Source organism: Microtus pennsylvanicus, chromosome 3 (genome assembly GCF_037038515.1).
Source record: "Microtus pennsylvanicus isolate mMicPen1 chromosome 3, mMicPen1.hap1, whole genome shotgun sequence".
Classification (NCBI taxonomy): Eukaryota; Metazoa; Chordata; class Mammalia; order Rodentia; family Cricetidae; genus Microtus; species Microtus pennsylvanicus.
The window spans coordinates 99,654,385-99,798,563 of record NC_134581.1 but is presented as its reverse complement, the minus strand read 5'-3'; the positions used below and the strand labels follow the sequence as shown (position 1 = coordinate 99,798,563).

General features: G+C 41.7%; 4 protein-coding genes, 1 non-coding gene and 1 pseudogene across 17 annotated transcripts in view; all 6 read right to left on the bottom strand.

Moving 5' to 3' along the window:
• The window catches only part of LOC142846347 (uncharacterized), a 10,933-nt gene extending 212 nt beyond the window's left edge, over nt 1-10,721 (bottom strand). Inside the window, exons 1-5 of the mRNA XM_075966734.1 lie at nt 10,527-10,721; nt 7,623-7,708; nt 5,940-6,066; nt 2,665-2,762; nt 1-2,448 (exon numbers count right to left, since the gene is read on the bottom strand). The exon at nt 1-2,448 is cut by the window's left edge and continues 212 nt beyond it. Coding sequence (XP_075822849.1) covers nt 1,054-2,448; nt 2,665-2,762; nt 5,940-6,066; nt 7,623-7,625 — 1,623 coding nt within the window. The 5' untranslated portion in view covers nt 7,626-7,708; nt 10,527-10,721 and the 3' untranslated portion in view covers nt 1-1,053. The remainder of the gene's footprint in view (nt 2,449-2,664; nt 2,763-5,939; nt 6,067-7,622; nt 7,709-10,526) is intronic.
• A 2,567-nt stretch (nt 10,722-13,288) lies between these two features.
• Nucleotides 13,289-48,166, bottom strand: LOC142846344 (uncharacterized). 6 transcript variants are annotated; one of them, XM_075966723.1, is made up of 13 exons: nt 47,915-47,986; nt 47,584-47,661; nt 33,078-33,213; nt 31,986-32,077; nt 31,285-31,393; nt 29,723-29,803; nt 28,968-29,053; nt 28,338-28,464; nt 27,007-27,090; nt 26,327-26,409; nt 24,425-25,423; nt 14,521-14,679; nt 13,289-14,410 (listed from the first exon to the last, which is right to left on the bottom strand). In XM_075966723.1, exons 3-13 carry the CDS (start codon nt 33,100-33,102, stop codon nt 14,198-14,200), a joined length of 2,058 nt encoding a protein of 685 aa, XP_075822838.1. In that variant the 5' UTR covers nt 33,103-33,213; nt 47,584-47,661; nt 47,915-47,986; the 3' UTR covers nt 13,289-14,197. The 6 variants fall into 6 exon arrangements, with proteins under 6 accessions (XP_075822838.1, XP_075822834.1, XP_075822835.1 ...); XM_075966719.1 differs by lacking the exons at nt 13,289-14,410; nt 14,521-14,679 and having other exon boundaries at nt 19,391-25,423; nt 47,924-48,166; XM_075966720.1 differs by lacking the exons at nt 13,289-14,410; nt 14,521-14,679 and having other exon boundaries at nt 19,391-25,423; nt 47,971-48,166.
• LOC142846827 (anaphase-promoting complex subunit 10 pseudogene) lies at nt 44,878-47,213 on the bottom strand (annotated as a pseudogene).
• A 21,173-nt stretch (nt 48,167-69,339) lies between the features above and the next one.
• On the bottom strand, nt 69,340-69,503 carry LOC142847473 (U1 spliceosomal RNA). The gene has a single exon (XR_012910223.1). It is a non-coding gene; the product is annotated as a U1 spliceosomal RNA (small nuclear RNA).
• A 2,294-nt stretch (nt 69,504-71,797) lies between these two features.
• On the bottom strand, nt 71,798-99,399 carry LOC142846346 (zinc finger protein 426-like). Of its 7 annotated transcripts, none has more exons than XM_075966727.1 (7): nt 99,021-99,399; nt 80,607-80,769; nt 79,379-79,461; nt 77,521-77,647; nt 75,173-75,253; nt 73,728-73,810; nt 71,798-73,285 (listed from the first exon to the last, which is right to left on the bottom strand). In XM_075966727.1, exons 2-7 carry the CDS (start codon nt 80,629-80,631, stop codon nt 72,023-72,025), a joined length of 1,662 nt encoding a protein of 553 aa, XP_075822842.1. In that variant the 5' UTR covers nt 80,632-80,769; nt 99,021-99,399; the 3' UTR covers nt 71,798-72,022. The 7 variants fall into 7 exon arrangements, with proteins under 7 accessions (XP_075822842.1, XP_075822845.1, XP_075822843.1 ...); XM_075966730.1 differs by having other exon boundaries at nt 79,379-79,452; XM_075966728.1 differs by having other exon boundaries at nt 80,607-80,729; nt 99,021-99,390.
• A 1,693-nt stretch (nt 99,400-101,092) lies between these two features.
• On the bottom strand, nt 101,093-132,297 carry LOC142846345 (uncharacterized). 2 transcript variants are annotated; one of them, XM_075966724.1, is made up of 9 exons: nt 131,807-132,297; nt 131,473-131,573; nt 114,586-114,746; nt 112,944-113,098; nt 112,202-112,290; nt 111,283-111,409; nt 107,948-108,031; nt 106,709-106,782; nt 101,093-106,298 (listed from the first exon to the last, which is right to left on the bottom strand). In XM_075966724.1, exons 4-9 carry the CDS (start codon nt 112,966-112,968, stop codon nt 104,886-104,888), a joined length of 1,812 nt encoding a protein of 603 aa, XP_075822839.1. In that variant the 5' UTR covers nt 112,969-113,098; nt 114,586-114,746; nt 131,473-131,573; nt 131,807-132,297; the 3' UTR covers nt 101,093-104,885. The 2 variants fall into 2 exon arrangements, with proteins under 2 accessions (XP_075822839.1, XP_075822840.1); XM_075966725.1 differs by lacking the exon at nt 112,944-113,098 and having other exon boundaries at nt 131,807-131,872.
• Between the last annotated feature and the right edge of the window lie 11,882 nt (nt 132,298-144,179).

Genomic DNA, 144,179 nt, shown 5'->3' with positions numbered 1-144,179 from the left:
ATCTTCTCAAATAGCACCACTCCCTGGTGACTAAGCATTCAAATATATAAACCTATGGGGCCATTCTTATTCAAACTACCAGAAACCCCTAACACTTGTTCCTATAAGTAACCCCCCAATAAGTTCAGTGGCTCACCAAACTCTATTTGGATGGAATAATTTCTTTCATCTGTCCAGTGCCCCTACCTGGGGTGAATAGCTGTTATTCCAATTGCCCCCCAAAAGCTAATACAACACAAATCATTAGTACACATACATTGAAGTATTCAAAATACTAGAAGTATACCTATAGAGACACCTAAAATCCATGGCTCTGTGCACACAGGAGATTTGAAAATATATGGAAGCATTTGCCATAGTTCATATATGTAGTTTGTCTTCAGTGTGAGTCACACATTTCTTTTAGTTCCACTAGTCCTTTCCTTGAAGTTATTCGCTACTATGAGATCACAGGTGAGCATTAATTAAACTAGTTAGCAGGCGTGTAACTGCTAGACCTATCGCAAATCAGTAGTGGTTTTCTCTACTGCAATTGTTCACATAAATAGGGTGACTCTCTTGTGCGCATGCTCATGTGGCTACAAAAATTGGACCACCTAAATTTTATACCACACGCTGTACATTCAAAGGGTGTCTCTCCAGTGTGAGTTCTCAAATCTATATTAAGAGATGAGGAGGAAACAAGGCCTTCCCACACTGTTCGCAGTCAAAGGGTTTCTCTCATGTGTGATTTCTTAGATGTTAAAAATGTGAGGAAGGAGTGAAGGCATTCTGACATTCTCTGCATTCACCTGACTTTCTCCCATTGTCAGTGAGTACAACTGTCGCAAAGACAGGGTGGCCACCAAAGCCTTTTTCACAGTCCTTACACTGATAGGATTTTAGTCCAGTGTGAATTTGGAAGGGAATCTTAAGGCATGCAAATTTCTAAAATTTTATACATATCTGATATCCAAAAGCTTCTCACCAGTATGAGTTTTAATATGTTGAGTAAGTTAAGAAAACCTGATGCTCTCCCACACTGCTGACAGATAGGGCTTCTCCCCAGTGTCCTTATGTGTCTGTTAAAGCATGGGCACCCACTGAAGGCTTTCCCACAATCCTTACATGCATAGGCTTTCTCTCCCTATGAGTCTTCATGTGTCTGCAAAGGTAGGTAGACCGTGTAAACGCTTTCCCACACACCGGACACTCAAATGGCTTCTCTCCGGTGTGAATTCTCAGATGCACAGTGAGATACGAGGAAGATGCAAAGGCCTTTCCACATTGATAGCATTCAAAGGGTTTCTCTCCCGTGTGACTTCTTAAGTGTTCGATAAGGCCTGAGGAGGTACTGAAGGCTTTCTCACATTCGTTACATTCATAGGGCTTCTCCCCAGTATGAGTCAATACGTGTTTGGTAAAGGTAGTCCGTCCAGTGAAGGCTTTCCCGCATTCCTTACATTGAAATGGTTTTATTCCAGTGTGAATTTGGAAGTGTTTCTTAAGGCATGAGGAATTCCTAAATGATTTTGTGCACACCTGACATTCAAAGGGTTTCTCACCAGTATGAATTTTCATATGTTCAGTTAGTTGATAAAAGCTAGTAAATGCCTTCTCACATTCCTTACAATCGTAAGGCTTCTCCCCAGTGTGTGTTCGTAAATGTTTATTAAGGCATGAGCGCACAGCAAAGGTTCTTCCGCACTCCTTACATCCATAGGGTTTTTCTCCAGTGTGAGTTCGCATGTGAATCCGAAGGTAGGAGGAACGTGTGAACGCTTTCCCACACACTGTACACTCAAAGGGCTTCTCTCCAGTGTGAGTTCTCAAGTGTGCAGTAAGATAGGAGGAAGAAGAAAAGGCCTTTCCACACTGGTCACATTTAAAAGGTTTCTCTCCTGTGTGACTTCTAGAATGCTCAGTAAGTCCTGACCATTTACCAAACACTTTCCCACACTCTGTGCACTTGTAAGACTTCTGCCTTTTATGACTTTGTAAGTGCATAGTAAGGCCTGAGTGTGCAGTAAAGGCCTTTCCACGTCCCTTACCTCCAGAGCATTTCTCTAAAGCAGAACAATTTGTGGGCTGAGTAAAAACTTTCTTACTTTCTTCCCATTCATAGAAATTTTCTTTACTGTGAGCTTTGCTGTCTGCCGTAAGTTGCAACTGATTAACAAAGGCTTTCCCAAAATCACTGCATGCAACGGAATTGCCCAGAATGCATGTCCTCTGGTAAACAATGCTTGGGGTCAGAGCAAAGGCTTCTTTACAGTCAATCAACACAGAAAGTTTCTCTTCAGTAGAGGCTTTCTTGACTGAAGGAAGTAAGTCTTTTCTAGACCAACTATATTCAGAAATCTTTTCTGTATTGCAAATATTCATATGTGTCTGAAGGCATGGGTGTTCACTGAAGAATTTTCCAGCCTCCTTAGAGTCACAGAGCTCCCCTTCACTGTGGCTTCCTGCCTGTTGACAGAGAGATGAATGAGTACTAAAAATTTTTTCAGACTTACACAGGACGTTCTAGGGGTAACTCTAAAACACCATGCTAGGTAACTCAAAGCTTCATGCTAGGAAACAGATTCCAGTAGGCAAAGGCTACATCTCTCAAACATTTTTTATTCATGCATAGAAATATCACAGAATTCCAAATATTCTCTGACCTTGGAAACAAAGAAATACCTTTGTTAATCTTGCCAGTTGTGTCTCATTTGATATATCTGGCCAAAAACTCTCCAGCTGAAGTTCTGTCTCTTTTGTCTCAAGGATCGTTTTCCTTTCTGAAATAAAACATTAACAAAAAGTACACATGCAATCATTTATACAACAAAATATGATGTTGAGTATTTATTCTGATATTGAACATGCTAAGTTAATAAAGCAAAGATAGAATTAAACAGATTTATTTTATAATTGAATCCAATTATATAACTCTGTGATTTGGCAGTCATAAGGATCTAGGGTCAAAATAAAATTATTCTTTCTATTTACATTTATTTATTTAGTGCATGGCATGGCAAAAAGGTGGATGTTAGAAAAAAAATACTAGAAATGATTCTCTCCTTCTACCATAATGTGAGTTCTAGGATCAAACACAAACAGGCTTGGAAGAAAGCACCTCTACCTACTAAGCAATCTCAGTGGCCCCAAAACAATTATTTTGGGTAACACGTGATGGTAAACAAGAGTAATATGATTTGGGGAAGAAAGCAGTATACAACTGCAAAAATACAGACATGAACTCAAAGTGTAAAAGAGAAGATCACTGATGGAAGAAGGTCATTGGTTAAAAAAATAAAGAAACTGCTTGGCTGGCCCTCATAGGTTAGAACATAGGTGGGTGGAATAAGCAGAACAGAATGCTGGGAGGAAGAGGAAGTGAGCTCAGACTCGACAGCTCTCCTCTCGGGAGCAGACGCCTCAGAAGAGACGCCATGCTCCACTCCCGGGCAGACACACGCGATGAAGCTCCGACCCAGGATGGATGTAGGCTAGAATCTTCCCAGTAAGCGCACCTAGCTGTGCTACATAGAATATTAGAAATGGGCTAGTCCAGGTGCGAGAGTTAGCCTAGAAGAGGCTAGATATAATGGGCCAAGCAGTGTTTAAAAGAATACAGTGTCCATGTAATTATTTCGGGGTATAAGCTAGCCGAGCAGGCAGCCAGGGTGCTGGGGACACAGCCCCGCCGCTCTTATTACTACAGATCACTGTTGAAATTTTAGCCTGGATATGGGGCTGGAGATATGGGTCAGGGGTTAGGAGGACTTGCCACTTTTTCAGAAGACAAGGTTTCAAATCCCAGCATCCACACAATGGCTCACAACTATCTGTAGCTTCAGTTCCAGAAGGTCTGATGCCCTCTTCTGGCTTCTGTAGGTACCAAGCACATAAATGGTGTACAGACTGACATGCAGGCAGAACACACATACATATAAAATGAAATATTTCTAAATAACTTTTTTAATTTTAAAAAAAAGTGTGAATAAAACAAATAATGCAGTAAAAGATGCTGAAAATCCCTCAGAACCTGCAGTCCAAGGACTGCGGTGCTCAGGCTCAAGACGGTCTTCTGTTTTTACATCTATTTATTTTGTATGCATCTGTGTTTGTGCATGTATACACATGAATTTAGGCTTGCAGCATGTGGGTTCAGGGAACCAAACTCGGGCAGTTAGGCTTGACTGCAAGCTTCCTTACCTGTTGAGTTATTTCATCAACTCCCAGCTTGGTTTTCAAAGGGATTTTTCCCATCAGTGGCATTGAGAATGGATTTGCTCAAAATAAAATGTATTCATATATAAAAAAAATTCCTATGACTAGAGCGATGGCTTAGCAGTAAGAGCACGAAACCTAGGGTCAGTTCCCAGCATGCACACGGCAGCTCAAAACTGTCTGTAGCTCCAGTCCCAGGGCTCCACAGGTACTGCACACGTGGTGCACAAATATACATGTAGACAGATAAAAATAAAAATAGAGGAAAAACTTCTTCCCAAAAGAAGGTTCCTCATACTTCAAAATATACTGACCTTGTCAATAAGAAATTATTTTAACCCATGATCACGCTGGAGACTGTCTTGTTCCACTATAGTCAACAAGTTTACTTCCTCCAACAAAGAGGTCAGGCTGGGTTTGACAAGCTGTACTCTGATATATAGAAAATGATATATCAATGACAGAAGCTCACAAAAGGGATGACAAACTTCCCCATGAAAGAGAAGTTATATTTCTAATGAAACATGAGAATTATTATCTTTTTTGAAATAGGGTCTCAGGTAGCCAGGCAAGCCTTGAACTCACTATGTGACCAAGGCCGAGCTTGACTATCTCCTCAGTACTGAAATTATAGGCATGCAACACCATGCTTAGTTTTATGCAGTACTGGGAACTAAACCCTTTGTGTATGTTAGACAATCACTTTACAAATACTGAGACATACCTATTCCCTAGACCCTCTTATATAAAGATTTACTTTTACTTTGTGTATATGAATATTTGCCTACATGTATGTATGTATACCACATGTGTGCAGGTGCCCAAGAAGGCCAGAACAAGGTGTCAGAGCCTCTGAGATTGGAGTTACAGATAGTTATGAGTTGCCATGTGGATACTAGGAACAACCTGGGTCCTCTATAAGAATAGCAAATGAAAAAAAAAAAAAAGAATAGCAAATGCTCTTAATCACCTAGTCATCTCTCCAACTCTTGGAATTAGTTTTAAGTAGTTCAAAATGCAAATATTCAATATTTGGGCTATACTTGATTCCTGATATTACATTCGGGCCTAAACATAGAGTAAAGCAATGGTGGCAAACACCTTTAATCCCAGCACTCAGAGGTGAGTTCAAAGCCAGCCTGGTCTAGAGAGCAAGTTCCAAGACATCCAGGGCTACACAGAGAAACTCTGTCTTGAAAAAAAAAATTAGATGCAAACATTACTAAGATTTTTCTTCAAACTGGATGCAACAGAAATAGAGAAATATCTTAAATCTCATTGGAAATGACTATACCAATATTGTTTAGTTTTTTTGTTTGTTTTGATTGTGTTGAAACATTGTCTTGCTATGCAACCATGGCTGGCCTTGTGCTTGTTACATAGCTTAAATTGGCCTTGAGTTTGAGGCAATTCTTCTGTCTCAACCTCCTGCAGGCCGGGATTATGAGTGTGTACCATCATGCTCAGCTAGTTGTTACTATGTGAAACAGTCACATGAAAGAATGCGATAGCAGGTGACAGGAACACAAATGGAGAGTTTTCTGATTCGGTATATTAAAGATAAAGCTGTACATTTCTAAGGAAATGAGAGGAATGTTACTAATTATAAAGCCACACTGTTGACAACTGCCAATAACAGATTAAAATGTGCTAGGACAATGACAATGTCTCTATTATTTCCCACTATATTCACAGTTACATCATCAATCTACAGATGCTACAGGAGACAATGACAGTCTCACCTACTGTGGCCAGGTTCTGGTAGTTCTCCAGCATCACGTCTCTGTAGAGGTCTCTCTGAAATCCATCCAATAAATTCCACTCCTCTTTGGTAAAGTACACAGCCACATCCTCAAAGGTCACTGAGTCCTAAACCATCACATACATGGCAGTTTGAGCAAAGTGACATCACCTATGTTCACTGGAGAATGCAAAAGTGACCCCCATGCCTGTAAAGGGGTCTACTCCCGTATTCTATCCCAGAGCTCAGATAAGACATCTCTATCCACACTCATTCTGAGGACCTCATATATCAATCATCTGACTTTCAGAACCACTTACTCATAAAGTTACACTTCTACAACTCATACAGGGAGCTCTTCTCAGCCTGTTGATCTACCTTGTAGATACTCATAAGCACAATATAAAGACTTGCTAAATATGGGGTAAGAGATGGCATATCGGGTAAGAGTATTTTTTCTTACAGAGGACATGGATTTGGTTCCTAGCATACACACTGTGCTTCACAACCATCTGTAATTCCAGTTCCAGAGGATCCACTTTTCTCTTCTGACTTCCATGGGCAGCAGGCATATACATGGTATACATACATACATACATACATACATATATACATGCATACATACATACACAAAAAAATTAAGTTTTAAAAAGATAATTTGTTAAAGCCAGGTGGTGGTAGCTCATACCTTTAATCCCAGCACTTGGAGGCAGAGGCAGGTGGATCTTTGTGAGTACAAGGCCAGCCTAGTCTACAAGAGCTAGTTCCAAGACAGGCTCCAAAGCTATAGAGAAACCCTGTCTCAAAAAGACAAAAGAAAAAAAAAGATAATTTGTTAATCATATATGAGTGCATTCTTGGAGAAAGAGATCTGCAACTTCCTTATCATCTGCTGTTATACTTAGAAAAACATATTAGGTTGTCAGTACTAGGAAAATTGAGAATAGCATGATTACTAAAACACTAAGATAATTCTCATAGTAATTTCTCACCAATGTGAGACACACCTTCCCAGGAAAATCCAACTAAGAATGCAGTTTTGACATGTTCTTTGCTGTCACCGTTGTTCTGATGAGCTGTGGGTACAGTTCTACTTACAAGGAAATGTTTTCTCTGTTGATCTGATTATCACATCTTTTGGAAAGACACCAACAAAATCCATGCTATTATTAGATAAGCTCTATATTTTTCATTATTACAGTACTCTTCAGAAACATCACTCCATCTTGTATGAATTTCATTTCTCAAATAACTTTCCATGTCTCAATTTTCTACACTGGAATTCTTAGTCTTCTGTGAATATACAAAATAAAAAGTATTCTAGTGGTTCACATCTTTAATCCCAGCACTCAGAAAGCAGAGGCAGGAAGGTCTCTGAGTTCAAAGCCAGCCTGATCTACAGACTGAATTCTAGGACAGACAGATGGACAGACGGACGGACGGATGGATGGACAGATGGATGGATGGCAGGCAGACAGATCCTAGTGGTTCACATCTTTACAGCACTTGGGAGGCAAAGACTATCTCTGAGTTCAAAGTCAATCTTGTCTACATAGCAAGTTCCAGACTAGCTAGGGTTACATAGTAAAAACCCTAGAATAAACAAAAGGAAAGAAAATTTAAAAAGAAAGTAATACTGGGAGCTGACAACACAGAGAAAGAAAAGATCCTTTGTTAAACTTACCATTTGTATGTCTCAGAAAATATGTCCTCTCAGCAAATCCTGCTGATATATTAAATGTTTGAGTTTGTTTAAAGCATTTTCCGGTTCTGAAATTTTGCAAACAAAAAAGAAATTTCAGCTTGAAGACAGAAAAGGCAAAGAAATTAAAAATTAGTTGGAGGTAAAACTTATAGTCCTCTTTGCAGTTGCTTTCAAAATAAAGATAAACAGAGTAAAGGCCATGAAAGACCTCAGTAGGTAAAGGTGTGTGCTGTAAAACCTAATGCCAGAGTCTGGACCCAAGACCTCAGCAGGTAAAGGTGTGTGCTGTAAAACCTAATGCCCAGAGTCTGGACCCCAAGACCTCAGCAGGTAAAGGTGTGTGCTGTAAAACCTAATACCAGAGTCTGGACCCCAAGACCTCAGCAGGTAAAGGTGTGTGCTGTGAAACCTACTGCCAGAGTCTGGACCCCAAGACCTCAGCAGGTAAAGGTGTGTGCTGTAAAACCTAATGCTAGAGTCTGGACCCCAAGACCCACATCATAGGAGATCAGACTTCTGGAAGTTGTCTTCTAACCTGTCTATACTGTGACATGCACGTACACACACACACACACACACACACACACACACACTATACTTCCAATCTCACTGAACTTATCAGTGACCAGTTTCTGTCCTCTCATTCTGTTCTTCCTATTGGATTTTTTATTATTAGTTGTAGTGTTTTTATTATTAGTTTTTTATTATTAGTTGTAGTATTATTACATTTAGCCCTGGGAATGGAATTCAGGTCTTTTAGATAAGCAGCAAATACCCTTACCCACTTACCATCCCACTGACCTTCTAATTATGTCAACGCTGACATGCTACTCACCATCTAAACAGAGAATGACTAGCAAGTTAGGGAGGCTCTTAAGGAAACAGAGGATCTCACAGGCCCTGAGCCTGTTACCTACTATATAAAACAATACCTAAACGTGGCAAGAAACGGAGAGAATGGAAACCAAACTTGGATCCTCTGATATAGTCCACCTCAAGTTAGGCAGGGGCTTGCCTGCCCTCAGTCCTTGACATTGTGAGGACTGCTGAAGAGGACCACTCCTACCCTAGAACACCTGACTACCTAGAATGTCCCTTGCCCCTTAAGATTAATCGAGTGAATAATGGGAATGTGTAGACTATACAAACGGCACTGTTGACAGTCATATGTAATGGAGCTTAATGGAACTCTGTTCTTCCCATTCAGCAGCAAGGACATCCATAATGAAGAGCAGTACCCAAAACATGAAACACTTGACGGAAAGTCAAGCCATCATTGTATTGCTTAATGTTCTGCCACAGATTGTCTCATCTTTGGATTTATGAGTTACTGGACAATTACTTTAAAATTCTCTCCTTCAAGCCCTGGGAGGTGGCATATGTCTATAATCCCAACATTTGAGGGAAAGGGGTAAACAAACCACTGAGTTTGAAGCCAAGTTGACTTATAGTGAGTTCTAGTCCAGCCAGAGCTACACAGTGAGATCCTATCTTGAAACAATAAAATTATACAAAACAAAAACAAACAAATTCTTCAGAGAGCGGGGATAGATGCTCAGTGGCTAAGAGCACTTACTGCTCTTATAAAGGATTCAGCTTCAGTTCTTCAAATGGGCCACAGCTGCCTGTAATTTTGTTCCAGGGGATTTAAGGATGACTTCTGGCTTTCTCAAGCACACACTCAAGCACACACACACACACACACACACCATCTTGGAACTTTTTCTTGACAGTTAACAAAAACATATAAGAATACATGTCTATTTATATAAAACAAGGCAAACTTTCTCCTCCACCACACCTAGGAATGGTCATGTCCTTTCCTTTCCTTTTTATTTTTTTCCCCCATTCATCTGGTGCCACAAGTGAAACAGCCTGCTCTTCCCAGACTTGGCCAGCATTCCAGCTTTCTTGGGTCCCCACCAATGATGCCCCAAAGTCAGCAGAGAGTAGACACAGAGAAGACTGTGTCACCCCTTATCATTTATTTATTAGCAACAAAAGGCTGGGATGTCAAGTTTCAAACCTGGAACAAATGGTTGAGGTGCCTCGTTAATCTACCAAAGGAGACCTGGCTGTCAGGTTCTCCCGGCTTCCCTCTGTCTGGCATACTCTGCCAGCTAACCTGAACTCACCAACTCAGGACGCTGGGCTGCTCTTCCCTGTACCTTCCCAACAGTTTTCATTGCCTGCCCCTTTGTTTGTGCCCTTCCCCTCCTGGCTGCTGAGCCTGGTCTCCCTCTCCTATCTCCTCACATGGCTTAGGGTCAGGTCCACTCTGGACTCTCCCAGATGTCCCTGCCTCTGGCTATGCTCTCCCACTATCTATATTTTCTCCTCCACCATACCTAGGAGCAGGTATGCTCCTTTCCTTTTCATTTTTTTTTTTTTCATTCACAGAGGACCTGAATTCACTTCCTAGCACCCACATGAATACTCGCAGCAATCTATAACTCCGGTTCTAGGGGAACAGATGCCCTCTTCTGGCCTCCACAGGGACCAAGCATGTATGTGATGGAAAGCTAGGCATGCAGGGAAAAAAAATCTATACTCATAATAAGATAAAATAAATTTAGATGTATTTTGGAAGGAGTGTGGAGAAATTTAGCTTTACTCAGGCTACTTATTAGTAACATTGTTGTTGAGCCAAGATTTTGTGACGGCCTCCCAGACTAGCCTCAAACGCCCGATCTTCCTAACCCCGCCTTTCAGTGCACACGCGTGCTCCACCACATCCAGCAACAACGCAGTTTTCTTACTTTAAGACCTATGCTGCTGGGGCTGTAGTTGGCTCAGTGGAGTGTGCACACTGCTCTTGCTGAGGACCCGGGTTCGGTTTGGTTCCCAGATTTCGCAGCCGCCTTAAGCCAAAAAGACGCTCACCTCAACCAAGTGAACACTTCCGATCCTCCAACTCCTGAAGACTTAAGACCAAAACCCAACGTGCGTAAATCCTTTTCCTTTTGGAAGAAAACGGAATGGGGGTCGCGCTCGCCCAAGAAAGCGCCGACGGCTCAGAGGAGGGCACCCCTGTCACCCAGGCGGCCTGCTGGACACAGCCTCGGAGAAGCAAAGAAACTACAAATCCCAGAGTCCCTACCGGAAGAAACCCAAGGAAACAACCGACAGTGCTTTCGTTTCCGGCCTACGGCTGCAGGACCGGTTCCGGCTCCAGCTCTGGTTCTGCTTCTAGTAATTTGGAAACCGGTCAAGAAATTAGAATTCCCTCTCACGAAGGTGCAGTTGGCCCTCGGTGGACCGGATGCAGGGAAGAGAAGCAGAAACAGACCCACAGGGTTGAGGTCACATTTAGGAAGGTGGTCCGGGCTGCGGGTGGGGATCGCCCACTAGCGGGACTTCAGAGGCAGCTTGGAGGTGATTAGCTCCAGTGTTGAGCGTAGGACTCCATAAAAATGAACTAAATCCTATTTCATTATTCTGCCTTTTAGATTGTGATCTCTCCTCTTTATCTGGACACCGTCTCTGTTCCGACAGTTGAGACTTGGGGTTTTCTGTCCTATCGGGATGGACCTAGTGCACAGGAGTCCATAACAGAATTGTTATGAAGAGACACCTGAAGTCGCTGGAGATATGAATTCTTTCCGGTCTTTAGACAAGCTGAGTTTGGTTAACAGCATCTTCACTGGGCAACTTAAAACCACCTGTAATTCCATCTCCAGATCTCTCTCTCTCTGTCTCTCTGTCTCTGTCTGTCTCTGTCTCTGTCTCTCTCTGTCTCTCTCTCTCTCTCTCTCTCTCTCTCTCTCCCTCTCTCCCTCCCTCCCTCCCTCCCTCCCCTTCTTCCTCCCCCCCGTCTAACATTTAATTCTGGTTTGTATGAAATTTGCTATGTAGATATATGTAGACCAGGATCGCTTGTAAAGCACAGAGATCTACCAATCTCTGCTTACCGAAGATTTGGAATTTAAGTAGCTACTAAAAACGGAAAAGACTAAACAAAAGAAAAAAACCTCGATTAGTTGGCTTAGCAGATAAAGGTGCTTGCTGCCAGCTGAATTCAACCACCACATGTTGAAAGGAGAGAACCAACTTGACCTCTGACCACAACACACACCACACACACAAGGGATAAACTGCCAGGCGGTGGTGGCGCACACCTTTAATCCCAGCGCTCGGGAAGCAGATGCAGGTAGAGCTCTGTGAGTTCGAGGCCAGCCTCGTCTACAGAGCTAGTTCCAGGACAGGCTCCAAAGCTACAGAGAAACCCTGTCTTGGAAAAAAGGGAAAGAATGGGGTTTAATTGATACATTTTTAAAGGAATATATTGAACAGAAACTGGGCAAATTATCAGAGAAAGCAGAAGAGAACTGACACACACCCTGGGTTAGGGGTCCTTTTATAGCAGTTGAGCAACATTATGGGGGCCAGTTAAGTGGAATTATATTTGAGAAGAGTTTTTTAAAAACAGCTTACTATCTTGATATAGTTGATCTTTTAACACCATTTGTCCTCCGAAGACTGACCATTTAAGATGAGGTCCAAAATTAGAAGGTAGCCTGTTTGCTAAGAAAAAATTTTTCTTTTTTAGGTATTTACTAACTTATTATTTATGTCATGTGTGCGCCACTCCAAGCATGGCTGTGGGGGTCAGAGGGCAAGGAGCAGTCAGTTCTCTCCTTTCACCATAGCTCCTACCCACCGAGGCTGGGTACTTCCCACTTACGCAGGAGTGTTTAAACTTTTTAGTGCTTTTTGGGGAGGGGTGCCGTTTTATGAAGTTAATGAAGTTATAGCAACTGATTTAGGCCAGGAATCATGGCACATGCTTTTAATACCAGGATTCTGGAAGCAGAGGTGGGCAGATATGAGTTCAAGATCAGCCTTATATCGACATAGTGAGCTCCAGGCCAGCCAGGTCTAGTGAGAGCCTACCTCAAAACAAACTAATTAAACAAGAAGTAACTAATAAGGGCTGGGGAGAACCCAGTGGGTAAGAAGAATCCTTGCTCAGAAAGAGTGAAGGCCTGGAATCTCCCGGTCATCACTAGAAGGTAGGAATGGCTGCATGTGGGGCTCATGCTTATGAAGCTTTTCAGCTGCGGCCATGAGTGTTTCATTCACATCCACTGCCGTCGTTGAAACACCGCACGTTGGATCTGCACAGCTTTTGTGCTTGCTGGATTTCCACAGGTTTGCCAGGCCCGCCTTGTGATTCTAGGACTAGAGTGAGTTTTCAAGCTGACCTTCCTCTTTAACTCCTTCACTTTTTTCTTTTTAGCTTATTCTTTGACATTGTTTTTGAAGATTTTTGTTTTGTTTTTTGAGACAACGGTTTCTCTGTGTAGACCAGGCTTGGCTTCAAACTCACAAAGATCCGCCTGCCTCTGCCTTCCGAGTGCTGGGATTAAAGGCGTGCACTACAACTGCCCAGCTTTGTTTTTTGTTGTTTTTTGTTTGTTTTGTTTTGTTTTTGAGAGAGAGATTTTTAAAAGATTTAGTTAATCCCAGAAGCAGAGTCAGGCAGATCTCTGAATTTAAGACCAGCCTGGTCTACATCATGAGTTCCAGGCCAGACCGTCTCAAAAATAAATAAGCAAAGTCTATGACTGTTTTATCTTAAGTTACTTTTCTATTGCTGTAAAGAAACACCACGACAAAGGCAACTTTTAAAGAATAGCATTTAATTCTGGCTTTGCTTACAGTTTCCACGGTGGATATATAACCATCATGGCAGGGAGCACGGTGGTAGGCAGGAGGCAAGACACTGAATAGTAGCTGAAAGCTTACATAGTCAGACTACTACTACGAGGCAGAAAGACTGAGCCTGGCATGGGATTTAGAAATCTCAAAGCCCACTTCCAAGTGAGACACCTCCTCCAACAAGGCCACACCCCCTGATCTTTCCCCAAACAGTTCCACCAACTAAGGAACCAAGTACTCAAATGTATGAGCCTATGGTGGCCATTTTCATTCAAACCACATTCCACTCCCTAGCCCCCAAAAACTTGTAGCCATTTCATAATGCAAAATCCACTTTCAAAAATCCCCATAGATTCTTATAGTCTCAAGGCTATCTCTTAACTGCAACCCCCTGCAAAATCACGAAGCACATTAATTACTTCCACCATACAGCATAGACTACATTATCATTCCAAAGGGAGGAAAGGGGGCATAGTGGGGAAGTAATAGTCAAAGCAAGACTGAAACCTGGCGGGGCAAACTCAAATGCCATAGCTTGATGTCCTGTGACAAAGGGCGTGATAGATCACACCTCTCTGGAGCTGGTTCCACTCGGTGCAGGTCTCGACAGGTATTCTATGGCTCTGGAATCTCCAAAACCTTGGGGTCTCTAACATAATCCAGGATTCACAGTTTCACACAATGGCCTCTTTGGGCCTCCACGGCTTTAACCACAAAGGAAGGTTCCACAACCCTTTAACTCCTGCATCCTCTTGACTCTAAATCCAGGACCACATGGTTGGTGCTGCCAAATTCTGTTTGACTGGGCTGGGAACCCTGACCCCTTCCTTGGATTACATTTACAAAAGCTTTGATTTGTTGATACTTTATTTTGTTGAATAAACTTTTTTTTGCTACACAGAAGATTCCTTAGGTATTTTCTGTTTACAAACTGGAAATCTGGTTGGGTGGAGGCTAGCCTCAAGGGCATCACTCCCTTTACTCCATTTCACATTGGGCCTTTCTCTTTGAGCACAAGATTTGACTCCAACATAAAATTTCCTGGCGCTCTTTTTCTTCCTAGTTTGTATTTCTTTTTGTTCCACTTGCGCTTTTTCATTGTAGATCTGCGTAAGAGTGATCACAAAAACTTTGTCTTAGTTACTGTTCTATTGCTGTAAGGAGACACCATGACCAACACATCCAAAAGAAAGCATTTAAGGGGGAGTTTGCTTACAGCTTCAGAGGTGAGTCTATGAGCACCATAATGGGAAGTATGGCACCAGGCAAGCATGGCACGGCACTGGAGCACAAGTGAGAGTTTGCATCTGATCCACAGGTAGAAAGCAGAGGGCTCTGCAAGACCTCCTAATTCTTCCCAAGAGCGGTCTATCAACTAGGAACCAAACATTCAAATATGAGTCTATAAGTGTCATTCTCATTCAAACAACCACATGCTTGTATGGATGTATGTGCACCAGATACATACTTGGTGCCTATGAAGGTTAAGAGGGATGAAGGGTGGGGGGCACTGGATCACCTGAAACTGAAGTTACATGTGATTGTGGAGTACCAGGTGGGTGCTGGGAACTGGATCCAGGTCCTCTGCATGATTAACATTGAGCACTCTCTCCAGCCTCACCCTCTGACACTCTTATACATGTATAATATATTTTGGGCATTTTCACACACTCATTACTTTCATCTCTCTCCCAGTCGCACTGAACTTCTTTCCTCCTATTTTGTTTTCTTTAGTGACCCACTGGATTTTAAGTGTTTTATTTCTGTGTATGTGCTAGTGCACATGAATGCCCCCAGAACTACTAAAATGGAGTAGCTTTCATGAGCGCAGAAGGGGGTTAATTACTGAAGCACGGCAAATTACAGGTGGGTAACTACTGAGGAAAGTAACTTCTCTCCTAGCAACCACTAACTGTCAGTAGTTCCCTAGAGGGTTTTTATTCATTGACTCCGTTATTGGCTCCTACAAATGTCAGTCGTATTAACAGACTACACTGGCATCCAGGATCAGTCACAGTATAAAGGAGCAATGCTGGGAGACTGCTCCTGTCTAGCTAAGCCCCGGAACTCAAACTGTCATGTTGCTCAAGCAGACCATCTCTATGAGGAATCGCACTCCAGTGTGCTTTCCTGAACTCAAAGGACTTGTCCTTTGTCAGAGCTGAGGAGTGGATTTCTCTACTACAGACCTCACGGCAGGACTAGAGAAAACAGTCAAGAGTACACACACCCTGTAATGCCTCAGGCTCTGGCCTTCACCAAACCACTGTATTATATTAAATATTAGCCAATATAGATTAGAATGCTTCCTGCTCTTGCAGAAGACCTTGGTTCCACCCCTAGTACCCACATCAGGCAGCTCACAGCAACCTGGAACACAGCTCTAGGGTATCTTAATGTGCTCTTCTGGCTTCTTTGGGGACCTGCATGTATGTGATGACCATAAATTTATGCAGGTACACACATATGACACATAACAATCTTTTTAAATGAATTATTAGCAAAAATAATTGAACAATCACTTCTCAAAATAAAACATGGTCAATAAATACATGAAAATATGTTCAAAATCCTTAACTATCAGGGAGAAAAAAAAGACTTCACATCTGATTCCATATGCTCCCTTTCAGAAAGGTTTGTCCAAGAAAACAAAAAAACAAGATGTAGTGTGGGCGAGATGAGCCAGAACCCTTGTACACTGTTGATGAGAATGGAAATCAGTATGGGGGCTGCCCAAACAACTGGAAGCAGAACTATGGTTGATTGAGCTGTACCATTTCACTCCTGAGTATACACCAAAGGAGGCAAGACTGCATACCCACATTAACAGTAACTCTACTCAGAGTAGCCAACTTAAAAAGTCAGCTTATGTGTTCATTAATAAGTAGACTGAGCCGGGCAGTGGTGGCGCATCCCTTTAATCCCAGCACTCGGAAGGCAGAGGCAGGCAGATCTCTGTGAGTTCAAGGTCAGCCTGGTCCAGAAGAGCTAGTTCCAGGATAGCTAGGGCTGTTACACAGAGAAACCATGTCTCAGAAAAAAACAAGAGAGAGAAAGGAAGGAAGGAAAGGAGGGAGGGAGGGAGGGAGGGAAGAAAGAAAAAGAAAGAAAGAAAGAAAGAAAGAAAGAAAGAAAGAAAGAAAGAAAGAAAGAAAGAAAGAGACTGAGAGATGGATCAGCAGCTAAGATTGCTCTTCCAGGGGACCAAAGTGGTTCCCAACACCATTACTGGGTGTCTCAGAACATATAACTACAGCTCCAGGAGATCCAGTACCCTCTGCTAACCCCCTTGGGCACCCAAACACATGGGGAAGACACATGTACAGTGGGAAAATGGGGGGGGGGTACACAGATTGGAGCTTTCTTTAGCCATAAAGAAAAAAAATTAGGTAATTAGTAGGAAAGTGATGGAACTAAAATGCATAGTAAGCAAAATAAGCCAGATCAAGTGACCAATATTGCATTTTCTCTCATGCACAGAATCAAAGAAATTCCTTTAAAAGTATGAAAGAGGAGAAGATGGAGGTTGTGGGGTGCATGTGAAGATGAGGGAAGTGCACTTATACACACCTGAGTATTTCAATGTAGCTCTGAAAGCAGTGTTCTTGCCTAGCATGCTAATAGGTCCAGGTTCAGTCACTCCTTAGGAACCACAGTACATTGGGGGCAGAGATAGGATTCAAAGTTCAAGGTCATCCTGGACCACGTCCAAGTTTGAGGACAGTCTGGAATACATAAGACCCTATTTCAAATACACGTGTTTATGCACACGCATACACGCTAAGCTATGTGGGTTCTGTATCACTTATCAAAATTCCTGGCAGTGAGCCAGGCGGTGGGGGCGCACGCCTTTAATCCCAGCACTCAGGAGGCAGAGGCAGGCGGATCTCTGTGAGTTCGAGACCAGCCTGGTCTACAAGAGATAGTTCCAGGACAGGCTCCAAAGCCACAGAGAAACCCTGTCTCGAAAAAAAAAAAATTCCTGGCAGTGTTTAAGGAAAGATTTGAAGTCATGGATTCAGAGGGCAAAATCGATCATGACAAGAAAGGGATGGTAGCTGGAATGGTTATGTGGCAGCAGGAGCTTGTGGGAGAACTGGCAGATCACAAGTAGAGAGGTGGACCAAAATGGTTGGCAGGTAAAACCTTCAAAGATCCACCCCTACCCACAGCCTTCTAAAACGGTGGCATCAGCTGGAGACTACACATACAAACACATAGACTTGTAGGGAATATTTCATTTTCAAAGCATACTAGCTTCAAACAAAATTCAAAATTATACTATCTGGCTTCAATTATACTATACTGGCTACTCTTCCAGAGGACCTAAGTTCACTTCCCAGCAGCCACATGGAGGCTTATAACCATCTGTAACTCCAGTCCCAGAGAACCTGATGCCTTCTTCTGACCTTTTGGGCAGCAGGTACATACCTGATGCATAGAAACATATGCAGGCAAAACATACACACAAAAACAAAACAACCGGGTAGTGCTGATGCATGCCTTTGATACCAGTACTTGGGAAGCAGAGGCAGGTGATCTCTGAGTTAGAGGCCAGCCTGGTCTAAAAAGTGAGTTCCAAGATTGCCAGGGCTAGTCAGATATACTCTGTCTCAAAAAAAAAAGTCTACATTATCTCACACTTGGAATCTAAAAAATAAATTGAAGTCACAGCAGTAAATGATAACAGTGGCTGCCAGTGGCTAAGATTTAGGAGAAATAAAGAGATAACCATTTAAGAGAGCACACTTTCTGTCAGTAGTGTCAAGACAGCATATTCACCTCTGTGACAACAGGGAACAATAATGCACTGTCCACTGAACACTGGCTAACACGTTAGGTGTTGGTAAGGTGGGCTGTTTTAGTTCCTGACAAATGAACAATGTGAAGCCTAAGATGGATTTTCCTGGTTACACTCCAAGAGAGAAGTCCCTGCCACCCACTTACCATTCTCTGAGAGACATATAAGCATCTATCTCCAGGGCCTATGGAACTCTGTGTTCTCTAATTTGCTAAGACATTAGGTGTCTTCATATCAAATATAAAAGATAATGTTGTGGGCTAGCAAGTTGGCTCAGCATGCAAAGGAAGTGCTTACCTCCAAGCCCAAATACCTGAGTTCAATTCCCAGGATCCACAAGGTAACAGAGAAAACCAGTTCCTGAGTTGTCCTCTCATCTTCACACACGATGTTGTCCACCCCCATCCCAAATACATAAATGTAATAGAAAAGAACTATGTCAGGTGAGGAATATATTCATTAGTTTGCATCTACAGTCAGTAAATAAAATTGGTACCAGTTCTCACTATATTAATATAATGCAGTATTGTATCTTTGAGCCAGAATTGCAGCTGGAGGTGTCTGGACTAGACAATGAGACCGTCCCTCAAAACCTAAAGAAACTCAATCCTGCCCAAGAATTATTTTAAAAGTAAAGCTTGTGAAATCTCTCATAAAATACCCTGTGAAATTAAACACAAAGTATTCTCTGGCTCTTAGAATGTTATGTATAGATTTATTAGATCCACTTGGTCTCAAGTCTACTTCCTTAGTGATTTTAAGACTCAGTGTTATTATCACTTTAGCACTGAAAAGAGCACTAAAGCCACCTTACACTCTCATCATAGTGCTATTTATTCCTCTCTACATGGACACTAATATTTGCTCTCCATACTTAGTGTTCTGTTTCTGGGATCACACCTTTACAACCATGACACCCTTACCTCTTTTTCAGTCTATTTATGCCCTAACAATAACGAGTCACTTACTGGAAGCACAGATGATTTTCTAAACATCCTCAGCCAGGCACAGTGCGCCACTACTGAAGCCACTTGAGAGGCTAATGCAGGAGGATCATTAATTTGAGGTCAGTTTGCGATACACAGTGAATTCTAATCCAAACCTGAATTACACAACAAGACCCTGTCTCAAAAACAAATAATGAAAAATTATTTATTAAGACAATTTCAATATCCTGGTCACTTCACAAAGTAACTTTTAAAAGGACCGCACAAATCATGATCAAGAATGAGTTTATCAGTGGGATGCAAAGATGGTTTATGCAAAATAAATAAATGTGATACACTGAATGAACAAAATGAAAAACTGTATTGCAGAAAATATACAGAATCATGTAACAACATAGGATATCAACTGATGGTGACAACAGTCAATAAATTAGACAGAAACTATAATGGCAGCACAGGGAAAACAAGCACAGTTATCATTCAGTGTGACAAAGCTCAGACTTGTCCAGGACAGGCGCACCTTTCCATCTATTCAGCAAACACCCGGAAAAGCCTAGCTGGAGCAATTAGGGTAAGAAAAAAGAAAAAAATTTTTCACCCAAGGACACAAATCTGTTTCAGGTGACAGGGTGTCAACATAGAAAATTACTCTGTGAAAAAAATTTTTAAGAAACTCATAAAAGCTCAATGATTTTCAAATCAACACAAAGTGTCTTTACATACTACAAATTTAAAAGCAAAATTTAAAAAGCAAAAATATTATACACCCTATTGAACTGCATAAAATGAGAATAAAATTAAACAGGGAAAATCTAAACCACTATGAACAAGACTATAAACAAATGGCAGGGTATCCCATGCACACTGTTAAAATGTCCATCCTACCCAAAGTGCTTTGTAGATTTATTGCCATCACATTAGCAAATCAAATGGCATTCTTGACAGGCTTAGGAAAAAATTCCCAAGTCATAAAAAACCAAAACCTTTCAAATTAGCCCAAACTCAAATAAAAACAAAAGTTTTAGGTTTAACAGTGTGTCACAGGCTAGAGATGAAGCTCAGTTGGTAGAGTATTCACCTAGCACGCACTTGATACCCAAGCACTGCGCCAAAACCAAACCAAAAATGGTGAGTGTAGTGGTGCGTGCCTGGAATCCTACCACTGGAGGCAGAGGCAAGAGATCAAAAGTCCAAGATCACTCATGACCATTTAGTTATTTCAGAGCCAGTCTAAGCTCCAGGAGACCTTTTCTCAAGGAATAATTACAAAAGAAAAATACATTACATAGGCAGTAATCCAACAGTACAATATTGATATAGACAACGTAACAAAATAGCTTAGATATAAACTTATCATTGCTAGGCATAGTGGCACATAATTTTAATCCCAGCACTCTGGAAGGTAGAAAGACAGGTGGATCTCTGTGAGTCTGAGGCTAACCTGGTCAGTTTCAGACCAACCAGAGTTACACCTACCTCAAAAACCTTATACAAGCCTGGTAGGGATGGTGGATGTCTTTAATCCCAGTACTTAGGAGGGAGAGTCAGGCAGATCTCTGTGAGTTTGAAGCCAGTCTGGAACACAAAGTGAGTTCCAGGACAGCCAAAGCAACACAGAGAAACAACCTCCAAAAAAAGAAAGAAAGAAAGAAAGAAAGAAAGAAAGAAAGAAAGAAAGAAAGAAAGAAAGAAAGAAAGAAAGAAAGAAAGAAAAGAAAAGAAAAGAAAAGAAAAGAAAAGAAAAGAAAAGAAAAGAAAAGAAAAGAAAAGAAAAAAGAAAAAGAAAAGGAAAAAAAGAAAGAAAAAAGTCAAAACAAAACCCTTATACAGTCAAAATAATTTCAAAAATGGGTTTAGAACTATAGCTTGAGGGTAGAGTATGTGCCTAGCATTCATGAGGCCACAAGTTCAATTTCTAGCACCAAAACACAAATGCTTATAACCAAATTTTCAACAAAACTATCAAACCATAAAAAGGATTGTTAAACAAATAAAAGGAACTGACAAAAATGGATGCACAAGCAAAACTATACCACTAACTATGGTGTGTATATGTGTGTGTAACTCAGAGGTCAAGGAAAAAGGAAATAAAATTAAATAACAGTAAAAGAAATACAGTTAAGCTGGGTAGGTTGGTTCATACTGAAAATCTCTGCACTCAGCAGGCCTGGGGAGAAACTGCTGCAAGTTTAAGATCAGCCTAGTCCACACAGTGAGTTCTATGCTATTATAGATTACATAATGAGACCACCTCCAACAAACAAAACCCTGAAAATCAAATCTTAGATTGTTGACACAATAGAACTCCAAAAAGAAAGCTTCTTGACACACCAGCAAAGAATTTTGGAGCTGACGTGAAAAGCACGGGCATAAAAAGCAAATATAAAAAATTAGGGCAACATCAAACTGAAGATTTTACAAAGCAGAGCAGAAAATAAATCTGAAATGGCAGGTATACAGACGGAAAAATATCTGCAAATCATATATATTACAGTGGGTCTATGTCTAAAACATAGCAACTCAGGTAACTTCTTCACAGCAAAACATATACATTGATTTCAAACTTGATAACTGAAATTAATATTTTAGCAAAGACATACAAATGGCTTATAGATTAGAAAAATGCAAATCAAAACTTATGAAACCATCTCACATTTCAAAATGGCACATAGAAAGAAAAAAGTAAAAAGATAAGCAATAAAAAGACTAGGTACATCATTGGGAATATGAACTGATGGCCATTACAGAATAGTCCAGACATACTGAATTAAAAGTACACGTGTCATTACTGTAACAAACCCACTTTGGGGACTGCATCTGAGGACATAAGATCATTAACTAAAAAGAGACAGCGACACTAGCATTCAAGGCAGCAATACTCCCAACAGTCAAGGTATGGAAACTAAGTATCCATAGACATACCAAAGGATAATTAAATGTCCTAAAACAATTAACTGGCCACAACACAGCTCTACCTTGAGGACATCATATAAACTTAAACTCATATAAACAGCTAGATATGATGGCACATGCCTGAAGCAGAAAGGCTGGGAGTTTGGGAGTCAGTTTGAGCGACAAGACCCTGGCACAAAAAAATAAAAATAAAAACCTAAGAATAGTTAATACAGATACTACTTGTTACTACATGACTTAACAAGTAGAGACTAAAGAAAAGCTAAACTCCAACCAGAGAAAGGGTAGCGGCTACCAGAGACTGGGAACTCAAAGAAAGGGGTTGTCTTGGTCAGACCCAAATCGTCTTATGTAAGTACGTAAACACTATGTGACATTACTTTAAGACAGTTAGAGTCAGGTATGATAGCTTGTACCTGCCATCTCGACACTAAGGAGACTGAGCCAGGACTACCATGAGCTCGATCAGTCTAGACTACATGATTTTCATACTCGTCTAGGTCAAAAAGTGAAAGTAACTCAAAAAAAGACAAAGGGGAAGAGGGGTGCATGTGACAACAAACGAAATAAGTAGTGACTGTGTTCATTAGTTCACAATGCCAGCATGGGACATATACTAGACACCAGGTATAAACAATAGTTTTCAATCACATCAAACAGAAATATTTTAAAAAGGAAAACCTATAATGAAATTTAGAAATTTATAATTGAAGTCATAAAAATACACAAATATAGAAATATTCAAAGTTCATCTAGAAGCACCCAGGAAATCCATGTGTTGCCATCCAAAACTTCAAGACACTGAAGCAAATCCCCTATTTTACACATACGTGGTTTGTGTTCAGTCTGTAACCACCACATAAAGTCAAAGGTAAAAAGTTATTTCCCAAACTTCAGTAAGATTTTTCTCAACTGTGAGATTACAAGTGAACTAAGAAACTTAAAAACTATGACATTTCTACATGTCTTGCATCAACACACATGGAAACACTAAAGATTTTCATCTCCTATAGTACAAACCTTGACAGAGTTCACCGATCTTGGGATTTTGATCTCTCCCATAGCCTTCAACTCAGAATGAGTTGCTTTTACAGCAGTGACAATTGAATGCTTTCATACATTGATTATTATAAGACTTTTATAGACTGAATTCTGATTGCAAAGGATGGATCAAGGGCTTCCAGAACAATTTTCTGAATACTTTACATTCAAAGGCTTTCCCCCCAATGGGGATTCTCATGTTGATTAGCATCAGCAGAAGCAGTGAAGGATTCCCTGCATTCCTTATATTCATACGGTTTTTCTCCTGTGTGTTTCCGTAAATGCTTATTAAGGCCTGAGTGCTCTGTAAAGGCTTTTCCACAGTACTGACATACATAGGGTTTCTCTCCAGTGTGAATTCGCATGTGAACTCGAAGGTACGAGGACCATAAAAATGACTTTCCACATATTATACACTGAAAAGGCTTCTCTCCAGTGTGAGTTCGCATGTGAACAGGAAGGTAGGAAGAACATGTAAATGTTTTCCCACACACTGTACACTGAAAGGGCTTTTCTCCAGTGTGAATTTTCAAATGCACATTAAGATAAGAGGAAGAAGCAAAGGCTTTCCCACAGTGGTCACATTCAAAGGGTTTCTCTCCTTTGTGACTTCTTATGTGTGCAATAAGGCCTGAGGAAGTGCTAAAGGCTTTTCCACATTCTTGGCATGCATAGGACTTCTCCCCAGTGTGATTTCTTAAGTGTATAGTAAGGCCTGAACGAGCAGTGAAGTCTTTCCCACAGTAAGTGCATTTATAGGGTTTTACTCCAGTGTGAATTCGAAAGTGGGTCTCAAGGGAGGAGGAGTTTCTAAAGGATTTTGTGCACACCTTACACTGAAAAGGTCTCTCAGAACTGTGAGTTTTTATGTGTACAGTAAGTTGAGCAAAACTAATGAAGCCTTTCCCACACTCCTTACATTCATAGGGCCTTTCACCAGTGTGTGTTCTTATGTGTTTAGTAAGGCATGAGCGCTCAGGGAAAGTCTTCCCACACTCCTTACACTCATATGGTTTCTCTCCAGTGTGAGTTCGCATATGAATACGAAGATAAGAAGACCGCGTAAATGTTTTGTCACACTGCTTACACTCAAAGGGTTTCTCTCCAGTGTGAGTTCTTAAATGTCCAACAAGAGATGAGGAATGAGCCAAAGCTTTCCCACACTGATAGCATTCAAAGGGCTTCTCTCCTGTATGAATTCTTATATGTTCAACAAGGCCAGAGGACGTACTGAAGGCTTTCCCGCATTCCTTACACTCATAGGGCTTCTCCCCATTGTGAATTAGTACGTGCTTAGTAAGGCCTGACCGTGCAGTGAAGTCTTTCCCACAGTAATTACATTTATATGGTTTTATTCCAGTGTGAATTCGGAAGTGGGTCTTAAGGCATGAGGAATTTCTAAAGGTCCTTGCACATACCTTACAACGAAAGGGCTTTTCACCAGTGTGAGTTTTTATATGTTCAGTCAGCTGAGCAAAGCTGGTGAAGGCTTTCTCACACTCTGTACACGGATAGGGCCTCTCTCCAGTATGCTTTCGTAAGTGTATCGTAAGCCAAGAACGACCACTGAACGCTTTCCCGCATACTTTACATTCATAGGGCTTTTCTCCGGTGTGAGTTCGTATGTGACCTAGCAGGTAAGAGGAACGTGTAAATGCCTTCCCACATATGTTACACTCAAAGGGCTTCTCTCCGGTATGAGTTCTCAAATGTGTAGTAAGGTAAGAAGAAGATGCAAAGGCATTCCCACACTGGTCACACTGATATGGTTTCTCTCCTGTGTGACTTCTCATATGTTCTGTAAGGCGTGAGGGTTGAATGAAGGTTTTCCCACATTCCTTGCACTCATAAGACTTCTCTCGAGTGTGCTGGCGTAGATGCACAATTAAACTTGAGCGCTCAGCGAAGGCTTTCCCACATTCCTTACAGTCGTAGGGTTTCTCCACGGTGTGGCTTTGCATATGGACATTAAGGTAGATAGGATGTGTAAAGACTTTTTCACATTTCTTACATTCATAGTATTTTTTTTCAGGGGGAATTACAACATGCTCATTATGACTTACAGGAAGAGTAAAAGCTTGTCCACACTGACTCTTTCCACTATGAGAAGAACTATGTGCCTCAAGTTCTAAGTGGTTAAGGAAGGTTTTCCCACAGTCACTGCATTCAGTGGATTTTCCCATAGTGCACATTTTCTGTGAAACATCTGGAGATTTTACACACTGGTCCAACTGAAAAATGTTCTTTTCAGTAGACGTTTCTTTACGTGGTGGCAGCAAGTCTTTTCCACACAAATTACTCTCTGACGTGTTCTCTGTATTTAGCCTACTAACGTGAGTCTGAGGGCATGAATCTTCACTGAAAACTCTTCCAACTTGCATAGAGTTGCCAAGCACCCCTCCATTGTGCTTTCTTCCCTATTGACAAAGGGTAAAAAAAATGATTAAAGGATTGTTCAGACTTACAGAGGAATGTATACTTGTGAGAATTCTGACACACTAAACTAACTTATGCTGAGTATGTTGGTTTACTTCTGCAGTTCCAACACTCTGAAGGCTTAGTCTACCTTGAGTAATAGTGAGCTCATCTGATAAAAGGGGTAAAGGAAAAAGAAAATGAGAAAGAAAAAAAGAAAGAAAATGAGAGAAAGAGATAAGAGTTCCCTTGCCTGTGATAGCTATTTCTATCAAGTATCTTTAATTTGTATCTATTTTTATTAGTGAATTCCTAATCTACCCTGAACTGGGACAATAAGTATACTTGTTCCCCCAAGGAGTATGGCTCCTAGTAGGTCAACCATGCTCTAGTGCGTGGCCCTACACACACCAAGGAGTGGTTTGGTTAGTACAAATTCAAATTGGTAGATTACTTACGCTTAAAAAAAAAAAAAAAGGATATAGAGTTGGCGTAGAGAAGTGGAGGTTACCAGGTCTTAGAGGATTTAGAAGTGGGAGGTGAATATTATCAAAATACATTTTATGAGATATTTTCAAATAACAATTTTTTTAGAAAGAAAGAAATAAAGAAAAGAAAAGAAAAGAAAAGAAAAGAAAAGAAAAGAAAAGAAAAGAAAAGAAAAGAAAGATATTCTGGGGCTAGAGGGCTACCTCAGGTAAAAAAGCACTTGCTGCTCTTCCAAAGGACCCAGGTTAGTTTCCCAGCACCCACATGGTCACAGCTGTCTATAACTTCAGTTCCAGGGAATCAGATGCCCTCCCTAGTCTGTTCTCCAAAGCCACCAGAAATATACATGATACACAGACATATGTGCAGGCAAAGCACCCATAAACATAAAAGTAAATTTCATTTGTGAGTCTTACCAGTTGCTTTCCATTTGACCTATCTGACCAAAATATATCCTCCTCAAGTGCTGTCCCTTTCGTCTTAAGGTGCATTTCCCATTCTAAAGTGAAACCAGAAAATACATATATAAGGATTTGCACAACAAATGAAAGGTTACATTTTTAAAAACAGGCAAAAAACCCACATTATGTGGCCAGGTGTGGTGGTGTACACCATTAGGAGGCAGAAGCAAGCAGATATGTGAGTTCAAGGCCAGCCTGGTCTATAAAGTTGAGTTCCAGGCCACAACTTCATTTATGTTTTCTTTCATATTAAAACACATTAAACAATAAAGCAAAGAAAGATTAAAGCATCTAAGTCTAAAATTTGACCAGCATAGGATATGGTGTCAGAGAAATAGTAATTAACAAATTTTTCTATTAAAATTAAATGGGATAGTAAATAGGATAATCAGAGAAAAGGGGGAAAGCGGTACATCACAGACGCTATACGTTAGCTCTTCCTATTAGAATTGTGTTCCAAGGACCTCAGTCTTCAGATTCAAGGTGATCTTCTAACAGTCCCTTTGACACACTTCCAAACATACAGAACTTGACAATAACAAGCAATGTTTTCAACAGATATAACAGTCCCTTTGACACACTTCCAAACATACAGAACTTGACAATAACAAGCAATGTTTTCAACAGATACTAACCTTGGAGAATTCCTTGCTCCACTATTGTCAACTCTACTTTCTGCTCCAACCAAGAGATCAGGCTGGGTTTGAACAACTGACCTCCTAAACAGAGACAGATACATCACTGGAGTCTCAGACATACTCCACAATGACAGAAAGCTACATTTCTCAAGAGATACTTAAAATTATTAACAACTCAAAATACAAATGTTTATGCTATTGATGACAAGAAGTTTTCTGTGACCCACCAAATCCATTCATAACTAAATGCACATTTAAGAAACACCAGTGAAGACCAAGTCTGTTGATGGATACATGCAATCTCTACATGTAATCTCAGCATTCACAAGCCTGAGGCAAAAAGGTCACAACTTTCAGGCCAGTCATGGCTACAGGGCTAACTAGTGAGATACCAAAAAATGGCTGAGCATATAGTTCAGTAGTAGAGCACTTGCCTAAACTATACAAGGTCCTAAGTTCAATCCCCACTACTGCCAATAAATAAATACTATTTAATGACATGTAATATTCCTATGACTTCATTATTAATGAAAAGTCTATGTTTTAAAATAATGTAAAATAAAATGCACTAAACTATTTCTCCCAATAAGATCTAGTAAAAGTAATGAAAGTGTTATAAAATCACTACTACCGCTACTCCCCAGGGATACAGATCAAACCCAAAGCCACATATGTCTAAACAAGCACTCTACCACAAAGAAACATACCCAGCCATTACTCTTTATCCTTACATGGAAAAAATAATCTTTATCTTATCTTTAAAAACAGATTCATGGGGCTGGAGAGATGGCTCAGTGGTTAAGAGCATTGCCTGTTCTTCCAAAGGTCCTGAGTTCAATTCCCAGCAACCACATGGTGGCTCACAACCATCTGTAAAGAGGTCTGGTGCCCTCTTCTGGCCTGCAGACATGCACACAGACAGAATATTGTATGCATAATAAATAAATAAATTTTAAAAAAAAAACAGATTCATAAAGATTGCTAAATCAAAACAACAACCAGGTTTGATAGCACACATCTGTAATTCCAGCTCTCAGAAACCTGAGATAGAATACTGACAGCTTAAAGCCAGTCTGAGCTATAGAGTAAGACCCTGCCATAATACAAAAACAAGTCAAAAGGAGAAACAATCTCAAAATAACACTATTAGTATAGTAATAGTTATGCTACTAACTACCATTTGGTTGAGAACTACCATGATGGAATAATTATATTAAGGAAGGGATTTAATCTGTTATTTCTCACTGTTCTCTGAGCTGATATCACATTCTAGAACACTATTTATTTCTGTTAGTTTATGAAGCTAGAACAAACGTTGGCAGTCTCACCTACTGTGGCCAGGTTCCGGTAGTTCTCCAGCATCACGTCTCTGTAGAGGCTTCTCTGAATTGGATCCAGTGAAGTCCACTCTTCCTGGGTAAAGTCCACAGACACATCTTCAAAGGTCACTGCATCCTGAAAAAGGAAGTAACATATATATATAGAAGTCTAAGGTCCCTATAACCTGTCTCAAGTCTCAGTATTTCTAGAACATCTCTATCCACACTCACTCTGTACACATTGTATACTCATGGATGTTGGGACACACTCCCAAGACATTTCAAAGTGTTATGTCATTACAAGTGAATTTACGGCTTTAAAAGGGAGATTTTCATCTTTACCATTTGTCAGAACACATAAAATAATAAATACCTCACCACTAACAGAACTCAAGACACATGATTACTAAAATATGGAGATAATTTTCAAGGTATTCCCTCACCTAAATAAGACACGTGCCTTTGGGGAAAATTCAACCAGGGATTTGTCATGGCATAGGTTTTTGGTTTGCTATGAAGCCAAGTCTACCTATGAGAAAATGCCTTCTAGGCCAGTTTCATATTAACTTTAGATTTAAAAAAAACTGCCAATCTTGGTTAAGTACATAAAATAGGAAATATACTGTTTATTGAACTTACCACCTGCTGTGTCTCCATGAAGGTATGTCTTGTCAAAAAACCTTGCTCTAGTGTTAAATCTTTGGTTTGTAGATGTTTTTCCAATTCTGGAATTAAACACACAAAATAAGATTAGATTTAAATAATAGAACAGTATATCAAAGAAGTTAAAAATGTCTCCGTGCTTTTTTAAATAAACCTGTTAGGCAAACTGGAGATTTAGAGGAAAATTCGCTAAATATTAATTCTGTCAAAATTAATATGTGGTGGTAATAAAAACATATCACCAGAGAGAAAAAGGAAGAAATATCATCAAAGTACAGCATGGTATGGTGATGCACACCTGCAATCCCAGCACACACAAATCTAAGGTTGGAGAATCAACTATTTAAAACTATACCATAATGAAAAAAGAAAGAGAGAGAGAAGCATTTGAGGCAAATTCCAGGATATATAATTGAAACTGTTCTACCACAGCACACAAACATAGAGAGACAGACAGATGAAAAAAAGAAAAGTAAATAAAACAATGAGGTTGGCACTCCAGGAGCAGACAGTGAGTCTCTGAGTTCAAGACCAGCCTAGTGTACAAAGTAAGTTCCAGGTCAGTCTGGGACACACAGTCACTCAAAAAAAATGTAACAAGCAAAGCAAAAAGCAATTAACTTGAATCACAAAATACTATTTTATGAGATCACAGAATTTTGGGATAGACATAAAGGAGAGTTGATAATGATGTATGCCACTGATCAGTATTATTCTTCACAAACATTCACCTTGAAGAACTCCTCTCTGTGCGGTTACCAATTCTTTTGTCAAGCAAGTCAAAGCACTGGGCTTGGTAAGTGTCTGACATCCTATACATAGACAAAGATGCATTAATGGAAGAGATGGCAAACTTTTCTATGATTCAGGTCTATAATACATTTTTTTTCCCAATACAAAGTCTCATGTAGCCCAGACTAGCCCCTCAAACCTATAAATCTACTGGGATTACAGGCAGGCACAATCAAATGCAGCTTTTGGTCTACAATTCTAATAAAAGTAGTTAATTATTTCAGAAAGACTAAAAAGACAAAGCCTTATGCCATGATCCCAAGAATCTCTGACTACTGAAATACAAATCAATTTCATATTCGCATTTCTGATGCTCTAGCATTTTAATCAAACAGACAAAAATAAATCCTAGGCAATAAACAATTAATTTTATAAGTATTATAGTTCACCTAATTCAGATAAAGTCATAAGAAATAGAATACTAACTAGAAATTATTATTCAATGTATCAAAGGTAGAAATATAAACATACATTTCAACAGAACTAGGTGATCCACATTTTAAGAAATACCACCGTGGGTCACTGAGATAGTTCTTCAGGTAAAAAGTTTCCCACATCTTGACTGACAACATCACATTTGGGAAGAGGGAACCTCAACTAAAGAATTACCTCCATCAGATTAGTCTGTGAGCATGTTTGCAGAACTTTTATTTGATTGCTAATTGATACAAAAGGGCCAGGTCTGTATAAGAAAAGTAGACGAGCAAGCCAAAGAAGTAAGTGTTCCTCCATGGTTTTTGTTTCAGGGTCTGCCTATAGGTTCCTGCCTTGACATCCCTTGATAATAGACTATAACCTTAAGCCAAATAAACCTTTTCCTCCCCAAGTTGCTTATTTACTCTGTTTTATTACAGCGACAAGACTAGTACACCAAATACTAAGAAGTTAGGAGCAATGGTACACAGCTGTAATCCCAGTCCCAGCACTCCTACAGTAAGATGAGGGGCAGAAACAGGAGAACTGGCCAGAAGTGCGGTGGCAGAAATCACAAGGTGGAGCAGAGCACTGACTCCCTGTGAGCACTCCCTGATTCCCACAGGGACGCTGCTGGTACATGTGCACCTGCACTCACACAAAACAATAAATAAAAATAAACCTTTTGGTTTTGTTTTTCTAGACAGAGTTCCTCTGAGTAGCCCTGGGTTGTCCTAAAACTCACTCTGTAGACCAGGCTGGCCTCGAACTCACAGAGATCCACCTGACTCTGCCTCCTAGGTGCTGGGATTAAAGGTACACATCCATCACCACCCTAAATCTTAAAGAAAAAAAACAGCTAGTGTGCTAGGCATGCAGCACAGTAATGACGCACACAGACAGCATTTACAAGGCACTGAAGTTTGCTATGCATCCCCATAAAACTAATATCATATGTTTAAATATATTAGAAGAGAAACTGCTATCACTGTTATCAGTGGATTTGACAAAGATCCAAACACATTAAGTCCATGTGTCAGCTCCACATGAAGGAAGCATCTGTCATAAAGAATAACTACCAGCTTACCTACAGAGGCCAGCTTTGTAGAGTCCCCCACTGCCACATCACTAGGTATGCTCTTCTGAGTTGGGTCCTTTGTAGACTGCTCCTCTTGAGTGAAATCCACAGCCTCACCCTGAAAGGTCACCAAATCCTTAACCACCCAAAAATGCCTGCTTCAACCAAGTTAATATCCCCACCAATCCTCTCAGGAGACTAGGGATGGGGAACCCAATGACCAGAGAGAGCTGCAAGTTCTCGCACTGCCTACCGTGGGGCTTGAGGGTCCTAGATAGGCTCCTCTGTATTCACACCTCACTCTGTCCATTTACTCTAATCATGGAACCTTAATGACACGTTCCAAACGTTTTCACCTCACCACACACTGGCCTTTCTCATCTTCCTTCTTTCTTAATAATACTCCTGGACATACTGTATAAATGGGGTAAATATGAAAAACAAAGTCTTTGAGAAAAATGAAACTTTCGCTTTCTTATTATTTTTAATATATAATATATTATTATATATTAAAAAAATTTTAAAAACACCTGGCATTTGGCATCACAAAAAAACACTATACTAATACAATTACAGCAGTGTGAAAAAGTTCCTCTCCTATGATAATTAGCCCTTGTCAGGGGCATTATTCTCTTTGGTAATCCCTGGAGACAAACTGGTCTGCATGGAAAGATGTATACCTCCATATGCAATGAAGTTAGTCTTCATACCTTATTATAGTTTTTCAGGCAATCAACCAGTGTGCTTTCCCCCTCTGTTTCGTCTCCTTGGCTGCAGACTTGGGCCCCAGAAAGAGGACTTCCTGGAAAAAGATACAACAATCCAAAGCTGCCAAAAAGCCCACATTCAGAGAGAGTGAGAAGTGGGAAAGAGAATTAGAGAGGGAGAGGGAAGTCTGGAAGCATATGCAAAATAATTCATTTCACGTCCTTTCATTTCTGGATAATAACTCTAGAAAATATTTTCTACCACTATTTCGTATTTCATAGGTGACTTTTCAAGGACATAAAATTTCTTAGTGTATAAACTGATGGCCAAAAAGCCATAAATCTGTATAGATAGCATCTATCAATTTTGAAAAATGCATTTGTGCCTCTGTATGTAACTGTACAAAAGCTACCAAAATGTGAATGATGTTTACTTTGAGCAGTGTGGATAAAGGAAAATTCTGATTTTAATCACATTTTCTGTTGTAATTTTAAAAACAGTTTTACTCTGTGAAATAACAGATCTTAAATGAGCGTATTTCCACTCCTCTCCCACTGCAAATGCTAACTATGAGGTATAAATACTACATTCAGTAGTCTGCCAGTGGGTCATTTCACAGCACATACTAACATATCACGGTGCATTCCTTGGATACATATAATTTTTGTTTACCATGCTTCAGTAAAGTTGAAAACAAGAAAAAAAAGCCCACATTCACGGAGAGGATGGGAGTTCATCTGTTTGCAATTAATACATAACTCAGTTCACTCAGATAATTTGCAAATATAACCCTAGTAACCTACACTGCCACAGCAGGGATTATTACAGCAAGAAGATGCAATGGTGAACTGCCTTGCCCACCAAGAAAAATACATCAGTTTTGCTTTAAAGCCAAGGAAATGTAAGTTCTAAGAAATATAACTCTGAGTTTGCCTATAATGACAAAAATCAGTTATGGATTATGCAGTGTCTGTTCCCAAGCACACACTAGAGGGCCTACCTCAGCACTCCACAACATACTGGTAGACCTCTGGCTCTACACTGGGTAGGAGGGACCTACAACAGATTGTCTCAAAAATAACAACAGGACTCACCACAGGACAAACTGGTAACGTCCATCCTTTGAGTCTAATGGTAAAATGTGTAATCAAATTCTTCTGTGACTCCAAGGATACGCCAGGGAAACTCAAGTATCAAAGTGGAAAATGATGATATTCATTTCTCTTTAATCTGCATCAATCAAAAAGCAACACTTAGCAGTCATCAAGCTCTCTACAGGTGAGACAATGAAAACCACTAAAAATGTCTACCTTGTAATATGGATTCATTAACAGCACCTGCACTGACTGAGGAATCGTATATATTTGTTGTATAAGAAGAAAGATGCTCCATGGGCTCATGTATTTGAACACTGGTCCTCAGCTGGCAGTCCTGTTTAGAAAGATTATGGAACCCGTAGGAGGTGCACCCTTGCTTGAGACTATACCTTGCTCAGGGTGGCCTCAAGGCTTTATAAGACTCATCATCCTATTTCTATTCTCTCATCTGTGTGCAGATGAAAATGTGATCTATCTACTTCAGACAGCCATGCCACACCTTCCCCACCTATCCCTCTGAAACCACAGGCTAAAATAAATCCTTTCTTTCTTAAGTGGTTTTAGTTTCTTATCACAGCAACATGAAAGTAACTAATACAATATTCTAAGATACACTAAAACCTAAATGTATTTATGTGTGTATGTATATATCAAAAATGCTAACCTAAAATAATAACTCCATTTAATGAATTATTTGAACACTCCTTGACAACAGGTATCATAATCACTATATAACAAAGCAATCTGTACTCTCAAAATAAATGACTATTCAAGTACAAAGTAGTGAGAAAGGGAGAACGGGGACATTAATCTGGGTATGTCCCTAAAACATCACTTTGCAATGATTATCAGACCCCACAATAAGCACATATAAAGGGCTCAGGAAAGTAAGCACATTAAGTTGCTTAAAATACAAGATTCTGCGCTGGAGCAGTGGCTCAGAGGTTAAGATCACCCTCATAACCATGTATTAACTCCAGTCCCAGTGGATCTAATACCCTTTGTGGGCATCCTTGGGCATTGGAAAATACATGATATATAGACAAAGCACCATCTTAGTTACTACTATAGTGATGAAACATCAAAAGCAACTTGCTGAGGAAATGGTTTATTCATATTATACTTCCAATGAATAGTCTATCACTAAGGAAAGTCAAGGCAGGAACCTAGAAGCAGTAACTAAGGCAGAGGTCATGAAAGAATGTTGTTAATTATTAGTACCTGGCTTCCTTTTTCTTGCTTGCTCAACCTACTTTTTTATGTACCCCAAGACCATCTGCCCAGGGACAGAACCACCCACAGCAGGACATACCATTTCATATCAATCATCAATCAAGAAAATGCCCACAGGTTTGCCTATAGGCCAAGCTTATGGAGATATTTTCTAGAGTAAGGTCCCCCTCTTCCCAGATAAACCTAGCTTGTATCAAGCTAACAAAAACAAACAAATAAATACCAGGACACATTCATATACACAAAATAAATCTATTTCCTAAATTCTACTTGACTCTAAGGCATTGTGATCAGAATCTCCTTGTCTTACAGACACACGAGAGCTAGTATCGACTAAAGTTTAGCCTCACTCAAGTCTGACCATAGGAAGACTAGGTATTTGATTCCTGCCTGCTGCTCAGGTAGAAAAAAAGGAGCACATAAAACCATTATAAAGATTCAGGGGTCCATTCATCAGTTAGAACTGCAGACACATCACACCATATACTTGCGTGTCTAAGTATCTGAAGCAAGTAAGTATGAACATATTTCCTGCCTGCTATACAATACTGTATGTCAAAAAGGTCATGCATATAACAGATCCTGACTAAACAAACACAAAGCCATGGAAACCCTGGATGAGGAAGACATGTTATACCAAAGAATCTAAAGATAGGCCATCTGACAACCACAAAATACATCTTTCACAATGGATAGGGCATACTCTCCAAGATAAGAGTCTTAACAAATAGTCTAAAAATGTAAAAAGATTGAAAAGTATCTGTAGGACCCAGCCATGACAAGCTCAATAGAGGCCTGAGTCTCAGTAGTTTACCCTGAGGCAATACCTGCTTCCAAGAAAGACCACAGACCAGATACCACCCAGGAATAGACCATCCAAAGGAAATTCCTAATGTTCCAACCATTGTAGATAGGATCGCCTGCCAGCACACAACCATCGCTTTTCACCAGGACATCCCTAGACAAATGTCAGCCAATCAGGGGTTCTGACCTTAGAAATCCCTCACTCCTATCTTTACTACTATAAAACCCCACCCCCAACTGAGCTGGGGCTCTCTGATCACTCCAATTCAATACATTGGACACACAGAGAAACAGAGTTTGCAAACTTGTGTAAGAATAAAGGCTCTTTGCTTTTCCATAAAGGACTCAGGTCTCCTAGTTGGTTTTGGGGAGCTCCATAACCTAGGCATAACAGTATTCAAGTATCTTTTCATACTACACTGATTCAAACTAGAAAATCTACAGCAAAAACAAAATTAGAAAGTTCAAAAATAAATAAGAATTAACAATACAACTTGAACAATGCGCTTGGAATTTTAAAAAGAAACCTAGATGTTAAGTGGAAATTTTATGGGAATAAGCATTTCCCCCCCCCCAAAAAAAAGTAGAAGGAGCAGCAGGCTGTGTTCCTGCTACCTGGCTCCCAGCCACCTGGCTTAGCCCCAGAAATAACAACACACAAACTGTATTCTTTTAAACACTGCCTGGCCCATTATCTGTAGCCTCTTATTGGCTAACTCTCACATCTTGCTTTAACCCATATTTAGTAATCTGTGTAGCACCACGAGGTGGTGGCTTACTGGGGAAAGATCTTAACCTCTTAACCTGCATCCAGCTCGGAGAGGAGAGCTACGGCGTCTGCCTCACTTCCCTTCTTCCCAGCATTCTGTTCTGTCTACTCTACCCACCTAATTTTCTGCCTATCAAAAGGCCAAGGCAGTTTATTAACCAATGAAAGTAACACATAGACAGATGACCCTCCTCCATCATTTCCCCTTTTTCTGTTTAAACAAAAAGGCTTTAACTTTCTCTCTCTCTCTCTCTCTCTCTCTCTCTCTCTCTCTCTCTCTCTCTCTCTCCATTCTTTAAATTACAACACTGGTTCCCTGACCAGGAAAGGCACTCCTGGCACTTCCTCCTGCCCACTGGCAGTTTGAGGCATGCCAGGTCCCTGGAACCCATCTAACACAGGCATGATTAGGGAGCACCCTCTTCTCTACCTCTGGCCATTTTCCACGAATGAGGACTCATCTCTCAAGCATGGTTTCTCACCTTTTGACATCACTAACCCCTGGTGTCAAGCAATCACTGAAACAGTCTGTTCTGTCCCTTTAAGAGATAAGCCCCGTCCACCCCACCCCCTCAAAGCAAGCAGATCTTCCTTCTGCTTCTGGCCTGAGCTTTTTCCTTTCCATCTCTCTCCCAAGAGGCTTCTGCTTCTTTCCCTTCTCCCCACTTCTCCCCATCCCCTTTTTTTCTCTCTCTGCTCTTCTCCCTTTCCCCCTTTTCCCTTTCCCCTCCATAACCCACTAAATAAATATCTAACCTTACTCTATGCACAGAATGCCTATCCATCTCAGTCTCTCACCTGCCATGTGGCTCCCTGCCTAAGACTTGCTGCTCCTCATGGCCCGCTGCCCACTGCTGCCACTCAGTGACCTGCGGCGTTTTATTTTTACCATAACAACCACAACTCTTTCAGTCTCAAAGCCATTGCCCCCCCGCCCTTTGCATGGCGAATCACTGGGCAGCCTCTGCTTGTCCCGCTTCTCAGAACCTCGGGTTCTTTGGCCCCTGCTCCTTGAATGATGACTCATCAAGTAGCTCGTGCTTTCTCACAAACCTCGCTTGATAAAAAGCTATTGGATCTCTTTCTGCCTCACTCATGGGGAATAAGCCTACCAAAAATGCACTTTCCCACACTTTATATCTTGATATGGGACCTCTGCAACATTCTACCAGTGATCCTGATGGAAGGTCTCACCCATTCTCTTTCCCCCTCCACCAATAAACCTCTTACATTAACTTTGTTGGGTTCAGCATGTTTGCTGTGGCAGAGCTACCCACCTGCCCCACCCTTATCAGATCCACTCTCTTCCATCTGCAACAAATCTGCTTTCTCATCTGCTGACAGATTTTCCTTCTATTCAATACCAACAACTGGGTCTCTGGCAGGGTTATCCACCTCTGACCATTACCCTGGATGTGAGGCTTCCTTTCTCAAGCACAGTCCTTTTCTTGCCTCTGGCTTTTCTCAAAGTCCTGGTACCAGGCGACTGTGTTTCTTTCGGACTCATAGCCCTTGGTCCCTGTTATGCATTTAATGAATCTCTGAGCAGCCTACGCTGTCTTAAAATCAACCCTCTTGATTCCTGGGACGCTAGGAAATTGCAGACCCTTGGGTCTCACTTCTCTGCCTCACTCATGGGAACTGTGCCACCGTTTATACCTCCTTGTTCTCATTGGGATGTTTTCTGGAGACCCTAATCAGCTATTGTTGCAGGACTACCAGCTGTTGACCACAGAACTGGAGCACAAGATTACCAAACTGGTCCAGGTGGTGACCAGCAGCACCTAGAGATACTAACTCTACAATGATGCCCTCAGTAATTAACCACGTGTTTCCTGGTAGATTGACTAGGAGTGTCCAGGTAAGGCTGTGGTGATGAGAAAGGATCAGGTGCTTTAAGTAGACTTGCATCCACCTCAAACAGCATTTTGCCAGTCCAAGTGGTGCCTAACAATTCCACAGAGCCAGAACAGTGAAATCAAACAGCCAGCTACTCTGGGATATGGCCAGCACCCCAGCTTTCTCAGGTTCCCCAAAGATGAACAATACCTCCCCATAAGCAGGAAGTAGCCACGAGAACACAGCAATCTCATCCCTGCTCCACCTGATACCCCTTCTAACTCCTCACCTTTTTATAATAAAACGGGAGGAATCTTAGTATTCAGGCATCTGTACTGGCCTGTCCTTGGGGTCCTGACAGGCTATATCTTCAGCTGCAACCACGAAAGGCACCTCCTGTGCACATTCACTACATTCCCTTTTAAAAGGTGGGTCTTGCCCACCTCCCATCTCTTTCTCAATCTCTCTCTCTGTCTCTCTCTCTCTCTCCTTCTCTGCCGGTCCCCCCCCACCCCCGCCATTGCCTCTCTCCTGCTGTTCCTGTCCCCAGAGGCCAGACTCAACCCTCCCACACCCCTTTTCCCATTCCCTTTCCCCCAATTAAAAAAAAAAAAACCCTCCATGTGAATCCAGAGCATGGTGTGTTTCTTGCTCATGCTGTTTTTTTTTTTATTACAACAGACCTGATGCCAGTTATGTGAATAAAAGCCTCTCTTTAAAATTTATTAATGGTCAAACATGATTCTCTAAATGACCCAAAACATTTGGGACCTCATCTTTTATTTGGGCATTCACCAGATCTACCTTTTTCTGATTGGCCTTGGGATCCTAAAGGGTCCCAGCATACTGGAAGACAAGAAATCAGATGGGCCCAGCATTTGGAAGGAGACACCTACAGGTTCTCAACCTTTAGACTGTGAGAAAAGTAGAATCAGAAAACCTCTGGAGGTGTAGGTAAGGATCCTGTTTGTCTGTAGAGCCCATTTTTGGCACTTGTAGAAAAGCTCGATACAGGGTTAATCCCTGAGCCAGGGGGTCCACTGGGACACCACTGGCCTTTGTTGGAAAAGCCAAGATGAAAATCAACTGTTGGATGTATGAATGAAGATAGCTACCAAATGTTTATGTTATCTGCTCCGTCCCTCCCCCACCCCACTCCGGACTGTGGGGATGTTCATTTTAAGTTATTTGACAGATCTGTGTTTTTGTAATTTGTTACAAATGTGGAAGCCAAGAGTCAGGTTTGTTACAATTTGTTATCTCCTAATATTATGCCCTTGATCTCTAAGGGTATGTTCTAGTTCTAGATGAGGAAAGACTGAAGGAGCAGGCCAGCTGTGGTGTGCACACACACAATCAGTATACACTCCTCGCTGGTTGGTACCCAGTGTCTCTCATCTCCCTCTTGCAGCATCCTGTCAAAAGCAAGGGCTCAAGAGTTTTTATATCTAAGCCCTCTTTCTTCTCAACTTAACTCTTGTACCTCCCCTTGGCTACTGGGTTCAGTTTTACAGGAATTTAGGTGCCTTTTTGGTATAGATAATATTAAATGTGTTTTATGCCTGTTCTACTTCAATGAAAAGCTGACTCTGGAGTTGGGATAGCTCCCCCTCCTCCAGACCCAAGCATATGTGTTTAAAGGTCTGCTCCAAAATCTCTGTTCCCTGCTAGACAGGCCACCAGACTGCATGACAGAGAAAAGAGGGCAAACCACGACAAAAAAATAGACTATTCCCAATGGTAACTGTTGCTACTCATTTCGTACTCTTTTTTGTTTTAACCCTAAAACTTTTGCTACTGCATGACTCTTATCTCAAGATTTGTAAGACTATTATGTAAACTTTCTGTACCTCAAGGTTTATAAGTTTATTTACCCAATAAACTTACTAAACTAGTTAAAGATTTGTAAAATCTGGGTCTGAAGAGATGGCTCAGTGGTTAAGAGCATTGACAGCTCTTTCAGAGGCCCTGAGTTCAATTCCCAGCAACCACATGGTGGCTTAATGTGGGGAATCTTTCAGCCAATAGCTTTTAAGAGACCACACCCATGGCTCACAACCATCTCTAGTGGGATCTGGTGCCCTCTTCTGGCATGCAGGCAAACATGAACATAGAGTATTATATACATAAAATAAATCTTTAAAAAAATAAAATGTAATCATTTTTATTTCTCCATCAAGACAACATAAATGAAGTTTAGTTTACAGTGTTTAATAACTCATTGCCCCCTTTTTTTAAATGGCTAAATAACATGTCTTCTGGTTGTCAGTAAAGAAAACATGTTTTTGCGAGTTAGAGAAAACATGTTTTTGTGAACTAGTTGTGACCCCACCCTGCCTGCTGACTAGAACATTAGATGTTTTCCAACAGCCTGCAGGTGCTTCCCTGTCCTTCATCTGACCCAGCAACCGCCCATCCCGCCTTTGACATAACCAATCATAGTAAATGCCCTTAAAATGAGCCAATCCCTGCAGTTGACAAACAATCCACTGTACTCCCTCCCTGAATATGTATTTTTTTGCCTTTAAAAGTAGCCTGTAATAGCTAGTCGGGGCTTCTCTCCCTTGCCTGGCTGAGAAGCCCGTTTGCGCAAACAAGAATAAAATTCCTCTTGCTTTTGCATCAACTGAACTGGGGAGTGGTTCCATGGGGTGACCCTCCTGAGGAGTTAGCATCCCTGAGTTGGGGTCTAACAGTTTTATCTCAAAATAATGTCAATGGGTTAAACCAAAATGTTTGTCCTTGAATGTTCTCAAAATTCACTGGGTTTGCAAGAATCAGTGATGGGATATATGCAAAAAGTCTTCCAGTAATTTTGCCAAAGGGCTATGATCAGACATATATACCCAAGCTAATAGAATACATCCGTTCAGGACCCAGAAGACTAGGCCTGAGAAATCCATTTAAAGGTGCCATGCCAGAAAGTGCTGCCAGAAGCAGAATCAAGAAGGAAAGCTCCAGAAAGCTGCCTTAAAAAGAACAAAGAAAAATTCAGTCCAGGTTTTCTGGCTTAGGGTAACTTGCCTTTGGCCAGGTTTTGATGCCAACCTGACAGTCACTATCAGGGAGCAGCATCCCTACTTGGATCTTCTGACTTAAAATATGACTTTTAGAAGAATAGCCAAGGTTTGATGTCATCAGATAAGATCTGACCAGCGTTATGGAGAGCTTAGGATGACAGGCAGCAGGATTATTAGAGATAAAGAACAGAGGCTCAAGAAACGGTAGAACTAGGATGGAAAGGAATAAAAGAAAACTGTAAATATGGGGAAGGAGATGAGAAGCTAAGGAGTTGGGACCACAGCTTTGAGATATTCCTATCTTATGATGTACCAAGGCAATGACCTGAGCGGTTTAGTAAGAGCCTGTGGAATACCTCTCCTTACCTAAGGTCTATACCGGCTAACAGAAACTGCCTTGAAATGTGTATCTGGTCTCTTTATCTGACTGCTAGATATGGGGACCTCAATGAACAGCATCAAGTCTATCACAATTCATTATGAGAATCATTTATTTTCAGGTTTAGGACACAAAGATTTATCAAACTGAGAACCCTATGCTACATTTTATACAAGATTTAATTATTGAAGGCCTTATACAGTCTTTGAATCATATTTATTTCAGTGCTGGGTCAAAAACCAGGGACAAAAAACATGGATGCTAGGCAAGCCCTGACCCATATAACCAGCCTCATTAGTAACTACTCTGATTGAGATCCAAATTTCCAAATGCAAAGTCAAATTTAAATTTGAAACAAATTTTAATTATTTTAATAATGAATTTAATATTTTAATTATTTTATAATGAATTTAATATTTTAATTCATATCTTCTGTATGATAGCATATATGGGGAATATTTTAGGGCAATGAGTACTGATACTGTAAGAAGTCAAAGCAGGGACCTATTAAACCTTTTCCCCTTCATGTTTACTATGTAGTCACTTGCTCTTCATCTTATTGTAGAAAATCTCAACATACACTACATTCTCCCAACCACTACGTAACCTAAAGGCCAATGGTGCACACTAGTAAACTCAGCACTGGTGTGTGGGGTAGGATCTTAAGAGTTAACGGTCATAAGGCTGGAAAGATGGCTTAGTGGTTAATGAGCATTTGCTGCTCCTGCAGAAACCCAGGTTTGGTTCCCAGCATGCACATGGTAGATTACAATTATCTGTCAGTTTCAGCTCTAGGATACCGATTCAACACCGGCTCTGAGGGCAACAGGCACACATATACATGCAGACAAAACACTCATAAAATACTTTTTTATGGGCTGGAGAGATGGCTCAGAGGTTAAGAGCATTAACTGTTCTTCCAGAAGTCCTGAGTTCAATTCCCAGCAACCACATGGTGGCTCACAACCATCTGCAATGAGATCTGGTGCCCTCTTCTGGCCTGCAGGCATACATGGAGGCAGAATGTTATATGCATAATATCTTTAAGAAAAAAAAAATACTTTTTTATGAGTTCGAGAACAGCCTAGTCTATACAAAACCCTGTCTCAAGAGGAAGAAAAAAAACTTAAAAAATTAAAGCAATCCTAATTCTCAATTCACAAGAAAGTCTGAAATTCAAAAAGGCCATGGACCTTAATAAAGACCTTGTCTCAAAAGTCCTCACTCTATACTTTGCTGTTAAACAGATTTTCCATGGGCCCTTAAAGGCAACTTACCTACTTCAAGGATCTCTGACTAATATATAAAACGCATTGCCCATCTCACATATGTTGTTGTACCTCAACTATCAGGTGAAATTCTCCTGTCTCAGGTAGGACTAGAATTCACAGCCTTCAAAATCCAAAGAGCCTTCTCATTACAACAGAGGAAAATACAACCTGGTGCCAAGACCCTGCATGAATCCCACGAAGCATAACAAAATGTATCTATGCTGCCCTTTTCTGTGGGATAATGCTCTTGTACACTGTAAGGATTTGTCATTCGTAGTGGTTTAATAAAATGCCAGTAGCCAGGCAGGAAGTATAGACGGAGCAACCAGACTAGGAGAATTCTAGGAGGAGAAAAGGCAGAGCCGCAGTCATCATCCAGAAGCAGAAGACGAGAACACCTTACTGAGAAAAGGTACTAAGCCACATGGCTAAACATAGATAAGAATTATGGGTTAAATAAGTTGAAAGGGTAATTAGTAATAAGCCTGCAATAATAGGCCAAACAGTTTATAATTAATATAACCTCTGTGTGTTTATTTGGGACTGAATGGCTGCAGGATTGGGAGGGACAGAAACGTCTATCTACAACCCTTGGCTTCCCCAGTGTTCCTTCCACAAGGTTAACTAACACCAGGTGACGCCATGCTGCTGTGCACTGCTGCCTGTACTCAGCTGACCGACTCTGAAACCCCCCCTTCCTAAACAGACAGGGCGTTCAACTTCTTGACATGGCAACACAACATTGCCACTACAAAGTTCACACCTGGGACTCATACAACTGAGTTACAAAAATGAAGATCTCGTGTTTTAAGTTTATAATTTTATTTTGGGAAACATAGCTACTTCCAAGGCACAGACTGAACACTGGCACAGCCAGGTGAAAGGGCAAGCCTACTACCACTCCCCAGTCCTAGTTATAGGATAATTGGTTACATGCACTGGGTCTTGCTTAAGCTGACTGATTTGCTGGTGACAAAGCAGGGAGGGGTAAAAGAGATATGGGGTAGATAGAGTGAGCAACCCTGAAGAAACTGCTGACCAGAGGGAGCACTGCCTAGTCAATCTCTCTGGTGAAGCAGAGAGATTACAGCACCTCATTAGCAATGGTGCCCTGGGGTCTGCTATCCCCTACAACTGCTACCTTTCCTTACATATACTTCTCTACAAACCCCAGCCCTGAGTGAGGTGTACAAATGGAGCAACAGAAACCAGTAGATGCTGCAGCATTTGTCAAGGACATCCTTGTTTTCTTTGTAGTGCTGGGGGTGGAGCCCAAGACCTTCTACACACTAAGCAAATGCTCTACCAATAGGCTCAATGTCTAGCCCCTTATGGGGCCATGTAGACTACCAGGACCTTGTCAGGTAGAAAATCAAATCAAAAAGACACTTTAGCCACCTACTGATTGAAGTCATTCTAAAGATTTTATATCAAAAGAAAATCTGAAATAGCTTTTAAAAAGTATAAATAAATAAATTGATTTAATTTTGATGTATGCTATCCCAGAAAGGGACAAGAACCTAAAAGTACCAGCCCTTTGTTACCATCCTCCCCACCCACACACAGCCCCACCCTGACACCAAGATGAAATCTTTAGCAAGGCATAGTAGTGCATGCCTTTAATCCTAGAACTTGGGAGGAAGAAGTTTGAGGCCAGCCTGGTCTACACAGAGAATTCCAGGGCAGCCAGGGATACACAGTTAAGACCTGTCTCAAAATATATATATATACGCGCCACACCAGGCAGTGGCAGTACACACTGGGCAGTGGTGGCACATGCCTTTAATCCCAACACTCAGGAGGTAGAGACAGACAAAGCTCTGTAATTCAAGGCCAGCCTGGTCTACAGAGCGAGTTCCAGGTCAGCTAGGATTGTTACACAGAGAAACCCTGTCTTGAAATATCAAAAATAACCCTAACCATAGTAAATAAATATATTCACACACACAAACATGAGTGCATGTGCACGCGCACAGACACACATAAACAGGATTTTTATCTTTAAAAAAAATGTGACTGAAAAGAAAAGCAGTTCTAAGTTTTGAGAAACTATTAGACATAGACCATAGTAAAAGATACCCTTCTCTCTCTCTCTCTCTCTCTCCCTACCCCCCCCCCACACACACACACACAGGCCTGGGTATGGAGGCCCAGGAAGCAAAAGACAGATGTATCACTGCGATTATAAGGGCAATCTGGTGTAATAGTGAGTCTTAGGCCAATCACTGCTACATAGAGAAACCCTGTCTCAGTAATATTAGTAATGATGTTAATGATATTTGAGTCAGCTGACCAAAAGCGAGTTCTGAAGTCACATGGAAATGTTTTTTTACATTGCTATTTTTAACCCAGAAATAATTTATCAAAATTAAATACTTTTAAATGTATACAAAATTGCAAAATAACATGCCTTTTCCACTGGAGACATTTGATGTAAGATAGTATAAAAATGTTTGTTCAATCACTTTTGTCCTATTTTTAGTCACCATATTGAATGACACATCATGAAACTGATGGTTATGTATCTAGGGAACTTCCCAAAGGAGCTCTCTTCCACTGGTACATATACTGTCTCATGTGGGAGTCTCTTCTTTTTGTTGACTGGGTAGAACAGCAATCTGTACCATGAATGCTTAAATTGGTTTATTATAACTGTCAGTTAAAGGAACGTGAACCCAGCCATTGAAGTTGTCAAATTTCTTTAAAATTGTAAAAATCATTTCCTACTTGACTGAGATTTTACTTGAAGTGTAGCTTTCAACAAACAGATTTGTGGTCTGCATTAAAACACACATCTTCACTGTTATTTTCCTGAATTCGATGTTCACTAAATGAGGTTGATAGCCATCGGATTACCAGTTAAGTTTCTAGATTGTCATCTTGCCAATTCACTCCAAACCTAGCTTGCACAATGACAGTGACCAAACGGCTTCAGACCAAATTTCCCTTACTGTCCTTTCCACTAATTCGGATCAATACCAGGACAAGGTAACGTCTTGTTCAGTGTGGGCTTTTACTGTTAGTTTGTTTTTGTTTTCTGAGAAGCGTTTCTCTGTGTAGCTCTGTCTATTCTGGAACTCACTTTGTAGATCAGGCTGGCCTCAAACTCAGAGATCTGCTTACATCTGCCTCCAGTGTGCTGGGATTAAAGACATGCACCACCACGCCTGGCCAGCGTGGACATTTTTAAATTATTCTGGGCTACCAAAAGTCTGGTTCTCAGGGCCTATAGCAGACCTGCCCACTCCCACTGTGACTCAGTGAATCTAGGCTTCCTCAACTAGCTATACATTAGCATTTTTGTTTCCACTAATCATACTTTGACAGTTTTTCTTGCTGGGAACATCTCATTCTGTTGTCACAGTTAGCCCAGATCTCACAGGCTCAAGCAATCTCTTCCTCAGTCTCAGCAGGTAAGACTAAGCCATCAACTCTCATCAGCTAAGTTACTGCTGCAACTTTAATAGGCTAAATCCAAAGGAGGTAGACCGTAAAATTCAAATAATTAACAAATGGTTGTCTTACAATGGTTGAGCTTAGTACATGGATAGAAAGAGATCACATTAAAGCAAATATATCAACAAATATTATGTTTCTCTAATGAAATCTAGATAAAAAATAATAATAAAAAGAAATTTAAAAAGGCCAGGCACAGTGGTCCATGCATGCTTGTAATCCAAACACTAGAGAGGCTGAAGCAGGACTGCACTGGGTTACACTGAGAGTGTCGGGCTAGCCTGGACTACAGACCTTGTGTCAAAATGAGTAAATAAAATAATAATCATAATGGAACTGGAGAGATGGCTCAGAAATTAAGAGTACTGGCTGCTCTTTCAAAGGGCCAGGATTCAGTTCCCAGCACCAACCTGTAACTCCAGCTACAGGAGATCTGATATCCTCCACGGAAATTCCACTCACAGAGAGCACGGATCTACACTCAGACAAAATACCCATACATATAAAAAGTGAAAGTTTGTTTAAAAATATAATAATATTTAATAAAGTAGAAGAGAGATGGCAGAGTGGTTGCGTGATGCTCTTGCAGAGGAACAGGTGTTTCTAGCAGCAACAAGTGGCTCACACCTACCTGTAAGTCTAGCTTCAAGTGATCAATAACCCAGCCTCTACAGAAAGGCACATATATACAAAGGTACACACACAGACACCTCTTTTTAAAGATTTCTTTCTTAATGTTTTGCCTGCATATATATATATATATATATATATATATATATATGTATGTATGTATATATGTACCACCTGAGTGGCTAGTGACCCTCCAGGCCAAAAGAGGGTGTCCAATCCTCTGGAGCTGGAATTACAAATGGTTGTGAGCCACCTCATGGCTGCTGGGAACCGAACCCAGGTCATCTGCAAGACTAACAAGTGCTCTAAAACAGAGCCGTCTCTCCAGCCCCAATAAACTTTGTTTTTAAAGCAAAGCCTACATGAGGGACTATTTGACAAAAGAGAGGGTGGGAAGACGCAAGAAATTGTAAGATCAAAATGCAGAGTGGAGATGTATAAACACATAATGAAACCTATTGTTTTCCTGCAATTTAACACAAAGATTCTAAGTGTTCCTGACACATGCTCCCCCAAAGAGAAAATAATTAAGTTCGAATATACTACTTTAGAAAAATAAAGCCTCATCCACTCACTAATAGAGTTCCACTTATTCAATCATGTGTATGTACTAATGTGTACCACATGAGTGTAAGTGCCTGGTCTCCCCATCCCCTCATAGCTGGAGTTACAGTGTTAGAAACCACTAACAAGAGAGCTGGGAACCATATTCAGGTCCTCTGGAAGCGCCATGTGAGCTCCTAACAACCAAGTCATCTCTCCAGTCCCAAATTCCAGTGTTTTGTAAGCCAGTGCCAAGCTGCCTATTTTTCACTTGTACCACTTTATAGTTGGGATGAAAAGAAGGGGAAGGGATGATTTGCGGTCTGCACACCCCGAGCATTTAAATTTTTCTCTTTTTGCCAAAATGGTGCATGGCAGATAAAAGCAACAACAAAACCGAACTCATGGAATGTATCTGTTCCCAAAACGGAAGGATGCTAAAATCTAATCGCTGGCAGTGAGACGGGCTAGAAAGACAGTGGGAAGAGGATATGGGGGGGGGGGGGAAGCCCCTCACCCAGAGATTTTTCCTGTCCATCAAATTCCACCCACTGCTCACCAGTAAGTGCCAAGATGGCCAGGTCCGTGGGGCGATGAGGAGCCAAGCCGGGCTCCAACTGCGGAAATCCTTTTCCTTCTGGAAAAGCAAAATTTTTATAAGATCACCTTAAAGGCGTTCGAGGCAGCAAGGTCTATATTCGAACTATACACACACGGGGTGATCAACGCACACTTTAAGCGAGATGGCCCCCGGCCGGAGCCGGAGGACCGCTGGGCCCAAGCCTCTGAGGGGCGACCGGGCGAGACGCGCGGCCCGGGGACGAGCGGGGTCCCCACGAAGGCCACCACCAGGCCTGACTCCCCACCTCGGCCACCGCCCATCGCCTCACCCGTCTCACCAGAGCCCGTCCAGCCAGCCCGCCACCGGGGAGAAAAGAGAACGGACCGAGCTAAGCCACACCGGAAAAGACGGGGACGAGCTGCGGCTCACTTCCGTTTGCAGAGTCGGAATCCTTCCGGAATAGAAATTTCGGTTCCTGGGACTTGGGTTCGGTTGATCCCGAAGCGGAGGTTTAAAAACCGGGCCAAAGAAGGAGACAAAAGTTAGAGCAAGATTTCTGGGCGAGGCCAGCCTTTCCCGATGACCAAAATCATGGTGAAGTTAAAAACACAGCCCGGGAAGTACGGGGTCTCAGGAGGCTCACAAACCTTCCCTCCTCTTGGGTCCTGTTCTTCCCGTGTTGATAAACCAGATCTGTGAACCGGCGGCCTCTCGCCCCGACTCAACCACAACAGCCTTCAGTTTTTATATCTGGATACCCTGCTAAATTCTAACCGTTGGTGGTGAGACGGGCTAGAAAGACAGAGAAAATGAAGAGGACATGAAAAAGGAAGAAACCCCTCTCCCTGAGACTTCCTGATGAAAAAATTAGAATGTAAACACAAGTGATACAGCCAAAACTTGCTTACAGAGAAAAAGTGTGTTTTCGTAAAGACATATCCAACTGATATGTTAAAGACAAATTTAAAAACAAAATATCAGAGTCGGGAATGGCAGTGCACCCCTGCAATCACAGCACCCAGGGGCAGAGGCAGGCAATCTCCCGGAGTTCGAGATCAGCTTGCTCCATACAGCAAGTTCCAGGCTAGTTGGGGGCTACATAATGAGAACCCATCTCAAAACAAAAATGAAAATAATTGCAACAAAGAAAATTTGCTTACTTCGAGCCAAAATGCCTACATCTTGAATTTCACTGTATTAGCACTCCTCTCAACCCTAAATGTGAACAATGCACCTCATAAAATCATTGAACAATTTCATTTGCAAATGGAAATTCATTAAGAATGAGTAAACCAGTCATATATTGTATTTAATTCTTAAATGATATTTAAATTTTAAGCTTTGCTTAATCTTTAAACCTTATTATAAATCACATCCTTTGCAAAATAGAACTGAGAAAGTCACAGATCATTCATATATGCACTGATATATCTATAAACATTGAAGACACATCTAAATGAGATCCCCTGTAAAAGCCCACACCTTTGTCTGGGGATTGTGTACTGTCTTTTTCCTACAAAACTTTCTGTCCAAATGTTAGTCGTGAGGGACACATCTAAACTGCCACTATCAGCAGTCCTTAATTTTTAAAATTTTATTAAAATACAGTATTTCATCCCCTCCCTCTTTTCTCTCCAACCCCTCTGAAGTCTTTTTAATTTTTTTTTTTTTAGATGGTCTCACTATGTAGTCCTTGTTGGCCTGGAATTCTCTGTGTGACCAGGCTGGTCTGGAACACCCCTAGGTTTCCTGCACTAAAGCTGTTCGGTCACATGTCCCAGTCCTCTTCTTTCAGTTTTTGTTGTTGTTGTTTTGTTTGTTGCCTCCTGGGGTCAAGGAAATGGGAGACCCACAGAAGACTCCAACATGGGCAGATTTGGACATAACAGGCTGTATTGCTGAACGATAAGGTCATCCATTTTTATATCACAGTAAGAAGTTAACACCAAACCTCCATAGTAGATTTGGTTTGTTTTGTTTTGATTTTGACACATTATTTTACATGATACACTTCCCGATCTCGAGGGGAAAGGAATTTTCACAGTCGTGTGCTCTCAACACAGTCAGAGGGAGCTGTGAAGTCCATGTGAATGTGTGGCCGCCCAGGGACAACTTGAAAAAGTACAGATCTCATACAGTGCCCAAATGATAGATTGCCAGGTACTAGACAGGCTGCTGCCCATGGGCAGCTACAGTGGCTCAGAGCAAAGAGAAATCAGCCTTCTTGGGTGGGAGGTTGAAGACAGGGGCTATGTTAGGTCTTAATGCCTACTCTTACTGCCTGGCATCTCCAGTCCTGTTTTTCTCTGAGTGAAGTATGCTTTCCCTTCTCAACACTCCTTGTCTGTTCTATGCTTCTGTTTCTGCCCCACTGAGTACTTGTTTTTGGTTTTCTTTCCAGTTATACTTAACATGGAAAGGGGAAGGGGAAGGAACAGGCTGATACATTCCTTCTCTGAGTTCTGTCAACTCCAACACCATAGTTTTTATAATTATTTATTTATATTTTATGTGCATTGGTGTCCTGCCTGCATGTATGTCTGTGTGGGAGTGTCAGATCTTAGAATTACAGACAGTTGTGTGCTGCCATGTGGGTGATAAGAATTGAACTGTGGTCCTCTGGAAGTGATGTGGGAGTACCCTCTGTGTGCTGTGATTACCATTAATGAATAAAGAAACTGCCTTGGCCTGTTGATAGGGCAGAACTTAGGTAGGTGGGGAGAACTAAACTGAATGATGGAAGAAAGAGGGCAGAGTGAGAGAGACGCTATGGAGCCTCCACTGGAGATAGTCATGCTGAAACTTTGCTGGTAGGCCACGACCTCATGGTGATATACAGATTAATAGAAATGGGCTAAATTAAGATGTAAGAGTTAGCCAATAAGAAGCTCGAGCTAATGGGCCAAGCAGGGATTCAAATAATATGAAACTAGGAGGCATTTTGGGGGTCTTTTAGATAGGCCTACTGGAGGGGTACCCTGCCATGCCTGGTGACCTCATTAGCCTGGAAAAAGCTAAATAAGTCTTTGCCTATATAATAATAGCAGTTAGGACAACTTCTTCTTGACAGGGTAAGTTTTTAACATTGTATGACAAAGAGTTGGGATTTGTAAGAAACAATTTTCTTATAAAAGTTAGTCAACCCAAAAGTGTTATTGGGGTTTCTGTCCTGCCCAGTTCCCACAATCATTAAGTCCCGAAGAAATCACACAGATGTCTATATTAGTTATAAACTGATTGACCTAGTAGCTCAGACTTCTTATTAACTCTTACAACTTACATTAGCCCATTACTCTTGTCTGTGTTAGCCACGTGGCTTGGTACATTTTTTGGTGAGGCAGTCGCATCTTGCTTCTTATGTAACAATGCAGACTAGGACTTCCTTCTTCCCAGAATTCCCTGTTCTCATTGACCCACCTCTACTTCCTGTCTGGTTGTCCCACCTATACTTCCTGCCTGGCTACTGGCCAATCAGCATTTATTTAAAATATAATTAACAGAATACAGACCACTGTTTCACACCAAAAGCTCGAATTTTCTCAATCTCCCCCTTCCTCTTTGCACTGATTAGCCAATTTTTTCATGTTGTGAAGTCCAGCTCCCAGCAATAGAATGAGATGCAGTCACCCCATGTCAGAGATAAAAACAGGCCATTTTGGCCAAGTGTGCACACTAGCCTAGTATGGGTTCTGGCACACCATTTTTGCAAAAAGAAACCATCTTGCTAAATTACTTTCACTTCATTCATGTGTTACTTTGTGTAACTGATGTGGGACTCCCCTCTGCATGCTGTGAATACCATTGGTTAATAAAGTAACTGCTTTGAGCCCATAGCAGAGCAGGGTAGAACAGAGCTAGGTGGGAAAAACTAATCTGAATGCTGGGAGAAAGAAGGACAGAGTCAGAGAGAAGCCATGGAACTGCCTTCTGAGACAGACACGCTGAAACTTTGCTGGTAGGCCACGACCTTGTGGTGATGCACAGATTAATGAAGATAGATTAAATTAGAATGTAAGAGTTAGCAAATAAGAAACTAGAGCTAATGGGCCAAGCAGTGATTTAATTAATAGTTTCTGTGTAGTTATTTCGGTAGTCTGGGCAGCCGAGAACAAACAAGAGGCCTCCCTACTACATGTAACACTATAGCATGAATAATAAAAGCCCGGAGACAGATATTGGGGTTCAACCTGAAGATCAGAAAAGCAAAGTATCCAGTCACTGGCTCTTTTAACTATAACTATCTAATCTTCAACCCCCTCAGAGATCCAAGAAGGAAATAATATTAACTGTGTAACCAGAAAGTTTAAGTAAGCAACTTCCAAAAATGTGAAAAATGTCAAAAACAGTAGGCTGCCTGGATAGTCACTCAGTTTCTCTTAAACACTGGGGCTTCCATCTTTGGCCTACAGGCCTAGCATATCCAACAGACTTCTCTGTGAAGCAGGATATTCTGAAGGGTTGCCCCTCCTTGTCTCGACAATGTTTGGCAGTCACTTTGTTACTGCTTGTCCAATTAGGACAGCATACTGTCAGCAGTTCAGGCAAAGGGCATTTTCCTTCCTAGTGGCTTACTTTTGCTACAAAGAAAGTAAACTCCATTACCGAAAACAAAATAAGAAAGTAAACTCCATGTGGAGTATCTTCAATGCCCATTATCTTCTCTGAAGTGGAGTGGTACTGCCAGGAACAGACATGTCTCATTGTCATAACATTGTCATAAAAAAGAGCTTATGTTATTAAAACATCTTAAATGTCATATTCTGTAGATCTCTGAAGTATTTGTATAGGGGAAAGTGTTACAACTGTGGAATTGCAGAGATATCCTGACTTATGAGAAGCCAGGCTATACTTAGAGCCACACTAGGAGAGCTCTGCAGACATGCAGCCGCAAAAGAACAGCTCTGGAGGGGTAGAGCCGCAATAGAACAGCTCTGGAGACTGGAGCCACAATAGGCTAGCTCAGCCCAGGAGAAAAAGTATCCTGACTATCAGAAAGCCAGGCTACCTGGAGCTGGGGTGCAGTGGGGGATAGTCTTTCTGCAGGATATAGCAATCCTGCTCTTCTCCTAGCAAGCCACTACAGCTGAGTTCTGCTCTATTCCCTCAAGGGAACATCCTAGCAGAGCTATCTGCTTCTTCTCCAGCTCCAAGATGTTACTTCCTTTGCTAGAACTCTGCTAAAGGGAAAACCCCTGCAGAAATGAAGCAATCTTGTCTGGTTCCTGCAAAAAGTTTTTAATTTTTCTACTCAGACTTGCTCAGCCCCACTTAAGGAGCTTCCTAGTCTGCTCTGCCTTGCTCAGGCCCCCTGAGGGAGCATCTCAGCAAGGTTTTTCGGCTCAGTCCCCTAAGGGATGTCCCAGCCTGGGTCTTCTATTCTGCACCCGTGAATGAAGATCATCACCCAAGACTCTTTTGAGAAAGATTTATTTAGGAAGGAGGAGTCCAGGAGAGTGGCTGCATCTGCCAAGCAGGGATAAAGAGCAGCCATTAACTGAACAGGCAGAGAGGCTTATATAGGACTTTTTAGGGGCAGAGTTTTACTAGGGAGAAGAGGGATTGGTTAGTTTAGTTGGTCACGGGCAGAGATGGCTCAGACTTAATGACCAAACTGTGTTTCTTTCATTAGTCCTTTTTAGCTTTTTTACTTTGATCTTAAGACCAGAGCATATTTCTTTCACTGGCTCTGATTCTAGGACCAGAGTGTGTTTCTTTGACACTAGTTTCAGAGCCAAGGCTTGTTTCTTTGATCCTGGGTTCAAGGATAAAGATGTTTCATTCCCTGACTCAGACCTCAGATACAGTGTGTGTTTCTTTCACTGGCTCTGAGTGTGGAGTCAGGGTGCTAAGTGATTGGTTGGTTTCCTACTCCTGTTGTACCTTTTACTCTACAGTTTGAAGATGACCTGTCTGTTTAGAATATAACTCTGCTTGAAAACATACCTAATGTGACTACAAATTCAATTGTAATAGGTGACTAATTACTAACCTGCATTTCCTTATTATCCTAAACAGCTAATAATAACTTTCATTAACTAGAAGTTTGCGTTACATTGTAAAATGAGCTGTATAAGTACAACAGCTTGAACAAGATTAGATATGTGTGTGCAGTATGTTTTAACAAAATTAATCTCAAATTGTATCAATATACAAAATTTGTATACAATACACAAAAGTCCAATCCAATGTAAAACATTTAAAATTAGTAGTTGTTTTTTAAAAGTAGACTGAATAATGTTTTTATTTTATCATATCTATATTCTCCCTTTTTTATTTTCAGATTAGATTCAATAATCTACCCTTTTATCCTATCATAGCTATATCCCCCCTTTTATTTTTTTAAGATTTATTTATTTATTATGTATACAACATTCCTTCCATGTATGCTCACATGCCAGAAGAGAGCACCAGATCTCATTACAGATGGCTGTGAGCCACCATGTGGTTGCTGGGAATTGAACTCAGGACCTTTGGAAGAGCAGTCAGTGCTCTTAACCTCTGAGCCATCTCTCCAGCCCCCCCTTTATTTTTTGAAACAAGAACTTTGAATCTGATTTCCTTTGTGCAGCTTTTTCCTGACCATTATCAATAACTACTTGTAACCAATCCCCCTAAACAATGACAAATGTCTATAACCCAATGAAAGACCAAAAACTACCCACTCCATCTCTTGGGAATGTGGGTATTGTGTTCTTAAATTTACTTCCTGCTGTCTGGGGGAAACAGCATCTTTAGGGAATCCTGAGAAGAAAAATTTGGGTTAATTGTCAAGTCCTGGGGGGGGGGGGTAGCTGTATCATTTGTTGTCCAGGCTCTGTGAAATGGGAAAGTGCAGGGCTTGTCTCAAGTCCTGCCTAGAGTAGTCTGTGAGGCTGGACCACCTCACCTAGTCACCTTGAAGTTGTTCTGAGCATTTTGTAGTTCAATAGCTGATCTTTAGGTGGTGTTTTTCAGTTTAGTGGTGCTATTATAGTCTTGGAGGAATCGTTGCTGGGGACTTTTGGAGACTTCAAAGGTAGCTGTTAGGCATGTTAATGGTTCACTGCCAAAACTGATAGAGACTCAAACCCAAAGTCATGTAGAAAAAAGATGAAATCTTTTTGTAGAATTAGTTAGTACTCTGTATGACCATTAATATGACAAAAAGTTTAATATATATATTAATTTTATAAATCTTATACCTTAATAAAAAACTGTTAAAGAGTCAGTGTAAAACCAAAGAATTATGAGATTGGCAACAATAAAATAGTCTTTAAATTTTTTGTTTTTCTTCTGTCCCATATCAGGTAGCTCTTCTGACATGACACAGAGATTTTGAATTTCACTTTAATAAGCATACTTCGGTTTAGAGAAGGAAAGAATCACACTCCAACTTCAAAGCTTGCTGTAATCTTTAAATGGACTGGGGCTACAAAAAGACCATTTGCATTATATGTCTACAGAGAACAGCCAAAATAAACATTTGGAAAGATTTATGAAATTGTGTCCTGTTGGTAATGTGATACACCAATAGGCCAATTTACTTTTTTTTGGTGGACATTTTTTCCTGGATGATTTGACCTTTTTTTTCAGATGTCACATTTATCCAGTAGTCTTCAGATTCTTTAGCTGGATGTCTTTGTTCTCCTGAAAAGACAAAACAAAACAAACAAAATCCTTTCCCAACCCTAACTTTGGCAAGTTATATCAGATCAAATAAAAAGCATTTGTTATTTTTATAAGTTAGTTTGGATTAAATGGCCATGCTGTTTGATGAACTATCATCTCTTCTAATTAAGAGGTGTCTCTTGTTCAAATCAAAACTTTATCATGTTTTTATAATTTACTTATTATTATTTTATGTGCATTGGTATTTTGCCTGCATAGATGTGTCAGTGAAGATATTAGATCCCCTAGAAGCAAAGTTACACACAGCTGTGAGCTGCCATGTAGGTGCTGGGAATTGAACCCAGGTCCTCTGGAAGAGCAGTCAATATTCTTTACCACTGAGCTATTTCTCTAGTCCATCTTTATCAATTTTGATAGTATTCATAGCTTCTATTCTCCTGTGGAAACAAAAGCAAAAATGTAACCCATGTCCTTGTTTCCATTCTGAGGTGAGTACTTTAAAGTATATCACCTGATTTAATTCTATAGTTCTTCTACTATCTAATGACTCTCCATGGTTGTTGTTTCTTTCTCATTATCATTTAGAAATTCAAAGTTAATAAAGCATTATTTAGTCTATTTCTGATATTCTTTATCATTGCTCTCTGTTTACTTAACATATCCTTTAGAGTTCATTTTGATCTTTTTATATAACTGCCTGCCCAGTAGGATTGTGTAGTATACCTGCAATGTGCTTTATGTTATAATAAGCAAACAACATTTTCTTAGAGACATATGCTGGCGCCATGTCTGTCTTTAGACAGGTATACTGATGATGGCCATAATTTCGAACAAATGTGTGATTACTGAATCAGCCTTTTCTGAAATCAAATCAGTTGTCCATTGAAAACTTGAATAGGTATCAGTGGTGTGGTGTACATAATTTAGTTTTCCAAATTCTACAAAATAGAACACATTCATCTGCAAGTTTCATTTCTTTGAGTACCTTTTGGGTTACTTCCTGCATGTAGTGGTGTTTGGTTGTATAGAAATAAGTAGGACATTTCCTGATAATTTCCTTGGCTTATTGTCATGTGATGGAAAGTCTTTTTTTTAAATCTTTGCTATTGACATGATGTTTTTTTGTTAATCCTCTTATAAGTGGAATTATCTGGCTTTTGGGATAGTTGTTAATCTCTCCAAAAAAAATTACTACAAGTCCTTTACCATGGTTCACTTTCTGCCCATTTGTCAATTTCATCATTATTAAAAGGTACTTAATTTCTGTTGGGTCTATTCCTGCTAACTGATGAAGTCTCAATTTTCCTCTTAGAATTAATGCAGAGACCTTTTCTACATAAAATTTTTTCTTATTTTTTTTGTTTTTTGTTTTTTTGAGACAGGATTTCTCTGTGTACCTTTGGTACCTGTCCTTGAACTAGCTCTTGCAGACCAGACTGTCTTACCCTGTCTTGGCAAGATTTGTCTTTTTTCTTGTATCCTACTTTTTCTGTCTGGACATCAATCATTATGTCAGCGGTCAATGCATGGATAGTTCCTTACCCAAAGGCCAGTTTTACCAAGAAGAAAACAAGCTCCAAGTGGAGTGGCTTCAGTGTTCAAGATTCTCTTGGGAATAGATCGGTGCTGCCAGGAGCAATTGTATCTCACATCAACAGAACCCTGAGTTATTTACATGCCATATTCTACAGCTCTTTGAAGTGGTTGAAGATTACCTATCTATGCGGAATACAATCTCTATGTATCTAAAGAACCTCATTAATCTAACTATAAGTATGACAAACATGGATGACTATGACCTATAATTCTTCATACCTATATAACTTAAAGACTAAGACTTCATATTAGAATATTAAACAATCTTTAAACAACTGTGCAACAAACGAGGACAGTAACCTCAAAATGTAAACAATGTTTAGGTATCTTGATCAGAGGTAGAAATGTATGTTGCAATATGATAAATATATCCTAAAATTGTATCAATATACAAAAATGTTTTAAGCAGAGGTAGAAGCATACATGCATACAATATGACAAAATAACTTTGCCTAGGTGTACAAATATTGTAGACAGAAACAGAAACATATTCAATATAATTTGAATTTGTATCAATATTCAAGAGTCTATACCAATATAAATTGCCTATAAATAATAACTCACAAGTATTCACTCTATTACTCACTATTATTAGTGTGAGTAAGCTCACACTAATCTATCTATTATCCCATCCAATTTCCTTATCGTTTTTAAAGAGATCCTGAGCTGGGGCTGGAGAGATGGCTCAGTGGTTAAGAGCATTGCCTGTTCTTCCAAAGGTCCTGAGTTCAACCACATGGTGACTCACAACCATCTGTAATGGTGTCTGGCCCTTCTGGCCTGAAGGCATACACACAGACAGAATATTGTATACATAATAAATAAATAAATATTTTTTAAAAAAAGAGATCCTGAGCTTACATAATTTTCACCCCAATCCCCAATCTTATACCAATTATAATAAACCCCTAATTGATGTCCCTAACTCTGAGAACAAACTTTGTTTGGAAAGGGGATGTCATCTTCTAGATTTATTTCCAGCTGTCATGGGGGTGATGTTCTTTCTATAGGATCCTGAAAAAGTAAAATGATGGTTATGTTTCAAGATTATTGTCCAATATAATTGCAAATAGTCTTTGAATATTCAATAGGCTTTTTCTGAGGATCCTATTTGGAGTTCTGGCCAGAACACTGTAAAAAAAAAAAAAAGTACACCATTTCGGCTATCCAAGTTGGAACCATCTTGAGCAGCTGATACCAAAAACAGGTCTTATAGTAGTACTATCAACATCATGATGTCATATTAACCAGGTGGAATTGTTGTGGGGTCCCAGCTTCTTCCTGGAAACTTTAAAGATTACTGCAGGAAAATTTATTTTTCATTATGGAAAACTTAAACATTACTTATACAAACATATATTCAATGAAAGGTAAGATAGAGACAAAAATAGATATGAAGAAAAATAATTTTTTTAATTCTTTCTTTTTTTCTATTCTATACCAAATGGCTTCTGACATGAGATAGAAACTCTGAAATTTTCTTTTATTAACATGCTTGAATTTAGAGGACAGAGCTGTTGTCCAATTCCAAAGTCAGGTTTGATTTTTAAGTGAGTCATGACTATTATTATAGTAGGTAGCATACATAGAGAGATATAGATATGTGTGTGTATGTGTTTAGTGATTTTTACCCTCAGACAACCTGTCCTCAATAGTCATAATTCTCTTTGGTTGGTGATCCTATTTAGATAATTATCTTCTCCTCTTTAGGCATCTAGATGTCCAGGGGCTCTTGACTTTCTGAAGATGAGAATTTTTCTGCAAAGTCAAGAACAGAACCCTTTCCTTACCACCTGTATGGTTGTCACCTCTGTGAATGAGCCATCATTTCTCTTTCTCAAGAGGTTTCTCTTTTTCAAATCAAATCTTTATTAATTTTGGTGGTATCTATAACCTTTCTTCTGCTGTGGAAACAAGAGTGAAACCCTTTCCCCAACATAACACATCTTTTGTTTTCCATTCTGAGATCAACACATCCTTGAAGTACACCAGCTGATTTAATTCAGAAGACTTTTCTATTATCCAATGTCCCTCTGCTGCTGTTGTTTCGTTCTCATTAGTGTTAAGAAAATTTAAGGTTAATAAAGCATTATGTAATCTATTTCAGGGGGTATTTCCATCCCTTTCTGTTCAATATATCCTTTATAGTTCAATTTGATCTTTCTATAACTACCTGACCTGTAGGATTGTTTGATATACCTGCAATATGCTTTATATTATAATAAGCAAAAAACTGTTTCATTTTCTTAGAGACATGTCCTGGACCATTATCTGTTTTTATTTGTGCAGGTATATCCATGATGGCCATAACTTCTAGTAAATGTGTGATTACTGAATCAGACTTTTCTGAGCTCAAAGAAGTTGTCGAGTGAAAACCTAAATAATTGTCAATGGTATGGTGTACATATTTTAATTTTCCAAATTCTGCAAAGTGGAATATATACATCTGCCAGATTTCATTCTTTTGAGTACTCTTTGGGGTACCCTGCAGATAGTGGTGTTTGGTTATAGAAAGAACAAATAGGACATCTCTTTATAATCTCCTTAGCTTGTTGCCATATAATAGAAAACTCTTTCTTTAAACCTTTGCTATTGACATGATGTTTTTATGAAATTCTGAGGCCTTCAACACACTTAGCTTTGGCCTTTGATCATTTATAAAAGTCTGCCAGAATATATGTTTCCTATTTCCTGTTGGAATTTTTGATTCATCCTCCATGTTTATTTCATCATCCAGAACAGTATGTCTTTTTACAGAAGGCTCTAGATTTTCCAATTTTCCTGGTGAAACATGTCCTCCACAGTGACTGGGAATGACTGGGACACTTTTGACTTGGGGGCCTGTAAGAGGCCCCACAAGGAGTTTTCCAATGATAACAGGTGCCTTGTCTGTCTTTTGTTTATCTGCACTCATTGGTCCAATGTCTACATAATCCAGAAGGTTCATACCTTTTAATTTTGCCATTCCCAGAGGAGACATTATTTCTACAAATTCCTTGTCTACAATCCCTTCTCAGGTGTCCTATTCTACAACAATTGAAACATTGGCATTTTGACGTCTCTTCATTCCTTTGGAAATTGCTTGTCCTACCCAAGATTCAGTATTATAGTCAAAGATCTCAGTGTTCATTGTATGTAGGATCCATTCATCCATTGGTGCTGATCTAACCTTTAAAGGCCCAAGTATCTTTTTGCATTCTAATTTGGCATTTTTAAAAGCCAAATTCAATAAGTACTCAGCTAGCATCTGGGTCTGTACTCCTATTTGTACAGCCTTAGTTAGTCTTTGTAAAAAGTCACTAAAGGGTTCTCTTTGGCCCTGTTTAACTCTGGTATATGATTCAATTAATTTTCCTAGCTCTTGAATCCTGTCCCAAGCATTTAAGGCTGCTTTGTGGAACAGGGACAAGATTTGTTCATCATAAAGAGCTTGAGCCTGTGGGTCAGCATAAGTACCCTCACCAAGAATTTGATCTTGGGAAGTCTCACATCCTTTTTCTTTTCCCTGTTCTTCTAAAAATTTTGCTTAATTTCTTTTAGATCATTCATTTCTATAGGTATCCATCTACCTTCTTTGGGTCCTTTTGGGCATTTAGAACTTGATGCTTTGTCAGAGTAGACGACAGGGTAAGAAGCTAAAACTTTGGGTAAGTCATCTCTGACCGGTACTGGTGATGTTAAATCCTGTCCTTGTACCTTCTTTCCCTGTTCATCAGCTCCAATAATTTCCTTAAATTGTTTCCAACTTTTTACTGTTGTCTTTTGTAAATCCTGAATCTCCTGGCCTGTATGTATTTCTAGTGATTTCATTGAGGCACATAGCCTCTGGTCCTCATTCTGCACATGTGATTCCAAGGTCTGAAGTTTTTTCTTTAAAGATAACACCTTATCCTTGGACATTATCTGGATAGTGTGCAGATTGCCTTCCTGGAGAGATACTCTGTCTGCTAACCTATCATAAATTTTTAACAGATTTTGATTGTCAAATTCAACAGTATGAATTCTTTCAGATAATTTCTCCTTTGACATGAGAATTTTGTCTGTCAAATTAATGTTAACCTTTTCAATGGTATTAATTTTTTCATGTAACTTTTGATTTTCAATGGTATTAACATTAACATTGTAATGGCTGAGTCTTGGTTTCAGCCCCTACCTGGGGTGCCAAAGGTGAAATACTTCTCAGGAGGAAGGAGGAGTAAAATATTTCTATAGTAACTTCACACGCATGCTGAGGGTCATGCTCTTTATTGTTCTGTTCTTCACTGCACTCTATTGTTCTGCAATAATCTTGTCCTATTCCTAATTCCTCCTAGCTTCTTCTTCCAGATATTTTCTCCTTCATTTTCCCACATTCTTCTTTTTCCTACACTCTTATCCTTTTTACATTTCTAATTTTTGCCAGCTTCTCCCTCCAGCTACTACTTCTCTTAGTCTAGTCTTTCAAAATCTCTCTTTTTCCAGAGGCTTGAAGCAATAGGTAATAGTTGCAGTGTTAGCTTTTCATTGGTCAGAAGCACATTTCTAGGCTAAGCAATAAGGGCAGAGCCATTGCCATGGCAACATAAGGTCCCAAAGCTGTAGGAGCAAAGCCACAACGAGACAAGGGGACACAGGGCCAAATGACAACTTTAAAACACTGCTCCATTGTAGTAGACTGGCGAGTAAAGAGCTGACATGCTTTAAGATTAATGTGAGGTTAGCTTGGATCAGCACTTTCCTATCTGGTGGTGGAGGGAATGCAGGACACCCTTGTTCTCTGTCTCTTTGAGAACTATGGCTCAACAACTTTAGACATGCCATAATTCTTTCCTTGAGCATCTGTGAATGCCTCACTAGAGGTCTCTTTACCTTGACACTACCACTGACCAACTGTCTGTCACGGAAGATAATTGAAGGAGGACAGACTTCTAAGTTTATACAAAGACCTATTTGAGAGATGTTGACCGAGGTTTCTGTCCTGCCCGGTTCTGCAGCCATTAAGTCCCAAAGAATCACACAGAGGTCTACATTAATTATAAACTGATTTGCCTATTAACTCAGGCTTCTTATTAACTCTTATAACTTATATTAGCCCCTAATTCTTGTCTGTGATAGCCATGTGGCTTGGTACCTTTTTTCAGTGAGGCAGTCACATCTTGCTTGCTCTGTGTCTAGCTTCCTCTGTGTCAGAGTGACGACTGCAGACTGAAACTTCCCTCTCCCCAGAATTCTCATCGCCCCACCTATACTTCCTGCCTGGCTACTGGCCAATCAGTGTTTATTTAAAATACAAGTAACAGGGTACAGACCTTTGTCCCACAGAGAGAATAGGGGTATTGACTTTTGTATTAATAGGAGCGGTGGGGCTGCGTCCCCAACACCCCAGCCGCCTGGCTAGCTTATGCCCGAAATAACAACACACAAATTGTATTCATTTAAACACTGCTTGGCCCTTTAGCTCTAGCCCTTACTGGCTAATTCTGATATCCTGATCAACCCATCTCTAATAAACTGTGTAGCTCCGGTCTTACCGGGAAAGATTCAGCATGTCTGACCTGGCGCGTGCGTCTGCCTGGGAGCTGGGAGCATGGCATCTCTCTGAGGCATCTGCTCCCGAGAGGAGAGCTGTGGAGTCTGAGCTCACTTCCTCTTCCTCCCAGCGTTCTGTTCTGTTTACTCCACCTACCTATGTTCTAACCAATAAAATGGGCAAAGGCAGTTCCTATATTAGCCAATGACCTTCCTCCATCAGACTATAATTTCTTTCTTGGCAAAAATCACATATTGCTGGGAAAGTCATCAAATATATCAATGCACAGGAGAAATTGTGCCCAGTAAACAGTTAACACACTGTAGTGCTGTGGGAAGAATCCCCAAGCTGAAATGTGAGGGAAAGAGCTCTTCACACAAGAAATCTGCAGTGAGGACGACTAACACATTCAGAAGGCAGTATACATTATCGCCCTGCTAAATAAAGTCTATCTCCACATGATTTGCATCTCTGATGGGTTGGCCCCTGAAGTACTCACTGAGCTCTCACTGAATAATTCTGTAGTCTGTAGCAGTACCTGTGACTCCCAACTGTCTGGAACTTCGGTTCCCAACACTGTCTTTTGCCCTCTGAAGGCAGGATGCATACAAGTGGTGCACAGGCATTCATTCAGGCAAAATACCCATATACATCAAATTTTTAAAATAACAAAAAAAAGGAAGTTCAAATTAAAGCAGTGTAACAATGGCAATCCAAATATCCATTTGAAATATTTTTAATTTTATTTAAGCAAAAAAAAAAGTGTGTGTGTGCACGTGCATGAGCGTCCTTTGGCACTGTGGAAGAGCTTTACACCTTCATATCACGCTTGCTCCTGGAATAAAAGTGGCCGTACAGTTTTCCTTTCCTGTGTGTGTGCTGTGACTTAGCCTGCCACCACCTTTAATTGTTGGCAACCAGATATCACGAGATTAGTTTGGAATATCTTGTGTGAGTTGTGATTATGAGCTAGCCTGGGATACTGTCCTGATGGTTTGAAATAAGACCTGTGAGCCCTTACAGGGTTTCCTCACCGGTGCCAAATTTGGAACATTTGTGAGTCATGGTTGAAATCGCCGTGTCAGCCAGGTAATGGTAGTACACACCTTTAATCCCAACACTCCGGAGGCAAAGGCAGGTGGATCTCTGTGAGTGCAAGGCCAGCCTCGCCTACAGGGCAAGTTCCAGGATAGACTCCAAGCCACCCAGAGAAACCCTGTTTTGAAAAACAACAAAAAAGTAAGGGAGAAATCTGTGTAATACTCACAAGTAACACCACATTCTCACAGTCCAGACCTACCTACCCCAGAAACTGATTTCAGGTAGTAAATATATAAAAAGTAGTTGATCTTATTTAATGAATTTTACTAAAAACCTTGCTAAACACTTTTTTTTTACTTTTATTGCATTTCTGTTTTTCTGATTTTTGTGTGCATGCAGACACGTGTCTTGGTGTGATATGGGAGTCAGACAACAATTTACAGGCATTGATTCTCTCCTTTCACGAGGTCGGGCTCAGAAATCCAAATCAGATTATTAAGCACGGCAGCAAGCTCCCTAGCCTAATGATCTATCTTGCCAGCCCCCTTACTAAACATACTTAAAAGTCTTGTATTCTTGGAGGGGGGGGCTGTTGAGACAAGGGATTATGTAGCTCTAGCTGTCCTGGAGCTCACTATGTAGACAAAGCTGACCTCAAACTCCCCGAAATATACCTTCCTCTGCCTTTCAAGTTTATCTGTTTGGTTAACTGGTTGTTTTTGAGATAAGGTCTCTCTATTAGTCTGCCCTTGAGGTCTTGGAATACAAAGTCCTTTTCAGTGCTGGAACTAAACACATGGGCTTCCAGTAATTGGGCGGGCCAGTTTCCACAAGATGCCACCCACATAAGGGAATGGGCGTCAGAGCTCAGGTTTATTTGACTTATGCTTCTGTAGGACATTAGACCCAGTACACTGTGTTTATCCCTGGTTACTATCTAAAGGAATTAGCTGGGAAAAACTCATGTATAAACCCCTAAAAATACATAAGAACTGTATTGGCTTAAAAAAGGGAATCCAGGGCTGGAAAGATGTCTCAGAGGTTAAGAGCACTGACTGCTTTTCTAAAGGTCCTGAGTTCAATTCCCAGCAACCACATGGTGGCTCACAACCATCTATAATGAGATCTGATGCCCTCTTCTGGTGTGCAGGCAAACATGCTGCATATATAACAAATAAATGTTTTTAAAAAGGGGGGGATCCATGTTTAAAGCCAGATCTGATATGACTGCCGCTACCACAGATGGGATCTGCGGAGTTAGCTATGTTGAACTGGGTCAGACACAAAAAATTATAATTTTCTCCTTTGAGGATTGGGCTGTAATCTGTTAATCATGTAGAGGAAGAAATCCCCAAGGCTGAGGTTAGAGCTAGGCATATGTGTAGTACCCATGCCCCAAGCTGGGACTGAAGGTAGGACCAGGTACCATTTCTGCACAATAAACGATACCCAGAAAGAACTCAGGTATGGAACTCTACATAGCTAAGAATAACCTTGAATATCTGTTCCTCCTGCCTCCATCTCCTGACTGCTGGGATTACAGGCCTGAGCTGCCACGCCCCATTTTATGCAGTGCTGGGAGTGGAACCCAGGGCTTTATACATATTAAGAAAGCATTCTACCAAGCGAGCTACATTCTCAGCTTCTAGACGTTTTTCTGACTCCCATCAGTTTTCTTAGAGCCTCTGCCTTGATTCTTTCATAGTGTGGAGTCTGCCCGTGCATAGAAGGATCTCTGTTTCACAGGCCTTTATGATTCTTTATCTGTGTGAACATTGTAATGAATTATTATAGTCCTTGATTACTTTGCATTTTCAATGTCTTGTATTTGTGGTCTATCCTAATCCACTTTTTATTGATGGAATGAACATGAACAATAAACAATGATAAAAGCTAATTTGGGGAGAAACGAGTTTATTGGACTTAGACATAGTCTGTCATTGAGAGAAGTCTAGCAAAACCAAAGTTTACCAGTGTAAACAGCTCAGTGTCCAAGATCTAGGAACCAGTCTTGATCTTCTGGGCTCCAAAGACCCTGGGCAGCTCCACTTTTTCAGGTCTGCCATCCACAGCACACCCAACTTGTGGAATAAACCTGGCCTGACTCTACCAACCTGCCACAGCCCTGCTCCCTCCAGTTGCTGGGCTGGGGCTCTCTACTGTAACGAGGCTGTACCTTCCCCAGTGGCCTTTCTTCAGGGACCGACTCTCTGCCACAAGATGCAACCCTTGGTCACTCTCCATGACCCCTCCATCCTGCAGTCTTCTTTGTCACCCAGACCATTACCACACGGGAAACTCTTACACATTAACAAGTACAGCCGCCAGCTTAAGATGCAGGTCTGGACTCGCTCTGGACCACAGCTTCTGTGCGCTGACCCCTGAGGGATTACTCCCAGATTTCACCTCAGAGATGCTGGTGTCCTTGATCACTGTTGATATTTGGGCTCCAGCTAATTAGCATCAGTTGTCTCAGTGAAGATCACTTCAGAAGCGCTGGTCTCTTGTTAGGATGACCTTCATCTTAACAAGTCAGATGGTCTTCATCTCCAGATGACCAGAAACCGCACATTCTCCATTCAGACTATTACATGAAGAGTCCTTTGCTTTCCTCTAAAACTCCGTAATTCAGGCCTCCACCACCAGCACCTCTCTCAACCCTCCTGTCTCCCAAGATCCCATAACATCTCAGTAAGCTCAGAGGATTCAATAGTTTTTTTTTTCTAGCCTAAAGCTCCAAAGTCTTTCACTATGCTCCCCCAAAACAACATGGTTAGGTGCAGCAACACCCCTACAATCCTAGTACTATTTTCTGTTTTAGTTTGGTTTTCTGTTGCTGTAAGAAACAAAATGACCCAAAACAATTTGGGATGGAAAGGGTTTAATTTATATCTTAGTCACAGTCCATCATTGAAGGAAGTCAGGGCAGGAACCTGGAGTCAGGAACTGAGACAAGAGATCATGGAGGAATGCTGTAAACTGGCTTCTCCAATGCTTTTTTATACCTTCCAGGATCAGCTACTCAGAGGTGGCACCACCTACAGTTGACCTGGGCCCTCCCACATCAGCCATTAATCAAGACAATGTCCCCCACAGACAAGCTTACGGGTCACTCTGAAGGGGGACAATCCCTCTTCCCAGACGACTTTGGTTTGTGTCACACTGACAACAGCTGACAACACACTGTGCAACCTGATGATGTTTTCTTCTGCACATTTCTGTGTTATGGTTCGGTCTCATCACGTGACCAGGCAACCCCCAAGAGTTTATTCAGAAAAACAATATAGTACAAAAAGAGAGGATGAGGGACAATTCAGTGGACAGGACCTATTACCACATAAGCCTGAGACCTGAGTTTGGATCCCGAGGACCCATAGACAAGCTGGCAATGGTCACGTGCTCCTGCACCCCCGGAAATGGTAGGGGAAGGAAACCAGGAGGATTGGTGGGGTTTGCTGGCTTACTCTAAAAACAGCAAAGCTGAAAGTCCCTGTCTCAAGGGGATAAGGAAGAATTTGATAGAGTAGAACAGCCAACGTCCTCCTCTGGCCTCTGAATGTGGTCACGGATATGTGTGGCCAAACACACATGCATGTGTGCGTGCACACGCGCGCGCGCGCGCACACACACACACACACACACACTCACACTCACACACACACGCACTCACACGAAATAAATACTTTTTTTAAAAAAAAGTAGCTTGTATCAATGGCACACACAAATCTCAACCTTAGGGCTGTCCACAAAGCCTGAGGACCTAAGTTTGATCCTTGAAACCTACACGACAGGAGAGAGTCCCACTCGCAAGTTGTCCTCCAACCTCCATATAAGTGCTCTGTCATGTTCACATCCCTAAAAAATAAATAAATAAATAAAAATTTAAAAACTATACTTTATATCATATACAACAATAAACTAAGAAAGGATCAGGAATATAAATTTAAATTAAAAAAAAAAACTACACTGGGCAGTGTTCAAGTGTGACCACTAGGTGGCAGTAGCCCAAAGCATAATTTGGGCAGTTGGAGCAGATGGTGCAGACTTCCACCCTGGTAATCAGAGCGCATAAGTGGGTAGACAGAACTGCCAGCAGAGAAGGCAGTCAGGGAGGAGGCTTGCATGACTATCTATCCAGGAGTTTCTGGGTCAGATCTGATAGCATCAAGTGGTTGGGCTCTTCACAGTCACAGGGGTTATCCTAGCCATGGCTAACAGGTCTGGGGCACAATTTCAATGACTATAAAAAGCATGATGAAAAAGATTCTTGCTTGAAGTTTGAAACAATCACTACTGTCAGTAATCGTTCTATCCACATTGAAGTGCAAGCATATCTTTGGCTTCCAGCTCTCAGTGTTTTGGATTTACAGGAAAGGAGTACCACTGAATCATATAATAATGGGTTTTAATAGTGAAACCACCATACAGCTCTCCAGACCCGCTATGCCATTTTACTACGCAACACACATTTCCTTCTTTTTACTTTTTGTTTCTTCCTTTTCATTTTGTATTATGTGAGGTGGGCACATGCATGGATTTCAGAGGACAACTACTAGAGTCGGTTCTGCCCACCACTTGAGCTCCAGGGGTCAAACTCAGGTCATCAGCCCTGGCAGAAGTGCCTTTGCCCACTGAGCCATCCTGCCAGCCCTGCTTTGCTTTTTAGAATCCCTCCTCCAACTGCTGCTGATGATAACCAGAATCAGTGTGGTAAATGAGATCTTATTTGTACTCTGCAGGGAATCTATACCTTTGCACATGTTAAATACATAAGATACACTACAGCCCTCTTGTTACACATGCTAAGTACATAAGATCCACTACAGCCCTTCTGTTACACATGCTAAACACATAAGATCCACTACAGCCCTCTTGTTACACATGCTAAGTACATAAGATCCACTACAGCCCTTCTGTTACACATGCTAAACACATACGATCCACTACAGCCCTTCTGTTACACATGCTAAGTACATAAGATACACTACAGCCCTCTTGTTACACATGCTAAGTACATAAGATCCACTACAGCCCTCTTGTTACACATGCTAAATACATAAGATCCACTACAGCCTCTTGTTGTGGTTTGTATTTATTTTCCCTATTTAGTGATTTAACCATCTTTTGTTGTACTTCCTGCTCATTTGTATGCCTTTTATATATTTGAGTTTTATTGTTGCTCTTGAATTCACAGGTTTTGTATGAGGGTATGTGTGTGTCTCAGGCTGGGCTCAAACTTTTTATTTGACCTCAAAATGTTTTAAAAACTAGTAAACAAATCAGCAAGATGGATCTCACTACATGGATCTGCCTCTGCCTCTCAATTGTTGCTGTTAAAGGTATGGGACACCATATCTTAATTTTGATTTAACAGATAATAATATTAGCCATTTTCTTTTGTATGGTCATTGGTGGGACAGGTAATTCTACTTGTTTTTCTGTATCTGGGTTCTTTTGATTCTAGGGTTGCTATAGAGCTTGTTTTCTCCTCTCTGAGTAGCACTGGGATGACCCTAAGGAGACCTCCGAATCAAACTAGAAGAGCTGGAAGGCTGAACTGCTTGACAAAGAATTCACAAGTCTGCGTTTTTTAAAGTTTTTTTTTTAACTTTTTTCCTCATGTGTCTCTGTGAGTGTATACAGCAAGGTGCATGCATGGAGGCCAGAGGACAGCGTGTGCCGGTCAGTCCTCTCCTCTCACCATATGCGTTCTGACACTGGACTCAAGTCCTCTGGATCGGCACTAAGAAGCCTTTACTTTCAGAGTTCTCTCAAAAGTCCTGGAAAGTCATTAAAATAACCAGGCGGCGCTGGCACACGCATTTAATCTCAGTACTTGGTAGGCAGAGGCAGGTGGATCTCTGTGAGTTCAAGGCCAACCTGGTCTACAGAGTGAATTCCAGGACAGGTTCCAAAGCTTCAGAGAAACCCTGTCTGGAAAACAACAACAACAAACAACCATATTTTATATGTTTCAGAGTTCATCTGTGGGCTTCAGAGGTGGCTTAGCAGTTATGTAGCTCCCCATTGCCACAAATTATACAGTCAAGTTTCCCATATTTGGGGGGAATGCAGGGGTCAAAACATTTAGAGTACAATGAATAGGCCATGCTCTGTGAAAGCCGCCTTTATGATCACAGTATCTCCCCTGCCAGGTATTTATGTTTTGTGTCTGAGACAATGTCTTAGTTACTATTCTATTGCTGTGACAACCATGACCAAGGCAAATCTTATTTCAAAAGCAGCAGCAGCATTTACCGGAGGCTTGCTTACAGTTTTAGAGGGCCAGTCCATGATCCTTTATTTTGGGGGGAAGCAGACATGTATGTCACTGGAGCAAAAAATGAGAGCTTTACATTCCGATCTGCAGGCAGCAGGCAGAGAGACATACTGGGATTGGCATGGGCTTTTGAAACCCACCTCAAGTGACGCACCTCCTCCAAGGCCATCCCTCCTAATCCTTCTCAAACCATTATACTAATTGAGAACCAAGCATTCAAACATGAGTCTTTCTCATTCAAACCACCACAAACAGGAACTCAGTTAGCCCTGGGCAGTCTCAAACTTACCACTGCAAGGGTGGACCTTGAAGTCTTAATCCTCCTGTTTCCACCTCCTGAGTCCTGGCAAGACAGGGGATCTACCACAACACTCACCCAAAATGGCCTCAAACTCAATATGTAGGGAATACTGGCCTTGAATTCCTGATCAATGTGGCCTCATGCCCTCAAGTGTTAGGATTATATTAGTGTGCCATTATTTTCATGCTATTTGTTTAACTTTTTATTATTATTATTATTATTATTAAAAATTTCCACCTCCTCCCCACCTCCCATTTCCCTTCCTCATCCCCCCACGCTATTTGTTTTTTTAAGATTTTTTTTTTTCAGCAGGGCGGTGGTGGTACTCGCCTTTAATCCCAGCACTTAGCAGGCAGAGGCAGGTGGATCCCTGAGAGTTCATTGCCAGCCTAGTCTACAGATCAAGTTCCAGGACAGTCAGGGCTACACAGATAAACTTATTTCAAAAAAAAAACAACCAGAAAAGAATTTTTATTATTTTGTGTGCATGAGTGTTTTACCTACATGTATTTATGTGTAGCACATGACTGTATGATGTTCTCAGGAACCAGAAAAGGACATCAGATGAGCTGAAATTGGAGTTACAGGCATGATTGTGAGCCACCATGTAGGCACTGGGAACCAAATACTAGGCCCTCTAGAAGAGCAACAAGTGCTCTTACCTGCTAAGTCATCATTTTAGCCCCACCCCTTGATTTTTAAAGATAGATAGGATATTAAAGAAAAATGTTAAAAAAAGAAAGACAAGATCTTGCTGTATAGCACAGGTCTTAAACTCAATCCTACTTCTACCACACAAATTGTAGGATTATAGAAACAGGGGCCACTGCAATCAGACCTGTATGCAACCAAAGCATTGAGTAGTCTAAGGGTTTATTCATTGATTATTACATCTATTTGTTAGAACTAATGCAACAAAGAAACCCACCAGGTAGCTTAAACATGGTTATTCATTTCTTACAATTTGGAGGCTGGAGATCAAAGATCAGCACAGCTCAGGTAGTTTCCTCTGGAGACCACAAGCAGAAACTCCTTGGTAACAATCTGTCTCTATTTGCAGAAGGCTGAAGACTTATTATTTATTATGATCATCTCGTGTGCATCCTGCTGCACCTTAACCTTCTGAGGACATCAGTCACTCTGCCCTAAGGGGCGCATTACAACATACCTTCCTTTTCATTGTCGTTACATGTATAATAAGTGTTTTGCCTGCACATGTAGGTGAAGTCTATGTTTGCTGAGCACTTACAGAGGCCAGAGAGGGTGCCAAATCCCCTGGAACTAGAGTTGTGGATAGTTGCGAGTTGCCATGTGAGTGCTGAGAACTGAACCCATGTCCTCTGCAAGAGCAGCAGGTGCTTCTAACTGTTTAAGCCATCTCTACAGACCCTCATTTTAATTTTCAAAATATATTACTGGGGGCTGGCAAGTGGGCTTGGGTGCCACAGCATTCACATGAAGGTCAGAGGACAGCTTTTAAGAGCCACTTCTCTCCTTACACTGTGGGGAACCAGGGATAGAACCCAAGTTGTCAGGATTGTATGTAGAATGCTTTTATCTGCTGAGCCATCTCAACGGCCCTCAATTAAGTTCTTTAAAAATTTACTTATGACTGTGGCATACGTGGGAAGTAAGCAAACATACGGAGGTCAGAGGACAACTGTAAGGCACTGGTCCTCTTACCCTGTTGAAGCATGACAAGGTGTCTCGGAAGATAGCTGGCCTGTGAGCTTCCAGGCGATTCTCCTGCCTGACTCCTATGTTGTAGGACTGCTGGCAATACAGATGAATGCCACTATTGTCTATTTTACATGCATACAGATCAAATTCAAGATGTCAGACATTCACAACAAGTGATTTTATCCACTGAGCCATCTTGTCAGCAATCGTTTTAATTTTTTTGACATGGAGTACTTGTGTTGCCCAGTTTGGATTTAAATGTATCCCCCATCTTCAGCCTCCTGAGCAACTACCATACAGTACTGCTCCAAGCTGTATATATAATTTTAACAGTTTCTCTCCACTGTGAGTACCATCATGTCTTCAAAGTAAACTAGAGCAAATCATGGCTTTCTCACACAGCTTCCATCAGCCAGGCTGCTCACTGGTGAGTTCTTTCATGCCTCCGAAGGGAACGGGGATGACTGTAGGCTCTTCCACACTGCTGACACTTATATGGTTTTTCTTCAGTGTGAGTGTGACTTATTTCATGAATTCGGAAGGAACTGGGGCAGATGAAGGCTTTCCCACACTCCTTACATTCATAGGGCTTCTCTCCAGTGTGGGTTCTTTCGTGTATCTGGAATGAAGTGGAATGACTGAAGGCTTTTCCACACTGTTTGCACTCATAGGGTTTTTCCCCAGTGTGAATGCGCATGTGAATTTTAAGGTGAGTGGAATAGTTGAAGGCCTTCCCACATTCCTTACATGTGTGTGACCTTTTGGCACTATGCGTTCTCATGTGATTGTTAAGACACGAAGGATACCCAAATGCTTTCCCGCAAATCTTGCACACACATGTCTTCTCTTCAGCGTGCATCTTCAAATGTCCATTCAGATTTGAAGAAAGAGCAAAGGCTTTGCCACATTTGACACACACAAAAGGCTTCTCTCCTGTGTGCGTTCTTACATGTTGAATAAGTCGTGAGGATGTAAGGAAGGCTTTCCCGCACTCCTTACATTCATAGGGCTTGTCACCATTGTGAGATCTTACGTGTATACTAAGTCCTGAGTACTGAGTGAAGGCTTTCCCACACTGACTACACACATAGGGTTTCTCTCCAGTGTGAGTTCTTCCGTGTATCTGAAATGAGTTGGAGTAATTGAAGGCTTTCCCACACTCCTTACATTCGTAAGGCTTCTCGCCAGTGTGCGTTCGCATGTGAATGTCTAGATATGCAGGATATCTATAGCCTTTCCCACATTCCTTACACCTGTACGGCTTCTTTGCATTGAGAGTTTCTATGAGCACAGCAAGTCTCGAGTTTATGAAACTTCTCCCGTATTCATTCCAATCATAAAGTCTGTCTCCACTGTGAGTTCTTCTATGTGTTTGAAGATGTGTCTGATTAATAAAAAACTTCCCACAGTCAATGCATTCTAAAGACTTCTCTTGTGTGGCAGTTTTTCGATCAACTTTAACTGGGGTCATAGAGGCTTCCTCACTCTCACTGAGTCCAGAAGGTTCCTCACCAGTGCAGCTTTTCTTGGGAAGCATCAGGAAGTCTCTTCTGTCCTGACCGCAATCATCATCATCCCATGTCGCTTGAGTTTTCGGATGTGTCTGAAGGGGTGAGAGGTCACTGCAGAAGGCTCCAGACTCCGTCCAGTTATGGAGCTCCCCTCCACTCTGGCTTCCTGTTTGCTGGTAAGAAGGAAGAACAACATTTTGTTTTTGCAGCCAATTGTTAATGTTATAAGCATTTGATAACAAAACATTGTAATTATGGTTATTTCCACTACCTGCATACAGTTCATACTAAGTGGTGGGATTAAACACTTTCTCCAGAATGCTGTGTCATCTGCTCTAATCTTTAAAAGCTTTCTGCACCAGTCCAAGAAAAAGATGTAATTTGTATGAGTTCTGAAGCAGTGAGTTTCACTACACATTGGGGACACAATTTCATATTATTTCTTCAGACATTTGTTCTTGTATATTATCTACTTCTCTCAAAGCTCCTTTAATGGAATTCCTAGTTTTCTCCTCGAAGAGCTTCAAATATGCCAAATAGGTACTCTACAAGAGACACATCTTTAGCCTCTAGTTTCCTTTGAGAATAAAAATAAGATAAAATTTTTATTCTTACCATTTGCAACCCACTGGGCATGTTACCCCTCAAAAATTCCTGTTGGAATGCTGAACATTTGGTTTCAGGCTGCATTTTCCATTCTGAAGTGAAACAGAAAAATAAAGGTAGGAGTATGGAGAAGGAGGTAGAAAGCAGGAATTAAAAAAATAAGGTTTGGGCTGGAGAGATTGCTCAGTGGTTAAGAGCACTGACTGCCCTTCAGAGGCACCCACATGGCAGCTAACAACTGTCTCTGACTCCAATATCCTACATCCTCACACAGATCTCAGTGCAGGCAAAATACCAATGCAAATAAAATAAAAATAAATTATTTTTAAAAATAAGGCTCATTTATTTTATTTTGAATTTTAAAAGGTAGAAAAAGTAGAGCCAGATGAGGATTTTTTTCTGTTTTATTTTTGAGACGACATAGCCCACACTGTGCTGACTTCATAGCCATTCCGACTCATTCCTGAGTAGAAGGACTACGGGAATGTGCCATCACGTCAGACAAAGATAATGACACTGCATCGAACTTTCAGGTTGTATCAAAAGTTGATTCTATAAAAATTAAAAGTATGGTAAACAGAAAGAAATTATCAGGGAAAGAGAGTAGAAAACTTCTAGAAAAAGAGCATCTCTCAAAGCACTAAGTTTAAGTAAGCTAAAAGAATATCAGAAGTTGAAGATTTTTCTTCTTGCCTCAGAGTTCTAAGACAAATTTTATCTTGAAGAACTTCATTATAGGAGCTTGATTGGTTCAACGGATAAAGTGCTTATTACACAGGGTGAGGGCCTAAGCGCAGATCCCCAGCACTCACATACGGCTGTCTGTAATTCCAGTATATCTATGACAAGACGGTAGATGAAGACAGGAGGATCCCCAAAGCTTGCCGGCCCAGCACATGCAGTCAGTGGCAAACAGAGGCTCTGTCAAATGAGGTGGAAAGTGAGGATAGACACCAAAGGTGCCCTCTGACTCCAAAACACATACGGTGGGAACATGTACACACCCCCATACACGAGAATTTTAGAGCTTCTGTAAAATATTCATTCGCCCCTTCATTCGCTCACTGAGTGTGTATGTGCAGACGTATGCAAGCGTCACAGCACGCATGTAGAGGTCAGGGGACTCTGGGCGTTGGTTCTCTCTTTCTACTGTGTGGATTACAGGGATTGAACTCAAGTTGTCAGGCTTGGCCACACATGCCTTTACCTACTGAGCCATCTCTCCAGTCCAACACAAGGGTTTTGTTTTTATTTTAAGTTTATTTCAATTGCAAACATACTAAACTTTCATTAAATAGAACTTCCAAGCCCAGTGATGGTGGTGCATGCCTTTAATCCCAGCACTTGAAGCAGAGGCAAGTGGATCTCTGTGAGTTCGAGGCCAGCCTGATCTACAGAGTGAGTATCAGGATAGCCAGGTAATTAATAAAAAATTAATTACCATGAATACTGACCTGGGAAAACTATGTTCTGACATGTTCTAAATTCTTCTTGTTCCAGCCAAGAAACCAGTCTGGGTTTGATGAGCTGATATCCTGTGCACAAAGTAAGACACACTGATGAGAAGGCTTAGAGAAAAAAATGACAGAACTTCCCAGGGTTTAAGAATTAAGAATTTTTGCTTTTTCTCCAGTGTTTGGAGACAAGTGCTGGCTTCAAGCTCACAAAAATATTACTCTTATTGCCTCCCACATGCTTGAATTCCAGAAGCGTGCACCAAACTGCCAGGAACTAGATAATGATAAATATCTAATGATAAATAAATAATAAGTAATGATAAATAAAGAGAAATAATTTTTAAGGCGCTAATTATACAAGTACCACCTGTCTATGCCTCAAAGTTTAGCTTGCTCTGGAGCCTAAGACCCCAGTTAACTTAGTTGTATATACATTTACAAAGTACTAGAGTTTTCTTTCTATAGTACTGGAGGTTGCATCCGGGCCCTGCAAGTGATAGGTGCTCCACCACTGAGTCGTATCTCAGCCCAGCACTTTACTTTTACTCAAACAGAAAGTAAGAACAGCTGGGAAAATATGTTTTAAAGTACTGGGGTGGTTCTCAAAAAGTCCAGGTCTCCATATATTTTTTGCTGGGTGATGGTGGTGCATGCCTTTAATCCCAGCACTCAGGATACAGAAGCAGGTGGATGATGTAGGATGTCCTTCTGTATGTATTGCTTTTATCGGTTGATGAATAAAGCTGTTTGGGCCAATGGCTTAGCAGAGTAAAAACAGGCAGGAAATCTGAACAGAGATCTATAGAGACAGTAGACAGAGTCAAGGAGACACCACGTAGCTGCCAAAGAAGTAACATGCTGCACCGATAAGTCACAGCCTTGTGGCGATACAGATGAATAAAAATGGGTTAATTTAATACTCAGAGCTAGCCAGTAAGAAGCTTAAGACACTGGCCAAACGGTGTTGCAATTAGCACAGTTTCTGTGTGGTTATTCGGGTGTGGGTGGCTGGGAAATGAAAGTACAGAGTCCATTTACATGGGGATCTCTGAGTTCAAGGCCAGCCTGGTCTACAGAGTGAGTTCTAAAACAGCCGGGCCTACACAGAGAAACCTTGTCTTAAAAACAAAAAACAAAAGAGAGAAAGAGGAGAGAGAGAGAGATCTGCAACAAAGAGATCTTTGTTCCTCTAGAAAAATTAACCACAAGTGGCTCATATATAGTATTATTAATCACAGTCATCAAGATAATTAAACTTTCTAATTTACTTATTATTTTGTATGTGTGTATAAGTGTTCATGTATGTAGGTGTACTTCTGTATATATGGTGGCTAATATCACACCTAGCCTTTACAGGAGAGCTGTGGCCCTAACTCAGGTCCTCTTGCTAGAGCAGTAACCATCTTCCTGAGTCATCTACCCAAGCCCTTCTTAACTAACTGCATGTGTTTGTGGATATGTATGTGTGTGGTATATGTGCATGTGGTATATGCATGTGTGTGTGCAGGTATGAATGCCTGTGCCCACATGCAAAGGACAAAGTGGGGTGCTGGGTGCTTTACTCTAGGGCAGTCTCTCCTGGAACCTTGGCTTGTGTTTTCCCCGTAAGACTGGCACCCAGTGAGCCTCAGTGATCCTCATTTCCAACCTCTCCTCAGTGCCACACCAGGGTTACAGGTGCATGCAAGACCACAATCCACTTGTTATAGATAAGTACTGGGATCCCCACCCCAGGTCCTCAAGCAACTGCTCTTAACCGCCGAGCCATCTCTTGAACTCCAAGAGAATTTATAGACACATAAATGATATAATATTATACACTGAGGTTTCTAATTTAGCCTATCAATGTAGAGAAGGAAAATATATACTTTCTTTTTGGGGTGGAGGACAGGGTTTCTCTGAGTAGCATGGATATCCTGGAATTCACTCTGCAGACCAAGATGGCCTCAAACCCCAAAATTTGCCGGCCTCTATCTCCTAAGTGCTAGGACTAAAGACATGAACCACCACCAACCAGCAAAAATATATATTAAATATATATTAAACTTTTTGAGAACCACCCCAGTACATTAAAACATATTTAAGGTGGTATACACCTTTAATTCTAGCATTCAAAAAGCAGAGGCAAGGCTAATATTTGTGAATTTGAGGTGATCCTGTTTTACGTCTCAATTCCAGGCCAGCAAGGGTTACACTGAGAACCTCTGTCTCAAAATACAACAAAACAAAACCAAAAAACAAAACATGCATTTAGGGATGGGGCTGTGTCTTATTCAGAGCTACCATCACCGTTCCTGAAACACAGTCAGTCCATGGGAGGCTGCAGGGAGCAACAGCAGTCTCACCTACTGTGGCCAGGTTCCGGTAGTTCTCCAGCATCACGTCTCTGTAGAGGCTTCTCTGGGATGAGTTCAGTGAGGTCCACTCTTCCTGGGTAAAGTCCACAGCCACATCCTCAAAGTTCACCAACTCCTGAAATATTGAACACATGCCATGCTGGTCTTAGCCAATTAAGATCTTTGTTAATGAACATGGGAGGATGAGGAAGTGGAACCCAACACCTAAGAAAATTCTCTGGTCTCTAACACCAAGGTCCAGTGGCTTTACAAACTCTTCTTTATTTTTTTTTAAATATTTATTTATTATGTATACAATACTCTGTTGGCGTGTATGCCTGAAGGCCAGAAGTGGGTACCAGACCTCATTACAGATGGTTGTAAGCCACCATGTGGTTGCTGGGAATTGAACTCAGGACCTTAGGAAGAGCAGGCAACGCTCTTAACCGCTGAGCCATCTCTCCAGCCCCTACAAACTCTTCTTTAAACTCATGTGTGTGTGTGCATGGTGTATACACATGTAAACTGATAGGAACACTTGCCTGTGCAAGTTCATGTGTTCAAGTTCAAGTTCATGACTTCCTCAGTTAATTCTTCACCTTATTTCTGAGACAGGCCTTTTAATTGAACCTGGAAACTGCTGTTTCGGCTAGACTGGCTGATCAGTGAGTCCTGGAATCTACTCGTCGCCACCCCAACCCTGAAATTACAGACATAAGCAGCCACGCCAAGTTTTACTGGGTCTCAAAACTCAGGTCCGTCTATTTGTACAAAGCCCTTTACCCACTGAGGCATCAAGGACCCCAGCCACCTTTTTACCTTGCTGGAGACAGAACCCAGAACCCTGACTGAGCATGCTAAGCAACAACTCCCGCTGAGCTCCATCTTCTGCTTTATTCTTGCTCTCTTATTTCCCCAAGTTAAATGTCACTGCTGACTAGGAACTGGTACCAAAAGTACACAAGAACATCATGGTATTTCTCTGTATTAGACACAGTAGCCAGCACCTCCTAAAGATGTGATGAGTGTGTATACATGAGTAAATGTCTTAGAAAAGGAGGCTATCTCATCTACCTTATCATTTGCCAGGTCTCAAAAAAGGAAGAAACATTGCTGGTCAGGGGCCAGCAAGACGGCTCAGTGGGTAACGTTACTTGCTGCCAAGACTGATGACCAGGTGTGGACCTCAGACACACATGATGCAAGTAGAGCACTGACTTTTGCAGTTGTCCTTTGAATCCACACACTGTGGCATGTGTTCTACACACACACACACACACACAAATGTAATAATAAAAGAAAAATGATCTGACACCATGAAGGTAAAGCTAAGATCAAGATTAACTGTAAAATTCCAACTCACTTAATAGGAAAGGTTTTGTCATAATCACTGACAACTTGACACAAACTATTCCCTGAGAATAGGGAGTGTTAACTGAGGAACTGCCTTCATCAGATTGGCCTGTGGGCATTTTCTTGATTTCTGATTGATGAAGAAAGGCCCTGTCTACTGTGGGTAGTACCATTCCCCAACAGGTGAGTATGGGGTGTTTAAGAAAGGTAGCTGAGCAAGTCAGGATCATGAGACAGTAAACAGATTCCATCACTGGTCTCTGCTTCAGTTCCTGCCTCAAGTTCCGGCACTGACATCTCTCAGGGCTCGATTATGATCTGAGAATTGTAAACTGATGTTTTTTTATCATGGCAACAGAAAGCAAACTATGCCAGGGTCTCTATCCCGGGAAGCCAGAGCCTTAGGTGAGTGAAGCTCTATTTGCTGTAAACAGCTCTAGAGACAAGTCCGTTCAGAGGAAATTGTCTGTAGGTGGAATGTTTTGGATGTGTGTGCATGTGTGTATCTTTTTACCTGATAACTCGTCAGGCAGTCAGTCAACATCCTTTGTGCTGACACCTTCTCTTCTTGACGGCAGACTGAGTCCCCTGAAAGATCTCATGGAAAAGGAAGCAGGTATGAATACTGAGTGGTGCAGAGTCTCATCCGAAGGCACAGGAGTCATTCCACCCTAGTACAAAAGCCTCACATCATCAATGTAACTATAGACTGGCGTCTCCTCCCTCCCTCCTGGTCTCCATCTTTCTTGTTCTGTGCCTCTCAATATTGTTCTCTCTCTCCTTCTTCTCTCCCTCATTTGTTCCCCACCTCTCTCACACACACATTTGAGAGCCCGTTCCCATCCCTACATACTATAGAATGCTAGCGCAGTCCTGTGTCATCTACAACCTGAAAGAAGGATGCAAGGAATGCTTCTTACTAGGGCAACTCTATTAATAGCATCTTCATCTCATAAGGAAGGAAGCTTTATGCCCTGAAGACGCCACTCTATCAGGGTTGGAGCTGTAGCTCAGTCAGTGCAGTACTCGCCTGGAGAGCATGAAGCCCCAGGCTCCATCTTAGAATAAATGGCTATAAATGGTGCACACCTGTCATCCCAGCTCAAGAGGTGGAAGCAAAAGGATCAAGAATTCAAGGCCATTACCAGTTACCTAGCAAATTCAAGGCCACCATGGGCTACATGGGGCTCCATCTCAAAAAAAGAAAAGTGTTGGGGGATAGGAAGATGGTTCAGTGGCTAAGGACTCAGGTTCAATTCCCAGCACCCACATGGCAGCTCACAACTGTCCAGCCCCAGGAGATCTGACACCCTCTTCTGGCCTCAATAGGCACCACACACACACACACACACACACACACACACACACACACACACGATGCATAAACAAACACTCATACATACAAAAATAAACAAAATCTAAAACAAAAATGTACTTTATCATGACTATAAAACATATAATGAGGGCTGGAGAGATGGCTCAGTGGTTAAGAGCATTGCCTGCTCTTCCAAAGGTCCTGAGTTCAATTCCCAGCAACCACATGGTGGCTCACAACCATCTGTAAAGAGGTCTGGCACCCTCTTCTGGCCTTCAGGCATACAGACAGAATATTGTATACATAATAAATAAATAAATATTTAAAAAAATATAATGAAGACTGCACCTTTACCCCAGAGGCGCTACAAATATTCCTGTGGGTCAGCAAGTGGGTTTCAACCTGTTTTCAATTCCTAAGGCCTTACCGCGGGAAAAGTCAGTGGCTGCCATCCTGTAACGCAGAAGTGGGTCTGGATACTCCTTCCACTGGAGCTGCCGTCACTGGAGTGCAGCTGGTGAGCTTCAGAGGACAGTGGCACTCTCCATTGCTGTTGTACACAACCATCAGTGTTTCCGCAGTATCAATCACTAATTAACATCAATTATACATTAACTATATGCAGGAAGTACACAGGAAGATCACTACACACAGTGCTCTCTGAAACATGAATTCTAGTGATACTAGCTGCAATTTACTGAGGAATGCTATGCAGCAACTGTGCAAGGAGTGTGTGTGTCCGTGTGTTCAATTAATCATTATAATCACCCTTCACAGTAAATACAACTGCCCTTAAAAGATCTATATTCAAAGCCTGTAATGCCAGTGCTGTACACTGGATATTTGTTGCTCTCATTGGTTTGATAAAGGACTCTCACTGATTTAACAAAGGACTAAATGGCGAATAGCTAGTCAGGCATAGGTTAGCAGGACTTGTGGACAAAAAGAGAGAATGGGGATGAAGAAGGGCAGAGTCACCAGCGAGATGCAGAGGAAGCAGGAGATGAACATGCTCTGCTAAAAATAAAGGTACAACCACATGATAGAGCGTAGATAAATCTAGTTAGTAACAAGGCTAAGCTATCAGCTGAGCATTTACAATTAATAACAAGTCTCTGTGTGGTTGAGAGCTGGCTGGTGGAACAGAAAGCCCTGCTAACATGCCAGCCCTTGAGAGGCTGCACCAGGGAAATGGCTGTGAGTTCAAAGCTAGCAGGGATATAAACTTTGCCTCAAAAAAAAAAAAAAACAGGGAGTTGGCAAATCGGCTAAGCCAGTAAGGCACTTGTGTCCAGACAATGAGCTCCACAGCTTGAGTTTGATCTCCACGACCCATGTAAAGGTGGAAGGCACCCTTCTCCCTACATCACACACTATACACACAAAGAAAATAATTAGAAAATTTAAAACAGAACAAAACAGGAAAGGATCTATATTCAGAGAGCATTAGCGATTGCTCATTTATCATCTGGTTCAGAAACGATGATGCGGGACTTAAAGGCAGGTAAAGGTTTCTTTCATTGCCATGCAAACTTGCCCTCATCTTCAACAAGTGGGAAAACTATATGTACAACAAGCAGATGGTTATTTTCTTATCTGTGTGTACACCTTCTGTAAATGTGCACACACAGAGGCCAGAGGTTTCTATGTCCCACCCCATCCTTCTCCACCCATTCATTTAAGGTGGGTGTTTCCCTGAGCCAGGGGCTCACGTTTTCTCAGCTGTGCTGAAAGCCAGAAAGCTCCAGTGGTCCTGTCTCCATCTTCCTTAGGACTGGAGTTACAGATGTTAATTGGACACATAGTTTTATACACGAGTGCTCAGATCTACAGCAAATGTACTTGAAAATTGAGCCATCTTTATGTTCCCAAAATAATCCTTTTGTTTTCAGGTAGATTTTTTTGGTGGTGGTCTTTGATCCTGTTTGACAGGTGTGGAGGATGGAACTCAAGATTCATACAGGATAGACAAGAGTTCTACAACTGAGCTATATCTCAATCTTAAATGTAAAGGTATTTGGGCAGGAGGAATCTCAAATCATAATTTAAGCAGTAAGCAACCTCAGCAAGGTCTTGGTAGGAAATTCAAGCCTTCTCCCCCTAGCACAGGGATGGCTAGAGCAAAATTAGATCTATTCAACACCTTTTTTTTATGGGTCTTTTCAGAGAACCATCTTTTCAGTTTTTGTTTTAGGGTTCCTGTTTGCCTGTCTGAAACAAAATTATTATTATTAACAATAATAATAATAATGTAGAAATAGTGTTTTATAGTGTTTAATTTTTTTCACCAGTTTGCTTTAATTTCCTTCTCACACTTTTCTTCCTTCTTCTTCCTCTTCCTCCTTTTCCTCTTTTTTTTCCCCCTGAGACAGTTTTCTGTATAGCCCTGGCTAACTTGGAACTTGTTCTATGGACCAGGCTGGCCTTGAACTCAGGGATCACCTGTCTCTGCCTCCCAAGTTGTTTTTAAAAAACAAAACATAACAAAAAAAAGCAAAATATAAAACAAGGTCTCATGTCCTAGGCTGACCTCAAACTCACAATGTAGCCAAGGTTGGTCTTGCACTTCTAATCCCCTTGCCGCCATTTCTCAAGTGCTAGAATTAGCACAGGTGTGTGCCACCATGCCCAGTGGATGTGGCAATGCTGATCAAACCCAGAGTTTTGTGCATGCTAGGCAAGCACTATACCAAATGATTTATATCCCCAGCCCTCCTTTTAGTTCATCAATAAGCATTGTGTATCTTAAAAATAATTCTGTGGACTGGAGAGATGGCTCAGCTGTTAAATCCTAGGTTCGCAACCAAAAATATAAAAAGCATTTTTGTTAAAATTTAATGGCAATCATCAATGAATCAAACCCTGAAGAGCAGTCCAAATTATATAGTTACACAGTTCATTATCAATAAATCAAATTATACACTCACAGAAACCTTACACAGGCCCTATCCATAGATCAAACTAAAATATTGACTCTAAGATATAATTAAAAGTCAAACACATCTTTGTGGGAAGAGAGGAAGCATATATCGTGTGCACAAAGCCTAGGGGACATGGGACATCCGGTTCTACCCCTTCCACCACATTCCACTGAGACAGCATCTCTCACTGGACCCCCAGCTGACCGGTAGCCAGCGAGCCCCGGCAATCCTTTGCCTGTCACACCACTACAGGTACCCAGATGACTATGCCATGGATATTGGGGCATAACTGTTTCTCACGCTGTACACAGTGTCCTCACTCACTGAGCCAACTCTTCAGTTCAAGTGTACACATCTTAAATATGCACTGGGGTTTTAATAAAGGCTTATGTCCTAACACATTCCTAAACAAGATAAAAGCATCTCCACAGAAAGACCACAGTCCTCCCTTTCCAGTTCCTTCTTGAATTTGTGATTTCTGGCTTCAGTCTGCCAAGTACTTGGGTTACAGGTATGTACAATGCCTGGCTCCCAGTCAAGCATTTGTTTTCTTTTGTCTACCAGATATAATGATACGTAGTGAAAACGGGACAAGCTGTTCAACTTTTCCAAATGTTGACTGCGGAGGCAAAAAAGCCAGAAATTCCTTTCTCTTGCTCCAGTGCCCTGTGATGCCCTGTTATCTAACAAAAGCGTAACTCTTAGCTTAACCGTGGCGTCTCACCCCAAATGGCCAATCTTTTCTTCCCTTTTTATTAAAAATGGGTTTTCTTGCACCAATCTTAGAAAGGACAAATGGTGTTTATAAAGCTTACTATCTAGCAGAATGCTGAAGTGTCACCTTTTATCTCAATGACCCCAAACAAATGGCCCAGGATATAAGTTAGGTTAATGTCTCTTAGCTTCTACAGAAGGTACCCATTCTCTCTCAGAGGCAGCAAGTGCCTGAGAATTTCTATGCCGTGTTTGTCAACAATGCATAGTAGTAGTGTGTGTTTGTGTGTGCATGTGCGCCAATGTGCATGTGTGTGTATGTATGTATAGGTCAGAGCCAACTTTCTGGGGTTGTTCTCACCTTCCACCATCATGTCATAGGACCACATTCCGGTTATCAACCCGCGGAGTCATCTCTCTGGCCCCAGAACATACACTCTTCATTAAAACTTTGTGTCAATTTTCACCTGGTAAATACTTCTACTCCCATGCCTAGAGCTCCCTGCTCTCATCATATTTGAACTATCTTCTATTTAAGAAAACACCCAGGGGCTGGAGAGATGATTCTCATAGAGGACCCAGGTTCAATTCCCAGCACCCACATGGCAGTTCAAACTGTCTGTAACTCCAGTTCCAGGGGATCTGGTACCCTCATGTAGACATACCAGCAGCAAAACACCAATGCACATAAAAATGAATGAATCTTTAAAAAAAACACCTGGGAAAATATATTAATATTATCTTCTGGAATTAAGAACTTGCCTTGAAAAATGTGCTATGTACATTTTGTATGATTATGGGCTAGGTACACATTTTAAACCTTAGTATTTTATGAAAAGCAAAACCTCATACCATCTCTAAAAATACTTATAAGCTGGGTATAGTTGTGTACACCTTTAATTTCAGTACTCATGGCGGCTGGAGAAATGGCTCAGCGGTTAAGAGCACTGACTGCTCTTCCAGAGGACCCAGGTTCAATTCCCAGCACCCACATGGCAGCTCACAACTGTCTAAAAATCCAGTTCCAGGGGATCTGACACCTTCACACCAATGCACATAAAATAAAGATAAAAAAATCGTAATTTCAGTACTCATGAGGCAGAGGCAGGTAGAGCTGTGTGAGTTACGGGCCAGGCTGGTCTGCATAGTAAGTTCCATGCCAGCCTAAGCTACAAAGTGGTTAGAGACCCTGTCTCCAAAACAATTCTTATATATACCAAAAAGGTGACTGTACCATCAGCAAAACAAAACGCTCCAGTGTTTTGAACCTCCAAGCCTATGTCTAAGATCCTAACATGAACTTCAGATTTAAATCGAGGGCAAGAGACATGCACAGCCAAGCAGTTCTGCTAAGTGTGCAGTTCCCCTCATCACAATAGCTCAGGCTCCGGTCCCTGCTGCAATACGATCTGACCTCTTTCCAGGATACAACCCCCTCCCCGGCCCCACTCTATCCACCCACACTGGCTTCTAGCCTGTTCTTTCTCCCAACATAAAAATCTTTCAGAAATACCAACTGAAGTGAGTATATGCTTTTGAAAGTCTATTTCAAAAAAAGGGGGTAGTCACCAGTTTCTCTTTAGAATACCTTTATTCCCACCAGGGCAATTAGAGATCCTTCTGAAATTTACAACTAAGTACTAACTAGATTTAATTAAATGATTTTCATAACACAATATAAATTTAAGTTTCCAGGAAATATATTAAGAATGGGAGGGTGATGGGCTGGAGAGATGGCTCAGTGGTTAAGAGCATTGCCTGCTCTTCCAAAGATCCTGAGTTCGATTCCCAGCAACCACCTGGTGGCTCACAACCATCTGTAATGAGATCTGGTGCCCTCTTCTGGCCTGCAGACATACACACAAGACCAGCCTGGTCTACAGAGCTAGTTCCAGGACAGGCTCCAAAGCCATCTCGGAAAAAAAAAAAAAAGAATGGGAGGGTGAGAACGATACCTTGTTTGTGCACTCAACCACAGCATAGCTTGACTTGGCTGCACACACCAGCGTCCAATGTGAGTTTTGCTTTGCTTTTTTTTTTTTTTTTTTTTGGTTCTTCAAGACAGGGTTTCTCTGTGCAGCCCTGGTTGTCCTAGAACTTGCTTGCTCTGTAGACCAGGCTGGCCTCGAATTCAGAGATCACCTGCCTCTGCTCCTGAGTGCTGGGATTAAAGGCGTGTGCCACCACCCAGCTATGAATTCTTTTTTAATAAGTTTTTCTCCCAAATGTATTTTGAGGGTTGTTTGCATGTATGTATGTGCACTATGTGTATGGCTGGTACCCAAGTTAGAAAAATCCAAGTATTGGATTCCCCTTGAACTGGAGTTACAGATGGTTACAAACCACAACATGGGTGCTGGGAACCAAACACTGGTCCTCTGCAAGAGCAGTAAGTGCTCTTAACTGCTGAGCCATCTCTCTAGCACCCCCACAACATGAACTGTTAGTGGTTTTTGGTTTAAAAGTGCAATAATAGTATTATTTATTATTGTGTGTTGTGGCAATTGGTTATGACTGAACGTGTGGAGGTTGAGGGCAACGTTCAGAAACAGGCTCTCTCACTCTGAGCTCCAGAGATTGAACTCGGCCTGTCGAGACTTGGGAGCAGGCACCTTCAGTTGCTGAGCCATCTCAATGGTCCTTTATATACTACATTTTTACTATTGTGTGTGTGTGTGTGTACACTCTCACACACACATGCCTGAGTGCAGGTACATGTGCCATGATATACAGAAGGTAAGCAAACAAATTTGGGAAGCTGGTTCTCTTCCAACTGTGGGTTCGAGGGATTAAATTCAGATCAAGTTCACACAGCAATTTTTACCCATAAGTTTTACCCACTGAGCCATCTCACTATCCTTTTTAAAGTTATTACTACTACTGTTTGTATGTGTGCGTATGGGGTCCATGGCACCCATGTAGAGATCAGAGAACAGTTTTGGGGAGTTGGTTCTCTCCTTCCACCATGTGGGTCCCAAGGATTGAGCTCAGGAGGTCAGGTTTGGCACCAAGCACCTTTACCATTGAGCCACCTTACTGGTCTTTTTTTGGTCATCCCAAGTGCCAGGACTACAGATGCACCTTTATTCCTGGTAACTCAATTTGTGTGGTGTGTGTGCATGAGCATGTGTGTGTGTGCTCGCGCACCATCACACGTGTGCACAAAAGAGCACACACACCACATGTGTCCAAGTGCCTGTGGAGGCCAAAAAGGTGTACCTTGAAACTAGAATTACTGATGGTTGGGTTGGAGAGATGGCTCAGTGGTTAAGAGCACTGACTGCTCTTCCAAAGGTCCTGAGTTCAATTCCCAGCAACCACATGGTGGCTCACAATCATCTGTAATGAGATCTTGTGCCCTCTTCTGACCTGCAGGAAAGACATAACATTGTATACATAATAAATAAATCTTAAAAAAAAAGAGTTATTGACACCCTGACGTGGATCCTCTGGGGGAACAGCAAGTACTGCGAAGTCATCATTCCAGCACCACAGCTTGGTACTTTAAGCAGCAACTGGGAAGCTAACACTCGTCGCCTGGGTTATGCAGATATAAAAGATGAGCAGAACAGACTAATTTAGCTCCCACAGGTTTATAAATCTAACTGGAGAGCCATGTATGGCAAAGTACATCTAGATTCCTACTATTTGAGGGGGGTGGCAAGAGGCCTGGTTCAAGGTCATTCCTGGCTATACAGTAAGATTAAAGCCAACCTTGAAAAACGAACAACAACAACAAAAAAGGCAAAACAAATTCCACATAACTAGAAAAAGTACCATTAGACATATGACAAGGTTTGGAACCCAGTCCATAACCAGACACTCCGTTTCGCCATCAACATCCAAAGAAACAAACCAGGCACCTCCATCTAAATCCAACATGTTCTCAATCTTGACAGCCCAGGATGGTCTTGAACCCTCTTCTCAGTTTCTGTAGTGGTAGAATTATATACCTGTGGTGATTTGGTCAAGATTAAGTGTTGGATACATTAGCTACTAAAACATAATTTTGGAGCATCCTTGTTTGTGCCCAATAAGAAAGATGCAGATGGCAGGATGCAGCTGGAATGGCACGCTCTCTCTCCTTCCACTGTGGCCATCAAAAATCCCACCTATGAATAATCATTCAATAAGCACTAGAGACTTTTAAATATTTACTATTGTGTGTGCATGTATAGGCACGCACATGGGGGGTCAAAGGACAACTTCCAGAAGCTGGTTCTCTCCTCCACTACTGTGGGTTCCAGGGATCAAATTCAGATTCCAAGTCTTGGATGGCAAGTGCTTTTGTGCACTGAGCCACCCACAGGCCCTGAACTAAACAATCTTACCAAAAGCAATGTTCAGGATGATGGGTTTATCTGGCTTACAATTAGAGACTATAGTCTGTCACCAAGGGGAATCTAGGCATGAATTCTAGCAGCTATTCACTTCACACTGACGATCAAGAGCAGAGAAACGAATGAACCCTTGCTTGCTTGCTCTTCTGTCTTATACAGTTCAGAGCTCCAAACCAGGGACTGGTAGCACCCTCAACGGGCTGGGACTCCCTATAGGAATTAACAATCAAGACAATGCCCCTACACCAATCTGATTTACACAGTTCCTTACTGAGACTCTCTTTCCAAGTGATTCCAGGTGGACAAGTTTACAATTAAAAGTTAACTGGCACATCACAAAGGTTAAATGAGGTAGGGATGGGATGGCAGAGGAGAAGAGGGAGTATGGAGAAAGACATTAAAAGTCTTTTAAAAGCATTATATAGATGCCTACCTTCCTAAAATATATACTTACATAAAAAGAGTTTAAATAGAATTACCCTGTAACCAGGCAACAATGTCCCTACTGGATATACCACAGTCTAACAAAAAACTCAGTGCCAAGAATGGATTACCTCTTCGGGTGGTGCTGCACAGACCTCCAAACATTACAGACCATTGCCATTGCTCTTGGTTACCCTTCAGAACTTGAGAACAAGACCCTATTGCTGAAGACACCACATACTTGAGTCACAGAACATGAAGAAAGTAAACTTCTCTTAACCTGGAAACTTCATCCCTACTGACTAGTTCTTATACTGCTGAGTGCTAGGTTTGCTACTGGGGAAAAGGGGGAATCGCCAATTTTTTTTTAAATATGTAATTTATTTTTATATTATGTTCATTAGTGTTTTGCCCGTATGTATGTCTGTGTGAGGGTATCATGTCAAAAGCCCTGGATCTGGAATTACAGATAGGTGTAACCTCCCATGTGGGTGCTGGGAATTGAACCCAGGTGATCTGGAAGAAGAGCTAGTGCTTTGAACCTCTGAGTCATCTCTCCAGTCCCGGAATGACCAATCTTATCCAGCTGTGAAATCTGCAAAGCTACAATAATGACCACCCTGGCATGATATGCCCACTGATGCAGCCACTAGTGGAACAAATGTATGGGAGTAACCAAACACTTTCTGGTTGGATTTAAGACCATCTGCACAAGATGGAACCCATACCCATTATCAGAGTCAAGAACCTGTGCTTAATAGGCCACAGATCCTAGGAGGAAACCTACCACTATCACTGTACTAAATAGACACAATGAATAAACCCATGACTTATCACCATACCCAGTTAGTGCATCTCTGAATCTTCACCAGAGACGCTTCTTGCAGTAGATGCAATCAACACAGAGATCTTCAACTGGTCATGTTGCACAGAATAAGAAGCTGTGGAGTGCTTAGCCCTTGGTGAGACATCTATATGACACCCTTCCCCTCAAGGTTCAGGAATCGAGAGAGAGTAGAAAGGACCAGAGGCCACAATGACTATAATGAAAGTGTTTTCCAGACACACCAGGGCACTTGCACAAATGAACTCACAGTGGTTGTGTAACGTGAGCAAGACCTCCGCAGGCTCAAGCCAGACAAAATCCCAGCACAGAGCGGAAAGGTGGCGTGACGTCTAAAACCCAGCAGAGGATGAATGGCAGCTTCCAGGAGGAATCAGCTGTGAGTATAAAAGTGTGACCTCTTGTAGGCTGTCCACAATTCAGTGGATGAGAGACGAAGAGGAGGAAGAAGCAGAAACAGAGAAGCTGGGTGGGAGCGAATAAGACCAATAGACACCATGTTCATATTAGACTCTCAAAGGGAAAGAGATGAAACAGCAGCACGGACACATTGTACGCCAGGCCAGATTTCATGCTGCCACTGAGGAATTCCCAAACATTATTATTATAAGGTGTTAGCTGGAATCTATGGCTTGATTTTGACAAAAGATGTTGAATTGGGGGCTGGAGAGATGGCTCAGTGGTTAAGAGCATTGCCTGCTCTTCCAAAGGTCCTGAGTTCAATTCCCAGCAACTACATGGTGGCTCACAACCATCTGTAATGAGGTCTGGTGCCCTCTTCTGGCCTGTGGACATACACACAGACAGAATATTGTATATGTAATAAATAAATAAATATTTTAAAAAAAAAGATGTTGAATTGGTGTAAATACTTGAGGCTTTTATTTATGATACATCCTGTAACACAGAACTAAATATATTAATTGCTTCCAAATTTACATGCTAGTATGTTATTCATAATCAATCAGCCTGAAAAAGATGACTGAGACAATAAAATATTGAGAGAAACCATATTTACTTAACTTTTATTATAGTATATTGTTGAAATTATTCAATTTCTTAGTTATTTCTGTTCACCTGTTATTGTACCGAATTTATAAATTAATCACAGAAAATGATACACACAGAGTTCTATACCCTTTACAGTTTGAGGTCGCTACAGACATTCTTAGAAAGTATCACTCATGGGACCTGGGGAAGGCTCAGTGAGCAAAACACTTGCTGTGTAAGCATGAGGACTCTGAGTGTGAACCCTGGCACCCATGTGAAACCCAATAGGTTGGCACATGTCTGCAACCCCAGTGCTGGGGGGTATAGGACAGAGACTTGTTAGCCAGATAGTCTAGCCGAAATGATGAGCTACAGTTTTAATGAGAAGCCCTATCTCAGGAAGGCAGAAGACACAAATGTTGACCTCTGAGTTCCATGTGTGCATTTAAACACATAAAAAAACACATGTATATATTCACAAAATACACAAATAGTTAAATGATTTTAAAACACATTTATTAAGAAAGAAAGCCTCTCCTATAGATAAGGAACCATTATATTGTTCATTTTACTCAGTAGCCCACAGATGATGGAGGGAGGCACCCATTGAGAAAAGAACTCACAAGACTACTATATACACTGGGTTTTGGTTACATTATGGAAAACATGGGAAAATGAGCAAAGAGAAATATATGTGCTGCTTACTGGGGGCCCCAGTTGAGACCAAAGATGCTATTATAAAGCGGGAAATGTACTCACAAGATGTAGTAATATGAGTAAAGTATAGAGACAGACGTGGAATTCCAGCACTTAGGAGGTAGAAACAAAAAGTCCATGAGTATAGGGTCATCCTCAGCTACACAGGGAGTTCAAGGCCAGCCCGAGTTCTGTCTCAAAACAAAACTGAGTATGATATTATAGTTAACAAAGGGGAGCATGCTTAACGATTGTTCCACAGTTTACATGTGAGAACAGGACAGCTGGTTGACACAGCATTTAATGTGAAGGCCAACAATGCACTCTACAGTTTGAACAGGGGTGCTAGTTCCTGCACTTGGCCTTATTAAGCAGCAGGATCATACTGAGCTGCACGACATCATAATGCAGCAGTATTCTCCTTACAGCACACAAACTCTCATTGCTATGCACACATCAAACCCCAGCTGCTCCTTGTAAAGCCTTGGAGCATGAGAGACCTCCACCTGGGTACTGGAAGCCATTGTTCCCACAGCTATAATTTACAAGAGCGCCCAGATTTGATTCAACACCAGCTGGAGCCTTAATATCCACAACCTGGACAGCTGGGTATGGAAATCAAAGACTCAGCATTTGTGATAACCTGTTCTTAGACAGCCTGGTAGGTATGTCATTTGTTGTCTTAATGTATGGCCCAAAGCTGAGAAAGGCAGTTTCTTCTATCAGAAGAGTAAGGCAACAAAAGGTTATTTGGGAGAGATAATCCACAAGGCGGGAGAAATACTGATAAAACCTCTACAGTGAAGAAGTATTGGGCACTAACAGGATTCGCTGTTAGTTTTAATTTGTCAATAAAATTTTAAAATAAAGGATGTATTCCTGCCAGAACTAACACAGCATGCCCAGCAAGGTGGATCAGTAGAAAAAGGTGCCCACCATCAATCCTCACAGGCCCCACAGGTGAAGGAGAGAACCAACTTGCACAAGCCGCCCCCTGATCTCAACACCCCTCCAATAACTGTAATTAAAAATAAGAAGAAAGGAGGAGTAAAAGACACTGCACTGTACGTGTGTGTAACTAACAGTATGCCAGGGCCAGTGTGTGTGTAACTAACAGTGTGCCAGGCCAGTGTGTGTGTAACTAACAGTGTGCCAGGGCCAGTGTGTGTGTGTAACTAACAGTGTGCCAGGCCAGTGTGTGTGTAACTAACAGTGTGCCAGGGCCAGCGTGTGTGTAACTAACAGTGTGCCAGGCCAGTGTGTGTGTAACTAACAGTGTGCCAGGCCAGTGTGTGTGTAACTAACAGTGTGCCAGGCCAGTGTGTGTGTAACTAACAGTGTGCCAGGGCCTGTGTGTGTGTAACTAACAGTGTGCCAGGGCCAGTACGTGTGTGTAACTAACAGTGTGCCAGGCCAGTGTGTGTGTAACTAACAGTGTGCCAGGCCAGTGTGTGTGTAACTAACAGTGTGCCAGGGCCAGTGTGTGTGTAACTAACAGTGTGCCAGGGCCAGCGTGTGTGTAACTAACAGTGTGCCAGGGCCAGTACGTGTGTGTAACTAACAGTGTGCCAGGCCAGTGTGTGTGTAACTAACAGTGTGCCAGGCCAGTGTGTGTGTAACTAACAGTGTGCCAGGGCCAGTGTGTGTGTAACTAACAGTGTGCCAGGGCCAGCGTGTGTGTAACTAACAGTGTGCCAGGGCCAGTACGTGTGTGTAACTAACAGTGTGCCAGGGCCAGTACGTGTGTGTAACTAACAGTGTGCCAGGCCAGTGTGTGTGTAACTAACAGTGTGCCAGGCCAGTGTGTGTGTAACTAACAGTGTGCCAGGGCCAGTGTGTGTGTAACTAACAGTGTGCCAGGCCAGTGTGTGTGTAACTAACAGTGTGCCAGGGCCTGTGTGTGTGTAACTAACAGTGTGCCAGGCCAGTGTGTGTGTAACTAACAGTGTGCCAGGCCAGTGTGTGTGTAACTAACAGTGTGCCAGGGCCTGTGTGTGTGTAACTAACAGTGTGCCAGGGCCAGCGTGTGTGTAACTAACAGTGTGCCAGGCCAGTGTGTGTGTAACTAACAGTGTGCCAGGCCAGTGTGTGTGTAACTAACAGTGTGCCAGGGCCAGTGTGTGTGTGTAACTAACAGTGTGCCAGGCCAGTGTGTGTGTAACTAACAGTGTGCCAGGGCCAGCGTGTGTGTAACTAACAGTGTGCCAGGCCAGTGTGTGTGTAACTAACAGTGTGCCAGGCCAGTGTGTGTGTAACTAACAGTGTGCCAGGCCAGTGTGTGTGTAACTAACAGTGTGCCAGGGCCTGTGTGTGTGTAACTAACAGTGTGCCAGGGCCAGTACGTGTGTGTAACTAACAGTGTGCCAGGCCAGTGTGTGTGTAACTAACAGTGTGCCAGGCCAGTGTGTGTGTAACTAACAGTGTGCCAGGGCCAGTGTGTGTGTAACTAACAGTGTGCCAGGGCCAGCGTGTGTGTAACTAACAGTGTGCCAGGGCCAGTACGTGTGTGTAACTAACAGTGTGCCAGGCCAGTGTGTGTGTAACTAACAGTGTGCCAGGCCAGTGTGTGTGTAACTAACAGTGTGCCAGGGCCAGTGTGTGTGTAACTAACAGTGTGCCAGGGCCAGCGTGTGTGTAACTAACAGTGTGCCAGGGCCAGTACGTGTGTGTAACTAACAGTGTGCCAGGGCCAGTACGTGTGTGTAACTAACAGTGTGCCAGGCCAGTGTGTGTGTAACTAACAGTGTGCCAGGCCAGTGTGTGTGTAACTAACAGTGTGCCAGGGCCAGTGTGTGTGTAACTAACAGTGTGCCAGGCCAGTGTGTGTGTAACTAACAGTGTGCCAGGGCCTGTGTGTGTGTAACTAACAGTGTGCCAGGCCAGTGTGTGTGTAACTAACAGTGTGCCAGGCCAGTGTGTGTGTAACTAACAGTGTGCCAGGGCCTGTGTGTGTGTAACTAACAGTGTGCCAGGGCCAGCGTGTGTGTAACTAACAGTGTGCCAGGCCAGTGTGTGTGTAACTAACAGTGTGCCAGGGCCTGTGTGTGTGTAACTAACAGTGTGCCAGGCCAGTGTGTGTGTAACTAACAGTGTGCCAGGCCAGTGTGTGTGTAACTAACAGTGTGCCAGGCCAGTGTGTGTGTAACTAACAGTGTGCCAGGGCCAGTGTGTGTGTGTAACTAACAGTGTGCCAGGGCCAGTGTGTGTGTGTAACTAACAGTGTGCCAGGCCAGTGTGTGTGTAACTAACAGTGTGCCAGGCCAGTGTGTGTGTAACTAACAGTGTGCCAGGCCAGTGTGTGTGTAACTAACAGTGTGCCAGGCCAGTGTGTGTGTAACTAACAGTGTGCCAGGGCCAGTGTGTGTGTAACTAACAGTGTGCCAGGGCCAGTAATCCAGAGGTTTGTAACAGTCAATGTCCATAAATGCTGTGGCACTTCTATATGAGCACAAGCACCCCTACACACACACACACACACACACACACACACACACACACACACACACACAAATAAAATAAATGCAAAAGCCAAGCGTGCCAAATGAAATCCTGAAAGGTACTACCAGTGTCATACCTGACCTAGGAAAGTGTATGCAGTTAAGATGTTGTCTGGGGGGCTGGAGAGATGGCTCAGAGGTTAAGAGCACTGACTGCTCTTGCAGAGGTCCTGAGTTCAATTCCCAGCAACCACATGGTGGCTCACAGCCATCTATATTGAGATCTGGTGCCCTCTTCTGGCATGCAAGCATACATGGAAGGAATGTTGTATACATAATAAATAAATAAATCTTTAAAAAAAAAAAAAAAAAAAAAAAGATGTTGTCTGAATGGACTACCTATGTATGACAACAAAGTTGCTGCGGCACCTCAAAGGCGTCCGTGAAGGTATACTGTGTTCACACTGGAAGAGTGAGGCACACTAGCGCTAACAAGCTCTTGAAATAGACAGAGGGGCTGGTGGGATGGTTCAGTGAGTACAGGGCTTGCCACGCCATCCCCAGAACCCACATCAAGGGGAAGGACAGGGAGAGAACCAACCTTACACAGCTGTCCTCTGACCTCCGTCCACACACCCATGTCACAAACAAAAATAAATTAAATAAAAAGAAATAGTCACTAAAAGGAAAACAACAGCCAATATATAAGTAAAAAATGTTTACAAGTTGTTGACTGGATAAAATTAGAGCAATATTTAATATTGTATATGGGGGCTTTGATTATAGAACCATAACTGAGGCTGCAGTAATCCACTGCAAGGTACTATCTATGTATCTCTCTGACCTATGGAAATAAATTATATAAATTTTGAATTTTAAAGTAGATCACAATATAGAAACTGTTTTATTACTTTACACATGATTTATCACATATTCACTTTATATTGTTCACATTAAAACACAGACATATAGGATTATATAAATCTCAGTAGTCGTGAGGCAGGAACAAGAGGAAACATGGATTACACAGTGAGCTCAGGGCCATCTCGGGCTACACAGCAGGAATCTATCTCAACAACCGTAATTGAAAATGTAAAGACTGATGTAGTCACATAATCTACTAAATTACATTGTTATTTAAGCTCTTGAATGGGACTCACTTTGAAATCATTAACTCAAGGTGGACATACCTGTACTTACAATACTCAGGAGCCTGAGGCGGGAGGAAGGAGGATAAGGCCGACGTACACAACACAACAAGATCAAATAAGAAAAATTAAAAAAAAAAAACAACAGCTAAAACTTGATGTTTAAAAACCCCTTTATTTTACTCAGTTGAGTTCCTAGCCAGCAAAAATGCTGCTTGGGAAAGGAGATAGGAGGAACTGGAGGGAAGGGGCAGAGAAAGAATGATTCACCAGAACAAGACTGCAAAGCAAACATTAAATGACACCAGAAACAATAGAGATTCAACATAGACTCTCACTATGTAATGCCTCCAACTTGTGACTTCCTGCCTCAGTTTCCCCGGTCCTAGTAGTGCAGATCTATAACACTCCATGGCTTTGTTTGTTTGCCTCAGGTCCCCAAGCACTGGAAGTACAGGCCACCAGGGCAAACGCAGCTTCTCAGAGTACAGCCAAGTGCTCTTATTCACATGAAATGGCCAAGGGGCTTCCCTTGTCAAAACAAATGTCTTGTACTTAAACTAAAATTCTGTTTCTTATTTTCCCAGAAGTTTTAAATGAAGTTTAAGACAGATTGATTCAGAAACTGCTATATAGGTAAAAGACCTGGGAAAAGGGGAAAAAATTAATGTATGTCAAAATAAAATGTACATGTCTTCTGACCTGAGTGACAATACACCTCCATAAAAACAGGAAAGGGGGAATAAGAAGGCTGGCAAACTGGCTAAAGGCACTTGCAGCATATGCCTGTCGACCTGAACTGAGTCACCAGAACCCACATAAGAGGAAAGAATCAACTCCACACAGTTGTCCTCTGACCACAACCATGTCACCATTGCTGAGGTATTAGCATGCACACATACTAATAAAACAATACGTTTCTAAAATTAAAAGAAAAGGGCAGGGACATGTATTTACTGCACTTAACTAATGGATGTTAAAAAAATTAAGTGGGGTGAGAGCTGGGGCACAAGTCATTCCTCTTGTTAAACTATAAGGAAAAACATCTGTAAAACCAAGTGTTGGGGCTGTGGCTTGGTGCAGAGTGCTTGCCTAGCAAACCCAAGTTCCTGGCTCCAACTGCCAGCACTGCCAACAAGCCAAGTGCTGTGATGGTCAGTGTCTGTAGCAAGCACCAAACTTAGGACCACAAGAAATGGATGGCTCCCTAATAAAATACAATCCAAGTATGGAGCATCTACAAATTATCTTCCACATATCTTTTGAAATCTTGGAGTTGGCAATGGAAAGCTGTAGTACCCGAACTTACCGGAAGCAAGATGTGACTATTAACCCAGCGCCTGGGAGATGGTGAGTGGTAGGAGTATAAATTCAAAGCCAACCAAAGCCAATAATGAGCTTAAGACTTAGCCTGAACTCCATGCCTCAGAGAAAAGCAGAATGCTGTGTCTAGCTGCTCACCATGCGCGGCAGCTTGCCTGCTGCTGCAGACAGCCAGTTACTTGGAAATCGTTATGGCTTATAAACAAGTATAATATAGACATCTTTTGGTTTTATTTTTTGACACAAGTCTTGGTATGTAGCTCAGCGGGACCTCAAACTTGCAGTGACACTCTTGCCTTTACCTTTCAATTGTTGGGACTGCAGGTGTCTGCAAGTCCAGCACAACATAGAAATCATGAAGAGATCATACACCTCCAAACACCCAGAAGCTTCTTCTTCTCATTGTTGTTTAAACAATGTGGAAAATTTCGAATGTTTATAGATCAGATATCACATGGCACCATTGCTGATTTTCAGTTATTTTTTGCGGTGCTGGAAACTGAGCCTAAGGCTACACATGCTAGGCAAGTGTTCTACCACTGAGCTATATTCCCAACCGGTTTTTAACTTTCTTCTTTTCTTTTTTAGAGACAAGATCTTATGTGATTCGGGTTGGCTTACAACTTACAATATGACCAAGGATGACCGTGAACTCCTAATCCTCCTGCTTCTATGGATTAAGTGTGGAATTACAGGAGAGTGAGCTACTACACACTGGTATTAGAGAGTCAACCTAGGGATTTGTACATAATGAGCAAAACTCTATCAACTGAGCTGCATACCCAACTGTTCTTTAGCTTTTCTTGATCAAAATCTAGTAATTTTGTTTTGTTTTTCAAGACAGGGTTTCTCTGGGTAGGCCTAGCTGTTCTGGAACTCACAGAGATCCTCTGCCTCCCAAGAGCTGGGATTAAAGGTGTGCGCCACCACAACCCTGCCACATCCCCCTTTATTTTCAGTTTACGTCTTAGCAAACAAATCATCATACAATATATTTATCTATTAGAAGAACGTGCAAACAAACTTCTGCAAAGAGGTGGATGCACCACAACATATCTGGATCATCAAACATGCAAGTACATTTAAGACTTTTCTTTAAAAGAGAAATGGGGGGGGGGGGGGGGAGACGTGTTGTAAGAAATAAAACACTAATTTATCAATCTTAACAGTTAATTTTACAACTTTTCATAAAGCTTTTCCACACTTCTTCTGTGAGGTCCACATTTTTAAGCAGTTTGGTGCTGAACAGGCCTAAGAACCAAGAAAAAAATTGTGTAGCATGCACAAGGCCCTGGATCTGATCACCAGCGCAAAGGTGTAAAAGGGATGGAGAAACAAACACAGTTCTAGAACTTTAGATGAACAGAATAGCTCACTATTGTTGCTTGTTGGATTTTTGCTTTTTTTGTTTGTTTTTTTGTTGTTGTTTTTTTGTTTTGTTTTTTCGAGACAGGGTTTCTCTGTGGTTTTGGAGCCTGGGCTGGAACTAGCTCTTGTAGACCAGGCTGGTCTCGAACTCACAGAGATCCGCCTGCCTCCGCCTCCCGAGTGCTGGGATTAAAGGCGTGCGCCACCACTGCCCGGCTTTTGCTTGTTTTTTAAAACAATGTTTCACTATGTAGCACAGGTTGGACTGAAACTCTCTATATACAACAGGCTAGCCTGGAATTCTTAGAACCCCTCTTGCATCCTTAGACTTAAGACATGCGCAGACACCGGGCTGGGTTTTCTTAAGTGGACTTGAGGTCTACCAACGTTTAAACTCATTCTAAATAACTAAAAAGTATGTCTATCTGAAGCTAATGAGCAAAATAAAACACACATACACACACACACGAGAGAGAGAGAGAGAGAGAGAGAGAGAGAGAGAGAGAGAGAGAGAGAGAGAGAGAGAGAGAGAGACCAACAATAGGAGTCAAGTTCTCACCCGAGACATTCGTTTCTAATTTTTTTTTTTTAAAGGAATACGGCCTTTTCCAAAAGGCGTCTTTCACTAAGTGCTCACCAAAGGCGCTGAAATCACAACGTTTATGACGCTGGTCACTCCAACTACTCCAGCGAAAATTCGTTCCCTTCTGAGAAAACAAACAAAAACAAAACAACCAGCTTTTTTTTTCCCCATAAAAGTTGCTCCGGCGGCTTTTGAAGAGCGGGCGCTGCGGACACAGCCAGGACGCGCCCTCTGCGGTCTTTCCTACCCCGGGGACCGACAGCCTGAGAGGCCTCAGACTTGGCCACGTCCGGAGGCGCCTAGGCGCGTAGAGCCGAGCTCAGCACCCTGGCCTTTATCCTCCCCATCAACCTGCAGGGAGTCCCTGTCCTGCGGAACTCACAAAGGCCACAGCGCTCCAGGGAACTACTCAGGGCAGAAAGCCACCGGAAGAGACGGTCGCGGTATTACATCACTTCCGCTCGCGCATCATTTGATGCAAAGGCTGAGCTCGGATCCTACTTTGTTGTACGATTTCTGGTTTCTTTGCAGCTAGGGCGGAGGTGCTGTAGTGGCCTCACAGCGGGAACTGGAGGCCAGTGGTGGCCTCGTGGACAATACAGAATTAGAACCTAGGCTGTGGACCGGAGCGGAAGTCATTGGTGGCACCCTGGCCCTGTAATGTAAGCGCTTCCACCACAGGCTTTCCTGTGCAGACCCCGCCCAAAGAAAGCTCATCAGAAACTTTCTGCCTGCTTCCCTCGCGTTAAAACCCTTGCTTTCCAGAGCTCATTTGAGTAGAAACAGAAGACAGTGTCGCTTCTGCCATTATCTGCACCTCTCAATGTGTTGAAATTGCTTTTGGTAGGTTGCAACCTACAGATCGACCCTACGTCACCCCATTCCACCAGGCTCGGGAACCCCTGGGAGGAATTTGAGATGCTAGAGGTTTTTGAGTGGGAAACCTACTGGGGTTTTAGCATTCTCCTAACCCTATCTGTATCTTTCCCGGCAACTGTTTTCTTAATTACCGGTTCTGATAAATGCCCTGGGTGCCTAAAATGAACTCAAACCTTGTCATCTCAGTGAATACCGTCATCCAAACGATTCTACACTGTGGAATACTGATGCTCCCTTGAGACATAAAGAGCCAGTTTATTTTACAACCCCACAGTTCAGTAGTTGAGAACTGCAAAGTTAGAAGTCTACTGAGGAACCTTTAGAACTGAATTTTATTGACTTCTATTGGTTTAAGTGAGTCATGAAAAGAAAGATTATTCCACCTTCTGATGAACTTCAAAGGATTTATGGTTGTGATCTCTCACAGGATGTAATGGGCCTTTTGTCAAGAGACCCATTTTGTGTGCCCCCCCCCAGTCCCCACCATGGATTTGTTGTGTCAGGGGCTTGTGTTGCCATAGAAACAATATGCCAATACGATTTCCCCACAAGAAACCACTGCAAACTTAAAACTGAAGTAAAAGCTCTTTACTAAATCACACTGCCAAATGGGGCTATCGCCCAAGTAAGAGCTGGCATCAAGTAGACAATTTCACTAATTTATGTACACCTTAGGGTATTTTATACACTGTCATCCTTAAATCTTTTAGGTCCCAGCCCCAGATTTCATTTCAAGCATTTAAATGAGACCGGAGACTGCAAGTCTGGCTACCTAAGGAGGTGGGAAGACTCACACAGCAAAAATATTGCCAAAATTATTGAAGCATGCCAGTATTGTACTTTTCAGATGATGTGACCTACGGTCCTGTCCTTCTGGCAGAATTATGCTTTTCTCAAGAACAGAACTTATAGCTGTTATCTGTTGTGACCCTGTGCTGCCCCCTGCACCTGCCTGTTAAAGGTATGTTTTTTGGAGATGGACTAAGGACTGACTCCTGGTGAACAAACATTTACATACAAGCATTGCGAATTTGCATTTATCTAGCAGGCTTGAGTAACATACTTGGGGTATTTCAGGGAGGGGGGCAGCAGCACCTCCTTAGCTAAGTTCACTTTTTGCAAATCTATTACTAATAAATCCTCTATAACATCAATTCTGTTACTTTGACTTTCTTCTATGGCAGTGTAGGTCTCTACAGCTGTGATGTTGGCTGTATGCAAACTCAGAAAGAAACAATATTAACAGATTTTATTTTAAAACTGAATTTAATGTTTTAGAATAGCAACTAAAAGCAAATGGAGTACATAAATTTCAAGCACTGGGTAAAATTTCAATGAAAACATCATTACAAAGAGAAGGTACATGCAACAAATACAGAAGAAAAACAAGTTGCTAAAATTCCAATTTGTTACTAATTGCATTATACATAATGGTCTAAAAAGAATTGTTAATCTGGATTTTTCAAGTATTCAGAGTTTTAAACTTCAACTAAAGTATGTATAAAATACATCTACAACTGGGATATAAGTCAGTGGTTAGCATGTGCAAAGCCCTAAGTTTGAATCTTAGCACCCCCCCCCCAAATTTTTGTAACTAAGGATACAAAAAGAAAGCTTATATATAGCCATGTAAATACCTACCAGAGTCAATGGAATAAAAACTATATCAGAAAGTTTAAATATTTCAAGACAATTTTGCCCTCCCAAATTATTTATCAGGCCCCCAACTCCACCTCTGGTTGCATTTGGTTTTGTTTTTTCTATTTTAATCAGGGCTTTTGTATTTTTAAAACAGTGTTTCACAAAGTAGCCTAGGCTCAAGCTACCCTTAAATCTGTGATCCTCCTGCCTTGGTTTCCAATCGCTAAGATTACAGAGTATGTCAACACATCTGCTTGAGACAGATACAGTCCAAAAGAATACTGGATACTTTCAAGGTTAACTCAATGTAAATACAAGAAATCACTGCAGAATGAAGATAGACTCAAAGTAAAGTTAGTTATACAACCAGGAAATATTAGGAATACAAGAAAAAAAATTTTTGTTTCATATGTCAAAATGAAAGCACACCTAAGAAAAATATATTCAAGAAAATTTTAAATAATAGTGTAAATATTAGATGTCCTATAAACATAAAAGATTCCGAACAATTTAAGAAGACAGAATACAGGTACCCAAAAGTATCAATTATTCTAGCTCAGGAGAACTCAACAAATTGGGGATTTAGGAAAGTGAGGAATACACTTCACTGTAGTATATGACACTGTTCTAATCTACAGGTTTTTAGCTATAAAGTTTGTTTTAGTGGTGCTGAGGACTGAGGGTCTTGAACACTGCTAAACAGGCACTCTACCTGTTCCATACTCCATTTCTTCTTGCACAAGGAGGACTTCTATGCAATGTTACTCAAGGATAGCTATGATAATCTTTATGTGAGTAAATGGTTTAAATTGTAGCTCAGTGGCAGAGTGCTTGCTAGTCCTGGGTTTGTTTGAGTCCCCAGCAATCACACAAAACAAAAATGATCCTTATGTCCAAGTTGGATATATCTAGGAATTTAAGGTTAATATAAAACAACTAATATATCATCACTATTAATAAATGACTGCCTTTATTTTAGAGTCCTTTTACTCATTCCAGTATTTATTAGGCTTTATGAACCAAGGAAATCCTAGGTACTTTACTCTTACCAGCAAATGAGTATGGTCATCACAGAGGACATAGGAAAAGCAATTCATGAATCCAAGAGGAATTTTACTTCACAAATAAAGAAATACTATAAAATCATTATGCAAAATTCAGATATTAAAAACACCCTTCTATCTAATAAGCAAATCAGTATAATGGAGAGCATATATCATTATAATTCTACAGAAAAATATGCTTTTACTACTTTCACTAGTGTCCTGGACATCATACTCATTTCTGTAAAAAAAAAAAAACAACTAAAATAGAAAAAAAATACCATTATTATCTACAGATATGACTACCTATCTGGTAAATCAAAAGAATCTATATGTACTGTTGACCCTCTCAAATTCTGGTTAAATATACACCGCACATGATTGTCCAGGTAGGGTCTTTAGAATTTCATTTGATAGTCGAGGGTAATAAGTGGAAACCTCACCCAACAAGGCTGCAATCTTATCAGAAGAGGAAAAAAGCCTCATTTCAGGCTTTGTCATGTGAAAGTGATCGCATGCCAGGACGAGTCTGCACCAGAGTCAAGCATGCTGTTATTTTTAATGTGTGTGTATGTGCATGCTGGTGTGTTTACACATTTGCATGTGGCATGTGAAAGCCAAAAGATACTATCAGGTGTCCCCAATCACTTCCCATTTTATTTATTGAAGCAGGGTCTCTTGCTGCACTGAAGCTCTTGGATTCAAGTAACCTAGTTACCTAAATCACCTGAGGATTCCATTCCCATCTTGTTTCCCAAGCATTGGAATTACAGGATCCAAATTCTGGTCCTCATGTTTGCATGGCAAGAGCTTTTCCCTCTGAACCATTGCACTAGCTCCCATGCTCTTCTTGTATGAGGAAATAATTTGCTTTACATTATCTGTCCAGGACTGGAGATAAAAACTAGCTTTGCATATGCTAGGCAAAGACTTTTACCACTGAGCTAAATCCACAGCCCTAAAATTTTATCCAGAAAGTGGTGAGCTAATGAGAACATACAGTAATACATAGATACACGAAAACGTCATGCGGACCCCATACCATTCCTTTAGGGTGAATGTGCAGACCTTGGTTTCTGCTGTTCTGTGTGATGTGTGTGAAAGCTGTGGCATGCATGTACAAGCAGAGGACAACTTGCGGCAGCTCACTCTCTCCTTTCACAAGACAGGGTCCTGGGATCGAACTCAGTTCCTGATTTCATTTAAACCAGGTAAAGCACATTTACCTTCTGAGCCATTTTGCCAGTGCTGGCTATGGTGTTTTATGATACTGAGGCATTGCAGTAAAACATACTTAAAACAGATACAAGTAGCTTAAAAACTACTTGAGGGATAGGTCCAGGTTATTCTGGTGAGGACTCCCTTAGGAAGGAGGAACATGAAGAAAAACTAATCAGTGATGTGTAATGGTAACAAAGACATTACATATGCAATGCAGAACTGTTATTCTTGTAATTTGTGTGAAGCTAGAGATTGTGATAAAACTGGAAATTTATGTGACAGCTGTAATTCAAAAGGAATAACCTGATTCCTCTTGAGTACTTTTAGTAAAATGTGAAAGGAGAGACCACTGAAGCTAAGAGGGAGTTGTTAAACTCTCAGCTAACCCACATTACAGTAACTGAGAAATCTGTTAAGAGCCAGCGAGGGATGCGGCTTAGCAGCAGAGCACTTACCTAGCATCCATAAAGCCCTCAGATTATCAATCTCAACCACACTGAGAACAAAATTACTGCCACTTCAATCAGAAACAGGTCCAAAAGGTAGGATAGAATGTACTTTCTGAATTTTATGAAGGAACACAGGAATAAATCTGTAAATAGATTGGCTACTAAGAACAAATGAGGACTAATTCTTGGGATGCTTACTGGAATCAGTGGGGTCAAAGTAGTTGCCTGGATTGTGTCTTTCCACAATCCACACTTGTCCTATATTACCTTGGCTTGTGAATTTTCACATTAAAAAGACACTAACCCACAAAAGGATCCAATCTGTTTCATTATTTCATAGCATTTAGAAATGTTATAATCACTAAGAGTCAAGCATCAGAATAAGGCCATCTTGTATACTGGCCTCATTTATGACCCACAAATGCTCAGATTCAGATATTCATGAAAAGGTTCCAGGGATGTAGCTCAGTGATTGAGTGCTTGCCTAGCATGTGTGATATTCTAGGTCAATCCTCAAAACTGTCCAAAAGAAGAAAAGTTTGAGGGGGCACCTAAATAATCCTATTTCATAAAATTAGGATGATGTCTAAGGCCAATGTGAGCCATTATAACCCACACAAAGCAGCTAAGACTAACTTGATGATCTTTGGTGTCACTGTCAATATTTAAAGGTGGCAACAGATGGGCTAAATAGTAACACTCATACCCTCACATTGATAGGGCTTCTCTTCAGTGTGAACTCTGCTATGTTTCCTTAGACGTGAGTAAACAGCAAATGCTTTCCCACACTGCTTACATATATAGGGCTTCTCTCCAGTATGGGTTCGCATGTGAATGTTAAGGGATGTGGAATATATAAATGCTTTCCCACATACATTACATACAAAGGGCTTTTCGCCACTGTGAATTTTCAGATGTTTTGTGCGATGGGAGGAAGTTATGAAGGTTTTCCCACAATGAACACATTCAAAAGGCTTCTCTCCTGTGTGAGTTCTCACATGATGAATCAGGCCAGAGGTCCTGGTAAAGGCCTTCCCACATTCCTTACATTCAAAGGGCTTCTCTCCACTATGAATTCGTACATGTGTGGCAAGGCCTGAGTACTGAGTGAAGGCTTTCCCACACTCCTTACATTCATAAGGTTTGATTCCAGTGTGTGTTCTTATATGTTCAGTAAGCTGAGTAGATCTAGAAAAGGTTTTTCCACATTCCTTACACTCGTAAGGCTTTTCCCCAGTGTGAACTCTTATGTGTTCAGTGAGGCCTGACCATCGAAGGAAGGCTTTCCCACATTCCATACATTTGTATGATTTTATTCCAGTGTGAATTCTAACATGATCATTAAGGTATGACATATTTTTAAAGGCCTTTCCACACTCCTTGCATACAAAGGGCTTTTCTTCATTATGAGTTTTTACATGTGCAGAAAGTCGAGAAAAATTAGCAAAGGACTTCCCACATATCTTACATACTTTGGATTTTTCTTCAGTATGAATCGAGACATATTGAGTTAGGTGTGAGGAAACCGTGAAGGCTTTCCAACATTCCTTGCAGTCACAGAATTTTTCTCCAGTGCACATTCCCATGGGATTATTAAGGCATGCAAAATATTGAAAATCCTTTCCACATTCCTCAAATTTGTAGGGGGTTCTTGCATTGAGAATTGGAAGATGCATAGCAAAGCTTGTGGGATGAATAAAACCATTCCCATATTTATTCCAGTCAAATGGTTCTCCTCCATTCTGAGGCCTCATATCTGCCTGAAAGTATGGCTGATTAAAAAAGACTGTGTCATAGTCTGTGCATTCAAAGGGTTTCTCATTTGTGCTAGTGCTCGGGTATATGATGTTTGGCGTCAGACTGAAGATTTTTCCACACTGATTAAGCTCAGAAATGTTCTGTCCAGTAGAGGTTTCCTTGAGCAAAGAAAGAATGTCTTTCCCATACCAGTTACACTCAGAACTGTATGCTTGGCTCTGCATGCTCACCTCTGGGTTAAGGCATAATTGTTCACCCAGCACTTCTCCACATGGCTTAGAGTCACACAAGTCGCCTTCACTGTGGTTTCCTGACTGTTGAGGAAGGGCTGAATCAGCTACCTGAAGACACAAACATTTTTATGTTCATTATGAGCTTTACAGTTTCTTTTCCATGCATTTATTTCCTGACCTCTATTTTTTCCAAACTGAATGACAAAATTCCTTAGCCAAAATCATGATGACTGGCTAATTACATGCATTTCTTAAAAAGGTATAAACTTCCGTAAAATTGCTAAAAACTTCTATGTCTAATTATATATATAGAAATACATACAATGAGACATAATCTTTATGGTATATTTGGGGAATTTCCCAATTCATGATATCCCAAATAGTTCTCCAGAAGTATTAATTCCTCTTGGGTATAAACTATTCATCTCAAATATCTCTCATCTCAAAGAGTTTTCTACAGAGAGAACCCTCCTCCCCCTTTTTTGAGTATGAGGGAGAAAATCCTTTGCTGATCTCACCATTTCTACTGCACTGGAACTTGGCATCTTAAAGTAATCCGGAAGCTCTGAATCATCGGGTTGTAATTCCAATTCTGAAGTCAAACAGAAAGAGAAATGTAGAAAGTTCAGAAAACAAGTGGTATGTACAAGAAATTCAAAGGTGGTAAGGGTTATTTGTCCTTCTTTTCAAATTAGGCACATTAAAAAAATAAAAATGAAGGCTGGAAAGATGGCTCAGACATTAACGGCTAAGGCGGAAAACAAAGAGATGAGGAAATGAAGTGAGACAGACATGATAATGCACGACTGTGATCTTACGGCCTGAGAGGCAAAAGCCAGAGAATCTTAAGTTCAAGAGCAGCCTGGGCTATATTACAACACTTTCAAAATTAGTAACAGAAAACAAGGAAAAGGGAGGAGCAGGGGGGATGGCTAGTTGGTAAAGCAAGAAGACAGAGTTTGAACCCTACATAACCCACTTTGAAACACCAGGAATAGTGATAGGTGTTAATAATCCCAGCACTGGAGCAGCAGAGAAAGACAGATTCCCTCAGGCGCATTGCTCAGCCAGCCTCACCCAGTTAGTAAACCCTAGGTCTGTGACAGGCCTGGTCTCAAAATAAAAGGTGGAGACCACCTTGTTACCAAACTCGAAAATCTGAGTTCAAGCCTTGGAAATGAGAAAACTGACTCCAAAGTTATTCTATGACCTCCATAGGTGTGCTGGGATGTGTACACACACACAGACATGCAGACAGACAGATAGACATACACACTCTCTCCTACATGTGAAAGAAAGTAACTGCACAGATTTAAGAATTTTGTTATGACAAAAATTTAGCGACAGAACTGCTCAGTGGGTAAAATGGTTGCCTCACAGGCCCTGACCCCGCGCTCAATTCCCAGCATCTCCAAAACAAGAACAAAAAGCTGCAATAAAAAAAAAAAAGAAAAACAATAAAATTTAAAAAAAAGTAGAGTCAACATTTTATGTATTACAAACTGATCCTACAGCAATTACAGCAACAGGAAAGTCAGAAAGGTCTGGGAAAACAGTTAATATTGAAGGAGTAAACTTAGGAAATGGAACATATAGTGTTGTAAGACCACAGCTATGCATGAATAGAGAGAAACAACAGATTATGTAAAATGGAAGATATCTCAAACTCTGAGAAAAATGGCTCTAATCAAGTTGTAAGAAAACTTGATTATGGTTGATAATACTGAACTCAAACAGATTTCTACATGCATACTCACGTTGAGGAACTGTAATTTCCACCGTCTCGAACTCTTCTTCTTGTTTTAACCAGGGGGTCGGACTAGGAATGAAGAACTGACATCCTGTATACACAGAAACATGAGTGGAAAAGCTTCAAAAAAAGATGACAAACTTTCATACGGCTAAGGAAATCACAGTTCAAATGAAAGCAAGGTAATTTGTTCAAAATGAGCAAAAATACAAATACAGGGGAGAGTGGGATGTAGTTTAGTGGTAAATGCCTGCTTTACGTGCCCAAGGCTCTAAGAGCAATTTTTAGCACCATAAAAGCAAACACAATGTTCCTATTTCTGTGTCCCAAAAAGGACCCCTGAAAGTCAAATGCAAGTTAATATACTCTTTCAAGAGGAGCTGCACCTCAAGGATAGAGCATTTACTAGCATTTCACTACCCTGAGATTTCATCTCTGCCCCCACCCCTAAACAAGTCTACTAAGTGGTGTATGAAACTTGAAATCTCATAACTTGGGAGGATGAGGACAAAGAACTCCAAGTTTGAGGCCAGCCTGGACTATACACGGAAGATTTTATTGCCAAATAAGAGAAAGTCACAATGAGGGGAAAGGAAAGAGAAAGGAAAAGGGTAAAAAAAGTGGAGAAGAAAAAGGAAAACAAAAGAGTAAGGAAAAAAAGAAAAAGACAGGAGATGTGGTGCACACCTTTAATTCCAAAAGAAAGAAAACAAAATTAGAGTTCTCAAAAAAGAAAAAAAATGGCTAAAAAATATCTTTTTTAAATGTCCATTATTAGGAAGGATCTGAGAAGGAATAGTGAAGGGTAAAATAGAATCAAAATGCGTTACATGAAAAAAAATTAAATGTTCAGCATCGTTAGCATTGAAAAAATGCAAATCCAAATGACTTTGAGATTTTATCTTATCCCACTCAAAAAGACAAAGATCAGCAAATAACAGTAACAAGTGCTGAAGGGGAAGAGGAGAAAAGGGAGCCCCATCCACTGCTGGTGGGTTGCAAACTGACACAGCCACTATGGAAACCAGTGTAGAGAAGTCTCGAAAAGCTGAAATAAATCTACCATATGACCCAGCTATACCACTCCCTGGCATATGTCCAAGGACTTGAAATCCTACTCCACAGACAGTTGCTCAGCCATGTTCAGTGCTGCTCTGTTCTAGGAAGTTGAATCAAGCTAAACGCCCTTTAATCAATGAAAATGTGGTCCATATAACTATGACAGACATGTTATGTTCTCGGAGCGGAGGCACCCAGATGAGTACACAACCTGGAGCAGCTGTAGAAACCAGGAAAGTAGAAAGGACCCTTGGTAGAGTCAGGCGAGTGGGGCAGTAACAGAAAGAACAGAATTTAGGTGATCTGAAATGGGAAATAAAAAAAAATGGGGGAGGGGCTTTAATTAGGAAGAGGGAGGGAGAATATACAGAAGGAGAGAGGGTAAAATAACAGTAAGGATTTCTGAAAAAGCTTTAAGGAATCATAATATTGACTACCTAAAAATACCCATTGTATACCTAAGTTGGTGTGTATAATATAGGCACACGGTTTAAATGAAGTTTTCCCACCTGAACTGACAATACACCCTCAAATAGCCAAGACCATCTAACAAAAACTCAACATCGGATATGAGAACTTTTGAGTTGTGGAACAGGGTTGTCCAAGAGATTTCAAAAACACTACAGATTATTGTTGCTGCCCTTGGTTGGCCCATAAAGGCAGAAGGTTAAGTCCCAATTGCTGATGACACCAAGCGCCTCAGACACAAGGCCCATGGGCCCTGATCCAGAAACGACTGAATGTCTCCTACGTGAGAACTGGTTTTCATGGTACCAGAAGGTGCCATGCAAGCTTCCAAAGCGGAAGCAAATGAGTCCAACCCAGCTATGATACCTCTGAACCACAACAACAAACAGCGTGGCATGATAACCGTAAGGACAGAAAAGTGACAGAAAAGTGACACGCATACCCTGGAGGTAACATCAGCTCTCTAACTGGCCTTGAGACTCCCTGAGATTAAATCATACCTAATACTGGAAACTGTGGATCCTGCAGAACCTACAGTCACCACTTAGCAAATCAGCATAATCCAACTGTATTCTACATATTTATCTTATATCCCACATATAAGGATAGTCCTCACCCCCAAAGAGACTTCTCTTTGGAAAACAATAACCCATCAAAATGCTGATGTCACAATGGATACAGCTATAAAACAACTCCTGCACCTAAGGTTCAGGAGACATTTCTATATTTTGGAAGAAGAGGATCAGAGACTTTGCTGTAATTATATCTTTTAGTAATGTCAGAAGCTACACCCATAAATTACAGAGAACATGACTTTCTAAATGAGCTGGTCAAGGAGAACTCCAACAGACAGGCTCATATGGGAGGGGCTCAAGGAAGCTCATGAGGTCTCAACCCCACATAGAGAACTACAGACAACCAAGGTATGCTAAGAGGGGAGAAGACCACAGCAATCGGTTACCCAATCAGTAAACCTGAAAACGTAAATATAAGTAAAACTATGCAGACTTTGTAGACTGTAATTATATATTTAGGAATACGCATACACACACCAACAATTAATGAAAAGAGACCATGAATTTGTTGAAGGAGGGTGGGGAGTATACTGGATGGAGGAAGGGGAGAGGAAAGAAAGGGAAAAGAAAAGAACTGCACTGTGGATTATTATGTATCATGGTAAGAATTGTATTTGTTGGAGCTGGGAACATGGCTCGTGATCAAGAGGGTTTGCTGCACAATTACAGGAACCTGAGTTCTGATCTCAGAAACCCACATAACAAGCTGAGCATGGTCTTGAATATGCCTGTAACTACAGTCCTGTGCGGGTGTGCGGGGTAGGCAGGATTGATAGGGCTGAGTAGCTGAAAACACAAGAGCTCTAGTTCAGGGAGAAAGCCTGCCTCAAAAGAATAAGGTAGTGATAGAAGAAAACAACAAATGCCCCCCTCTGGTTTCTGCATGACAGCATGTGCCATGTGCGTGCTTACAAAAAGTCAGTTTTGGGTTGGGTTTTTTGTTTTGTTCTTTCTTTATTAATTTTTTTTTATTATATAGCCCTGGTTTCTCAGCCTGGCCTGGAATTTGTTATATAAACCTTAAAACTCAGAAATCTACCTGTTTCTGCCTCTTCCTCAAGTGCTGGAATTAAAGGTGTGAGTCCCTCCATCCCACCAACACACAAAAGCAGTTTCATTTTAAAAATTGCACCTGTCATTCCATTATACTCATAATTAACACGATCAATTCCTAACACATTAAGAAGCATGCAGTATGTGCCTGTTTCATAAAAGGTAATGAGGAATGTGGCAGCCTTACCTACGGAGGTCAGGTTTTCGTAGTTCTCCAGCATCACCTCTCTGTACAGGTTTCTCTGAGTCAGGTCCAGTAACGTCCACTCATCTTGGGTGAATTCCACAGACACATCATCGAAGGTCACTGAATCCTAAACCATCACACATATGTTGGTTTGAGTCTTGCTAGTACTCAATGGAAAATTAGGAAGGTGGACCTAATACTTATCCATGGTTCTCAAGATCAGCCTCAATCCAGCTGCAGGAATCAATGGCCCCAGGAACTCTCTCTAACCTCACTCTGCTGACCTTCTACTGTCACATGATTTCAGCAGCACTTCCTAAGCATGACTTCTACCAGCACAGCCAGAGAGATGCTCTTCTGGTCCTACTGTCTCACTGCAGTATGTAATAAGTAGATCATCTGAGAAAAGGGTGCTCTTGTCAGTCTTATCATATGCCAGAGCACTCAAGAAAACAAAAAACATATAGGTATCACATGAGGCTCAGGGTTAGTAAGTAGAGGTCTACGACAGGGGAGGAAGGCTGAGACTAGCCAGGACTATTGAGTTCAAGGTTAGGCTATATAGCCAGACCTTAAATAAAACAAAGAAATAAAAAGATTACCTAGTCGATTGGGGATACAGCTCAGTGGTAAAGGATGTGCCTAAAAAGGCTAAAAAGGCTCTGGTTCAATCCCCAGCCAAGCAAACACAGTACGCAGCAATTACAGAAATGTTAGTATGGTTTGCAAGGTAACATGTCACCAATATAAGGCTCTGCTCCCTAGGAAAATCTATCAGACACACTTTAGCCCCTAGGAAAAATGCATTTCCTTTAAATCCTGGAGGGTGAGTCTGTCTAGATTCTAGACTCCAGAAGGAAGAACATCTAGATCACAGATGAAAAATTCTATTTGGTAGAATGATATTCTTTCTTTTTACCTGGTAACAATTTGCCTGGTTGTCAGTCACTGTCTCTTCTACCTCTGTGTTTTCTTCATAGATGTAGATAGGCTCTCTAGAAAGAAGGCCTGATAGGAAAGAAAGACGGCATCAAATCCCAGAGCCATGAAGTCATTTCACTCTAGTATGGCATTCCCCTGTGATCTGCACACTCATCATACCACATAAATACATGTTCCTACCAAGAAATGCCAAAGCACTTCCGTCTCCTCTGGAGTCAGGGAAGCAGGCTAGGAACTGTGCTACCTGCTGAGGAAGGGAGTGTTCTCACTTAGTAGAGAAACTTAAGGTGTGAAAAAAACTGACTCTGGGGCTGGTGAGATGGCACCATCAGGCTAGTCTGAGTGCTCGGACCTGATGCCCAGAGTTTGATCCCAGGATTCCACAACAGAAGGAGAAAATTGACTCCCAAAAAAGTCCTCTGACTTCCACATGTACCCTCACTCACACAAATACATACACACAATAATAATTAAATAAAACAAAAAGTAAAAAGAAAAACATGACTCTAAATTGCCCCTGGTGACAGAACACATGACAATTATACAGCACCTCTTCGGAAAGCATACACACCGGGACCCTAAATCACAGAGCACTATTATGTGACCCATTTCAGCTCTTTGTGAATGAACACACAAGACTACTGAAGCCCTGCCCACTGGACTTTGCTGTACAGGAGAGACCTAAAACAGTCTAAAAAAGAGCTTCAACAAGGACTTACCATGGGACAAATCAATGGCTGCCATCCCGTGATGCTGATGGTGAAATGTGCCTGAACACTCCCTTCCCTGAGGCCAAGATCACTTCGGGACAGCTTATGAATCTAAGTGGACAGAGGCAATCTCCATTCCTCTTAATACAGGGTTATATGGAGTCCTGTTCACATCAATCATTAATCAACAACATCGAACGTCAGTCAGCAAACATCACACAATAGTGCTCACTCTCTGCAGATAATATATGTGAACCCACCAGCAAACATCTACTTACTAACAATAGCCATACTCATTTACATTTATCAGTTTTGTCAGAAGTTGTGCTAGCACCTTTACGTATCTAACTCCCATGTTATCATAACCATCCTACACAGCAGGTATCAGTAGATGTTACCCACACTAAACACCCACATCCAGGCAGCACTAGTCTAGTATTACCTGCTTGGAAATGAACCGAGACTTGATGAAGCTGAGTTTGTCCAGAAAGTTTGATTTCCTATGACCACTATTGATCCCTAACATGACCAAACATGGGCCCACCACAGCACTACTCAGGATTCACTACTCCATATGTAAATGACTACTTCATAGCTACATACTATGACTTAATTTTAAAAAACTAAAACTGAAATGTTTTTAAAAATTAACATGACTGCTATTTGACAACTCTTAAGTATGTCTGGTGCAAGGCCCGATGTCACACACTTGATACTAGCACTTAAGAGGCCAAGGCAGGAAGACCGTAAGTTAGGGCCTCACATAAAGATACCAAGTTAAGAAACAAAAACTGGGGACATAGGGGTGGCGCATGCCTAAATCCCAGCACTCGGGAGGCAGAGGCAGACAGTTCTCTGTGAGTTTGAGGCCAGCCTGACCTTCTTGGACAGCAAGGGCTACACAGAGAAACCCTTTCTCAAAAAAAAAAAAAAAAAAAAAAAAAACCATGTCTCAAAAAATAAAACAAGGGGGGCTGGAGAGATGGCTCAGCGGTTAAGAGCATTGCCTGCTCTTCCAAAGGTCCTGAGTTCAATTCCCAGCAACCACATGGTGGCTCACAACCATCTGTAATAGGGTCTGGTGCTCTCTTCTGGCCTTCAGACATACACACAGAAAGAATATTGTATACATAATAAATAAATATTTATTAAAAAAAAATAAAATAAAACAAGAAGTTTGGAAAACCTTGTCTATTTGAATCTATCTTACTTTTCTTTTCTTTCTTTTTTAAGGAAAGTATCTCATATAGTGTGTTATAAGGGCTGGCCTTGAACTCACCATGCAACTTCTGATCCTTCTACTTCTAACTCACAGCTACTAGAACTGCAGATGTGTCCACCATGTCTGGTTTATGTGGTGCTCGGAACTCAAGGCCTTGTGTATGCTAGCTAAACACTCTATCATGGGGCTACATACCCAGTCTTGTGTAAACTGTAAACTGTACCCAGGGCCTCATGTAACCTAACCACATACTCTACCACTAATCTATACCCCCAGGTTCCAAGTCTTTTAAAACTACTAACCTCATTATCATAAACATAAATCAAATGTCTGGAAAAGAAAGTAAGCATCTAAATTTTCTATTATGTACTAAAATGGTATTTTCAATATACGGGTTAAAAATAAAAACATTATTACAAATAATCTTACCTCTTCTATTTCATTTACTGTAGGTACTGGAAGTTTATTTCAGGTCTGGCTTATTCTTTAATTCTTTCAGCAAATTATTAGGAAGTCCTATTCCTGTGGTAGGCATGAGCAGAGCAGGGAAGGATACAGAAAATATCCTGTTCTGTAAAGATCTAGAAGTCCTATGGGGAAATATAATCATAACATAAGTGCTACAGGGAAAATCAAGCAGGGGAGGAGAAAGTCCTGCATATATATACACAAAGGAAGCACAAAACTGCAAACTGGTTTGGGACAAGATAGCAACACAGAAAGAAAACTAACACTGGCTGCATCATCTTTGACAAGAGATTAGAATAAGAATTGACAGGGATTTTGCTTTTTAAAGGAACTGAGGGCAAGAGAGATGGCTCAGTGGTTAAGAGCACTGCCTGCTCTTCCAGAGGACCTGGGTTCAATTCCCAGCACCCACATGGCAGCTCACACTATCTGCAGAACACACCCAATATTTGCCTCTGACCTCTGCACATACACACACACACCATACACACACACCAACTCAGAGCACATTTCAAGCACTACAGTCTTGGTTGGAAACACTAGAATAATATATATAAAATAATAAATGCCCTTTCCTGTTCATACTGGTACAGAGTCAAGGACTGGCCGGAATCCGCCCAGCTCTTCAGTATGCAGACCTTTTAAAGTAAAGAGTACCAGGTGTTTTAGAAATAAAATAAGTATTAAGTTTGCCTTTTTCTTCTCTATCCAGCCTCCCGCCCAACAGGAAGATGTGGTTGGCCTTGAACACAGTCCTGCCTCTACCTTCTGAGTGCTGGCATAGACTGAAGTCCCTCTTCTCATGATGCTAAACCACTGAAGCTGAATCCCCAGCCAGAGAGGTTGATGTTTTTGTTTTCAAGATTTTTTTTCCATTTCTTCAACAATTTCCTTCATTTTTTCTTTTATTGTTACCTTGCCATATGTATTTTAAAGATTAACACTTTAAAAACACACACAAAAGCCCATGAAAACCAGGTATGATGGGGGAGGCTTTGCAAACCTTTCAAGACAGAAGTAAGAAGACTTCAAAGCCAGTCTGGGCCAAATAGCAATAGTTAAACAAAACAAACCCAGACCTGTAATTCCAGCTACTGGGGCGGCTGAAGCAAAATGACAGGATCAATGATAGGATCAAAGCTCAAAGCTAGCTTGGCTACGAAATGAGTTCAAGGCCAGCCTGGGCAAGTTAGTGGGATCCTGTCTCAAAAAGAGAAAGAGGGCTAAGGATGTAGCTCAGTGACACAGCCCTGCCTAGCACATGTCACACCCCAGGTTCAATTCCCAGTATCCAACCCCCACATACACATAAATAAATAAGGGCCAATGAGATGGCTTGGCAGGCAAAGGTTCTTACTGCTGAATCTTGTGTCCCACATGGGAGACTGAGGGAGCTGACTCCTTACTGCCACATGCACACTGGCGTACGTTCTCTCCCCACAAATGAGATGTTATAGATCCAACAGAACACATCTTACCTAGTGCTCACCAAACCCTAAGAGATCCATAGCCCATTAGCCACCAACAAAATCCACCCTCACAAAATCCCTATGCAGCTTACTCTCTAGTTGATCCCAAACACTAGACTAAATAATGTCCTTAAAAAAATCACACTTAGACTCCAAGGACAAACAGAGCCCACTACAATTATCCCTAGAATCTTGACCTTTGATCCCTTGCTAACCCATGCTGGGGCCTCTCAGATACAGAAAGTAGCAGCGCTCCTTACAGTGGGAAAGACACCCAGTAAAATCAAAGGAACCACAATATCATCTGTGGGTGACTGAGCTGCACTGTCAACTATGGCTCCTGTCTTGGGAGGCCGAACACATGCTTTTAGCTGCCAGGAGCCAATGTTGGGATAGAACGTAAGGCCTCATGCATGGTAGTAAGTATGTTCCCACAATATCCCCAATCATGATGGTATGTTTTGTTGAGATATTATCTTATTCCATAGCCCAAGCATAAGCATACCTCACAACACCCACAAAATAAATGGAAAAATTAATTTTGTAAGTCTTTAAAAAAAAAGCTCTTTTATTTACTTATATATGTGGCTGTATTTGCCTGTGCAGGCATATGTGGAAGCCAGAGATTGCTATTTGGAATCTTCCTCTATGGCTCTTATTTTTTGAGACAGTATTTCTTACTAAATTTAGACCAGACTGTATTCTAGACTGGCAGGGCAGTGGGCTCCAGGAGTCTAGTCTCTGCATCCCTCTGGCACTGGAGTTACAGCCCACATCACCACATCCAACTTATTTTTTTAACATGAGTACTAGGGACTCAAACCCACCCACGTTCCCTGCTTGCAAAGCCATCTCCCCAGCCCTCAGATAGTCTTTTAAATGTGCTTAACACTCAGCTCCACCATCTAAGACCTGCCAGGTGTGATGGTGAATACCTGTATTTCCTGCACAAAGGAGGCTGAGGCAGCCTTGACTACATAGCATGACTGAACCAAAACAAATAATAAATTAATGAATTTTTGAAAAAATTAGAAGGAAGAAATACTACAAGGCTATTAGTGCAAACACACAAAATCTAACAGGACAAATGACAACCATGATCAATATCAAATGTTTCAAGAGAAAATTAGGGCACTGGTCAATATATTGTAAACTGGAGAGTGAGTCTTCATGAGGTCTTCGAGGATCACTCTGTCAGACTGGAGAAATGATGTGAACTGAAGATTTATTCACAGGTGCTAGAGAGAAACACCATACAGAAAAACAGGGAAACACACACAACAAAGGAATTGTAGCAAATTGGAGGACAGCTGAGAGAAAGTGAAGGCCTACAAAAAAGGTTCACGTCGGAAGCACGATTCCTAAAACTGCATGTTCGGAGGCAGGGTTTCAGACTGACGGCTCCAGAAGGCTCTGACCTCATCAGTGTTTCTGTCACTGTGAAGAAACATCCCCACTGAAGTGGCTTGAAGAAAAATGTATTACAGCTCACAGTTCTAGAGTACAGCCGACCCTGGCCAAGTCACGACAGCAGGACCTGAGGCAGTCAGGAAGCAGGCGTGGATAGTGCTGCGCGCGGTACTTTCCTCCCAGTCCAAGACAGAACCATGCTGTCTATTCAGGGTGCCCCCGCCCAAATCTGCCTGATCTCTCCCAGGTATACCCAGAGGCTCATTCCCTGGACAATTTTAGGTACTATCAGGTAGAAAATCAGTATAAACCGTCACAGGCAGCCTTACTGAAAGATGGTAGATATTTCCGGGAGACCCAGCTGGAGGAAGTAGGTCACTGGGGACTCCCTTTGATGGGTGTGTCTTGTCCTTGGCCCCATCCTGTGGTTTTTCCTGTTCTGGCTGCCAAGAGGTACAACACAACCTCCTTCACCACGCTCTTGCATCTTGATGCTCAGTCTCACCTAAAGCCTAAATCCACGGGGCAACAAGATCACGGACTGAAACTTCTAAAACAGTGAGCCTAAATTCATCTTTCCATGAGAGCAATGTTGCACATTTCTCTCGCATTTCTGTCACTGACAAACACAGGAGTCTTTCCTGAGAGTCTGGGTGCAAAAGTTGTGGAGGGATTTAATTGATAATTAGGTCACTATCAGTGGTGGCAATGAAAACAACTTCAGGCACAGACCGTCCTTATCACACTAGTACGTCTGAGAGACTTGCCTGAGGGATACTGAGGCATCAAGAAAGTATGAAGGTTTTACAATGAGCAGCTAGAAGCACTGGCTGCTCCTCCAGTCACTACGTGCTAACCCACACAGTGGCTAACTACTAGCTCTGTAACTCTAGTCCCAGGGGATGAAATAGTCTCTTCTGGTCTCCATGAGCACCATGTATGCGGTGTACAGACATACATGAGGGCAAAACACTGTATACATAAAATAAAGGCTTAAAACAAATGTATAAGCTGTACAGTGGTGGCGCATGCCTTTAATCCAGCATTTGGGAGGCAGAGGCAGGCAGATCTCTGTGAGATCAGGCCAGCCTGATCTATAAGAGTTAGTTCCAGGACAGGCTCCAAAGCTACAGAGAAAATCTACCTTGAAAAAAAAATAATAAAACAGAACAAAATTGTACAACGTGGGGGGGGCGGGGTCTGGAGAGAGGGCTCAGTGGTAAAGAGTGGCTGTTTTTCCTAAGGAACTAGGTTCAATTCCCAGCACCCACATCAGGCAGATCAAAGGAAACATGACACTTTCTTCTGGTCTCTGCAGACATCTGCACTGACATGTACATCTCTACATGTAATTAAAAATAAGCAGAGAATCACAAAAGCCTGGATTACACTCCTAACACTACGTGAACCAGGCACAGCAGGACAAACCTCTAATCCTAGTACTTAGGAGGTAGAGGAAGGAGGATGAGAAAGTCAAGGTCATCCTCAGCTACATAGTTTAAGACTAGTCTGGGCTACATGAAGCATCATCTTTAAAAACTGAAAGTTACATCTTTAAAAACTGAAAGTTACAAAACAAGTTGTGCCTGGAAGCTGAAAAGCAAGATTGACTCTGAGGCCAGCAAGAGGAAAATACGAGATGCTGTCACAAAAAAGGAAAATAGGTACAACTCATTAGCAGAACACTTGCCTAGTATTCTTGAGGCAGAGGATGTCATGATCAGCACCACAAAAATATACAATGAAAGTATACAATAAACTATGCAATGCAGGGACCAAAGAGGGCTCAGAGGTTGAAAGTATTTGCTACTCTTCAGAAGGATCTGGGTTCAATTCCTAGCACCTACATAGCATCCCACAACCATCTGTGACTTTAATTCCAGGGAACTTGACACTCTTCTGGCCTCTGAAAGCACTTCATGCACAGACATACATGCAGGCAAAACACCCATACAAATAAAATTAAAATTTTAATTAAAAAATTAAATGTATTCTTCACAATGTATTTAGTGAAGAATAAGAAAGGTGGTATGGAGGGATCTCTTTGGACCCAACAAAAGTCACACTTTAAGCTTCCAGGACACCCAGGGAAGCATTATGACCACTGGTTGTTCAGAAGACAACCTTTGACCTACTTGAAAACCCTCATTCCGGAGAGATATCTGGAAACAGGGAACTCATTTTTCTAATGAACTTTCAAAAGCATTTGCTGTTGTCACTAAACTCACAACTATTAAAAAACTCAGGGACAATCTACTGTACAACACAAAAGCCATTACCCCACACAATAGAACTGTGTGCTAGAAATACAGGTCTCGACACACCATGTTGTACAACACATCCACTGAACACTACTAACAGGTGAGACAGTGCAGGGTGTGGGTATGAGTATGTGTATGTGACTACACGCAAGACATGTGCACATGCTGAAGCCAGAGGAGAATGAAAGGATGTCCTTTGACCGGTGTATAGACAAATACACGCACACACACAAAATAAGGAAGTCACCTTTGGCTAATGAGTGAGTTCTAGGCTAGCCTGGGATACATGAGACCCTGTCTCCAAAAAATTAATTTTTGTATCCTTAATAAATCCTTGTATAACTTTTCCCAGGTACAGACTACGTAACAACAAATTAAAAGGAGGAATATGCAATATGGCTCAGTAAGGAAGAAACCCAAAAGTAGATGCACATGCCCACTCTCACACATACACAAAGAGAGGGACACACATACAACTCTGGGAGGTGGTGTTTGAGATAGGGTCTCACTATGTAGCCTTGGCTGGCCTGGTACCCACTACGTGGACCAGGGTGGCTTCGAACTCATAGATCTGCTTGCCTGTTCCTGCCCCCAAGCACTGGGATTAAAGGCTACAATGCCTGGCATAAATTAATAATTTTTGAAGAAAGATTTACTTTGCTCAGTTCCTGAGGGATCAGCCAGGGGTGCTTGGTGCACATGCTTGGGCAGAATATCACTGTAGCAGGAGCATCTGGGAGACAAGGTTCTTCACATGTGACAGGCAGGAAGCAGAGCAACACAGTAACAAGAAGCTAAGGCAAGACACAACCCCCAAGAACATGCCCAAGCCTTTCTTCAGTGAGGTCCCATCATATTCCAAATGGTTACAAATGAAAACTTTGAATCCATCAATGGATCAAAGTATTCATTAAGCTGAAACCTTCATAATCTAATCCTCTCTGGAACCACCCTCAGAAATACGCAAGCTGTGCTCATTAGTCGACTGGACATCACTTAATCCAGCCACACGGACAGGCTCCCTTCGTCTTTCCATGAACACAGCAGTTCACGCGCGATTTATGCTTGGCTACATCTCCCTTAACACAACATCCACTATGCTCATCCATGTTGCTGCAAACAACACAGTTTTCTTCATTTTAAACCAGTATACAATCTACTTTTAGGAATTCCAGTTTTAACCAGGCAGTGGTGGCACATGCCTTTAATGCTAGCATTTGGGAGGCAGAGGCAGGAGGAGAGTCTTTTTGAGTCCGAGGCCAGTCTGGTCTTCAGAGTGAGTTCCAGGACAGCCAGGGCTACACAACAAAATCGTTGGGGGGCAGGGGGGAGTCCAGTTTTAAATGACAACTAGGCAAGAAAGCGCAGGCTGTACTGTAAGCTTCTCTGGCATTTAGCTTAGATGACTTTGTAGACCAAGGAAAGCAGGGTACTGTTAACAGTCTCTGACAAGGACCGTGAGCAAAGTCAATGGACAGTTTTCAGGTAACATGGACCAAATCTGTGACACCTTCTGGATGTCAAAAGGAAAATCTTAGCCATGTCATATAATAAATGCTGAATAACCACAAGATATCAATATGCCAAATGGCTAAAATTTCCTAAAATTATTGAGGCACCTGACCCACCAAGCCACATATTTGGTCATGTGACAACAATCTGCCATCAACAGAACAGTACAGAAAACACTGTACTCAAGCTGAGTGTGGCAGTGGTGTACACCTATAACCCAAGCACTCAGGAAGCTGAAGCACAAGAATCGATGCCAGCCTGATGACTACGCCAAGACAAAGAAGACACTAACTGGGCTGATGTGACTCAATGGCAGCATGCTTGCCTAGCATACATGAAGCCTTGTGTCCCTTCCCTAGCACTATAGAAAACCAGGGGTAGAAATACGTGCCTATAGACTCCACACTATGAAGGTAGAGACAGGAGGAGCAGGGGCTAAAGGTCATCCTTAGTGTTCAAGGATGGCCCGGGCTACATGAGACCCAATCTCCACAAAAAGGGAGGAAGAAAAATTACAAAACCCTAAGGTCTGTCACTCCAGCGAGCACAAGTAAACTATGAGAACTTGTGGCAGACTGTGTGATGGACAGCTTAGCACTTGTTTCAGATGTGTTGTTCCCAAACATCAGACAAGACCCACTTCACTTCACCTATCATATCAGCACCACTGGGAAGGAGAGCAAAGAGATAAAGGTCCCACCCAACTCTGGAAAGCTCTATTACCAGAAAAATTATCCCAGTGCTGAGAGCTGAGGAGTATGCCATGCAAGCACAAAAACCTCAGTTCAAATCCCCAGAAATCATGCAAAACCCAGGAGCAGCAACAGCAGCATGAATGTCTGTAATCCAGGGTGCCTACAGGAAGGTGGGAAGTAGAGACAGAAGCAGCCCAGAAACACCAGAAAGCCCACTGGACATAGTGGAAAAACAGACTCAAAACAAGGTAGAAGGCAAGGACCCACAGCTAAGTTTGCCAATCACACACATTCATACATACACACACACTCACCCGTATACATAGATATATACACACGCACTCACACACCCCACACGCACCTACACACCCATATACATAGATATATATACACACACATCACATGCACCAACACACCCATATAACATACATACATACACAAACACATATATATACATATATATACACACACACATAAACAGACACACATGGAGAGTTTTTTAAGTGAATGGATAAAATATATAGTTTTAAAAAAATCCTCTCAGAGCCGGGCAGTGGTGGCGCACGCCTTTAATCCCAGCACTCGGGAGGCAGAGGCAGGCGGATCTCTGTGAGTTCGAGACCAGCCTGGTCCACAAGAGCTAGTTCCAGGACAGGCTCCAAAACCACAGAGAAACCCTGTCTCGAAAAACACACAAAAAAAAATCCTCTCAGTAAAGAACTTCAAACAATGTTTATTATCTGCCTTGCAAGGAGGCCCATCATGAGGAGTTGCCAATCATTCGTCAAGGGTACAAAGACCAAAATGGTGATAAGGACATCTGTATGAGCATGGGGGCCACACTTGTAACTACAACACTTGGATAGCTAAGGAATTCCAGGTCAGCCTGGGCAACACAGTGAAACTGTCTGTCTGTCTGTCTCTGTCTCTCTCTCTCTCTCTCACACACAGAGCAGATTGTGACCTGCTGAATCCCATCGCAGGTGATCTAAGAGAACCCAATCACTGGGTTAAGAATGCACTCAGTGGCACAGAGTGCTCATCTCCCAAGTTCAAGGCCTGGGTCAGCCTCAGCACAGGGTAAAAGCAGACTGAGTTGTTTGCAATGTACCCTGGAATTCCTCCTCCTACTCTAACTAGCCCTTCACCTCCCTGGAGGAGAATCCAGAGAACTTAACCCCTGGGACTCTTGAACACTGACACACCCAAGGGGCTGGAATTGTTCCATGGGTGACAGCCAGAAATCTTCCCTGCCAAGATGAACTGCCAGAGGGACCTAAAGGGACCAGGCAGCTTGAAAATGTCCTTATCATCTTCCGCATATTCCACTTGGGGGATCCCAAGGAACTAGCTGGGTATATTGACAAAGCTCAGAGTTGTGGGCCAGGGAGACAGATCAGCAGGCAAAGGTGCTTTTGCAAGGCCTAATGACCTCTCTGGGAACCACTGGGGAAGAGAAAACTGATTCCTTAAAAGTTGTCCTCTGACCTCCACAGGTAAGCTGAGGAACATCCTCTAGACATACAAAAATAAAATCTAATTCTAAAACACTGTAAGGGTTCCTAATACTAAGTCAATCAAGACATGTATAGATTGCTGACTGAGTAGGTTATGGGGAAACAATTTAAAAACTCCTGGCAGCATCCATGAGATTCCTGTGTCCACACTATAAAAGATATGCTCCTGTGTGTAAAATGGAAGCAAATGCCTTTCCTACCAGTACAATTTGCCAAGTTCTAAACTGGAAAAAAAAACCAAACAGACAAATATGAGTAGCTGCTCTGCAGTAAACAGAAAAAGTCAAAGGCAAGACAAGAATATACATGAACAGACACACACATACTTTTGTCTCTTGTTTTTCATATGTATGTCTCTATGGTTTGCATATGTATATCCATGTTCACACATGGGGCACTGTTATCAGTCAGGGTTCTCTAGAGGAACAGAACTTACAGAATGAATATAAGGAGAAGGTGTGGCCCAGACTAAAGGTAGATAGATCTTTCCCTCCCAACAAGAGCTGGATTAAAGGTGTTTCTTCCTACCTCAAAAGAGCCAGATTAAAAGTGGGTGTTCACACTTCAAATGATTTAATTGAGAAACATAATCCCTTGGGGCTGGAAAGACGGCTCAGTGTTAAGAATACTGACTGCTCTTCCAGGGGACCTGGATTCAATTCCCAGCATCCACATGGCAGATCACAACTGTCTGTAACTACAGTTCCAGGGGATCTGATAGCCTCACACAGACATGCATGTAGGCAAAACACTAATGTACATAAAATAAAATTAAGTAAATATTTTTAAGGAAGGAAGGAACAGAGAGAAAGAGAAAGAACAGAAGGAGGGAGGGGGAGGAAGGAAAGAAGGAAGGAAGGAGGGAGGGAGAGAGACAGACAGACATAAAGGAAGGAAGGAAGGAAGGAAGGAAGGAAGGAAGGAAGGAAGGAAGGAAGGAAGGAGAAAATTCCTTCAAAGGTATACCAAGAAAGAAAGAAAGAAAGAAAGAAAGAAAGAAAGAAAGAAAGAAAGAAAGAAAGAGAGAGAAAGAGAGAAAAATCCTCACAGGTATACCCAGCGGCTTGGGTTTTTATGAATTCCAGATGTAGTTAAGATGACAACCAAGAATTGCCATCACAAACATGCATGTAGGTACAGGTGTGTATGTTAATGAGGCCTGAATTTGATTATAAAGAGTCTTCCTCGGTTGATCTCCATCTTACCGAGAGCTTGCTGATTCAGCTAGTCTAACTGCCAGCTTACTCAAAAGATCCTTTTATCTCTGCCTCCTGAATACTAAAATTATAGACTGGCTGCCACACCCACCCAACATTTATGTAGGCTCTAGGGATCCAAACTCCATTCTCCAGAACCCAGAAAGGGCTTTAACCACTGACCCATCTTCCCAGCCCAAGATTCCATGTTCTAGTACACAGTAGATGTCCCTGGAGTCCCTGGGCAATAGGATCCAAGAACCCTGCAGATCCCAAAATATGCAGATGATAGGTTAAAAAAATCATATTATTTATGTATTACTTATGTATTTCTTGATATGATATCATCACCAGATTACTCACAATATCTAATACAGCTTTTAGAATGTAGCGCCATTGGCAAAGTACTTGCCTATCATGCATGAAGCCCTTGGTTCAATCACTGGACAGCAAAGCACAAGCCAGTATTGGCATATGCCTGTAATCTCAGCATTAGGTGTAGACAGAAGATCAGGAGTTCAAGATTACCCCTGGATATTGAGTTCAAGGCAAGGCTGAGCAACAAGAGAGCCTGACTCAAAGAACAAAACAATAAGCCCTACTATAATATACATGCTATGTGGTTGTTATGCTATATTAAGAAAATAGTGATAAAAAGTCTATACTTATACAATATTGATGCAACCACCGAGTCAGGAAAAGATAGCAGGCCGCTGTAACACCAGCACTTAGGAGGCTGAGGAGGGAGGAGTGCAAGTTCAAGGCTAGCCTAGACTACACGGTGAGTGCCAGGACAGCCTCAGCTATATAGTGCGGCTATTTTCACCCAACATACCTGCACACCCACTCCACCCCAAAAAAACACCTCCTGGGTGTGGTGATGTATGCGTGTAGGCCAGCATGTAGGAAGAGGACAGTGAATGTGAGGCTATTCTGAGCTGCAGAGCAAAAAAAGATGCAACAAATGCCTACATCACATACATCAAACAATGTAACACTTCCTTCTGACATTGAAGGCTGAATCATGACTTTACATGGCATGGTCTCCCCCACAGAACACATGAGTACACATAAAATTGGCTTTAAGCCAAGAATTTTTGCCTTCAGTTCTCTTTTAGATTCAAGGAAAGGTATTCCTCAGATGACACTGGAAATAAGATTGTCACCTGGTCATCTGAGCTGTGTCTAGCACCAAATATCTAATCAAAAGGCAATGGGGCACTAACCCACTGGCTACAGCAATTGTTACCAACTAACAAAGGAAATCTGGAGTCCAATATACTCCCATGGTGCATAAAGTTAACAGAAAGTTACAACTTAAAATAAAACAAAGAAAAGGGGCTGCAGAGATGGCTCAGTGGTAGGGAGTGTGCACTGCTCTTAGAGAATAGGAGTTCAATTCCTAGCACAACTCCAGGGACATCCAACTCCACTGGCCTTTGGAGACACACACACCTAAAAATCTATAAAAAGAGAAAGAGAATGAACATATTCTTTAAGGAAATATGGAAACAACTGAAAAGCAACCACGGTGGGAGGGGGATAAAAGCCAGGGGGTGGCACACATCTGCACTACTAACAACTGGGAATCTGAGGCAGGAGGATAGGAGCTCAAGGCCAGTGTAAGCAACATGGCAGGAACTGCAGTCCTTTCCCACTTTTTTTTTTTATTAAAGATTTCTGTCTCTTCCCTGCCACTGCCTCCCATTTCCCTCCCCCTCCCCCCCCTCCCTCATCAGCCCAAAGAGCAATCAGGGTTCCCTGCCCTGTGGGAAGTCCAAGGACCAAGTAATAACTGTCCAAACATTCAATCTCTCTTCCATTTTTCTTTGCAAACACTGGAAATTAAATGTTTTATTCTCCTTTTTGAAACAAAGTCTCATTATATAGCCCACACTGACCTCATGCTCACAGTCCTACCACTACCAGGTCCACCTTCTAATTCAGCTCTCACTGCCATTTCTGATATTGGGGATGTGCACTGAGAGTCAACCCTCTTTTTTACTTATTTTGAAACAGTCTCACTAAGTTGACTAGGCTGGCATTGAACTCAACATTATAACCCTTGATGGCCTTGAATTTTCAATCTTCTTATCCTACTTCCCAGTAGCTGGGATTACAGGACTGAGTCACCAGTCCTAGCTCTAATTTAATCTCTGGGTAATAACAACTACTCACTCGGAATGTGTCTAAACATGAGGATTAATGAATATGGTTTGTAATAGTGATATCATGTCTACAGGAGACTGTCCTCACTCTGGGGAAGAGTTACAACTTCCTTTGTTATTTTCTTAGCTAGAATATACTTGTTTAATTACTATTAAAAATGTCAAATACACGCAAAAGAGCTGAACAACCCCATTATGGACTGTTGCAGTATGCCTCAAGTTTTCCTTCAACACATGCTTTAGTACGACACTAGTTCTCTCCCCTTCCACCTTTGCTACTTGCTATGTAGCTCAGGCTGCCCCCAGGCTGCACCTGCCTATCTTCCAGGTGTTCATCATCATACTCAGTCATATGAGATTTTAAGCCAGTAGATGTGTTAAATACACTAATAAGTAAGTATACACATATTCTCTTTATTTTTTTAAACAAGTGTTTTCTAATCAAGTCAAATCCATGACTTGACAGAGGCAGGCGTTCTTGTGCGGAGATAAGAAATGTAGCTTAGTAATACAGCACCTGACCAGCATTCACAAGGTTCTGAATTCCAAGGGTAGGAAAAGGAGATGTCAAAGAAACTCATTTGTGTGTGGTATCTATCACTGATTTATTCCTCCAATTAATTTTAAGGTGAGTCTCCCAGAATTTCAGGAATATATACTATAGTCAAGTGTACACAGAACTAGAAATCGAACCCAGGGCAAGCAACCTGTCAGCTGAACCTTATCCCCAGCTCCCACAGTTGTTATTCACTGAATACAATTTTAGATAACAATTGTGAATATTTTCAACAGTATTCACATTTAAGTAATATTTAAATAGTTTTTACTTTTATACTAACACTATAAGGTCAGAATATTCAAACATTTAGCAGATACTACCAACAGCTGGAATTACTTCTTCACTAAATTCTGTCACCAGCGTAATGTGCACAACCTTACAGCTGTATGGGGGAACTCCTCACTAATTTGTTTGTTTGGGTTTTCTGAGACAAGAGCTCACGTAGCCTAGGTTTACCTGGAACTCCGGATGTCAATCAGGCTGGCTAGAACTAGGGATCCTCCTACTTCACCTCCAAAATATTCAGATTACAGGTATTTATTATCATGCCTAGTTTTCCTTTTTTTTTTTTTTTTTTGACTCATTTGACACCATGAACTTTTTTTGCTTGTTTTTCGAGACAGGGTTTCTGTATATAGCTTTGAAGCTTGTCCTGAAACTCACTCTGTAGACCAGGCTGGCCTCAAGCTCACAGAGATCCACCTGCCTCTGCCTCCCAAGCGCTGGGATTAAAAGAGTACACTACCAGCACCCGGCTGACACCATCCATTTTCATTCTGTCCCTTAAATGGCAAATATAGAAAATAACATGGATATTGTCAAGCCAAAGTATAAATATCCCTTGATATTTCCAGCTACACCACACTGGCAGGGGAGTGTTCTGGTCATTTACCCTGGAGGGGTTCCAACTTGCGTTGGTATCTGTAAGCAGTCACACAGGACTGGTTCCTCCTGTAGGTAGAACTAGAACATTCATTCCCCCAGGGAAATTGAGTCCTAGTTTGGACAGGGGAAATCTGAGACAGCCTAAAAACCACTCAAAGAGGATTTGACTGTTTAGGAACAACATTTCCTTTAACTAACACAGGTGAATTTTCTACCCTGTTTTGTTTCATTGTTGTGATTATTTTATAGGTAGGTATGAGTGTTTTGCCTGCGTGCATATCTGTGCACCACTTGTATGCCTGGTGCCCGTCAAGGCCAGAAGAGGGCACTAGATTCTCCTGGAACTGGAGTTACAGACGGTTGTGAGCTGCCATGTGCGTGCTAGAAATCGAACCCCGGTCCTCTGCAAGAGCAGCCAGGGTTCTCAACCACTGAGTCACCTTGTCTATTTAGATAGGGTCTTGCTATATAGCCTTGACTGGCCTCAGACTTGCAGCAATCCTCCTGCCTGTCTCTGACACTCAATTGCTGGAATAAGATTTGTGTACCACCGAAGAAAACGAGTGGAATGATTGTCAAGCCTGAGACTGACTCTTAAGGCTCTCTCCTGCACTGCACGAATATAATTAGTCACTGCCTACCATGCTCTCTACCGCCTACTTCCTTCTCTTTCAACATGGTGAGTCCTACACCCTATCATCTCGCCTCAACTTAAAACTCACTTGTTGGGAATGAATATGATCCAAATACATTAAATGAATTAAAATGAATGCATTAAAATGTCACAATGAAACTCATTATTTTGTACAATGAATATATTCAAGTAAAAAGGTATATGGAACCATTACCATTGTGGGGGGGAGGTGTAAGAGAAGCACAGATGACTGAATGTGTGAAGGCATTTGCCACCAAACCCAAAGGTCTACAGTTCCCTGAGTTCAATTCCCAGACCCACAAAATGGAAGGAAAGAATGGACTCTGGTAGGTTGTCTTCTGACCTCCTCACACACACCACGGCACAAACATGCACTCATGTGGACAAAATAAAACGTAGTTTAAGAACTTAAGTAAGAAGACTGGGGGTGGGGCTGGAGAGATGGCTCAGTGATTAAGAGCATTGCCTGCTCTTCCAGAGGTCCTGAGTTCAATTCCCAGCAACCACATGGTGGCTCACAGCCATCTGTAATGAGGTCTGGTGTCTTCTTCTGGCCGGCAGGCATACACACAGACAGAACATTGTATACATAATAAATAAATAAATATCAAAAAAAAAGAAGACTGGGGGTGCAGCTCAGTGATAGGGCACTTACCAAGTCCAAGGTCCAGGGTTCAGCACCACCCCAAGGCTTTTGTCTCTGGTCCTCTCTCACACACAAATGTGTGCACACAGACGCGCACGCGCACGCACACGCACACAGACGCATGCACACACACATTCACTCACTTTTAATTCTTTTATGTACTCTCATATACCAATAGGATGTATTAACTCAATAGACTATATTAACTTCCAAAACTCTAATCAATTTGTAAATCATTTATTCTGGGTTTTGAGAACAAGCTTAGGCTAGATTTCTTTCCCTCTCCCCTCCCCTTTGTAGTGCTGAGGATGAAGCCCAAGGCCTCAAATATTCTAGGCAAGAGCTTTCCCACTTCACTCACTCAGCCAAAGCATCAATTAGTCTACAAAAAAAAAAAAAAAAAATGAAAATGGAGAAAACTTTTTGCCTTTTTTTGTTTGTTTTTTTTTTTGTTGTTGTTGTTGTTTTCCCCCGAGACAGGGTTTCTCTGTAGCTTTGGAGCCTGTACTGCAGCTCACTCTGTAGACCAGGCTGGCCTGGAACTCAGAGGTCGGCCTTCCTCTGCCTCCCCAGTGGTGGGATTAAATGCACACGTGCATCACCACCAGCCAGCTAGAGAATTTTTTAAACAAACAAAAATGTCTACAAAAACAAACCATCAAAATATACAGAGAAATGGGGGGAAATACACATCTTCTGAAAAATATACAGAGAAATGGGGGGAAATACACATCTTCTGAAAAATATACAGAGAAGTGGGGGGAAATACACATCTTCTGAAAAGTTAGCATAATGAAGAGCATCACTGCTCTAGGTTTAAAGATTCTAAAAGCCATCTGAAATTTTCATTGTAAGAACCTTGAAGAGGGGAACTGAAGACATAGATGACTTATTGGTTATGAGCACATACTGTTCTTCCAGAACCTGAAATCTGGTTCCCAACACCACACCAGGTGTCTCACAACCTCCTGGAACTCCAGCTCCGAGGACCCACGCCTTTTCTGCCATGCTGGGACAGTGCACTCGAAGGCATAAACCCACATCCCATATATAAATATCTAACTTAAAAAAAAATAACTAAAACTTAAATATACTAAATAAACAACAAGAAAAATGCCTTAGAGAGGTCTGGGTTTATAGCTCAGTGCCAGAGAGCTTACCCAACATACACAATGTCCTAGATTCACAAAAACAAAGAAACTTTGAAGAGATCTTAGATGCAAAAACACCCAATTTTATAACAATAAAGAATTCTGATTTCACACAAAGAAGATTTTATTGTTTTTTATTCTTATTGGTTGAGACATTAACTATTAAGGTCTTACTGGGTAGATATCTTCATTTTTTTTAGAAGATGCATTATCCATTCTTTCAAAGTACCATGCCCGAAATTCTCAACTTATTTCAAATAGTTCACCATAAAACGTTTTCTTTTTCCTTGGAAAAAGCCAATCAGTACTAACCTAACAAAGCCTCCATTTTTTAAAGTCTGCAAGGAGGCACAGGCCTACAGCGGTCAGACAATAGCTAACTATTTGGGCTGGGGTGTAGCTCAGCAGGAGCGAGCTTAGCATCATGAGGTCCCGAGTTCCACCTCCAGCATCAAATGAGAGTAACTTGGTAGTCTTACTTTTCTTCGACACAAAGAGACCCGTGTAGGGTCTATGTACGTCTATATTTACATACAGATAAATGCATCCTGCAAGTTACCTTTTTTTAAAATCAGAATGCAATGTGTCTCAGGTAAACAGATGTCCCACAAAAGCGAAATTTTTGGATAAAACATTCCTTTCCACAAACACACACACACACCAAAAGAAAAAAGGGGGGAAAAAAGCAAAAAGAAAAAAAGAGGAAAGGGTTGTCCTCACCCACCTTTCGGCCAAAGCTCGGCTGCAGCAGACAGAATCGCCCCGTCAGAGATCGGAAGATGCAGCGTCTCAAATGTGATGCCAATGGCGGAAAGTCTATTCTTTCTGGGGAGGGAGAGAGAGAAAACAATTCCACAAAGGTTACTTTGCACAGGCTTTAGAAGAAAGGTGGATGCAAACAGCTCAGGGCTGCGTCGTGATGCGCACTCGGGCCGCAGCACCTGGAAGGGCTGCAGAACCCGGAGGACACGCGGCCCCGCGAGCACAGTTCGGCCCACCTTCCCGCCCAGGCCTACCTATTCTTCTCCCTCCCGGTGCCGGACCCCGCACCCGCTCACCGAATTTTCCCCGAGCTGAGAGGAGAGCACCCGAACAAGCGCCGAGAAGGTCTCGGAGCCCCGAGAAAAAGGGGGAGGGCAGCCAGTATGACGTCACTTCCGCTTCCGGCTCGGAGTTATCGGCCACGTTGGATCTCTTCAGGCCAGAGGGAAAAAAGCTTGTTTGTTCTCGCGTCTGGGCAGTCGCACCTTTCTTCGGGTGGGCTCGAAAGGGGAGTTGCGACGGAAAAAGAGCCGAAAAGTAGCCGTGTGAAGCGAGGACTCGAAGGGCGGGGCGAGGGGCGGGCCCAGGCCGGGTGTGCCGCGGTTGATGGCGGACCGGTGGGGCGAGGATGGGGGTGGGGACGCCCGATGGAGATGCTGCTGACAAAAGCTTTTCTGTCGGGCCTCTCCCTCACGCTCGCGGTGCCCTTAGCCATGTTGCATAATCTGCCAGCCCAGGAAAAATGATCCGTCTGGCCCATTCAGCCACTGCTGTTCCCAGACACCTTTCTGTCGGTCTGTCTTTGTGTGCCTGGACACCGTGCTTACACCCAGTCGTTGTTTCCGTTGAGTTTTCAGGATAAAAGTACACGCCCTCCCCCACCCCCACCCCCACCCCCATCCCGGGCTCAATTTGTGGAGCCCCTGCCTAACATGCCGGAAGCCCTGGAATTCATCTCCAGCACGGGGAGATGGTGCACGTCTGTCATCCCAGTACTTGGAAGATAGAACGAGAGATTCAAAGCAATCCTCGCTGCATAGAAAATTCCAAGTCAGCCTAGGATACGTGCAACCCTGTCTCCAAAATCATAAGTAAAAGTGATCTTTTTGTAAATTCTGAGTCTTTTGAACTTCCTTTGTTTTTTTTTCCCTCCATCCGACGTGGCTTGTTTTGACTCTGGGGCGTCGGGGGTGAAGGCGCGCGTGTGGGAGGCGGGAGGGGGAGAGGGTAGGCGCACGTTCGCGGTGTGTGCGTTTGCAGTGTGTGTGTGTGTGTTCCCCATTGAGTCAGGGAAGTATGTAGCCCAGGCCAGCCTCAAACGTCGTAGACTGCCAAGGGCTAACCCTTCTAAGTCTCCGGCTTCCGGATTTATAGGGTATATGGGTATTAGTGTATGGTATTCAAGGAGTCTGCCAACAGAGCTTCATCCGCCACTCCAAGTGTGAAGCTTTTTATTTCTTGGAATTTATCAAATGAACCAGTCTTTCCTACTTTACAAAGTGATGCTGGTAACATGCGTTCTGAAGTTGTGCCGCAAGGCTTTTTTTCTCTCGGTATCACAGTAAGTGTTCATGAGGTGGCCCTCTGGAAAGTTACGAACACTGATTCACTGGCACGGTTGTTTTTTTTTTTTTCAATAATTATTCATGAGGACTGAGAAGACAGTTTGGTGGCCAAGTACTTGCCCAAAACACTCAAGTCTTTAAGTTCACTCTCCACTACTAAACTTTTTTTTATTTTCAAGTTTTTCGGGAACTGAAGAGGCCTCACCCATTAAGAGCATTTGCTGCTCTTCCTAAGGACCAGAGTTCAGTTCCTAGCACCTACTTGATATGTCTCAAATCGCCTGTAACTCCTGCTCCAGGGGTTTGGTATCATCTTCTGGTCTCTGCAGACACGCACTCATATGTACATACACACAAATAATAAAATATGAATCTTAAAAAGTTTTTCATAGACGTTTCTGCAATCCCAACACACTCCAGAGACTGCAGCAGGAGGATCAGGAGTTGTAGGCCAGTCCGGGATTCATAGTGCATTCGAGACCAGCTTGAACACTGGATAGTATTTCTACACATACAAGCTGGTTGCACTAATTTGTATCACCAACAACTCAGAGCACAATAAACGCCCCATTCCTTGAATGAATAAACAAATGAAAGAACACTGAGAAAAAGACTACTCTCGAATTCTGAGGAAGCGCCTCAAGGAAAGCTGTGTACTTGGAAACTGTTGTATTAAATTAGAGTTCTTGGAGGTCAGCCTAAGCTACATAGTGAATCCCTGTCTATAAATAAATAATAAAATGGTGTGTGTGTGCTACAAATACAGCTCGCAAACATGTTGGATTGGTAACTATTTTGCTGTTCCCGCCCATCTTTTCTGTATACAATGATCAGTTTGTAATGTAATGCAATGAGCATGGAAGCAGATTCCTCTGAATGAATAAAAAAGGGGAATCTGTAGTGTAGATAGAGCAGGAAATTTATAGAATAAGAATGAATGTAACTTGGTGTAATGTAAAAGCATTTCTTGTGTGTGGTATGGAAAATTACTAAGGTGAAATATTAAGAGAACATTTGTCCCACCCATCTGGCCCTGCCAGATGTGGGGGCTGCACCCAGCAACCGTAGTAACCAAATAATCTTGCCATACAAGAGGGACCCCCACCCTTCTGTGGCCAGTCGATACTGATAACCTAGGACATCTGGCTATCGGAAGGATCAAACGAGGGGCAGTTTCAAACTGACTTAAAAGAGGCGGCTGAAGCAGGACGGTTATCTCACTTCTCACAATGGCTCTGGCACCAGGCCTCTGTGGAAAGAGAGATCCTCCTAGCCTGCCTCCCGAAAAGCAGCAATATTGAATGCCTTGCCTAAACATTTAATGCTCTGTCTCCCGAGCACAGAGCTTTGTCTCCGGAAAACAGATATTTAATGCCTTGCATCCTGAATGCAAATCCTCATTTCCCTGAGAGTGGACATTGAAGGTCTGTCTCCTGAGAACAGACTAGATACTCTGCCTTTCAGAATGCTTTGCCATCCCGAAAGCAAAGCTTCGTCTTCTGAGCAGACAGAACACTTTGCCATCCCGAGAGCAAAGCCTCATCTTCGAGAGTAGAGAACTAAAAGACTTGTCTCCCGAGACTCGGTCACCCGAAAAGCCGAGTCCAAGGCCCTACGAGATACCAGCCTGGAACATCATCTCCCGAGCGCAGACTATGGGGTCAAGAGTCTATCTTCGCTACCCAGCCCCCAGTGCAGACAAGAGCCCAGCCTGAAGAAATTCAAAAAGGCCTTTTTAAGCCAGGGAATACCAGGTCATATGATGCTACTTCATGTGTGTATGAAATGTTAAGAGAAAAGCATAGACATGTTAATACATAAGTTTAGTGTGTGAAATGTTAAGAGATATTTTATGGATAATTGATAAGATTAGGAAATATTAATGGATAAGTTAAGGTTAAGAAGCGTTTTATAGATAATTAATGAATAAGCTAAGGTTAAGGAGTGTTTTATAGATAATTAATGGATAAGTTGTATTACGGTTATAGATAAGTAATGGATAAGTTGTATTAAGGTTAAGAAGTGTTTTGTGAATAAGTGATAAGTTAGATTAAGGTTATGAATTGTTTTATGTATTAGGTTTAGTAGGATTAATAATTGTGATATTGAAGTGCCTGTGTGTTGCCCATTATCAATCCCCCATGCCTATTGTAACTCCCATTGATGCATTGGATATTGAAGTTGCTAGTAAAGAATCATCATAAAAACATTCTCTTGCTTGGTCTGGTTACTTATCACTCTCTGGGGAGAAGGGCACAGAGTCCTCATAGATACTACTAGAAAAGAACCTGGAGCTGAAGTCCCCCAGCTCATAACAAGGAGGAAATTTGTATTTGTAAAGAATATTTGGGTTCCTTGAAATTTTAGCTAACATGAGGGCCTAATATTTTTTCTGATATTTAGTGGTGATGTGCGTGTATGTTACAGGAAGAGCAGGCATATGCAATGGCAATCTATAGAGGTCAACTTTCTGGAGTCCCTTCTCTTACCATTACCTTCAGCTTCTCTTTCACCCACTGAGGCAGCTTGCTAGCCCAAATAGCTTACTTTTTTAGAGGCAATTTAGCAACTTGTATATTTTCTATTTTTGGAGTAGTTCAGAGTAAAACTAGGCCAAACATGGTGATACACACCTTTAGTCTAGCACTCTGGAGGCAAAGGCAGGTGGATCTCTGAGTTCAAGGCCAGCCTGGGATACTGAGTAAGATCCTGTTTCAAAACAAGACAAAAAGTAAAACTACTGTTTCTTATATGGATCATAGCTTTCTTTTAATGTGTGTGTGTGGGGGGGGGGTATAAGTCATGGACCTAGAAAGGGAACCTTGAATGGGAGGAGAAAGGTTTTAAAGAAATAGGAGTTGAGCTGGAGAGATGGCCCAGTGATGAAAAGCTCTTGTTTCTTTTCCAAAGGACCCTGGTTTAATTCCTAGTACACACGTGGTAGCCCTCAATTGTTTGTAACTCCAGCTAGCTCCAGGGGTACCTGACGCCCTCTTTTGTCCTCCAAGGGCATCAGACATGCATTTAATGCCCAGACATGCATGCAGGAAAAAACACCCATACATATACAAAAACAGCTTAAGAGGTAGAAACAGAGGCATTAAATTGGAAGGGGGTGGGAGGGTATACTTTGGGGAGGTGGGAATTGCAGAAATAAGTGGATGACAGTCAACCAAAACAAAGTATGTATAAAATGAAACCTGACTTTGCTGACTAAAAAGTACATAAAAGGGGGTGGAGAGATGGTTCTGCAGTTAAGATTGTTTGCAGCTCTTCCCAAGGACATGAGTTTGAACCCAGGATCCATGTTGCACAGCTCACAGTCATCTCTAACTGCAGCTCTGATGTGGGAGTGTCATATCAATCTGTTGATTTCATTGGGTAAGCAATAAAGGAACTGCCTCGGCCCATTTCATTGGTTAGAAGATAGGTGGGAGGAGTAAACAGAACAGAACGCTGGGAGGAAGAGGAAGTGAGGTCAGACTCCACAGCTCTGCTCTCCGGAGCAGACGCCTCAGGAGAGACGCCATGCTACCTGCTCCAGGGAAGACGCACACCATGCCCCAGCTCCGACCCAGGATGGACTTAGGCTAGAATCTTCCCGGTAAGCGCACCTAGGGGCGCTACACAGATGATTAGAAATGGGCCAGAGCAGTGTTTAAAAGAATACAGTGTCTGTGTAATTATTTCGGGGCATAAGCTAGCCGGGCAGGGCAGGCGGCTTGGGGTGTTGGGGACGCAACCCTGCCGCTCCCCTTATTACTACAAATGACGCCCAGACGTGTGGCTAACTGAGTCCACAAAAAACCTGAGAAGGCTTAAAAATAAGGGAGAGAGAGTTTAACACAGATTTTTGCTGTTTGTTGGTGGTGTGCTGTAGAGAGATTTCCTGATTCGGCAACAGCAGCAGAAAAAACGCTGTGTCATTTCAAAACGTGGCTTCCTGGGGCTGTGCCGCCAGTGAAAACTCTGGACTATGTTTGTGTTCCCGCTTGGGATCGGAAGGAGAGTGCTCTGAGACCGTGCGATGACTCAGAGCTCCCCGCCTGCTCCTGGGCAGAAGGCAGAATCAGGCTTAGGCAGGCGGAAGAGCATGGCGGATTCCTGCCGCCATAGGGTCGTGTTTTCAGACTGCGCAGTGCTCTGCGTGTCAGATTTGGATGTTACTTGGATGAAAAGAATTTCTGTGCTGCACGCTCAGTCTCAGAATTAAACTGCTGAGTGCCGCTCCTACCTGGTAGCCCCAGAGCTAGCACAAAATGGTACGTCCTCCATTTTGAAATTTTCCTGACTCAAAAGCAGGAACAAACCTGTGTTGTTTTAAAAATGCCGGCTTTCTGGGCCATCCTGCCAGGGCAAACTCTGACTGTTTGAGGCAGGAGGGCCGGCTACAGAGAGAGGACTTGAGTGTTGTCTGTTGTAGCTTGCTGGCTGGCAGGGACCTTGAAATGCTATAATCATGGCTGCAGCCTGTATATCCGCCATGAGGCTGGAAAGCTAAGGAATGGACTGGATCTAGGTGGCAAAGCCACGCCTTTAGTCCTACTGATATTGCTTGGTAAACTAAAGACTCATGTGGTCAGAAAAACAGAGAGAGATACAGTAAAGAGAGATTCAAAGACAGAGAAAATTTCTGAATGGTTTAAAGTGTGTTAAAAATATATGCAGGCTAAAAGTTAAAATTCTTAAAGTAAACCTCTGTGACTTCAAGGTGTGGTAGCACACGCCTTTAATCCCAGTGCCTAAAAGGCAGAGACAAACAGATCTCTGTGAGTTCAAGGTGTAGTAGCAAACACCTTTAATCCCAATGCCTGGGAGGCAGAAACAGGCGGATCTCTGAGAGTTCAAAGATGTACACTCAAAAAGCAAAAAGTTAACCTAGGAATGTCACAGCTTAGATTCTTAAGCGCCTACTGATTTAAAGGCGCAAATCAAAAGTGCTCCTGGATAGTAAAAAATTGCAGATTCACAATAGGACAGATTCAGACCACTGAATGAGTCACACTGTTGGATGAATGTACGTAGGCTTGGGAGAGAGAAGAAAAAGAATATAGAGAATAAAGTTAATGGTTAAAAAAAAAAAAGGTAAAGTCTTTAAAAGAGACAGAGTACAGATAGTTATAGATATAAATAAAAATAAGCCGCGTAAAGATGGAAAATTCACAGAGAGTCTGGATTATGTACATTGTGTTTTCTTTAAAATTTGTGACTGTGAAGGAGCTAAGTACAGAGAGACATTTTATTATATGGGCTGCCAAGTGGAACCAGAACGGATATCATGAGGGTATGACTTCAGAATTTGGGTCTAAGGATATGATGCTTTGGAGAGAGTCTTCTTTTGTTTTCACAGAGGATGAGACCCTGTTCATTTCTTCTATTCCGATTTGGTATGATGGACCACGTCCTCCTGAAGGGTTGCTGTGAACATCTTCAGAAAATTGCCTTGCTCAACTGCCAACTGAGATAAACCTGGCACACAGGTTACACCCTAAATAATCTGATTAACGACGCCCCCATTCAGCAGGAAGCAGTTTGGAGAGAAAAAACTGCGCCCATGTTCCCAAATATAGTTTATAAATGTTCTTTTACATTTAAAGGGGGAAATGATATAGGTATGAATAATTTGCATTGGTATGGATTTTAAGGTCAATTTTGTTATATGTATAAATGTTTCTGATGTAACTTTTACTTGATAACTGTTATGTGTAATTTTGCTATGTTAAGGTTAAAGCCTTCGTTTTTTTTTTTTGTTTAAACAGAAAAAGGGGAAGTGATGTGGGAGTGTCATATCAATCTGTTGATTTCATTGGGTAAGCAATAAAGGAACTGCCTCGGCCCATTTCATTGGTTAGAAGATAGGTGGGAGGAGTAAACAGAACAGAACGCTGGGAGGAAGAGGAAGTGAGGTCAGACTCCACAGCTCTGCTCTCCGGAGCAGACGCCTCAGGAGAGACGCCATGCTACCTGCTCCAGGGAAGACGCACACCATGCCCCAGCTCCGACCCAGGATGGACTTAGGCTAGAATCTTCCCGGTAAGCGCACCTAGGGGTGCTACACAGATGATTAGAAATGGGCCAGAGCAGTGTTTAAAAGAATACAGTGTCTGTGTAATTATTTCGGGGCATAAGCTAGCCGGGCAGGGCAGGCGGCTTGGGGTGTTGGGGACGCAACCCTGCCGCCGCCCATACTACAACACAGCTCCAGGGGATCTGATGCCCTCTTCTGGCATCTGCAGCCACCCCACAAATACATGAATACACATAAATAAGAAACAAATCTTTTGGGTGAGTTCGAGGCCAGCCTGGTCTGCAGCGCTAGTTCCAGGACAGCCAGGGATACACAGAGAAACCCTGTCTCAAAAAAAAAAAAATTTAAAAAAAAAATCAATGATCACTTTTTGGTGGCAGTGTACGGTATATTCCTGGATTGGACTTTTTGTTATCCTATGCTATCTAGAAGGGGCATTGTCAACCCATCATAGGGTAATTCCATTAAAATTTTCTTTACATATATGTTTTAGGAAGCTTCTGCTGTAGGTTTTCATAAGACTCTTTTAAAAGGTCTTCCGTGTTAGTTATCTCTCTTTTATTCCCTTCTCTACCTTGCCCGCCCGTGTTCCACCCTATTCAAACCTTTTCTGTTCCATTATTCTCCTTTTCCCCTTTATATAAATGCATTATGTCCTCCTTCCCTTGAGCCCCTCCCTCTATAGCCCTTTACTTATTGTTTGACCTCATCGGGCATTACAAATGACACAAAGACACCTGTAACTAGAGAGGTCCCCTATGGGAGAACTACCACTATTGTCTGCTAAGTGGACATAGTGTTAATCCAATCCTAATGACTTACTGTTGTACAATAGACTTATACCTCTCTCAGCTCTCTTCAGAGAAGCTTCTTTTTGCAATAGATGACAGTTAAATGTTGAATTGTAGAAGTTCTTTACATACTATGCTTCAAGTACTCTCAAGCAAAGGTTCTATCGCTGAGCTACATCATCCTAAGCCCCATTTTCGCTTTGTTTTTAAAGACTGAGACTCATGTGACCCAGGATGGCGGATGGCCTTGAACTCCCGATCCTCCTCCTTCACTTTCAAAATATTGGGGTTACTGGCTTTTCATTTCTTGATGGAAAAAGGGAGTTTGTGGGGAAGGAAAGAGGGAAGGAAGAAAGCCCAGTGAGGTGACTCAGCAGGTAAGGATGTTTCCTGCTGGCCTCACACCCCAGTGGTCCCCAGAAAGGAAGAAGAGAGAAGACACCCCACGAAGTTACCCTCTGAATTCTACATATGCTGAGTGGTACGTACATGCCACGTTAGCAGGCTTCCCTTATTTTTATTCATTTTTCCAGTGTTGGAGATGAGATATGAGGCAAGTGTTTCATCCCTGAGCATCAGCTCCCACAACCACCAGATTTTCCTGCAGAGACACAAGTCTCAGAAGATCATAAATAAGCCAGCAGTAGATTCAGAAATAAAAGAAAAATATATGTTTGGTATTCATTTTGTTCCTTCATAAAAGCAATCCATGGAACATGTGAGGTGTGGATGTTATTGTGGGTAAGGGAACTTGCCTTGAAGCCTGATAACCTGAGTTTAATTCCTAGAACCCAAATAATAGAATGAGAAAATCAGCTCCCATAAATTTTCCTCTGACATGCACTCAGACCCATCATGGCACATCTATGCCCACACACATACAAACTATATATGAGGGCTACTGGAGAGATGGCTCAGCAGTTTAAAAACGCTGACTGCTGTTCCAGAGGACAGAGGGTTCAATTTCTAACGCACTCACATGGTGGCTCACAGTTGTTAGAAGTAAAGATTCAAGGGCTCCAAAGCCCTCTTTTGGTTTACATGGACACTGGGAACACACATGATGCGCACAGACTTACATGTAGATGAAACACCCATATACTTAAAGTAAAATTTTGTTAAATATCTATTTAATATTATATACTTATATAGTATATGTAATATAATACATAATGTATTTGCTATATAATATGCTTAATAATTGTATAGTATATTGTGTATTTAATATTCCATAATATATGATATATTTGATATTTATATATTGGCTAGAGAGATGGCCCCATTGTTTAAGAGCACAGGTTGCTCCTCCAGAGGACCCAGGTTTGATTTCCAGGACCTACATGACTGATCACAGCTATCTATAACTCCCGTTCCAGGGGACCCTTCACAGGCACCAGGAAAGACACAGTTGCACAGCTATAACTGCAGGCGAAACACTCATATAAATAATAAAAAAATTAATATACATGTGTATAATGGTGCATTATAACACAAATTCTAATTGTTCTTTTTTTTAATATTTAATTATTTATTTTGTACAGAGTTAGCCAGAAGAGGGCACCAGACCTCAATACAGATGGTTGTGGACCACCATGTGGTTGCTGGGAATTGAACTCAGGACCTTTGGAAGAGCAGGCAATGCTCTTAACCGCTGAGCCATCTCTCCAGCCCCCCTAATTGTTCTTAACAAAAACTCGGAGTCAAATGCAATGGGGTGAAAGCTGAGAGATCAGAGAAGCAGTGCGGCCAACCACTAGAGAGACCTTTTACCTCTACTGAATCCTCAGACCAAATGGCAGTCCTGTTCTCGGACTGAGTACTCTGACTGACTGCTTCAGTCTGCACCTCAGACTGCATCCTCAGACTGGCTGCCCAGACTGCATCCTTGCACTGCATCCTCAGACTGGCTGCCCAGACTGCATCCTTGGACTGCATCCTCAGACTGGCTGCCCAGACTGCATCCTTGGACTGCATCCTCAGACTGGATGCTCAGACTGCATCCTCAGACTGCATCCTCAGACTGCATCCTTGGACTGATCCTCAGACTGACTACTCAGACTGCATCCTCAGACTGCATCCTCAGACTAACTTCCCAGACTGCATTCTCAGACGGGCTACCCAGACTGCATCTCTCAGACTGCATCCTCAGACTGACTGCTCATACTACAATGAGCTTCCGCCTGTCTCCTCCCACCTTATATTCCTCTCTCCACCCAGCCATGTCACTCCTGTCTCCACATACTTAGTGCTGGGATTAAAGTGTGTGACTCCCAAGCGCTGGGATTAAAGATGTGAGCCACCACTGCCTGGCCTCTATGGCTAGCTACTGGCTAAACTCTGCACTCTGATCTTGAGGCAAACTTTATTTGTTAGATTACAAACAAAGAATCACTATAGCCTATCAATATTGTTGACTGATTACTTTTTTGTTGCTTTGATAAAACACATGACCAAAAACTGTTGGAGGCCATGGGAGCATACAGCAGGTGACAACTAGTGCTCAACAGGTCAATCTGCCAGATGAGTGGTTCTCTGATAGGGAGCCCCACTTGGCATGGCCGTGGAGTCACTGGCTGTAGACAACTGTTGGCCTCTGTCTGGAATTTCTCTCATGAGTCACTTCTTTTGTTCCCTAAGGATAACTTTGGGTGTTTTCCCACTGCTTGTGTGTTTATGTTGTGAAAATATTCCATCTACTGGGCACACATATATCTATGAATGGTTGGGAAGGTGACTTCTCATTAAATGCATAGCTTTGATATACAGAAAATATGCTAGGACAAGATTTATAACTAGGTCTCTTGTCCCATGAGGCTGTAAGACACTTAAAGCCTGCTTTGTTCCTTTTACTCAGGCTAACACAAGAAAATAAATATCTCCTCAGTCTAAGACAAACTGCACACAATCAGCTCATTTTTACCTCAGAGCACGTTCAAACTAGACTAAAGGTTTTTGTAAATGGATCTTAAGTTAAAAACTTTACAGTTATGCTCAAGGTCAGAGTTGCTTACGTCTAACCAAGGTTATTTACACAAAACAGCCTAAAAAACGTCATGCCAATTCTTCACCTGCCAAGTCCAGTTGCTGAAAGACTTACGTCTGAAAGCTTATCTCACTGTGACCCCGCCCTCTTGTCAAGGTCTCACTCCAGAAGCCTTGAAAACTGCAGTCACAGAAGCGCTCCTACCCTTGGTGCTTTTCACCAATAAGATTAACTCTTGTAATTCTTTTATTATTGTTTCAAGCCTCCTGTAAAAAGTAAAGTGTATTTAAGATAAATGAACACAGAAACAAGAGAGAGTTGAAACAGAGGAGTAGAAAAAGATTTAAAACTACAATATTGGAACTAAAGAATTAGAGCTAGGGAATTATAGACAATTAGGACAAGGGAGTTAGGGTCAGAAGAATAAAGAGCGTGACTTGGGCAGCACGAGTGTGGAGTGTTCCATTACCTCTCACGGCGTAGGTTTTCTAAGTTCCTTTCCCTAGGCTATGGCCTCTGATCTGAATCGTGGGAGGCAGTTTTGTGAGCTGGACTTGCAAGCTATAAAAATCAACTCACAAGGGCTGGAGAGATGGCTCAGAGGTTAGGAGCATTGCCTGATCTTCCAAAGGTCCTGAGTTCAATTCCCAGCAACCACATGATGGCTCACAACCATCTGTAATGGGGTCTGGTGCCCTCTGATGGCCTGCAGGCATACACACAGACAGAATATTGTATAATAAATAAATAAATATTTCAAAAAAAAGCAATAAAAAAATCAACTCACAAAATGAAGAGTTTATTTGGACTTATGTTTCACATGGGATAAGGGTCCATCGTGGCAAAAAAAAATAATTGCAGCAGGCAGACATGGCAGCTGAAGCAGGAAGCTGAAAGATCACATCTCAACCACAAGCTAGAAGCAAGAGAGTGGACTAAAGGTGGGGATAGGCTTTAAACTTTCAAAGCCCACCCCCAAGGACCAGTGACATTCTTCCTCCAGCAAACCTTCATGTCCAAACAGAGCCATCAACTGGGGATGGGGATGGTGTATGTGTTCAAACCCCTGAGCCTATGGGAGATATTTCTCTTTCAAAACCACTACAATTGTTAAGAGGTTTTTTTTTGTTTTTGTTTTTTTTTTTGCTTCCAATTTCCAGGAGGATCTATATATGTTTTTCATTGGGTTCACCTTGTTATTTGGCTTCTCTAGGCTTGTGACTATAGGCTTAATGTCCTTGGTTTATGGCTAGAATCCACTAATGAGTGAGTACATAACATATTCATATTTTTGGGTCTGGG

Bases quoted from the DNA above. Each gene is read 5' to 3' on its own strand.
- LOC142846344 (XM_075966719.1), bottom strand. From the start codon at position 33,102: ATGGACGTTACCAGTTTGTCCTGTG. The intron at 29,804-31,284 runs GTAAGCTGGTAG...GTCTATGTATAG, and splicing joins TACAAAGCTGGCCTCTGTAG to GATGTCAGACACTTACCAAG. The intron at 28,465-28,967 runs GTAAGTTCAATA...TTCCTTTTTCAG, and splicing joins TCATGGAGACACAGCAGGTG to GATGCAGTGACCTTTGAAGA.
- LOC142846346 (XM_075966727.1), bottom strand. From the start codon at position 80,631: ATGGCAGCCACTGACTTTTCCCGCG. The intron at 73,811-75,172 runs GTCAGTATTCAT...GTTTCACTTCAG, and splicing joins TCAGAACATAGTTTTCCCAG to AATGGAAAATGCAGCCTGAA. The intron at 73,286-73,727 runs GTAAGAATAAAA...CCTTCTTACCAG, and splicing joins TGCCCAGTGGGTTGCAAATG to CAAACAGGAAGCCAGAGTGG.
- LOC142846345 (XM_075966724.1), bottom strand. From the start codon at position 112,968: ATGGCAGCCATTGATTTGTCCCATG. The intron at 111,410-112,201 runs GTAAAAAGAAAG...GTGATGGTTTAG, and splicing joins ACCAGGCAAATTGTTACCAG to GATTCAGTGACCTTCGATGA. The intron at 106,299-106,708 runs GTGAGATCAGCA...TTGTGTCTTCAG, and splicing joins GTTCCAGTGCAGTAGAAATG to GTAGCTGATTCAGCCCTTCC.